Below are 110,429 nucleotides of genomic sequence, written 5' to 3'. Positions count from 1 at the left end.
CCCTTCTTACATAGTTGTGAGGATTAAATGAGAAGGGTCTATGTGTAGCGTGGAGTTCAGGGTCTGGCCCAGAATAAATATTCAAGGAATGGGAGCTATTATTATTCCTATTCAGGGGATGTTATTTTGAATCAAAGGAGATGATGTATATAAAATACTTTGTAAGCTTAAAAGTGCAACACAAATGCCATGGGTGATTATACTCTGGAATCTACTCAGGGCCTGGATTCTTTTACCCTCAGAGGAAGAGTCTGTTCTGTTTACCTTTTCACTTTTTTGGGCTTCAAGTTCCTTTTCAGTTTCTGCCTGGCTTTCTGAGAGCACTCTAAGCAGTTATAGGGAGAGTCCCACTTGGTGAGTGGTCCAGAATATGAGGGGAAGTTTTGGTGCTACCAATGTGGGTGGTACTTAATTTAGCTTTGGTCTTACCTAGTCCTTGCTTTCCTGTTGATAATAGTGACCACTGGAGATGTGAAAATGGTTCCAGGAGAGGTCTCGACCTGATTAACTTTCTTCTTGATCCCAGGACCAAGGGCTGACAGAGCTATATTTGGATAGCATTGGCATAGACAATGAAAATAATAGCTACTAACGGTTACTGGGTACTTATACAGGCCAGGCTCTTTCTAAGTGCTTTACACACTTTTACATTCAAACCTAACAACCCTGTAGGTAGGTACTATTATTGTTACCTTTTTACAGAGGAGAGAATTGAGGCTTGTAAAGTAACATGCCTAGGGTGGTCGTGTTTTTGGTAAGTATATTTGGACCCTGCTCTGTCTGATTGTAACTGTCTAGGCTCTTTTCGTTGTTCTAAGTGGTCTTTTCATCAAGCTATGTGTTAGAGTCACCTATGAAGTTCATTAAACTTAATGCTCCTTGGGCCCTGATTCTACAGGTGTGAGGTGGAGCCTGACCCTGCAATGTTTTTTCATTTTTCCAAATTTATTGAGGTGTAATTTACATAAAATAAAATTTACCCTTGTGTGTGTGTGTGTGTGTGTTCATTTTTTTAAAATTTCAAAATATTAAAGGGATAGAAATGTTCTTGATGACATAGATTGCTTTTGTAATGCTTCAGTCATGGCTGTAAGTGTGCCCATCACCAAAATAGTGTTCATTATACCTGTTAGGTAGGTTTTTGTCCCTTCCCTTCTCCCCCTCCCCCCTGCTTGATTTCCACTGAGTTTTACTTCCATCTGTGCACATGTGTGTTGATTGGTTAGTTCCAATTTAATAGTGAGTACATGTGGTGTTTGTTTTTCCATTCTTTAGATACCTCACTTAGGGTAATGATGTCTGGTTCCATCCAAATTGTTGCAAAAGACATTAATTAATCCTTTTTTATGGCTGAGTAGCATTCCATGGTATACTTATACCACATTTTGTTAATCCACTCATGGATGATGGGTGCTTGGGTTGACTCCACATCTTTGCAATTGTGAATTGTGCTGCAGTAAACATTGAAGTGCAGGTATCTTTTTCTTAGAGCAGACGAGGATGCAGGTGTCTTTTTGGTAAAATGACTTCTTTTCCTTTGGATAGATACTCAGTAGTGAGATTGCTGGATTGAATGGTAGGTCTACTTTTAGTTCTTTGAGGAATCTCCATACTGTTTTTCATAGAGGTTGTACTAATTTGCAGTCCCACAAATAGTGTATAAGCATTCCTTTCTCTCTGCATCCACATCAGCATCTATTATTTTTGGACTTTTTGATAAAAGCCATTCTAACAGGGATAAGGTGATATCTCATTGTGGTTTTAATTTGCATCTCAATGAACTAGAAAAAGAAGAACAAGCCAAAACCAAAGCCAGCAGAAGAAAAGAAATAACTAAGGTCAAAACAGAGCTAAATGAAATGGAAACAACAACGACAACAACAACAAACAATACAAAGGATCAATGAAACAAAAAGTTGGTTCTTTGAAAATGTAAACAAAATTGGTAGACTTCTTGCTAGATTAACCAGGAAAAGAAGAGAAAGGACCCAAATAAGCTCAATCAGAAATGAAAAAGGAGATATTAAAACTGATACCACAGAAATACAAATTATCATCTATAAATGCTATGCAAATCTCTATGCACATAAACTAGAAAACATAGAGGAAATGGACAAATTCCTGGAAGCATACAACCTCTCAAGACTCAATCAGGAAGAAATAAAAGTCCTGAACAGACCAATAACAAGCAGTGAGATCGAAGCAGTAATAAAAAATTTCCAAAAAAAAAAGAAAGAAAGCCCTGGACCAGAAGGCTTCACAGCTGAATTTTGCCAGACCTAGAAAGAAGAGCTGGTACCCATATTGCAGAAGTTATTCCATTACACTGAGAAGGAGGGAACCCTTCCCAGCTCATTCTACAAAGCCAGTATCACCTTGATACCAAAGCCAGGAAAGGACACAGCAAAAAAAAGGAAACTGTAGACCAATATCCCTTATGAATATACATGCATAAATCCTCAATAAAATATGAGCAAATCGAATTCAACAGCACATCAAAAACATAATCCACCATGACCAAGTGGGCTTCATCTCAGGGACGCAAGGATGGTTCAACATATGTAAATCAATAAATGTGATTCACCATGTAAACAGAAGGAAAAACAATAGATGCAGAAAAAGCATTCAGCAAAATTCAGCACCCTTTCATGATAAAAGCCCTCAACAAACTATGCATAGAAGGAACATGTCTCAAAATTATAAAAGCCATAGATGACAGACTCACAGCCAACATCATACTGAATGGGGTAAAGTTGAAAGCATTCCCCCTAAGAACTGGGACAGGACAAGGGTGCCCATTCTCACCACTTCTAATCAATGTAGTCCTGGAATTCCTAGCCAGAGCAATCAGGCAAGAGAACGAAATAAAGGTTATCTAAATTGGGAAAGAGGAGGTGAAACTATCGCTTTTTGCTGATGATATGATTTTATATCTAGAAAACCACAAAGACTCCACCAAGCGACTCCTGGAATTGATAAATAAATTCAGCAAAGTCTCAGGTTACAAAATAAATGTACACAAGTTAGTAGCATTTCTATATACCAATAACAGTCAAGCTGAGAGTCAAACACTCAATACCATTTACAATAGCTATAAAGAAAATACAATACCTAGGAATATACTTAACCAAGGAGGTGAAAGATCTCTACAAAGAGAACTATGAAACACTGAGGAAAGAAATTGCAGATGATGCAAATGGAAAAACATATGTGCACAGATTGGTAGAATCAACATTTGTTAAAATGTCCATACTACCCAAAGTGATTTATAGATTCAGTACAATCGCCATCAAAATGCCAATGTCATATTTCACAGATCTAGAAAAAATAATTCTATATTTTATTTGGAACCAGAAAAGAGCCTGAAATGCCAAAGCAATCATAACCAAAAGAACAAATCTGGATGCATTGCATTACCAGACTTCAAACTATACTACATGACTATATTAACCAAAACAGCATGGTATTGGCACGAAAAAAGAGACTTAGACTAATGAAACAACAGAGAACCCAGATATAAAACCATCCATGTACAGCCAACTGATCTTTGACAAAGCAGACAACAATATACACTGGAGAAAAGAAACGCTATTCAATAAATGGTGCTGGGGAAATTGGATAGCCATGTGCACAAGAATGAAACAGGATCCATATCTCTCACCAGTCACAAAAGTTAATTCAAGCTGTATAAAAGACTTAAATGTAAGGCATGAAACCATAAGAATTCTTGAAGAAAATGTAGGAAAAACTCTTCTAGATATTGGCCTAGGCAAAGAATTTATGAAGAAGACCCCCAATGGCAATCACAGCAACAAAAAACAATAAATGGGACTTGAGTAAATTAAAAAGCTTCTGCACAGCTAAGGAAATAATCAACAGAGCAAATAGACAACCTACAGAATGGCAGAAAATATTCACAAGCTATACATCTGATAAAGGGCTAATAACCAGAATCTACAAAGAACTCAAGCAAATCGACAAGGAAAAAACAAACAAACTCATTAAAAAGTGTGCAAAAGACATGAACAGAAGCTTTTCAAAAGAAGATAGACAAATGGCCAATTACTGGGCAATCTGAGGATGAGACTTTTTCCTCTAGGCAGACACTACTTTGGTTACTTTGACTGTCCTCTCCTGCAAGAATCCAGTAGCAGCTATCCTTTATTTGAAGTCCAGTCAGGAAAATTTGTCTACAGCAAACAGGTTCAGGCTGTGGTGAGCTTGGAGAACATTTGGATATGAAGGTAGAAAATGTGAAATGTAGCTCTGAAACTAGAGAAGATTAAGGTAGGAACTTTGTGCCAGGAGTCTGGAGACTTTGCTTCTTGGCTTAGCTCTGCCCCTGGTTTTGCTAGATGACCTTTCTTTTCTAAATGGCCTTCTCTGAGTGCTCTCTGTTGTGCTTGCCTCTCACGAATAGTGAGTGGTGAATAAAGTATGCAGGTGATAGTAGTATGGTTTTGACACATACATTGTAGTGACATTGGTTAGCATTGCAAAAGTAGGTTGCAAAGGAAATTCTGCAGGATTTTTATACGGGCTCTTAATAGTTGTATTTTGAAACTTGAATATGCTCAGACCTTATATATGTCCTTCTCTGACCTTTTTCTTTCTCTCTGGTTTGTTAGATATGGCATTTCCCCCCTTCCTGTATGGTGAAGACATGAATGTGGGTATGTACAAAGGAGAAGGTATGTCCTTTTATGTCCCTTTTATGAATCATCCATTTGTCTTCCTGGTGAATATCTGTACTCGTGTGGATTCTGAGATCCAGTTTCCTTATTTGTGATGTTCAGCTTCTTGTAGTCCCTGTGATTGACCTCAAGAGGAAATATCTGGAGCAGAGCCATAAGGCTGATTAGAGGAGGAAGGGACATAGAGGGAGAAAGACACGAGTATTGTCATGAAGGGAAGAAGTGAAGATTCAGAGCTGTATGATGTAAATAAAATTACCCAGCCCTCTTCTCAATTGGGAAAGAGTGAGTTTGGGTAGTGGCCTCATCTAAGAGGACACTGAGGTGTCGGAGGAGGTAATATTTGAGAATAACACCCCAGCCAATTTGAATTCAGGAGGCTATATAAAGTTCTAGTAACTTTTAGTTTCTATTACCTCAGTGTTCCTTCCTCCCCTCTATGGTTTCAGGGCTGTGTAGTAGTAAAGACATTTATCGAGTACCTCTGTACTTTCACATGTATCGCGTTATCCTCCCTGAAGCCCCCTACAAGACATTAGTAAATATTTCTTGTTAAACAATCGCACAGATTGAGAAGAAACATGGGCCATTTAAAACATTCTTAGGATCCTGTTGATTTTAGAGCTGAAAGGGAACTCTAGAGATTGTCTGGTCTGACACTACCTTGTGCCTGAGGGACTGAGCATGAGGTCCAGAGTGGGGAAAAGGCTAGTTAGGAAGGTCACTCAGCCAGTGGGTACTAGTGCAGATCCCGGAAAGCCCAGGTGTAACACTAAGAGGTCCCAGAAGAGAGATACTCACGTCTGGTTTTTCTGAAGCATTAGGGAAGCTTCGGAACCAGTCTTTGTGGCTAATTGCCCCAGTTACCTCTAAGCCTCTTGGCTGTGGCTGGGAGACACAGACTGGCCCCCGCCTTCCATGATATTTTGTTTTAGTTTGATAGAGGAAATATATAAATAATGAATTACCCAAGACAATATATTAGGTGTGAGATGAGCAGTAAGGACAATACATTTATTTTGTAGCTGACAATGTCTTCAACATTTCGGAGACGATGGACTTATTGGTGTCATTAGGGAAGGTTTTATGAAGACATGGGATTTCACTGCCTCCCAGAGAGATGAAAGGACTGCAATTGGAAAAGGGTCTCCAGGAGGGGAGAGTTAAATTAGTCTAAACTGACTCAGCAGCTGGAGATGACAGGGTGTGAGAGATCTTTGGCTGGAGATGGGGGTTCAGTGAAACTTACTAGCTGGAGACATAGCTTAAATCAAATTCCAATATGATAGACTTGAGGATTGTGCTATACAATTGGTGGTCTTTCAGTGTGGCATAGGGCAATAAATGTATGTAGTATTCATTGTGATGACTTTACTTGGGCCTCTGCGGTAAAATAGGGTTTGCTTTAGTTTCTCCTATTTTACCACCTCTCTTTTTCTAATTTCTAATTTTTCTAATTTCTCTCTGTGTTCTTCTCAGTTCTCTCAGGCTCTTTTCCCTTTAACTTCTCTGCGTCTATCAGACACTCAGAGTGTTAGAGCCGGTTTTCCTCGGCCCCGGGAACAGAATGACAGAGTCACCGAGGTTGTAAAAGCAAAGGAGTTTTATTGGCTAGTTCGAACTAGGGTCCAAGCCCCGAGCACCGACGCAGTGGTCTCTTTTCATGGGCAGGGACCCCGCTCAATGGGACATATGCCCTTTTATATTCTTTGCTACAGCTTGTTACAAAAGATTGTCTAATATTGATTGCCCAAACCCCCCCCCCCCACACACACACACACACACACACCCTGCACAAGCCGTTTACGTGCGATTAGGAATGTTGCCCTGGCTGTTAGGCTGTTTACATGCTGATCATGCCTCGGCCCCTTTGTCAGTATGTTACTTGCAGTCACCTCCCAGGGCCTGGGCCTTGTTTACCAAGCATTTGAGCAAGCAAGCACCGTTCACAGAAGCGGAATTTGGCCGTTAGCTAAAAGCAAATTATTTTACTTTTCAACACACTTAGTTCAATGAAATAGCACAACACACTTGAAATAGCACAACACACTTGTAGGGGCTGCAAATTATTTCTGCTCTTCAAGAGCTACTATAGATTTTAGGAGGAGAAATTGTAACACTAACTGTGACCCATAAGTGAATTTCCCCAGGTGGATAAACTCCACTGCAGGCCACAGAGGGGCCTCCTCATTCCAGCAATCTGGCCAGGCTGACAGACTCAGAGTCTATGGGAGCAGGGGAGGCTGTAGGGGCCAGTATTTCTCAGGCTAGTGAGGAACTGCCTGATTCTTTGCAGCCTAGACAGAGGAGGCAGGAACCCCTGGGATGGGCTAGTTGCCTGGGCTGGGGATGCCTGGGCAGATGCAGAGGCAGCTGGAAAGGTGGCACTGCACTTGGGTCGCTGGAGCTGCCACTGTTCCTAGGAGACCGAGGAGCGGCAAGCCTGCGGGGGAGGGGGAGCAAGTGGGTTGCTGCTTTTAGCAGCTGAAAGGCTGCAGGGAGCTCTGGGTAAGACATTTTCTGCTGCCGCTGCTTCTGCGGTAGAAGCTGCTGCTAGTAAGTCAGAGGAAGGAGGATCGAGAGGGAGGAGGCTTCAGCTGCAGCCATGCTGAATCACTGTTGCTGATCAGATCTCCCGCTAGTCTGCTGGGAAAACCGTGAGCAGAGCTAGGATCCCCGGGTGCATGCACAGTTCAGCGGCTACCACCCCTGCTGGGCCTCACACAATGGAGGGTGAAAGGTATGTATGTACAAGTGTGGGCTGTGTTGTGTGTGTGTATGTGTGTATAAGTAAATGTGTGCTTGTGGTGCAGCCACCAGCTTTTGTGTTTACATTGGCTGGGCAGGGCTGGGAGACCTGGCCGCTGATGGATCCCCAAAAACGGCAGAGCAAGAGCAGGGAAGCCCGTTTCCAAACCCTCTCCTTCCAGGACCTGAATCTCCAGGGATCTGGCTTCCGCAAAGGCAGATCTGGGTTTGCTGGGCAGTGGAGCACCCTGAAAGAAGGGACTTCCTGGCTGGTGTTCGGGAATAGTTTCAGCATAGGCTGAATCAGGATTGCCTTTCGCAGGCTGTTTCAGGGAGGCGTTTCCCTTTCCTGGCTACTTTTCCGGGGTGTTTTTTCTTTGGTGGGGGTTTTTGATGTCATAGCAGGGCTGGTATGGCACAGAGTGTTTGCCTTTTCTCACTGAAGTGCTCAAATCTTCAGCCAGCATGCCATGCTGATGGCTGTGTGTGTGTGTGTGTGTGTGTGTGTGTGTGTGTGTGTGCGCGCGCGCGTGCGTACACGCACTGGCAATGTATGCGCTTGTGTACATACACGTTCAGGGACGAAGGAGAGAAACCCAGTCAGATGACACTTGCTCTGAACCGAGTTTCATGTGTTTTGAAAAGTTTACGAGTGATACTGGAAGGTCTGTGCTTTAGAGGAACTCCTGTTTCTTCCATCAGGGATTTCTTATGAAATAGGAAGGAATCTGCAGAAGGGATTTTAAGTACTTCTGTTGAGCTGGATCTAACTAGCAAGGGTTTATTTTCTGGGAGGCACATACATATACATTTTAAAATTGTTATCTGAGCATTTGATTCTTTCATTGTGAAAGTGCTCAGTGCTGTGCAGGGACAGGTCATTCCTCTGTGAACTAAAACGTCACTTGAATGCCAGCCTCTTCATTCTGTGGGTCTGCGGCTGGTAGAGAACTAGACTTGCCATTTTCTTTGAGCAGAGAAGACTGCAGGACGGGGGTCGGGCCATGGCAGTGCCCCACTGAGGGGAAGGCTGCTGCTGTGGGTGGCCAGCTTGAGACAGACAGTAACTGGCTGGTTAAACGATAACGGGCTCAACTAGTTAAGTGAACACGTTTTGGAGAGTACCTCAGTAGATACTTTTCTTTGCATGGGTTGTCCTGTTTCCTATATCTCATGGGACAGAGGGTTGTCATTAAACATCTCCAGACCCTGTTAGAACTGGCATGATGGTTGGGTGTCATCTCATCTTCCTGTGTGAAGAGGCCCCAGGGACTGTGTTTCTTGATGTGACTCCCGCAGGAAGAGTCTGGGACTTTTCAGACTGAGTGTGCAGCCTCTTTCTGGGTGGTCTTTGCAACGGGGGCTTAGTGCTGAACTCCATCCATTCTGGGCAAGGGAGCGCCTGAAGCCTCCGGCAGAGGTGGGGAATAGCCTCACTTTCTCCCATTGGTCTGGTTGCTAGCAGAGCGCAGAGGTGATGTGATGTAGGTTTAGAGAATCTGGACCACACCTATGTGCTTGACCAGTGGCGTATTGGGGTTGAGAGGTCAATATGAGACTACCAGCAGCTGATCAAGCATTTCTGGGCACTATTTCCCAGTTCTGTGTCCAGAAATGTAGTGAGTCCCTGCTCCCAAGGAGCGCTGCTGCTCTCAAACACCCCAGTGCCTCTCAGCTGGGATTGCTGATGTCTACGGCTTTAGAACACCTGATTACTCATGTGCTTTTGCTTTTCCTCTACTGGAGGTAGAGAGTAGACAAGAAATCCAAACTGAGCAGCTTTCAGTATTCACCAGGTCACCCAGCTCACTACCTTTTGTAAATCCAACTTACCATGCCATGCATTAAAGTCTTCTGACCTCTGACTCCTGTCTCCATTTCTACTGCTCACTCATGCACCCACTAACAGTTCTTTTGGTCTCTTACATGATCACTCATCCCGTACATTACTTCATCCAGCCTTGTAGCATTAGCTCCCAGAGTTCTTTTTACTGGATGTCTTTCCTTTCCTCTTTTCCAGAAGTTATCTATCAAGGTTGTTTTAACACATTGGCTGCCACCCTAGAAAAAAAAATTTTTTTTTTCCTTGGGGCCTTGGTGTTTTATTATGAAAATATAATAAAAACTTTGAAAACAAAATGACCCTTTCTAATTTAATGAAAAATTTGTTATTTTTTATTGTTTCCTATGCATGGGTTATATGCAACTTGAAAAATAATTCTCGTGGCTGCCAAGGTGAAGAAACATGGGAGTTACCTATGCTTCATGAGGCCCTGGGCTCAAAACTAGAGTGAGTTAAATACAACTCACATGGCAGTTAATGTGTTAATATTCTACTTTGTCTTGGAAACCTCCATGTTTCTAGTCCTGGCGGATGTTCTTCTTAATTCTAATACCTCTAGTTTGTATCTCATAGTTGAGTACTGAATAATAGGCCCATCAGCTCTTTTTGTGCTTTTATTCTGTATGTCTTACAAGTCCCCGAAATTGGAGACAGGTCCTCAAGGGCAAGAACCGTGACTTGTATAATACTTTCGAACATTCCTGTATGGGTGCACAGTAGCAGGTGCTGGATAGTTACTTGCTGATTAATAACTTTTGCGAGCCATTCTGATAACTAAAAAGAAAGTTGGTGAGAGAGGAGATTGAAACCTTTAGTCAATAGCTTCATCCTCGGATATCAGCCTTATCATCTCAGCATGGGTAATTGACCCCATGGAATGCTTTGAGGTGGGTGGAGAACAGAGGAAAGTAGCCTTGTGTCACAAGTTCCTTGGGAAACCGAGGGCCAGAGAAGCCGAGTGACTGGCCTACGGTCACATGTCCAACCTCCAGAGACTGGAGAGATCCTGAATCTGTGCCTGTTCCACACTTAACCTGCTGAAGCTTAATTGGGGCTGTTTTTAAGCATTAAAAATTTTCAGCCAAGAGTTTTCTAATGAACAATTTTCTGTCTTTGCCATGAGGGTGTGAAAGTACCTTCTACCTTGAATGACTATTAATTAAAAGCATAGGCTTTGGAGTAACACAGACCCAGTAGTGAGTCTATTTTATAAACAGTATGACCTTGAGTATGTCACTTTTTTTTTACAGCTAAGTTTTCTCTTCTGTGTAAGGGGAGAAATACCAGCATCTATATTTCACAGAGTTGCAAAGATTAAATGAGACAACATGCATAAAGCACCTAGTAAACTTTTTCTGACACACAGTAAGTACTCAGTAGATGGTACTTGCTGTTATCACCAGTATCCATCCATTGCTGTGTTGTACCCTGTGCCTCATTGCTGGGATACTAACTGAGGCATATTTTAGGGCCTTTCTATATTTATCATCTGAAGCAGATTATAGGGGACCATTTCCATGAGAAAACTAGGGAGAGCTTGTCAGGCCATCATGTTGCTTCTTACTTGAACTATCTCCTTACAGTAAGATACCTCACAGGGCTTGGCATTTCCTCTTTTAGAGTTCACCAAGATCTACCTTAATCTTCCTGTTTATAGACACCCTGTGGCATCTAGTTGCCTTAGTGGTTTGGAACCAAGAGCTGGATACACCTTGGTTCAGCCCAAAATCTTAAGAAGAACCTGTGAATTTGCACTCAACCTTGCTGTATCCTCCAGATTTCCAGCTCACTGCTGGACCTTCTGATGCCAAGTCTTCCCCAGTTCCTGCCATGGGATAATCACTGTGGCATGCTCAGTCAGAAGAAGGTGACTTTGTCTTCTATTTTGCAAAGGAAAAGGGTCTCTGGCTCTTAGCTACTATAGTAATAAATTGTGTCTGTGTGAGCATGTGTGTAGAGGAGGTAGACACTGAAAATGGCAGTTGCCCTTGCTATTGGGATTTTATTTCAGTTCTAGAAAAAAGCCTTGTGGATGGATTAAAATAAAATTTCAACTTAAACATGATTAGTCAAATTCATAGAGACAGAAAGTAAAATGGTTGCCAGGGGCTGGAGGGAGGGAGGAATGGGGAGTTATTAAGTGGGTTTGGAGTCTCATTTTGGGAAGATGAAAGAATTATGGAGATGGATGGTTGTACAACAGTGTGAATGTGCTTAATGTCACTGAACTGTATATTTAAAAGTGGTTAAAATGGTAAATTTTATGTTACACATATTTTACCACAGTAGAAGAAAATTCAGGCCAGATCTGGAAGAGTTATAAAGCACCACAACTTTTAGAAGAAGCACCATAAAACAGGGAAGTTGATTGTCCGATTTTCTTAAAATTATGGTTATTTCCTTCATCAGAAGCATAGGGATGCCCTTCCTTGAGAGGGGCCCCATGTACCAGCACTGTGCTGTGCCATTGTGCGGGGTGTCCTCGGAGGACAGTTGCTGGCGGGCTCTTGCTCAGGAGAGTCTGCCTCTGCCCCTCAGGGAGCTTCTGAGCCAAAGGAGCTAATCAGTTTAGCTGTGATCCAGGAGCAACAGACAGGTATTTCTGAGGGTACATGACTTAGAACGTCACTACTGCCTGGCCTGAAACAGATGTGCACACACATTAACCGTGATCCTTGAAACCAAATTTTCCATTTTGGAAATACTTTTTGGTGAAGTAAGGTTTTCAACTGCAAAAACAAAGTCAGGGAAAGGTACCTACCTCTTGATTTCCCCACCCCCAGATTTGAGTTTTTAGGATTTTGTTTGCTGAGTTTTAGATTGTTAAGACAGATCCAGACAAGAAAATTTTTGTGTAAGATTTCTAAAGCAAGTACTTTATTGGATGAAATTTGCCATCGTAGAAGTGACCTAATTTTTAAAAAATTTCTGGATGAATCCTAAAAGTAGGTTAAAATGGAATAGAACATTCATAAACTATGCAAAAAATAGCTTGGACTTGCTTTGTTTTTAGACTTTTTTATGTTAAATAAGTTCAGTGGATTTCAGATTATATATTTTTAACTTTTTATAATTTATAAGGATTTTCAGACTGTCAGAAAAACTTCCCTGGACTTTTCTTTTTAACTTACAAAAGTATGTTGTGGCCTATCAAAACCACACATGCAAGAACTCAGCTTTGCTATTCAAACCACATATAAGTTCGGCTTCCAAAATGCCACATAACGAGAGGTGTGTTTTCTTTTCATCTTTTTCTCTTCTTGTCTGATTCTGTCTTCATTCAAGTCTATTATGTCTTACATTTTACATAGCCTTTTAACAGTTTTTCCGCCCCTGAGTTTTGAAGAAAGCAGTCTGTGAATTGGGCTTTTAGGAATGTGATTAGTAACATAACCTGTTATAGAGCTTGTTTATAAAGGAACACATTACAGGAATGGCAGCAGCTCCTGGTGAGCTTTGATGAATCAAGATTGGCTTATGTGAAGGTCTGAGTATGGAAACTCCAAGTTCAGTACAATTAATAATACTGATTCCAATACATGCTGCAACTTCCCAAAATCAGTGGAATGTAGTAGTGCTATGTCACAGGTCCTAGAATATTTAGTTTTTTTTTTTTTTCATTTGGCTTGGTTTGGCCATGCAGGGAAGAACCTCAGAGAGTGGGACTGTCTTTGGGGTTGGGCTGTCTTTGGCCTGATAGGCTGTGGATATTGTCCTAAGTCAGTGGACATCGTTATTGAGAGCACAGGCCTTGCAGTCAGGTAGACTTGGGTTTGAGTGCAATTTCTGCACTTAATACTTATGTGGGACTTTTGGACAAATTTTACCCCAGGGCCTCAGGAGATAATAGTACCTACCTGATAGGGTTGTTCTAAAGATAAAATGAGATAATAGAGGCAAGGTGCTTTAACATATTATCAAGTTTCAGTCAGTATTAACTGTTATTAACTGTTACCTGAGATCTGTAACTTACTGATGCGTACCTTCTGTGTGTCCATGTGGGCTGTTACAGGGAGTCAGCCTGGTGCTGTGAACCGAGGTGGCACTGCTGAAAGAGTGTGGAGAGCATGGGGCTGTGTGGTGGCCTGTGTGTAAATGGCCTTTCTTGACAGCAGGACTGGGCCATCAAGTCCTGAATCCTGCGGGCTGGGCATCTTCAAGTACCAGGTCTTTCTTTAATCCAGAAGTAGAAATCTTAAGTTTGGTCATTTTGGTCTTGAATTTTAGGATTGGGATACTTAGTAGATCTGCTATTTTCCCAGAGCTCCATAGGTTCAGAAATCCTATCTGATTAGTGTCCCATTGCTGCTCAGACTTAGAGAAGCAGAGTCATGCTGATGACGTCATGAGAACCTAAAGTACAGTAGTCAGCATATCATCAGTTTGTTAATTTGCAATGAAAACTATTACTGGCAAGATATTCCTGAGGTCCTACTACCACTTTCTTTCTTTCTGAAGGAGAACCATGGGGGAGGCCAAATTGGTCAAAAGGCTGCATAGGGAACTAGGGACTGGGTTATAGCACTGGAGTATTTACAAGTTTCAAGCTCCACAGCAGGGATGTGACCTGAGGCTGAAGCAAATGATGACATCTGATGATTAAATCACATTCTTTCCTAGATGGTGTGGGATGGGTTGGACCAAGGGCTTTCTCTGTGTGATTCTTAGTTTTTGGTTATTCTTTTCTAAATGATTCTTCCTTTGTTGAAGGATTTTAATGCATTCAACATAGTCTACTCTGACTCAGAGTTGTTTTGGCTTCTTTAGGTGACTGCCTCTTTGTCTCATCTCTGGCTTGAATATAATATGCTTGGGTTCCATGCATGTGACCAGTATTAGCCCATGACTTATTTGCATCTCTTGAAGACTTTTAAGGGAGAAACAGTTCATAACATTCAATAGCATTTCTCAGACCCCTCTTTCCTTCCCTACCCATTCTCTCACACCCGGATGCTCTGGAATTCCCTATTCCTTAGATCCCCCAAACACTTCTGCGCAAGCAACCTACTTGGAGACTTTTCTGCCTCCTGTATTTCTGGCATGATTTTTAGTGTCTTTTCCTTTCCATTTATTGCCTGGATTTTCTTCAGCAATGGACAGAGCCTAAGAACTGCCACAGCAAGCAGCCACCCTTCTCGCTTTCTTCTTTAGTTGATGCTGGCTTTCCTTCTACCCTCATCCTCCTGATTCTTATCACCAATGCAGGGGACTGGATTAGCTGAGAAAGTCTGCCCCCCATGGAGTGGGGGAAAGGAGGGGAAGTTGAGGGAGACAAAGCCATAATTATTTTAATGAGGGAAATGAGGAAAGCTACAGTAGTCAGTAGTTATACCTCATTTACTTATCTACCCATTAATTTACTCAATAATTATTTATTGAGCACCTATCATGTGCCAGAGGCTAAGACTACAGAGGGGTGTAAGGTGATGTAAGACACCGCCCTGGTTCTCGTGGAGCTCACAGTCTAGGGGGGAAGTGGTTGCTGGAGCCAGCACTCACCTACTTGGAAAAGCTGCTTGGTAAGTTTTCAGGAATTTTTTGAGTTGTTAAATAGAGCCAGTGTTAAAAATTAAATTATATAACTTATAAATAAGTTATATTAAAAACAAATGTAATAGGTATTCAAAATTCATCGCTTCCTAGTTATTTTACTATTGTCTAGGCCTTTGAAGTTATTTCTATTTCTAAGGTACCTTATTGTAGAAATGCTTATACAGTGACATAATGGTGTGCTGTTGCACTCTCTTCCCAAATCTCATGTTCAGGAATTCAGGTTGGTAGCTTGAAATCTGCCATGGTGGGAGTATTTACACCATGGAAATTGGCAAATGTTACAAATCAGGGTTCCCTCCCCCACCACCCAACTGTTAAACATTTACCAGCACACACTGTATGGGGGAGATAGACAAGTAAGAGATAAGTAGAACACAATACAGAGGGAAGCACAGAATACTGTGGGAACACAGACGAGGGGAAGCTAATCTAGTGAGTAGTGGAGAATGATAGGGAAGACTTCCAGGAAGAGGCTTGAGGGGCTGGTAGGAGCTAGCTAGACGTAGGAGAGAATGGGTGGGGAGAGAAAGTGTTTTCTAGGCAGACAGAACTTCACAAGGCAGAAGAGCCTGGTGTATTTTGGTTTTTGCAAGTATTTTAGTGCTACAGTCATGAGAAGTGTTCAGGGCAATGATGGGATTATGAAGGACCAGGCTAGGTCTCTGAGATTGATTCTGAATACAGTGAGGAATCGGTGAGAGGCTTCATGTAGGACATGCCTCAGTCACATTGATATTCTGGAAAGGCCACTCCGGAGTCTAGGAGGAGGTTATTATAATAATCCAGGCAAGAGAGTATCATGCCCTGGAATGAGGTTGTGGTCGTGTTGTAGTGACTGTGAAAAGGGAAAGAGGTGCAGAGATAGTAAAGGACTTAGGATTGATAGGACTTGTGGTTGTATGTGAGGGGTGTGAGAGCAAGAGGGGAGAAGATAGCAAGGATGACATCCGATTTAATAGTTTCTGGCTTGGATTGGTAAGTGGGTAGTGGGTTATGCCTCTGAGATAGAGAATACAGAAAGAAGACGAGGTGTGAGGAACATGTGGAAAATGGCTTAGGTGATCATTTCTGTATATTTCTATAGGAAGGAACAAGGATTCTGCCTGGCCTATACTTTCTCCCTACATCTGTGATTGTTGACCCCTTTGAATCTTCCATATGGCTCAACTTGAATACTGCTGGGACCCTGGACATTGGGATACAGATGAAAACTTCTTTGTTCAGCAGCTAGAGCTTCAGGTCTGGTGGGAGGGGTATATATAATTAACATCAGCTGTGGAGAGAATTTGGTAGGCTGCATACTTCTTGCCAGATCATGAAACCCTGAAGGCTAAGTCACTTCAATTGGACTAGATGGGGTTTTTGTGAAGCCTGGTGTGGTTTTAATAGGGGCTAGAATCAGTTTTTGCTCTTGGAGAAATCAACTACTTTATGCTTCGAGTAAGGGCATTTGCTGATAAACGCTTTCCAACAGAAAACATATTGTGACTAAGTCTGCCCAGAGAATGTGTGTGTGTGTGTGTGTGTGTGTGTGTGATTTTGGCTGGGTCTGAGTAGGGTGAAAAGTATGGTCTTAGTCCCTGGACAACAGAGTGAGACTATACCTCCACGTGGTCTGTGTTTCACAAGTGGGGAGAGAGGATTCCCAGCCTTATCTGGGACCAAGAACTGAGAATGCTGAGGATTGAGCCCTGATAGGGTGGAGATGGGGCAATCTGTTGGGGACTAAGTAGTTAAGATCTAGAATGAATGGAGGGAGAAAGGTTTAGGGGAGGAAATGGTAGGATCTAGCAGCTGTGTGCCTGGGCATGTGATCCTAGGCTGAGGCATATGAGTGTGTATGTGCATTTATGTACATGCATGCATCATGTTGATGGAGGGGGTAGGCTGTGCTAGAAATAGCTTGAGCTTCAAGTCAAGGACACCTGAGCTCAGATCCCATTTCTGTCCCTGATTGTTCGTGTGATCTTATTCAAGATTCTTAGCTTCTCCAAGCCCTTAGATGTTCTTTGCTTAATTTCTTGCTCTCTTGCCTTGGAGTAAGGAAAGACGCTAACTATAAAAGAAATTATGCTTGTGGGATTTCTTACATGAAGTTTTTCATCTTTTCTGGATGTTTCCTCTCTCTAATCACATTTTGTGGCTTGAGATTTTCTTTACCTGCTTAAACATACAATTCTAATATTTTTTCTTTGTGCTTCTCTTGATATTCATCTTCCTCTGCTCAGCTAATTTCCTTGTATCCAGAATCCAAATAGTCCCAAAGTTCAGAGGTCCATGGCTTGCATTTACATGCTGAACTGAAGGTGAGGAAGGAAGCCAAAGGGGGAGTCTGTTATGGTCTGACAAGCTGTGGGTTTGGCATGCTGGTTGTATTTGGATGTTTCTAAAGTTATGAATCCCAATGTGAGATCTATAGGGATTCTTGAGCCTCTGAAATATTCTCTTAACCGTAGCAGCCTTTTTCTCTGGCCAGTTTGCAAGGCTAGGTGGTAGCATGGACAGAGGCCCACTATGGAATGTCAAGGGAAGCCACCCTCAGTGCCCTGGAGTCGGAGTGAACTGTGAGTCCTCAAATCTACACAAGTGGGGAAGATCCTGTTTTCCTACTAGCAAAACAAAGCTTAGCTTTATCCAAACAGAGGTAACTCCAAGGTCCCAGCCTTGACCTTGGAGTTGAATAGTTTCACCAGTTTGGGGAGAAAGTCCTTTCCTTGCTCATTCTTTTGATTCCTCCTTTCCACCTCCCATAAAGTTGAAACATGTTGCTCAGGAGTGGTTGGGCAGCTAGCTGGTACCCTGTAGGGATCTGAGTGTTTTGTCTCTTGATTTCAGTACAGAGGGCATTGAGATTAAGAGTGACACTTGCTAGTCACTACCTGCTCATTTAGTCTCCATAGATATCCTTTCTTTCTATAATAATTACAATCCCTTGTCTTTCTATGGGACTGTGGTTTCCCAAAAGCTTTCCCTCTTGTGCCACTATTCTCTATACCATAGCGAAAGTGATCTTTCTAAAGCAAAATTTATTTACCTGCTTCCTGTCCACTTCTCTATTTAAAACCCTTTAATGGCTTCTCATTGTTTCACAAAGAAATCCAAACTCCTTAGCTTTGCTTATATGATACTTATAAGACTACTCAGCCTTCTAGCCTTTTCTCTTGATAGTTTCCTCTAGTGCTCTCTAGTTTTACTAAACTGCCAGCACTTTGAACACACTTTGCTCTTTTTCTCCTCCAGGTCTTTGTAAATACTATTTCCTCTACCTGGAATACTCTTTGTCTTCCTTTTTACCTGGCTAATTTCTGCTCTTTCTTAAGGTCTCAGCTTCTGTGGAGTTTTCCCTCAACCTGCCATCACTGAGATAGTTGCCTGTCTACTGTTCGGTAGCTCCTATTGAATCATAATGCTTAAAAGATACGATATTTAAATGTTTACTTGGCATTCTCTTCTACTGAACTCTAAGCTTCGTGAAGGCAGGGACTGTGCCTTGTTTATCATTGTGTTTCCTTTAAATCTAAATACAGTGCCTGGCATAGCCATACAATAGCCTCCATTAAATGTTTGTTGAGTGAACAAACATCTCTGTGAAGTCGGTGATGTAGTACTTAGTCCACTTCAATTTTGAGGATGGAGAGAGGGAGGATAAGGACCTCACACAAAGTCATAAAGTACTCGGTGGAAGAAACTGAGCCAGGACCTGCCTTCCTCCAGAGGAACGCACTTTTCACTGGAAGATCCTGCAGAAATGCCTGCCTGACCCAGTGCGTTTTCTTCCCTGCTGGGTCGGTGTGTGGAGAACAGGCTGACAGAGATGTCCTGGCGGGTGGGTAAGTGCGTGGACTTGTGGCACTTGGAGGCATGGAGTGGGTTTACCGATGTGTGATCGTCTCTTTCCCTCTCTCTTCCTTCCTGTTCACAGCATCAAGCTGAGCTCCCAGCCCTTGACACAGGCTGGGGATGATGAGAAGAACCAGAGGATGATCACCGTCAACCCTGCCCACATGGGGAAGGCGTTCAAGGTTATGAACGAACTGCGGAGGTACTTTTCCTATCTTACCTGTGCCCTTTCAGAAGGAACTTGCTGGGTGAGCTTCATCAGGGGCTGAGAACAGAAGTTAGAACACCACTACCTAGGAAATTCTGACTCCTCCCCACCTACTCTCAGTCACTTGGCTTCCCCTTTCAAACTCTGATTAAGACAGAATGGCTTTTTCTTGCCGATTTTCCCGAGGTCTATAAAGATTCTAGTTATCAAAGTAGATAACAATGTTGATTCTGCTGACTCATGAGCATGGTATAGTTTTCCACCTGTTTACGTCCTCTGCCATTTCCTTCCTCAGTGTTTTGTAGTTCTCCCTGTAGAGGTCTTTCACCTCCTTAGTTAAATATATTCCTGGGTATTTTCTTTTCTTTGTTGCTATTGTGAAGGGTATGGAGTCTTTGATTTGGTTTTCAGTTTGACTGTTGTTGGTGTATAGGAATGCTACTGATTTGTGTATATTGATTTTGTAACCTGAGACTTTGCTGAATTTGTTTATCAATTCCAGTAGTCTCATGGCAGAATCTTTCACTAAGTAGAATGGGTCCAGCTCTATCCAGGATAATACAAGAGGTTCTAGATCACCATTGTTTTTTGGGGTTGAGTAGAATTCCATGGTATAGATATACCACATTTTATTAATCTACTCATGTATTGATGGGCACTTGGGTTGTTTCCACATCTTTGCAATTGTGAATTGTGCTGCTATTAACATTCTAGCGCAGATGTCTTTTTTACAGAATGTCTTTTTTTCCTTTGGGTAGGTGCCCAGTAATGGTATTGCTGGATCAAGTGGTAGTTCTACTTTTAGCTCTTTGAGATATCTCCATATTGCTTTCCATAGAGGTTGCACTAATTTGCAGTCCTACCAGCAGTATATGAGTGTTCCTGTCTCTCCACATCCACACCAACATTTGTTTTGGGACTTTTTGATGAAAGCCATTCTCCCTGGAGTTAAGTAATATCTCATTGTGGTTTTCATTTGCACTTCCCTCATGATTAGAGATGTTGAGCGTTTTTTCATATGTTTGTTGGCCATTGGTTTGTCTTCTTTTGAAAAGTTTCTGTTCCTGTCCTTTGCCCACTTTTTAATGGGGTTGTTTGATTTTTTCTTAGTGAAGTATCACAAGAATGGAAAAACAAGCACCACATGTACCACCATTAAATTGGTATTAACTGATCAACACTATGTGCACACTTAGTAGTAACATTCATCGAGTGTTGGGCAGGCGGTAGGGGGAGGAGGGGACAGGTATATTCACACCTAATGGGTGGTATGGTGCACACTGTCTGGGAGATGAACATGCTTGAAGCTCTTGACTTGGATGGGGCAAAGGAAATATATGTAACCTAAAGATTTGTACTGCCATAATATGCTGAAATAAAACAAAATAAATTAAAAAAAAAAGACAGTGGCTTTGCCAGAATTCTCTCTTTCCTTTGTATTTATTTAATAACTATCATTTTAGTGATTAGTCACAGGGGGAAGATCCTTTATGATTACAGCAGGTCTGTTCATAAACTCGATTTCCAGTAGAACCAGTTGCTTGAAAATCAATAATAGAATAATTGCAACACCTACAGACAATTGCAGATTAAGACTGTGGATGTCATGTATTTTCTTTTGGTCTCCCTCTCTCATTCTGTGGTCTGAATTTAGCTTGGCAAGACAGCAACATAAATGGAAGAATATCTAGCTCCTTAAATGCAGTATAACTCTGTAAAGACACAAACGAAATGCAAATATACTCATTTTCTCTGAGCTAAATGGTGTGCAGGGTATTTGTAAGGTTCAATGTGCATGTTTGACAAGCTTGTTGTAAGACCGGTTCAGGGCACTGAACATGTTTTTCTGTACAAAGCCTGCATACACAATCTCTTCCTTACCAGAGAGCTCTGAAGCTTCCTTTGCCCGTGCCACTACATACTTCATCCTGTTGTGAGGTGTAATTGTTTATCTCATCTTTTCTCTGTAGCTCCTGAGCTTTCTGAGGGCAAGGCGACTTCTGTGTACTTTTTATCTCTAGCACCTGGCGCTTCATAGGAGCTTCTATTCATTCATCAAAGATGCCCAGAGGCACTGGCGAGGCCATGGAATGAGTGGGTGGGGTTACAAAGTAAAAATGTAAATAGGTTAATGAAAATAATCTTTCTACGTGCAAATAGGTATTACGAAGGAGGAATGCATTAGGGTGCCTGACAGATGGTAGGTATACAATGATTATTTTTATTTCTTAAAGGGTGCTACAGAAGCGAGTATGTTAGACTGGAACTATGGAGAACACTTTCTAAAGGGAGGTGATGCTTCAGCTGAATTTGGAAGGACAAGTAAGAGTTAAAGAAATGAAGGGTAGCGGGAGTAGGGAGAAGCCTTCTAGGCAGAGAAAATGGCATATAGCCAAGGAAGTGTTTGTTGAGTGGGGGATTGAACTACTTTTAATAAAGCAAAAGTTCTATCTGATTCTGTGTTTGTTTTCTCATTTCTCCTTTCTATAGGGCCCAGGCTTTGGCATTAAAAACCAAGTTAAATTAAATTTGTCTTGTGCTCTACTGCTCAATTTTTATTAGGCCTTCTGCCAGATTTCCTGGAAGCTCTGCCTGTAGCTCTCTTAGGCATTGGGCAGTGCTGGTGCTCATGCCTGTGGGCATGGTTCTCTTGTTACTAAAGAATTTGTGTCATATTCCCTAGACACTGTTGAAGTTCCTCATTTAGTTCCTTTGGATATGGCTTGTGTCCTTTTGTCTGATTTATGAGTCCGATTTAAGAGTCCCTTACCAGGCCTGATTTTGCCTGGGGTAGCCCACTCCAGTGACTGCTGAAAGGGAGTTAGCTCAGGGAATAGATATGCACACAAGATTCCCCCATCCCCACTTTCTATTGTTAGCATCTTTTCTTTTTCTTAAATAACTAAAAAAAAGTCATCCTAAGTTCTTGTTGCTTATATTACAAGTTACCATGTTTTTGTGTTTTTCCCTAAAACACTGAGTTGGATTTAACCTCCTCCAACAGTCCTGCTGCTACTTCTCTTTTGTATTTGTTCTGAGGAATGCTATTTCCCTCAAGATGCTCTGTGGGAAAAAAGGGCTCTGTACTCAAATGAGTTTGAGAGATGCTATATACTGTCCCCCCGCCCCGCCGACTCTGAGGTTGATAATGCGTATTGGCATATTAAATGCTCTGAGAAGTCCTGCAATAAACTTGTCTGACTGAGGGTTTCCAACATGTATTTGACTACAGAACCCCATTTGGTGATGGTTGGTATGTATAGACTGAATGTTTTGTTAAACTTGTTTTGGAAAACACTGGTCTAAATACCCGACATAGTCCTTGATGAAATTTAAGTGAATAATCTTCCTCTTTTTGTTTTCCTCAAATGCACTAAATCTATACATACTTGGCTGGCTGGGAAAGTTTTTCTTTTGTAAAAGGAATATGTTTGTTATAGAACATTTAGAAACCACAGATGAGCAACAAGTCATCTATAATTTTAATACATAGTGGTAACCATTGTTAACACTTGGGACAATATACCTCTTTAGATTTTTCAACCTGAATTTTTTTTCTTAACACTATATTGAACAAATTTTTCTTTGTTCTTAACTGTTCTACATCATTAAGTGGATGAATGATACCCTATTTTTGGTTTATTTATTTATTTTTTAAAACAGTTCCTTGTTGGATGTCTGGGGTTTTCCCAATTCCGCGTGTAAATAACACCTGCAATGGTTATCTTTAGCTGTATAACATAGTGGTCACAAACACAAACACTGGTTTCAAATCTTGGCTCTAGTACTTACTAACTGTGTGACCCTGGGCAGGTTAATTAATCTTCCTGACCTCACTTTTATCAACCATAAAATGAGGCTAATAATAGTACAGTCTTGCAGGGTTGTTAAGAGGATTAATGAATAAAGTGCTTAAAACAGTGACAGCACATATATTACTGTTGTTAAATACTTGTGCACATTCATGATTATTTCTATAGAATTAATTCCTAGAAGTAGAACTGCTGATTTCAATAGCCTGTAGAATAATAACTATTTCTTGGACATTGTCACAAGGCCCTGGCACATAGTCAATATTCTGTAAGTGTTAACTATGATGATGATGATGATGATTTGTTTAAGCACGGCACTAGGTTATAAGAATATGGCAGCAGATAAGAGAATCAAAGTCTTTTCCTCAGTGAAGCTTGTATTTTCATGGTATCCAAAGGCTATGTCAAGTTCCAAGGTATTTAAATGCTTAACTTCTAAAAACTAGAGTGGAATAGGTGAGGCAGGGAGAGAGGGGGCCTGAATTGTCACTTTATTGATCTGGATGAGTTTAATGGGAACTGGAGAGAGGCTGGGCATACTTTGTTTTGGTGAAAGCCTGGGCCAAAGCATCTTGCCTTCCAGGGATTAGGCTAATGAAATGTTACATGATATTCCAGGGACCTGGGGTTATTACTTGCATTGTTTTCACATTCCCCTCCCTCAGTTTTAAGCTATTTTAGTTCAAGCACACTTTGCAATTTATGAATCACACAATTCACGAGTTTCCTATTCTTTTTACTTCCATTGTAGAGAAAGGGCTGTTGGCATGGTAACCACCCAGCCTTCCTCCTCCTTTTGCACTTCATTGCTCTGCTCTGGTCAGACCACAGCTGTGTCTGGGCAGCAGAGCCCTAGTGATTCTTTGGCTCCTGACTCACGATCCAGCCAGCAAATGGGGATGTGGTCCTTCTTGGAGTAGCACACCCTGACCAGGCCTGAAAAGAAGGCGCAGGGAGAATGGAGCAACCAATGAGCATTAAGAATCCAGTCTTCTCTATCTCATTTTGACAGTTTTAACCTCCCATTTTACCCATTGCAAACTTCATCTTTTTGTTTGGTTGGTCTTTATTACTAGTAATGAACCATCTTAGCATGTTGCTTTCAGTTTTTCTTTTGTTAACAGCTTTATCAATATATAATTCATATGCCATACAATTTACCTACTTAAAGAGTACAGTTTAGGCCAGGCGCAGTGGCTCACGCCTGTAATCCTAGCACTCTGGGAGGCCGAGGCGGGTGGATCGCTCGAGGTCAGGAGTTCGAGACCAGCCTGAGCAAGAGTGAGACCTCGTCTCTACTAAAAATAGAAAGAAATTATCTGGCCAACTAAAAATATATATAGAAAAAATTAGCTGGGCATGGTGGCACATGCCTGTAGTCCCAGCTACTCGGGAGGCTGAGGCAGTAGGATCGCTTGAGCCCAGGAGTTTGAGGTTGCTATGAGCTAGGCTGATGCCACGGCACTCACTCTAGCCCGGGCAACAAAACGAGACTCTGTCTCAAAAAAAAAAAAAAAAAAAAAGAGTACAGTTTAATAGCTTTTACTGTATTCATAGTAGTGCACCTACAATCAATTTTAGAATATTTTCATCACCACAAATAGAAACCCTGTATTCTTTAGCAGTTACCCTCTTCCACCCCATCCGCCGCCTGTCCTTACCCACCTCCACCAACCCCACCAGCTGTAGGCAGCCACTATTCTACTTTCTGTCTCTATAGATTTGCCTATTTTAGAATCATATAATATGTAGTCTTTTGTGTCTAGCTTCTTTCACTTAGCATAATGTTTTCAAGGTTTATCCATGTTGTGGCATGTCTCACTGCTTCATTCCTTTTTATTGCTGAATGATAGTTCATTATATAGACATACCACATTTGGCTTTTCGCTATTATGACTATGCTGCTATCAACGTTCATGTACAAGTTTTTGTATGAGTGTATATCTTCATTTCTATTGAGTATATATCTAGGAATGGGATTTCTGGGACATATGGCAACTGTTTGTTTAACTTTTAGAGGAGCTGCCAAACTGTTGTCCAAAGCAGTTGCACCATTTTACATTTCCATCAGCAGTGGATGAAGATTCCAGTTTCTGCACATCCTCTCTAACACTTGTTATTATTTGCGTTTTTGATTATAGCCACCTTAGTGGGCATTAGGTGGTATCTCATTGTGGTTTTGAATTTCTCTGATGATTAATGATATCTAACATCTTTTCATGCACTCATTGTCCATTCCTGTATCTTATATTTGGAGAAATGTCTAGTCAGATCTCTTGTTCATTTTCACTTGGGTTATTTTACATTTATTATTGAGTTGTAAGAGTTCTTCATATATTCTAGATACAAGCCCGTTATCAGGTGATTTGCAAGATTTTTATCTCATTCTATGGATTATCTTTTCACTTTCCTAGTGGTGTCCTTTGAAGCACAAATGTTTGAAATTTTGATGTCTAATTTATTGTTTTTTTTCTTTTATCGTTTGTGCTTTTGGTGTCATATCTAAGAAACCATTGCCTTATTTGAAGTCATGAAGGTTTACCCCTATGTTTTCTTCTAAATATTTTATATTTAGCTCTTATGTTTAGATCTTTGATCTATTTCAAGTAAATTTTTGTATACCGTGTGAGCTAGGGGTCCAACCTCATTGTTTTACATTTGAATATCCAATTGTCCCAGCACCATTTGTTGAAAAGACTATTCTTTTTCAGTTGAATGGTCTTGGCACCCTTGTAAAAAAATCAATTGACCATAAATGTGAGGATTTAATTCTGGACTCTCAATTCTATTCTCTTGATCTATATCACTATCTTTATGCTAGTACCACACTATCTTTTTTGCTGGTTCTTATTCTTCCCCTCAACCTCTTAAGCATCTCCCGCCTCTGAACTCCAAACCCATGTATCCACTTACCTGATTGATAACCCCACTTAGATGTCCAATAGGTAGCTCAAACTTAACATGTTCAAACCTTAACCTCTAATCTTAAATATTTTGTGGAAAAAAAGAAGAAAAATAAGCTAACATTTGCTCAATATTTACTATTAGCACTCTGCATTATCTCATTTATAACATATGTCAATGTTATGACACTTTGGGGACATTGTATGCTTGTCCTCACTAGAGAGTTCTGAGGCAGAGGCTTGAACTCAGATCAGTTTGATTCCAGAGCGCGAGCTCCTTCTTAACAGCCACATTTTGCTTTTCCACAAATGATGAAGTTTGTAGTTCTACTTTTCTATCCTCAAGACTGTCCTTTGCAGTGGTATGATAGCTCAGGAGAAAGGATCCCATAGGATCCCTGGTGAATGGAATAGGAGTACTTGTAAGCCATGCAGTGCTTTAGAGCTGCCTCTTTCCTTTTCCATGTAGAGTGGATACATAAAGATATCTCCAGTGTGCAGACAGGCTTCCCCATCCCAAGGAAAAACCCACCTTGTGTTTTTGGGAAGTTTCTCTTGGCCAGTTTCCCAGAATAGAGTTTCTCTGGCCTTGAGACACACTTCTCACCCATCAAAACTCTTCTCACTCACTTGCTTAACTGTATTCTCCATCTTTATTTCCCATTCCTTCTTGTTTCTTTCCCATTTGTTCAAGAATTGTCAGCCTCCCTGGATTTGTGCAAGGTATCCCACTCTGACATTTGATTGTTCAGCTCCTAGCACTGAAAATTTGTTCAGCATTTCTGACCCTTTTGTGTCAACAGTTTCCTTATTAAAATATTGGTTACAAGGCCGGGCGCAGTGGCTCACGCATGTAATCCTAGCACTCTGGGAGGCCGAGGCGGGTGGATCACTCAAGGTCAGGAGTTCGAGACCAGCCTGAGCAAGAGTGAGACCTCGTCTCTACTAAAAATAGAAACGAATTAGCTGGCCAACTAAAATATATATAGAAAAAATTAGCTGGGCATGGTGGCGCATGCCTGTAGTCCCAGCTACTAGGGAGGCTGAGGCAGTAGGATCGCTTAAGCCCAGGAGTTTGAGGTTGCTGTGAGCTAGGCTGACGCCACGGCACTCACTCTAGCCTGGGCAACAGAGCGAGACTCTGTCTCAAAAAAAAAAAATATATATATATATATTGGTTACCAAAAAAATTACTGGTTACTCTTAAATAGCAGTGATAACTCCATTTTCCAAGATAAGTCTATTCATGTTAGGAATAACTTTTTGCAATACATTTTGACCAGACTAAAAATCCTGTTCTCAGGTGGCCTCTGCAATCCCATTTTGTCCTTATGATATATGTCCCCAAGGTAGCTAAAACAGGTGAGAAAACTGTGGTGAATTCATTTATCCATGTTCTCATAGCCAGTTAGGGGCAGAGCCAGTTCTGTTCCTGGTTGCACTGGTTTACTCTGATGAAGTTTGTGTGTGGGGTCTGCTGTCCACTGCAGGGTGAAGCCCCAACCCCTAGGTTTTGCCTGTTGGTGCCCAAAGGTGTTGCCCTTCCTAGAAGCCCCCGTCACTAGTACTTTATTCCATGTGTTGAACATTTCCTGAGCATCTTTCCCTGCTGGAGCTAACCAACCTTCTGTCTTTTCTCCTTCTGAGTGTCAGCTAATCATGAGGCATTGTGGTCCAGTGGAAAAATCACTGTATCTGGAGTAAGGGGATCTGGATTCTGTGGCTTTGGACTTCTCTTTACCTCTCTGAGTTTCATAGACCAGATGATCTCTAAGGCCATTTGCAACTCCGGCCTTTCCAGACCCTATGATTCTATTTCTCTGATAAACGAACCTAAACTACTGTCTTAGTAGCTGACAATGGCTTAATGTGCTGCACCACAGCTGGTAAGTATGTAGCTTCTCTTCCATCTGTCAGCCATGGCAGTCTCATTAATTGGTCTCAACGTTCTCACACAGAACCCTTTCATGACCTTAGACTTCTCAACCAGTATGGCTTGCTAGGTAACCGCTACCAGTGGATCACAGTTGAAATGTGTTTCCTCCTTGTCATCCCCCCTACCTCTAGTGCTTTAATCTAAAGGAGGGACCAGTGGTGGTCAGATACTACAAAGGTTAAGACTATGGGCTTTGCTGTCTTCATTCAAATCCTGTCTCTACTCCTCCCTTTCTGTGTGACATTGGGAAAGTTACTTAACTTCTCTGGACCTCAGTTTCTTCATTTGTAATATGGGGCATAACAATTAGCTCTATCTCATAGTGTTGTAGAGAGGATTAAATGAAATAATATGTGTAAAAAAGTGCTTAGAACAGTGCCCGGCACATAAAACTCAATAAACATTAATTATTATATTGATTTTAGGCATGTAAGAGCTTGGATGACTGATGAAGGAAAAATTCTTAGAGTGACAGGACCTTGTGGCACCCTATTGATCTCTAAAGTAGTCAAATGTCAATTCCCTTTATGAATGTGGATTGATCTTATTCAGTCAGTCACTAAAAATTTAGGATCTGCTGTGTGCTATGTATGCAGCCTAGTGTCTTGGATACAAGAGTAAATGACACATTCTTTTCTGAGTTCATGGTATATTGCAGTGACAAACAAGTAAAAAGGTAGTTACAATATTTTTAGTAATTGCAGTGATTGGAGTTTGCCCAGGGTCCCTAGGGAACACTGTGTGGCAGGTGGAGTGTTCCTGTTGATAGTGTTAAATCTGAGAGGGAGGAGAAGTAGCTGAGTCTGGCTTGCCTCTTACCACATGTAGCAGATCCCTCGGGGAATCGTTAGTACTTGGTCTTACTGGCGCACATCTCAGTGAGGTGCTCATGTTCCTCAGCGTTCATTCAGTCACTCGGTTGATAGCCCCAGGCTTTGCTGCTGCTCCCTGAACCGCTATCCCCCTAATTCTCAATCAGAGCTTATGGAATTGAGGAGCAGAAAGGTGAAGACAAATGAAGTAGCCCTGAATTTACAGATGGAGAGTAGTTAGATCTGTCTGTGTGCCTTAGGAAAGCATGCATGTCAGGCACATCAGGGTCTTGGAAACGTCGAGGAATCCATCCCTCTGCCTAACTCAAGATAGAGCAAGGCTCTGTGACAGCTTTGTATAGTGATAGTGTGACATCTGGGTGGGAGAAAAAAATACTTGTGTATCATGGGGATAGGTGTCCATGCTGTGACCCATCCTGTCCCCTCACTGGTGTCTTACAGTAAACAGCTGTTGTGTGACGTGATGATTGTGGCAGAAGATGTCGAGATAGAAGCCCACCGTGTGGTCCTGGCAGCCTGCAGCCCCTACTTCTGTGCGATGTTCACAGGTATGGTGAGGGGCAAACAATAACCCATGGTTACGGGGCTGCAGCCCCACTGGGAGAATATTGAGGGTGGTGGCGTGAGGGGAGGGAGGAAAGAGAAGACTATGAAACCTATCATGAGGAGCTTTCTGTGCCAGACACTGTGCTTTGCGCCGTGGAGGACTTGATGGAACCAAAGTCCCAGCCAAGCCAATTGGTCACGTAGCCCCTGTCCACCTTGAGAAGAGGTAGGATCATATAGGCCGTTAGTTCTCACACTTAGGCAAGTACCACGATCATGTGGGGAGGCTGTCAACCATGTAGACTCCTGGGCTCATCGCCAGGCCTGCTGGTCTCTCGTTTTGCAGATGGAGGACCCTGAGCTGAGAGAAGGGAAAGGATTTGCCCAAGGTCACATAGTGAATGAGTGGGACCTGGCTTCTTGACACCTGGCCCAGTACTCTACCAGGTGGCCTACATCTTGTCCTTCCCAGCCCTTCCTTCCAGGCCATGGGCCTTCTATAGCCATTATAGCAGTGTGGAAGAGATTTGGAGGAGCGATGGTGGGGATGAGACATAGGAATAATCAAAATACGGCATTCAGTTTCAGCACCTTTGCCTGCTTTCCAGAGGGTCCCTGTCTCCTGGGCATGCCCAATAGCCTTGTCCCGCTGTTTCACATGTGTTACTTCTGAGACCGAATTCCCTGAACCCCATGGGCTGAGCTTATCTGTAGTCTCACACAGCACCTCCCTGAATCAGGTGTATGCAGTGCTCTATAAATCTCTGCTGAGAGAGACAGGAAGAGGCCACTGGGCTTGGTGAGACCCCAAGACTGGGTTGGGTGTCCCTTCCACATGCTTTCCAAGTGCCCTGTGCCTACTCTGAGTATGGTGACTGTCACTCTGCATTCTTGTCTGTTTCCTGGTGTCTGCAGTACCCGTGCCCCAGCATCTCACCTAACTGGCTGCTTCTAATCCTGCAAATGTCTCCTCCTCAGAGAGGCCTTCTCTGATCACCCTAGCGCTATACCCTAGTCCATACCAAGACTCTTTCCATCCTATAACTTGACTTTATTTTTTCTTAACATTTATCACTATCTGAAAATCATCTTGGCTGGTTGTTTATGTGTTTTTTACCTATCTCTGCTCACTGGAATATAAGCCCTGTGAGGATAGGGACTTTGTTGGACTTGTTTGTTACTATATTATGAGCACCTGGTATGTGGTAGGACTCCAGTATTTTTTAAATGAGCAAATGAAATGTCTCCTGAGCTTCATTGTGAGCTTTGGGCATTTGGGGAACATGTCTTGTTATTATTGAATCCTCAGTGCCTGCCAGAGGAGATGGTGAATAAGCAAAGATCAAAAGAATGAACGTGAGCTGGCTAAGAATGGGTGAGTGCAGGCACATTTTTGCTGAATGGGTTTTAACCCTTATATCACATAGCTGGGGAAAGTGGTTTTTGGCACTTGTGCTTTGAGAGTTCCTCACATGTGTGTCCCCCTTGGCTCATCATGTGAAGGGGGCCTGGTCTCAGCTTGGAGTTGTGCCTCTGCAAAGTGGCCCAAGCCACTCTTACCTCACTTTGAGCCCTGGGCCAGGAATTTCATAATGTAGCCTGGAAAACCAGCTAAGTTCACTGTCTGGAAATTTTGAGTCACACTCCCTTTAGAATTATATCAAACCCTGGTTGTAAGGTTTTTACTTCTTTTTTTTTTTTCACTTTCCTTCTTGCATCTCTATTTCTTTTAAAAGAATTCATTTTGTCTGCCACTTCAACAAATAGCTCTGCCAGTCATTCTTTGTGTATGTGGTTTGGAAAGTCCAGTGTTGAGAGAGGAATCTATTTGGAATTGCAATGAATCATAGTATTGGATTTACTTTTTGCTAATGAATTTGCATCTGGGGCAGCGGAAGTGCCTTAGCAAAAACAAAGTGAACTTAGAAATTGGGAGAAAAGGTGGTTCTGGCGCAGGTGTTAGATTCTAGTAATTGAAGGGAGGGGAGAATCAAGAGAAGGAGGCAGTCTAATGTCATGCCCAGCCCAAGCCTTCCAGGGAATTTGGTTACCATCCTTCCTTCCATCCTTCCTTCCATCCTTTCCATCCATCCATTCACCCATCCATTCAAACTCGATTCTCCTACGTTCATTACAGGGGAAAAAAATCAGAAAATGTGAACAAGCAAAAACTAAAAAAAGCTACAGGTTATATAACATCTAGGTAAGAGTATGATCTATATATTTTCAGATTTTATACTTATATACATACATAAAATATATTTTTAACATAAATGAGTTTATTTTATATGTACAGTTGAATAGTCTTTTCTGATGTGTTTTTTAAAAAATTGCTATTCATCTTCCTGGAGCATTCTTTTTCCCTGTCTTTTTGCCTGCCTTGATTACTTCATTGTCCTTCATTACTCCTTAGGCATTACTTCCTCAGGAAGGCCTTCCATGACCCCTCTGGATTAGGTGACATTCCTTTGCTACTCACTCCCATGGTACCTATGCTTCTCTTTAGTATTACTACTCACTCATTACTTCCTCAATGTCTGATTTCTCTGGTCAGTTGTAACCTCTATGAGGGTAAGAACTATACCTTTTTAATTCACTGCTGTGTTCCCACTGCCAAGCATGATCTTCCACACAGTAGGTGCTCAATAAAAATCTGTTTTTGTTTACTGGAATTTAGCAACATATCATGAATATCTTTCCATGCCAATGAAATTGCATCTACATCCTAATTTTAGTGGCTTCGTAAGATTCCATCTTATGTATCCTAATTAGGAATCTATTTTCTTATTTATTGGAAATTATAGTTCTTTCTAAGATTTTGCTATTAAAAATCATGCTAAAATGGGCATCTTTGCATCTTAATCTTTGTTTACATTCCTGATTATTTCCTTAGAACAGATTCCTAGAATAAGAAATACTTGGTTAAAGGGTATGCACATTTTGAAGACCTGTGAGCCGTGCCGCAGTGCCCTAAAGAACAGTTGTGCTAGCTTGTGCTCCCGTCAGCAATATAGGAGATCCATGTATTTTTGAGGCCCATTGGCTTTGCTTAAACGTTGGTAAACAGGTATAAAAAACTCCAGTAACATTGCAAAACTTTGTTGTAAATATCAGATTTGGCTTCAAAATGCCTAAAATTCATCATGAAAAGGTCCCGCTAACTCTTGTTAAGTCCACTTTTATCAGCATGTTTATGGCCAAAAGGACAATAAAATACACATGACTTTCTTCTGATGTGAGTTGTGTGATTATGATCTTTTACACAGGCTTAACTGTTTTTATTTTTTAGTTCTCGGAGTTCAGAGGACTAAGTGTCCTGTTGCCCAAATGTCCTGTTGTGGTTCGAAATACCACCCCCACACTCCTGGACCATGTCCTGCCTATGATAACTTGGAATAAATGTGGAACCGAGGTCTGAGTACCCAGCAGAGAGTTCAATCCTGTAGGAAGATCTGGGGTGAGCAGTCAACCTAATTGCTCTCCCTTCCTTTGAGCGAAGCATGAGCCGAGAGGCCAGCAGTGCTGTGTTCTGTTCTTTTTCTTCTGAGTGTGGAAGGAATACTGAGACTTCCTCCCATCCTCTCCATCCCAGGGGAAGCCATTTCCCCAAAATAGCCTCATCAGTTTTTTCCTATTTATATCATGCCCTTTTCTTTGGGTTCTGTGCCCTATAGCGTTTGTGCTCTGTATGGGTCCCTGACCTACATATCATCCAGATACTTTAAAAAACAACCTCCATTTTATGGTGTTAAAGGAACTGAGGTCATGGTGGCTAAAAGACACTTGGGTTTCCACCCCAAATGAAGCTCTGGGAGTGATTTGTCCCACTCATCTGGTTCTACTGTACCCTGTGCAGTGATTGATTTAGATTGGTTTTTAGAGAAGAGCTACTGTCGTGTTTTTATTAGATTTAGGCTGATGTTCAGCTGGTATCTTTGAACACATGGTGAGTAGAAATAGGGAGAAAAGGCCAGGAATGTGCTGTGGGTGAGGGGCAAGAGGCTTAGAATTCAAGTAGACACCAATCACCCACGAAGCAGAACAACAGGGGCTTGGCTCTCTTACTCCCCTCCTAGGCATGAACTCATTCCATAGAACCGTTGTTTTGCCCTTTCTTCATGCCAGACCCTACCTGTCCTGGGTCCGTGGCCCATGTCTGTGTTCTGAGTGTTTGCATGGTGTGACACCTTTAAAGAACTTTGCATGATATGGAGCCCAGCAAAGCTGAATACAAGGCAATGGGGCAGTGAGTGAGGCAGAACCAGGGAACTGAATGACTTCTTTGGATGAAGGAGGTTGTGAGTAGTACTGGTAGTATATAGGGTCTGGTTTCTGAGAGTTTTGCCCCTGAGGAGTCAGGGGTTGGGTAGAATAGTTCAGAAACAAGCACTGGGGATATCAGAAGCCACCTGGATGAAAGAGTAATGGTTTCAGCTTCCGTGGAACTGTCTTCTAGAGTTAGTCACCTTTGGGCTGACATAGGGTTTCTTCTTCCTGTCCCTAACACACCACATCAAAGTCAGGCATTCTTTTCTGGCATAGGAGACCCAGATTTTGGGGTAAGGGCTGCCCTAGTGATGCATCTAGGAATAGAGACTGTTATTTATCCGTCTCTCGTCCCCAACCATCTCCCTATTTAAAGTGCAGCTGGTTTCACCGAGATGGTCTGGGGTAGACTTGTCTGGGCTTAGAGTAGCTCAGGCTTAAAATTCAGATCATCATTTGGAGATAACTATTAGTAAGGAATGTTTTATGAATGTTCATAAAGGAGGTTTGGAGTTGGTGATGTGGAGGCCTCTTTGCTAAGGATTAAACACAAGAGTAGTAATGCCACCTTGCGTTAGGAGATAGTGTGGTGTTTTTTAAAGGGCTTTGGAGTCACAACGACCTGGGTTCCAGTCCTGACCCTGGACTTAGTAGGTGTGTGGGGAATTCAGTTATCAAGTGCGATCCTCAGTTTTCTGATCTATGAGTCTGGAATAGTAACAATAAACAGGGAGCAAAGAGAGGAAATGGGTGTAAGGTACCTAGCACAGAATAGGTACTTAATAAAGTTTGCTTTTATTATCTGTAGAGCATTTCATAGTTTCCAGAGTTCTTTGGATATGCAGGGTGGTGGTGGCTAGGGCTGATCTGAAACATCTGTGTGGCTACACAGGCATTTCTGTCCTTACTTGGTGCTCCCTGTGCCTCCCCCAGGTGGAGGAGGGATGAAATTCCAGGGAGTGTAGGTGAGGGGGTGACAGCCATCACTGTAGCTCTGCGGGATCCCACTGTCCTAGCCCTCACACTCTCATCGTCTCCTTTGATGCTCACACAGCCCTAGGATGAAGGCAGGGCAGGGAACGTCCTTGTTTCACAGGCGATGGAGGTCAGCCTTTGGTAGTCTAATGGCCCAGGCCACTTAGCTGCAGCAGGGGTGGCCAGGATTCCAGGAGGTGGCAGAGTCTTTCTCTCATGTGAGGTTAATGGCTGATATAGGACGTAGTTTAGTGTTCAGCTGCAGCCAAATGAGATGGCAACCCAGTGTGCAGGACTTACCTGAGGGTTAGAGGGAAGAAGGTTCCATACCTATCTCAATGTCCATGAAGAATTACTGTATAAAGGATAAGGACTTTCCTGTTTTCTTTCTACCAAGAACATGAGACTAAATTACAGCAGTAATTCAAGTTAGGAGCAAGGAAGAATTCTATAACATAAGGACTCTTAAACACACTTTTTTCTTTGCTTTAAGGACTTATAACTTTGTCGGAGTGGTTGGTGGTTTAGCTATGGTGCTTTAGAGAGACCTGCCAGCCAGTTTCTTTCTCATTGTCAGGGCTTCATTTACTTAATAATAGGGTTGGGTATTTATACTAATGACCTGGAAAATGGGCCGGTGATTCTTCTAGACACCTTGAGTTTTCTGTGATAGTGAAAGACTTTCCCCTTTCACCCCTCCAGCCCAGCCTCTTCCTTCCTGCTCCCCTTTGGCAGCCTTTCACCTAAAAAGGTCTCAGTTGTGCCCATGGTGCTCTTGCTGGGATCTAGAACTAAGACTCAGATGCTCGTACCTTATAGACTTGTGGGATTACTTGGCTCTCCGGAGCTCTCTATGGCTCTCAGAGACTGCTAAGTGCAGGGCGCTAAGGTAGGGTCTGAAGATTTAAAGAGGTTCACCTTTCACCTGACATTCTGCCGCAGCCTTCTAATTGGTCAACCTGCCACCTGTTTTGTTCCCTCATCTCCAACTCATTCTCCATATTGTGGCTATAGTGATCATCCCCAAATAAAAATCTGATATATCCCGGTGTATTAATCTGATGCTTAAAATCCCTTGCCCTCAGGATGAAATCTAAACTCCTTAGTGCGGCCCAAAAGGCACTCAAGAGATCCAGCCCCTGCTCATATCCACAGCCTCGTCTCACCACTCTGCCCTTTGCATGCTGTGCCGCAGCCAGACTGGACTTCGTATGGTTTCCAGATAGGTCATGCTCTTTCTTACCTCCAGATCTTTATGTATACTATTCTCGCTGTCTGGAACATTCTTCCCTCATTCTAACTTCTCTTTTGAATAACTATGGCTCCTTCTACAGATGAATGGTTCTTAACCATTGTGATGAAGAACAAGTGGCTCTTATCCAGTCTGATGAAAACAATGGACTCCATCCCCAGAAATGCAAATATGTGCTATTGTGTACTCATCATTTTTTTATACAGGTTTAAGGTATGAGAATCCTTGGCTTAAGAACCTTTCAAGCTGAGTCCTCCTTTTTAGCATTTAACACCGTTTGCAATCGCTCATTTACTTGTCTCTCAGTCACCAGACTGAGCTCCATGAGGGCAGGGCCATACTTGTTCACCCTTGTGTCCTGTGGGCCTAGCTCAGTGCTTGGCATGTGGGGACACATATAATACATGTTTGCTGAGTGAGTGAATGAGCACATACCTGCCCTTGAGTGGGTCATGTTCGATTTGGAGAAACAGGACGTGCATGTTAACAGATGACAGGCAGAAGATGGAAAAGGCTAAAAATATGTGCAGCTGACAGGCATTTTCTGAAAGTTCAGAGCCTGAGGTGGCTGACTGGGCCTCTCGGGAAGAGCTAGCAGAGGAGGGTGCTTGGTTTGACCTTAAAGATGGGAGGACTTACAGGTTCATGTTCTGTTTCCTAGAAATATTTTGTCAAACTGTCAGAAGTGAGTGAAGTAGCAAGAATGACCAAACCCTTGATGGTTTCTGCCCCTCAGGAATTACTGAGGCCCATAGAATTATGAGATGTCAAGAGAACCTCTCTTCTTCCTCTTTTTCCCAATCCAGCAGATATTTTTTAAGTCCTTGTTACTTGATAAGTGCTGTGTTATGTGGTGAGGATATCTTGACAAATAAGCTTGACAAGATCCCAGCCTGCTTGGGTCTTTGGTAGGTATGAAGTCCTAACTTGCCCTCAGAATTTGGACCAATGGCTTGAGTTTGGGAATACTTTTATTAAGGTCATCAGTTAGGGTCAGATTTTATAGAGGGATTTATTAGAAATGACACAGGGTCTAGAGTTAGGCCAAGGTTCAAATCCTAGCCCTGCCTCTTAGTACGTATGTGTAAATACCTCCTGAAATGCCAACTTTATAATTTTTAGAATGGAAGTAATATCATCTTCCTCATGGGGCTGTTAAGGAGATTAAATGAAATCATATGTATAAAAAACCCTTCACAGAGGGCCTGGTACACAGTTGTGACTGTTAGTATGACTATTTTTCAGGCCTATTTAAGTGAAGTCTCACTTTGGTGTAGTCATTTTTGCTGGTTTTAAGAGATAGTAAGATTGGATTCTACAAGTCTATGTGACTTACACAGTTCTCTAATTTACTACAAGTGAGCTTTCTTAGAAAATAACTGTTGTCTTTGAGCCCCTAGTTTTTATTTCACATTTTTCTTGCTTATTAAAGTTTTAAATATTTAATATAGAAAATTAGAAATTTCAGAGTATATCTAAAAAAGCAAGAAAAAGTCTCCCAAAGTCCCATTGTCCAGAAAACTGTGTATTAACCTTTTCTGAGTCATAAGTCCATGTAAGAATCTGATAAAAATGATCTGTCATCCCTCCCAGAAAAACTGAACTTTTATGCTTATAGAAAAATATTTTCATATAATTTCAGGAGTTTCCATTTGTTTACTCCAAAGTTACCAAACCCAAACCTGACCCCGAAGCCCAAATTCCACAGACAGAAAACAATCATCCTGGGCTCTGATTTGCACTCCCCTGAGGGCTTCTGAACCTCTGGGTTCTTGCTGCTCTTTTTTTTTAGTTTTATTTTTTAAGGACCAAGTTCTTACACTAAGAATTGGCTATCTTTGATTACCTTTTGCAGTATAATTACCAACTGGACCCTCATTAATGAACTTCTTAATGGCTGTTTAGAGAGAGAAGCTTAACTTCTGATTTTCCTGTGTATGCATGTCTTTGTTTATGTATTTTGGAATAAACTCAAGAGAGAGATTGCGAGAGCCTGTCTTACAGTAAAGGAGGAATCTGCCATCTTTTCCTGTTTCTTTTTTGCCTCTTTGTTCTGCTCCAGGGCTCTCTGTGCTGAGGCGTTTTCACTAGTAGTCAGAGGAGAGAGAACAGAGTGGAGAATCTCGGGTCCACCTGACCTGGCAGTGCGGGGAGCGGGCAGGGTTTGGAATGTTTTCCTCTGCACTTTTCTCCCTGTTCCAGTCATTCAGATCTAGAAGTGTGTCAGGCTGGAACTGTGGATTGGTGGAGGGGTCATGTGCCATCCACGCAGCTTGGAGGTGGGTGTCTGCCGCCCACACGCTGTGCTGCACTTTATTTTCTTGGCTCCAACGCACAAATTCCGCAGAGAGGAAAACCACCCAGGCTCTGTTTTCATGCTCGCATTAGGGCTTCTGAATTCCTTGTTTCTTGCAGTCAGGTTGTCTTTTATTTCAGTCTGCAAAGACACATGTGTTGCCTGTCTTTCCTTCTGACATCAGCAGCCCTTGCTGAATGAGCCCGGCTCTGGATAAACCTGTGTGTTGTGTGTAGAGCACAGGCTGAAGTCAGGGCCTGGGGACCGTGGAAAGGTGCCGCTGCCACCCTCATTCCCAGCCCCACCTTTTCTCTTTCCTGGATTATTATCAGGGCCTCCCCCGCGCTGTTCTCCTTGCCTCCAATCTAGCTTCCACCCTGCATCCAAAGTTTCATTCAAAAATACCCATCTGTTGATGTCATTCCCCTGTTTAAAATCCCTCAGTGGTGCTACCCTTAGGATAAAGCCAAACTTGTTTACATGACTTACAAGGCCCTGCACGTCCTGGCCCCATCTGCCTCTCCGGCTTCCTTCTTCTCACCGTTACCCCTTGTACCAGCCGCACCAGCCTCTCACAAGAATAGGTAACACTTATTGAGTGCCATTCCCAAAATGTATCCTTTTGGCACTTTCCTCCCCTTGCACTTATGGATCCCTCATCCAGCCCGTCCTTCCTCACTTTTGCTGCCTGTGGAACTCTGCTTCGTCCTCTAATGTCCAGCTCAACTGTGACCTCGTACTAGGATGCCTGATTGGAGTTCTCAGACGGGGTTTCTTGCTCCCTCCCTTGCGTTCTTGGGATTTAGTATAGGGTCGTGGTTACATGTGTGGACTTCAGGGTCAGACTCCCTGGGTTTCTGCACAGTTTGGTCCCTGCCTAGGTATATGATTATGGGCAAAATGAATCACCTACCCTCTTGTGCCTCAGTTTCTTCATCTGTAAAATGAGGATAATGTTAGTAAATCTCACAGGTTGTGAGGATGAAAAGAGGCAAGACTTAAAGTGCTTAACACAGTGCTTGGCCATAGTCAGCACTCGGTAAGTGTTACTTGTTACCAGAGTTCCTTGTGTGTAGCGCACTAAGCTCTTGTCGACGATGTTTACGAGTATCTTTGTATACCTGCTCTGCTAGACCTGTGCCCCTTGAGGACAGGTGCATATCTCGCTCGCTTTTCCCGGCCTTGTGCGTAGTTTATGGTAAATGCTGGCTGAAAGAGTGAGTGCACACAGACTTGTCTTCAGAATGGAAACGGGCAGCAGACAGAGTGAGGAATGCTTCAGACTGGGTTTGTGGGTGACCACAGAACCAATGGTGATGTGACCTCGATGTCAGCTAGTGTATCCTCCTCCGTGCCTGAGTGCCCCCTACCCTCGCCCAGAGCACGGGCAGTGCTTCTGTTTCTCAGAGAGGATGGGAGGCGTGTGCAAGTGAAGCATACCCTAGGTGCCATGTTCATGTCCTTTCTGTTTTTGTTGTGCGCTGTAGGTGACATGTCTGAGAGTAAAGCCAAGAAGATCGAAATCAAGGATGTGGACGGGCAGACACTGAGCAAGCTGATCGACTATATCTACACGGCCGAGATTGAGGTGACTGAAGAGAACGTCCAGGTAAACTCAGCCCCAGCTGATAGCTCCGTGTGCCGCACACTCGGGAACCACCATCTTACAGCATTATTTTATGTAACCTTCACAACAACTGCGTCGGTCACTGAGGAGGAAACTAAAGCTCTGGAGAGATTAGGTGACTTGCCCGGAGTCACACAGCCAGTGGGTAGACCAGCTGATCCCCAAACTCATGCCCACCTGGCTGGGGCACCCACGGTTTAGCAAGCTCTTAACCACAAGGCCATGATACCGCTGAATGTGCCTGGGCCCCAGGAGCAGAAAGTCTTCAGCTCATGTTCAAAATCTTGTGAAGGAAGAACTAGAAGCTTGGGGGGCCCTTATTTTTCTCAGGTCAGCATCTCATCTCGGGGGTTTTGAGCATTATATAGTGAGGCTTTTAAAATTTTTCCTATTTGAGCATTAGTCATCTAAATGCGTCTGAGTGCACGGAGGTGCCCAGCGCCAGGACTGAGGCTCAGCAGGAGGGTGCGGCTGTGAAACGTGTCATCTGCCTTTCCCTCCGTGTGCTGCCCCACCTCGTCCTCAGCCATCTGGAGCCTGGAAAAGAGGAGCCAGTGAAGGCAGTGCTGCCCCCAGAGGAGGTGTCTTTGCGGACACCAGGCATCAGCATCGTGCCCCAGCAGGGGGGACGGTTGGGGGTGTGGCCCACTCTTAAACCCTGCAGATGACTGGCTTAAACACAGACACGGGTCATGCTATTTCTTTTCGCTAAGAATCTTGCTATTTAGAGTAATGGAAATTACATGTGCTATGAAAGTCTTTTTTTTCCCTTTTTCTCTTCTTTTTAAAGCATAATACCACCTTATTTGTTTATGTGTGACTGATACCTCTCGAGTGATCAAAATACCTATTTCCCTTATCTTATCCAGCACACCACCCCTTTTTCCAGGATCGAGGTCTTTGGGAGGCTGAGTTGATAAGTGTTATTCTTTCAATTCAGCCCAAATGATTGAGTTCCTGTTGTACGCCAGGCACTCTGTGGGGCTCTGTGGTTCTAATAGTGAGCAGTGGCAATTCTGCTGCCTGCCCTCATGGAGTTTGCAGTCTAGAGGTGAAGACAGACATTCACCAAATAAGCACATAGGTAATGTCCATGTGCAAATTGTGATACATCCTTTGAAGGAAAGGAACATGGATAGTATAAGGAGAGAGACTATTAAGGGAACTCAATTTGGGTGGAGGGAGGGGATCAGGGAAGGGCTCTTTTGGGAGAGAAGGCCTGTGAGATGAGTGGGAATTAGCTTGGTGTGAGTAGCTGGTGGTGCTCACATGGGATCAGGGTCGGCAAGCAGAGTCTGATGCACACGGCGTTTGGAAATGCGGAGTTTGCTCCTACAATAGAGCCTGCCTTTGTTTCTGGCCTCTGAGACTATCTCTTTGGTTATATGATTTCCACAGTGATTTGGTCTAATCTCACCCCCTCCCTTTTTTAAGTTCAGTTGTATTTTACACACAGTAAAACGGACAGCCATTCCCTTTTGTTGCTGGTTTCCCATCCGGAATGGAGTGGGCATTGCAGGGGTCACACAGTAGGTCTAGCAGCGGAACTCAAACAGCCGAGTGACTTATGGGCAGTAACAGTAAGCGCAAAGTAGCATGGTATGAAATGAGTACAGGGGAGATTGTAGAATTGTATGATTGGAACCAGCTTTCTTCTCTTTTCATCATGTATTTACTTTTTTTCTTGTAAAGTACAAAGTATTTACAGATTTGGATAAGTAGAAGAGTCTTTATTGCTTGGCTAGGTAATAAGTTAATAATAGGTCATAATACTAATAAGGTTATAAGTAATAATAAGTAATAAGTTAATAAGTAAATAATTAAAAAGTAATAAGGTAATAATAGGTAATAAGGTAATCTTTGTAAGTTTGGTCTAACCCAGTGGTGGTCGCTCTCTAGTTTATGAAGCCATTTATCTTAGAGCAGTTAGCAGCAGCTAGCACAGAGCACCCTAGAGAAAAATGGCTTCATTGTTGCTTTCTTAAACTACTTTGTAGGCGAGGGGAAGAGGGCCAGAGTGAAGATGTACAGCTCGGAGGACAAGTGGACACAGGGATGAGGCGGAAATTGAGTATGAAAGGAGACCTGGGCCCCCACCTCCGCTTGGCCACTGTTAATAATTCGCAGAGTGGTCTTATCCTAGCCCTTTCCCACTGTAGGGTGTCAGTTTTCCCATCTGTAACGGGAGGGCGTGGGACTCACCCTGCCTGCCTCCGATTTGCTTTCTGTCTGTCCTGCTAGAGCTTCTCTAACACCCCCACTGACACTGCCTCAAGGGTCAGTTTTCTCATCTGTAAAACAGGAATCATAATAGTATCCATTCTGTGGGGTAGTCGTGAGTTAGGCTGCTTGTGTTCAAATCCTGGTTCCACCATTTTCTGGCTGTGTGACCCTAAGTAAGTTACTTAAGCTCTCTGTGCCACAATGTTTTCATCTATAATATGGGCATAATTATGGTATTTAACCTCATAGGGTTGGTATGAGGATTAAGTGTATTAATATAGGTAAAGCACTTAGAACAGTGCCTGGCACATAGTAAACAATAAGTGTTGGCTATTATTGCCTAAAATACGCAGGTGATAGTGGAGTCATGTGTGCATGGAAGGCTTTGTCTGCCTTCTCCTCTGCCTGGGTGCTGTTGAGGACCGAGGGGGCAGAACCAGGTAGGGAGCAGGAGCCATGGTAAGGGGTGGGAGGAAGAGACTAACCCAGTCCGACTTGGAAGTGGGTGGGAATTCTCCCAAGTCGGGGCTAGTTTGGGATACCTCCTGCCCGGGAGGCTTGGCAAGGACAGAGGCCGGGGCCAGGTGCCAGCTGTTGTTCTGAGGAGAGGGTCCTTCAAGGGATCTCACTAGGCGGAGGGTAGAAGCATGATCTAGAAGGCACAGGGCTAAGGGAGCTGTCTTAATTTTTCCTCCTTCCTCCTGGTAGGCTGTGTGTGGGGTCTCATCATCTTACTCCTTTTTTTATTTGTTCATCTAATACATGTTTCCCTGAGCCCCTGCCCTGTGTGAGCAGACGCTGTGGGCACAGAGCGCTGTGACAGGCTGCTTCCCCAGGGAGCACATGGCCTGAAGGTGGAGACAGATGGCTACGTGAGTGGGTAACCTGTGCTGGGGTGAGGCCGAGAGAAGGTACCCAAGGAGCAGGAATAGTCATTCCTGCTGTGATGCGGATGGGTAAGGATGGCCAGGGCAGACCCCATGGAGGAAACGTCGTGCAGACCAGATCTTGAAAGAAGACCGGGAAGTCAGCCCTGCCTCCCTGCCTGCCTGTCTGTGTGTCCACTGGCCTGTGAGCGCCTCGAGGACCTGCTGTGTTCATCCGTGTGCGTGTGGAGTGGGGCTGGGGGCGGCAAGTGCAGAGGGTCCCCTGGAGATGCCATGCGGAACCTTCGGGGAACTGCCATGATTTGGAATGAATGCGATAGACTATTCTAACTATCCCTTTTCCTTTGTCCACCTCACTTTAAACTGTGGTTAGGTCAGGGGTGGCCTTGGGGGAAAACAAAATAAGAAAAATCGAGAAGAAGAGAGTTTGGATTAAAGTGGATTCTTCTTCATGCTGTTATGAATCTGCTGAGGCCATTACTCACAGGTTATCTATGAAAATGGGACCTTTTGGGCATTTTGGTGCGCTGGGAAGATGAGCGTGGAGGCAATGGGGCTCTCCCGAATGCCTCAGAAACAGCAGCTGCAGACTTGGGGCTTGGTTACACGGCCGTGAGAGCTACGCCCTTGGTCTCCTCCCAGCCACATGTAACTTGGAGAGACCCTGAGTTGTCTTTCCTGGTGGAGGTAACAACAGCCCTAACTGACACTTACTAATACTCATCATAAGCCAAATACGTGCCAGTCATTTCACACACATTACTTCACTCATAACCACCCAATGGAATATGCCAATGTGATCCCTCCCTCCCTTCAGCTGCAAAAGCCTGAGGAAACTGATGCTCAAAGGGTTAAATAACCTGCCATGGTCTCAAAGGGAGTTAAGTGGTAGAGTTGGGAGCTGAAGCCAGCTCTTGTCAACTTACGGTGCTCCGCGGCTGTGATGACTCTAGTTTCTCATTAAATGAATGATCAGAACCTTGGCTTCAGCTTGTAATGACTTGCAATGATAAAACTGATATTAGCTGAGCACTCCCTAGGTACCAAGCGCTGTGTTACCTGCTTTAAATGTATTATCTCATTTGATCCTCACAACAAGCCTTTAAGGCATTACTACTGTCATCCTCATGTTGCTATCAAGGAGACAGGCACAGAGAGGTTAAGTAGCTTGTTCCCAGTTACGTGGCTGGTCAGCGGAGGAGTCAAATCCAGAATGGCACAGTGCTGTTCTGCCAGCTCTCCTGTTCTTCTGTCTGTCTCTCTCTTTTCCTTTCTTTCTTCTTTCTCTAAACAGATTTTTATTATCACCACTTCTGTGCCAGATTCACTGCAGGGCTGGGGCAGAGGCCCTGGGTGGCCCCGGGACCTGGCCCCAGGCTGGTGCCTTTCGTCTGTGCATGGCTCTGCTCGCCGGAATTCCAGGAGTAGGTGCTTTCTGAGGCAGGGCATTTCCTTTTGTTTTTACTAAAGGAAGCAAACTCTGTGACAGGATATCCTCTGCTGTGTTTTCGTGTTATCCGAGGGAGAGAAAAAACACAACAGAGCCTGCGCATGAAAAATGGAGGGGAAGCCATTTGCAAGCTGAAGGGAAAGCTGTAGCTCTTTGCTTAGGGCCATAGTTTTCCAAGAACTATCATGCTGGGGTGGTGAAAGGCGAGCTAGACGCTTGCTGGCTTGGGGTAATCTTCCATCCTGATGAAGCCAACTACTTCTCTGGTCTCAGCCTCCTCCCTCCAGGGACCAAGCAATACTGCCCTAGTGATTCAGCAAGGACAGTCTCGCTTCAAAGCTGAGGACCCACACTTGGGCTCTTGTTCCTAATCTTGTCACCGCTGCTGCTTAGGGAGTAGAGTTTCAGGCAAGATAAGAGAAGAGGAAATCCCCTCAAAGCCCTGTTGATTTTGGAGAGAGGGAACCGAAGACAGTCACCTGAGGGATGTTTTGCTCTCTTTTCTTCCAGAGCCTCTGGGAATTTCTTTTGTAGTCGTGTCCAGACTCCAGAACTCCTTTGGATTGGGCCCTAGTTTATCCCTAAGACCCAGAGTTTGAGCAGTGATACATCTTCCAGCCTCCATATCATCCCCCTCAGCATTCTGACTTCCTTGACATTTTTTCACGCCTTCCTGTTTGAAGCAAGGGAAGGGAAGAAAAGGGCCTTTGACACATAGCTAATCGCAGTGTAAGATCAAAGAGAGGGAAAGAGCAATTAGAGAAACCACAAGCCCCATTCACTTTAGGAAGTCAGTTCGGAATGCTTTGGGCAGGAGTGGACCCAAACAGGATGGGGGGTGTGGAGAGGTGGAAAAGCCTTTTAATTTTTGTCTACTAGGTGGGCACTGAGAACAGTGGGAAAGTTAAAAGCTGTGTGGGTAGCTCCATCCAGGGAGGTTTTAAAAACTGAAAGTGTAACCTAATGAGTACGTTCAGGAAATATTATTTCACTTCCCTGGCTGGTTGTCATGAGCTTGAGAATTTAAGCACCAAACCGTGCTGCTGTCTTCTTGGAAGAGGGGAAGGGACTGTGTGTTGCTCACGTGGTCTTGTTGGGGGTTGCTGGGAAAGCAATCTGGGGGTGGACTGGACTCTCAGAAAGCCTCCTGGCTGGGGTAAGGGGCTACTGTGGCATTCCTGCCTCTCTCACCTGGCCCTGGTGGGCTTGCTGTACCCCCAGGCTGTGTGCTGGACAGTATTCGATGACTTCCTTTACCTCAGGGCTGCCTAAGGTTACTGGTTAGAGGTCAGGGTGAACACCTGCTCCAGTTTGCTTAGAACTGAGTGGTTTCCTGGGATGGGGGATTTGCAGTGCCCGAACGAGTAAAGTCCCAGGCAAATGGGGATGATTGGTGAACCTGTGGTCTTAATTCTAGGCTTTGTAGCTGGTGCTGGCCGGGGTGGGGGTAGGGGTGTCATGGAGGTCATTTGAAGGCTCGGCAAGAATGGTTAATGGATCTCTACCTAACCAGCAGGCAGAGACCAATCTGGTCCTGGAATCTGTTTGGCCAGGCTGAGCAAGCTCCCAGGTTAATTGAGTTTCCCAGTTTATGGGTACTTAGAGGAGACAGTGGCTGCCCAGTGGGGACGGAGCTCAGGTGGTTGGATTTGGATCCTGGCTGTGTTCACTTATGGTGTAAAACTCTCAGCAAAGGGGGGTTTTATTGTTTTCTTTCTCAGGAACGAATCAGTGGTTCAGAAAATACCAAGGATGTGGTGCTAATTTGTTGTTGTCTTGCTGGGGATATAGGAGAGTGGAAGAGAGGGCGGAGGAAGGGAAAAGGAGCATGTTCTCTAGAACTTAGCTTCCGTGAGGGAGAGGTTTAAGCTTGCAGGTGGGAGGAGCTTTCCTTGTTGAGAGCAGGCATGTAGCTCGGGAGGGTGACCACTGATAGTGGTGGTGACTGCATGTGGGCAGGGATAATGAAGGGTGACCAACCGTCCCAGTATTAGCACTGAAAGTCCCAGGAAACCCCTCAGTCCTGGGTATGCCAGGACAGTTGGTTGCCCTAGTGGAGGGACAATACCCAAGAATAGGCAGTGGGGCAGTTTTTGGCCTGAGCACATAGAAGTCATGAGAGTCAGAGCTGAGGACTCAAAGCTGTTTTAGAGGAAGGTCAGGGCCCATAATTTAAATCACTGAAAAGACCTGTGCTCTGAATCAAGAAAACAGATGCTTCTGCAGCTCGTGTCTTCCTGGCCAAGCCCTCGTGGATGGGAACACCTGGGGTCTGGCTGGTTCAGTCACTCTCTCTGAGAGCAAAGGCCTAGGACAGGGGGATTACTGTGCGGTAAAATGGATGCTGTGGTCCCCAAGTTAAGCAGCCTTAAATCAAATTGTTCTGTGATTTTTTTTCTAAATTTCTTTTTGGAAAATCATTCTCAGACCACCAGCCCCTTCCACAGGTGAAGGGCAGGGTAGCAGAGCTGGAGTGCAGTAGGACTTTGGCCTTCTGTCCTTGTGTTTTTGACCCAGAGGGCAGGCGTCAGTAACTGTGGGAAAGTCCCAGGGAAACTGGACGGGAGTTGGCGGTCTGAGTGCTCAGCTGGCCTGCTCCAGCCAGTCTTCCCTGGCTCTTAGGAAACACACACGTACGTATACCTGAGCAGGGACGATTTCTGTCTTCCAGGACACAGTATGCTCATGTGTCCTGTGACCTTTTAAAAGAAAACTCAGCTCTCCTTTCTCTGAGAATAGACCCACAGAGGTCCTTTATTTTTATGTGTTGGATGGGAGAATACAGTGTGATTGCTTAAGTCATGAGGGATTTTGGGGTGAGTCTCTTGTTCTGGTAGACTATAAATTCCATGACAGCCGGATCTGAATCCCAGAGCCTAGACAAGTACCTGGCACATAGATGCTCAGTAATTAAGTAGTGAGTGAACTAGTGGACAATTCAAAAGTAGCTAAGTGAGGACAGAGCAGTAAAGGCTGTCAGGCCGTAGTTCTCAAACTTGGCTGTACATTAGAAGCACCTGGGAGCTTTCAAAACATCTTGACGTTCAAGCCACATCTCATTTCTACTAAGTTAGCATCTTTGAGGGTGAGACCCGGGCATCGGTATTTTTAAAACTGTTCAGGTGATTGCATTGTGCAGCCAAGTATGAGAACCTCTGCTGTAGTGTGTGTGTGTGTGTGTGTGTGTGTGTGTGTTTATGTATAGGGTTTTGTTGCTCAAATTGTGGTTCGTGGACCCGCAGCTACAAGCATCACCTAGAGTCTTGTTAAAAACGCAGGCTGTCAGGCCCCACCCTAGACCTACTGAATCGTAATCTGCATTTTAATAAGGACCTCAGGGATTGAAGACCGGCAAGCACTGCTGTAGGGACACAGAGAATCTGCTGGTGCTTGGGGTCCATGAAGCGGAGAGTTGTGGGACGTAAGGCTGAAAAGCAAGCCGGGAAATTTGGACTTACTGAGCAGCAGTGGAGAGCCATGAGCAGATCTTGAGCATGGGAGCAATATAATTAGAACAGTGCCTATGGGGATGAGTCCCTGCCGGCGGAATTCAGTGTCTCAGAATGTCACCTTCTCTTGCAGGTGCTGCTCCCGGCAGCCAGCTTGCTGCAGCTCATGGATGTTCGGCAGAACTGCTGTGATTTCCTGCAGTCTCAGCTGCATCCCACCAACTGCCTGGGCATCCGCGCCTTTGCAGACGTGCACACCTGCACTGACCTTCTGCAGCAGGCCAATGCCTACGCAGGTAACGGGGAGCTGGGCCGCCGCACCTGTGGATTGAATCACTTGGTCAGCTATGGACTCCTCAAAGATGGTGCGAAGTGGTTTCTGCTGTTATGTAACTATGGTTTAGTTAGGAAGGTGAGATACAGGTGGAAGGGTAACTAACAATGGAAGAGTTCAGCTCATTGCCAAATGGAAATGATGAATTGCCACGTGGATGGGACAGACTAATTTTCAAGAGAGTAGAGGAAGGAGACCTGAGAAGACTTGGCGGGGTGGGGAGAGCAAATTGAGTTAGGTCTTGAAATGAGTCATTTTTGTTGTTTAAGAGAATCTTTATTTTGATCAAGGTGTTCTAGGAACACAATTTTAAGAGTCACATACGATCACCAGGCTTTAATGGTGAGCAGGAGCCCCTGCTTTACCTTCCCACGCCCGGTCTGGAGCCTCTCACTTTCAGTCCTAAAAGAATTAAAATACAGGTTCTGATTCAGCTAAAAGCTATGTCATCTGCTACTTACCTCCATTTATCTAAATAATATTTGTATGCCACTATTTTTTGACTTACTAGTTTTAGATATTACCTATTGACTTCTCCAGAAGAGTAAGACTGAGGTTTCACACATTCTCCTCGTACACATACAGTTGTCCCCTCTCTTTATTCTCCAAATGTCATTTTCACAACTAAGTTGTGCATGACAATTGCAATCTTAATAATCAGAAAGTGTTTCTACAATCAGAAATGCAGTTAATAATTATCTTTTAGTATATGCTACTACCACTAATTCTTGTTAGACAGGTACAACTGAACAGTCCTTCAAAATATAACAGATAATCTATTGATTCCATTTACTTTTCATGGAGACATTCTCCCTGATAGAGCTTGTCATCCTGTTATTTAATATTTTAATGGGGTTTTTGGCGGGAGTAGAGATGAATATGAATGTTCAGTCTACCATGTTTATTTAGCTGGACAGAAATCTTCATTGCTATTTATGTTTCAGTTTGAGGAGAGATCATGAGTGACCTAGGAAACGAGTCTGGTCACTGTAATTGATAGATTCCGCTACGGCCCCCTCCTTTCCTTGCAGTAAAGCACCTTGTTCTTCCCTCTGCCCACACGCTGCCGTGGCTGCTGTTCTGTTCTGCCCCATCCAGCTGGTGTCTGGAAATTAGCCGAGGACCTGCTGGCTGCCCACCTGCCAGCTCCCTGTGTTTGCTCTGTTTCTTTTCACCATTTTTTCTCTGACCAAGCCCCTGATCAGGAGCCTGATCAGACCCTCATGTCTCCCTGATGTTCATTTCTGAGGACACAATAGGACCCGTTGTTAAGGTGGTCTTGGTGATGATGTTTGTAAGGACATCCCCAGGAGCCCCAATTGTGAATCCTGGTGACTCTTTCTGGGTTGAACCTTGACTGTTCTGTTTTCTGTTGTCCCTTTTGTGCTCTCTTTCCCCTGTACATTCCCCGTCCCTTTTCTCCCTGGGGAGGGCTCCCCAGTCCAGCCTTTGGAGAGGTCACTTTCTTGAGGGATGTGCTCAGGCTTTGCTTAGTAGGAGCTGAGAGCTTGGCCAAGGCAAGCCTGTGCCGGTGCCGTGGCAAAGGGGGAGTGTTTAGATGCCAGGAATTCTCTGTCTCCTCTTCCTTGTCTCCCCCTACTGGCCCTGTCCTTCCACATAGTGTGTGTGTGCACGTGTGCACAAACCGCACACATCCCGTCCTTTTGTAGTCGGCTGAAACGATCGTCTGAGGTTTGGGGAATACACCGAATCCCCCGTCTTTAACAAAGGTGCCCAGGCTCTCTGGCCTGGCTTTGCCCCACTTTAAATACCCGTGTTTTCTCCCCTTGCCACTTTCACTATCTGATGATGAGACTCATCTGTGGGTGAGTGGAGACGATGCAGTTGGGAACATCCATCTTCTTGGTGCTCCCTGGTCCTGATGCTGTCATGGTGACTGGGTTCTGTCAACATTGCGAGTGTGTATATGCACGTGTGTGTGCAGATTTCCTGATGAACTGTCTTTAGCTAGTGTTTACTGAGCTTTCACTTTGGGTCATGCCCTACACTAAGCATTTTATGGGCATCATCCTATTTGATGCATATAATAGCTGAGGAAACCAGGGCACAGAGAGGTAAAGGAATTTGTTGAGGTCCCACAGCTAGTAGGGACAGAAGGCAAGATTCAAACCCAGACAGATGCTGACTCCAGAGCCAGAGTTTATAACTACTATATTCTGCAGCTTCCAGACCCAGTGTGGACATAGGAGGCCCTGTGAATCAGTAACCAAGGAGTGTGGTGACTGGAGTTGGCATTTTCCATTAGAATTGTGTGCCTGGAAGCCTGTGCCATGTAGTCACCAAATCCCAACAACCAGACAGTGTAAACAGACATCCAGCTGTCTGCTAGAGACAGGATGTGTAGTCATCTTGGGGCAGGGGAAGCACCATGTGGGTGTCTTTTTCTTCTCCCCGTTGGGTGGCTCCTCCCAGACACATGGCACCTATTCCCTCACTGCCTGAGGGAGCCATCCCACTTTCCCTGGCTGGGGCAGCATGGTCTTCAGGCTGGGAGTCCCCCTGTTGTGCAGGCCTTCTGTGGAGCCCATGACCGTCTCCTAGATGGCTGTCTTTGTAGCCCGCAGCTGTGCACAGCAGGGAGGTAGTTTTAAGGTGGCACAATGCAGAAGTTGATAGGACCATGATGAAAAGGCGTTAGAAGAAGTGAAGTGAAGGTACGATTGTGCAGTGTTTGGAGAAGGAAGTAGAAAATGATTCTTCGTGCTTTCTCCTTTGCACCCACCCACTGATGTGGGGCTGCTTTGTTTCCCTGGTTTTGTTCTCCCAACTTTGGATGGAGCCTGGTGCTCTCTGCTATCACTGCTTCTCGAGACAGATCTGCCACCTCATCCCAGTGTAAGTGCAGGGGTGTAGGTACCCACTACGGTCACATGCAGGGGACAATGTCAGCCCGTGTGGTCGCAGGCCTCCTGGGCCCATGAGTTAGGAGATGTTTTAAGCCAACAAACTACAAAGAGACCTTCCACGTCAGAACTAGGAATCAGACCAGCCAACACATTGGTGTTGAGTGACCCTGCGCCTGTTTTCTCCTTTCTGTTGTGGGGGTGGTACATCCTGCCTTGTTTCCAGGAGGATTTGGGGACCAAGGGAAACAGAGAGGAGAGCATCCTGCAGAGGTAGACATCACCCGGGGCTGTGCTCTGGTGCCTCCTGCCAACCTCATCACCTGCGGTGAGGAAGCCTCAGAGCTGGGTCCAGGCTGGACAGACAGCAGTCTCCGGGTTACTGCTGCTATGGATCACATGCACTTGGGGGAGGAGGACCGGTTCTAGGACTTCTAGTTTTGGTTTCTCTTATTCCAGATGGCATAGGCAGGTATGTCCTGTGCCGCCTCCTTCACCCTCCCCAGTCTCTGGCCAGCTGGGCTCTGCCTTCACTTGTCTGCCGCCCCCAGATTTGCCTCTGCATTCTGTTCTTCTTCCTTCTCCAAAGAAGAAAGCTTTCTTTTTCTTTTATTATTACTATTTTAATGCAAAATCCATCCCTGATCATTACAGAAAAAGCAGACAGGTAGAAAGACTACACCACAGTCCTACCCGCAGAGAACCACAGGTAGCACCTTGGTGTATGTCTTTCCAGATCATTTTCATTGTACATGCACGTTTCCCAGCTTAAAAAACATGCTTAGCAGTACATTGTGAACACCTTTCCATGTCACCAGATACATTTCTATACCATTGTTTTAAAACTTTAGAGAATGTATTCAATAAAAGCAACTTATACTCATGACAAAAAAAATAATGCAAATAGTACACAAAGGTATAAAATGCAAAATCAGTCTTCTTCCTGGCTCTCTCTGAAGGGAGTAGAGGGAGTATTTTGGTATCCCTACAGGATTTGTATATTATGCCTTTTAACTTACAAGAACAGAAGAGTTCTGTACTCACTGTACTTTTGTTTGACTTAAGACAAAATCTTGCCGTTCTTTCCAGACCCTCATGTACGTCTGTATCTTATTATCTGCTGCATCATATAGGTGAAGTATAACTTATTTAACTGGTTTTCTGTTGATGAACATTAATGTTTCCAGTTTTCTTTTTTATATAAAATGCTTCAGTGAGAATTCTTATACATAATATTTTGGAGTGCACTTGCTAGTATACCTATAGGGTATAATCTTAGTAGCATAATTATTGGATCAAAGAGAATGTGCATTTAAAATTTTTTGATAGATATTGCCAAATTGCTCTCTAGTAAAGGTAACTTTATTTTTAAGTCCAACGCTTGCCTTCTGATAGGTCTTCAGCCTTCCTGGGAAGAGCGTTACTTTGTGGGGGCTGGAGCATCACCTCTCTTTATCCAGCTGCCTGTTCGTTTTCCTGTGTGGAGTGGCCCTGTCTCTTCCTGCTGTGGAAGTCCCTCCTGCTTCCTCTGGATTCAGTTTTCCCTCAGGGCTATGCCCTCAGATTTTTTGTGTGATATATGTTATTCTGGGGTGGGGGAGCGTGAGTCCCACATTTAGCATATGACTGCTCAGACCCTTGCCTTCGCTGATGGTATCATAGTCTTCCTGGGTAGCTAGTAGCTGGGAAAGGGACCTAGTGTTTTGTACAACCTTTTTCTTTTACCTCATTATTGTTGTTTCCAGGGACTGCTTAATCTTTAACCTCAGAGGCTAGGGCCTGAGTTTATGGGGATTTTTTTGTTTGGTAATTGGACAGCCATGCACTGGGCCATCAGCAGGCCGGTTGGGAAGGTTGTTAATGGGACCCCATTAATGAAAAAGCAATTAAAATTCTTTTGACATGTTGTTTACATCAGTCTACCAAAGCTGAGCTGAAACCCTCCAGCCATGGGATGGAAAAGCCATCGGATTTCACGTGCTCGTGGTGGGAAATGGCCTTTTTTCGATTGATTGGGTCATCTGAGATTGTGGAATGAAGTAATTAAATTAAGGGCAGCAGAAAAATTTGGCAAAGCATTAAAAAAACATAAACCTCTGACTCAATGAGGGTCTTCTTATAAAATTGCTGCCCCCCACTTGTCATCATGAAATGATAATGATAATGGCGGGAGTCTGTATCACTTTTGAACACTCACTACCTGCCGGGAATGGTGCTACACACTTCACAGGCATTATCTCATTTTGGTCACCTAACTCAAAGAAGTAGTTATTTTTTTCTTAATGTATGGGTGAAGAAACTGAAACTCCAGAGAGGTTTAGTAACTTGCCCAAGATCACACAGCGTGTAAGTGGCAGCGCCAAGATGCACAATGAGGCCGTCTGACTCCAGGGGGCTGTGTCCCATCCCCATTTCTTACGTTACCGCCCACCCAGGCCAGCACAGCCTGTCTTCCCTTGGAGGGGACTCCTGCCTCCCCTTGATTTTCTGCTTCTAGCTTGAAGGTGGCAAATGAAGCAGGAGCGCACGCACAGTTTTTGTTGACAGCTGTTGTTTTTGTTGGGATTTTAGGAAACTTCCCTTGTTCAATTTTCTGGGTAACAGGGGACTTCAGTGTTGATAGCACTGTTAACTGGGCAGTTTTGATGTAGCTCTTGGCTGTGTGTGTGTGTGTGTGTGTGTGTGTGTGTGTGTGTGTGTAAGGGGGGGAAGGGAGAATGGAACGATACGTACATTTCTGGAGTTAAGTCAACATGGAAAGAGAGCTCATTGCTCACCATCCCCAGGGAGGGTGGAAGTAATAATATTTAGAGTTTGAGGGCTCGTGGTCATGACCCTTCTGGGAAGAGGTCAAGGTAGGTCTCTGTTACTTCCCTGTGGGAGACAAGCCTTTTCCCTGGAGCAGAGAGGGTGTGGGCCTGGAAAGCTAAATATTGATTCAAGAAAGCTTGCCTCTTGCCTCCAGAAATAGGGTAATGAGGGGCAGAAGAGAGAGATTCAAGGCGGTTCTGTTTTTTTTTTTAATCCTGCCAAAATGTTTTGATGCTGTTTGTATGTCCACCTGTGTCACCTAGTCTCTCCCGAGGGTGTGCCCAGTGGTTCTGTTCAGAGGCACCTACACCTGTTCCCTGGGGCTACTGGCCCTGGGGATTGTGAGGTTCATTTCATCTCTGCAGGTCACAGAAGTCACAGAAGGGTTATCATTCCATTTGTTCTGGGCTCGTAGTTTAGATGAACCAGACCAAAAGCTTAGGTTTATTTCGTCCCATAAAGAGGGGACAAATAGGCTTAGGGCTAGCTTGGGAGGTTGCTTGAGCCCTAGGCAGTCCTGGAGAATGGGCAGGGAAGTGCAATAATAATTTTAGATCTCAGTAAATATAGACATTTTTCTGGACACTGAGGACTCAGCTTCAAACAAGGCAGATTAGGCCCTGCCTTCGTGGGGCACCCAGTCCCAGTGTGACGGAAAGACCTCATGTGATGAAGCAGGGTGATTAGGGCTCTGATGATGATTTGCTGTTCGGGGGCTTTGGGAACACTGGAGAATATCATTCCAGGTAGCCTGGGGAGCGTGGGGATTAGGGAAAGACCTTAATTCAGGGATTAGGTCTGAGATTTGAACCCAAGACTGACTCCAAAATACTTAGAACACTGCTACTCTAAGGTTACTTTTTTCCCTAAAAGAATAATCTTTAGATTCATACCTTCTTTCTCTGTCTCTGTGTCTCTCCCTCCCTCCCTCCCTCTCTCTCTCCCTCTCTCTCCCTTTCTCTCTCTCTCTCTCTCTCTCTCTCGCTCTCTCTCTCGCTCTCTATTTCTCTCTCTGTCTCCAGCATCCCTGAGAGGGATGCTTAGGGTTTTCTGATGTCTGTATTGAATTTTACCCCCAGTGGCCTGCTCAGGACTGGTTTTTATTATCTTAGGGAATAAGGTACTCATCAGAATATTTGTTGTTATAATCAGACAGCTTTGGTTTAAAAACCTGGCTCTACTACTTATTGCTTTGTGAACCTAAACATAGACTTAGACTGTCTGAGCTTCTGTTTCAGTAGGGCTTTTAGGGGGATTAAGTGACATAATATATGTAAAATACCTAGCATGGTGTTAGCTGCTGTTAGGAGATGCCTCACCCTGTTCCATGCCTGTTTCCTGGAAAAGACCTCACTATGCCCCCAGAGAAAGCCCTTTTCTGGGGAATGTGCCACTCAAATCTTATCCTCCTTTCAACTTTGGGGAGACAGATGTGTATTCCTTGTACGGAAAAGACTGGAAGGTATGTGGTACCTCTCCCTCTTCTCCACAATTTCTCATCCACACGGATGGGGACACACCCACTGTGTTCAATTAATCAGGATTTGGAACTTAAACAGTGTTTGTTACTTATAGTAAAGCTGGTTAGTTAAAACTCTTAACCAGAACCCTTAATTAATTGACTTCTTTTTCTCTGTTTCCCATCCTCTTTAAGGAAAAGAGGCAAAAAGATAAGAACAGTTGGAGTTTATCATTGGGGAGTTGCCCTCCAAGGGACGAGCCCATGGTCAAAGGATCCTCTGCCCCCTGCACATGCACCCCTCCCCCAGACCCAGCATGCCTGTTTCTCCATGGCATGTCTGGAGCCTGGTGCAGTTCCCTGCTTAGTGGGGGCTCGCTAACCCTTTGTTAGACAGATGCAGACATAGCTTAGGCTCTGGCTAGACTTCACTATTGCTGTTCCCTACACGTGCTCTGAATTTTTCTGCTTCTCTGCTTTTGTTTATACTCAACGTACCTCTCCAAGTTGTGGCTCTGTGGACTTTGGGTTGGATTTACTGGTGCCTTGTCTGGTCTCTCCTATGAGCCAGTAGACTCCTTGTGGGTATCAGCTCGTCACGTTTTCTTCATTTGTGAAGAAACACTGCATTTGGTATATCACATGTTAACAGTTATCTAGCACGTGCAATGGCCTCAGCAAATGTGAGTAAATTCCTATGTATCCCCTCTTGCTGGACATTTTCCATTATTAGCTTCTTGCATTAGTGTGCTACGTTATCATGAACTGATGTCAATACATTGTTATTATTGCACAATGAGCCAATATTAGTACATTATTAACTCAAGTCCATAGTTAACATTAGGGTTCACTCTTTGTGTTGTACAGTTCTATGGGTTTTGACAAATGCATGATATGATGTTTGCACCATTACAGTGTCACACAGCACAGTTTCACCATGCTGCAAGTCCATTTGCTCTACGTGTTCAACCCTCATGCCCTCTCCCTGAACTCCTGGCAAGCGCTAATCTTTTTATTGTCTCCATAGTTCTGACTTTTCCAGAATGCCATATAGGTGGAATCATACAGTATATAGCCATTTCAGGCTGGTTTCCTTCACTTAGCAATATTCATTTAATGTTTCTTTGTGTCTTTTTGTGGATTGAAAGTTCATTTCTTTTTATTACTGAATAGTTTTCCATTGTATGGATATATCACAGCTTGTTTATCCATTAACCTCTTGACAGACATCTCGGTCAGTTCAAGTTTTTGGTAATTATGAATAAATTACTGCTGTAAACATTCATGTTCAGGGTTTTATGCCCTGGAACATATAGTAAAACTGTGTTTAACTTTGTAAAAAACTGTCAAACTGTCTTCCAAAGTGGCTGAACCATTTTGTACCCCACCACCAATGGATGCAAGTTCCTGTTGCTCCCCATTCTCTCCAGCATTTGGTGTTGTTGGTGCTTGGATTTGGGCATTCTGATGCCAGGTCAGGTGTTATGGTTCCATTGTATGGATGAGGAAGGCAAAGCCTGGAAAGAAGTGACTGTAAGATGTGAACTCAGCTCTTCTGGCTTTTAGCAAAGGCTCTTCACCACATTCTCCATTAATACAAAAAAAGCAAAGCAAAACAAACAAAAAGCCAAATAATTGTTAAAAGTAGAAGATTATTCTCAGTGAGATATCTTCTAGGAAGCAGCTGTGAAGAGGCTGAGTACAGTCTTCTGGGGAAATCCTATTTCCCAGGAAATCGAGTTAGCCAGAGCATCCTGTTCCTGTTTTTTCTATCCCGTTGTTTCTTGAGTGTTGCTGATAGAAAGGGGACTCTGGGGGCTTACCCCGTCTGCTCAGACCAAAGGGAGAAGGGAAAGCATTTTCCTCTCTGATCCCTTTCTTTGCCTCTTCCTGCTTGTGCCCTGCAAACCGCCAGGGTCCCTGGGTGCCAGCCCTGGATGAGAAGCTGCTGCTCATTCATCCTCTTGCTGCCCCTCTCCACCAGACCCTGCTCCCTGGGAGGATTTCTGAATGGGATTTCCGTGGAAGGTTCCAGGTGGGCAAAGAAACAGCCCACTTCAGAAAGAAGGGATCTAGATTATTATAAAATCCTGCAGTGCCCAGGAGGGCGAGAGATGGAGAGATGGGGGCTGACTACTGTATTTATCTCTGCCTTGATGCATCTCTGAGGATTTCGGATTTGCTCCTCAGGTCACCTAGGGTATGCATTACTGCACTTCTGTTGTCTTTCTTTTCAAAATCCAAGCCCACCTACTTTTGGCTGTATGAGCTGTAAGGAAGTTTTTATTTCACAGCACAGAATTTTGCTTTCTTACCTCCTCCTGTTCTCTTCCCTCTTTTCCCTCCTCCAAATGTCAGTTTTCTTGTCAACCAGAGATACACGTGGGAAGGCCACAAGTGGCTCTGGGCCACTGAGGTTTGGTGCTGGTGTGTCTGGCTCTCCTGAGGATGGAGTGGGCTTGCTGAGCTCAGCGTGGCGCGTCCACAGAGCCTGAGGTCCTGTGCTTTGTCATGGTGCGGTGGCTTGTGCAGTGACTGCTTTTACTATCTGCTGTTTCTTGGGTGTTACCAACTGACAGGGGGCTGTGGTCCAAAGACTTCTTGGATCAGAAAGGGCATGGAGGGAGAATCCAGTTACTTTCCCAGCCTCCAGGCCAAGAATAAATCCTCATCATCCAAAGGAGAGTACTCTTGCTTTTATTTTAAGATCTTTACGAATGAACACTTTAAAAGTAATACTATCTGGTCTTAAAGATTTCCATAGTTAAAAAGGTTTTTTTGGATGTTTAATGTGAAAACTAAGCTTTAACTAAAGAGTCTTTCCTTATAGAGAAGCAAAGACCAGCTTCTTACTCTGCTGACGTTTTAACAGTTGCTTCCCTTCAGGAAGAACCTGACTTTCAGATTTGCCTTGTTGTGTATAAACACTCCTGAGTTTCAAGGTGGACAAGCTTTAGTTGCAACCATAGTGAGATCAGTAAGCTGGTGTGGAGCAAGTGGAGAGCCCTTTTTGTTCCGGGAAAGATGGAAAAGATTGTTTGTAACTTGATCTTTGAGAATAAACTATTAACATTTAGAGAATCCAGATGAAGGTGGGAACTTACATGGGAATTCTTTGGGTCTAAAATTATTTCAGTATAAAAAGTTAAAATGATTTTTGCAATAAGTGATTTAAATCTTAAGTTCTTTGGTTTTTAGGAAATTGGTGAAGCTGGGCGTGGTGGCATGCACCTGTAGTCCCAGCTTACTTGGGAGGCTGAGGCAGGAGGGTCACTTGGCCAGCTTGGATAACATAGTGAGACCCTGTCTCTCTCAAAAAAAAAAAAAAAAAAAGGAAGTTGCTGAGTGTGGGAAAGGGGCTTAACGTGCTCTGGCTTTCCTTTTCATTATGCCCCTGCAGCAGACTTGATATTTTGCCAGCTCCCAAGGATGGAGGGACCCTGAATCTCATATAAGAGGCCAACCAGACCAAGTGGAGGCTGCTTGCAGTGGGCACTGAGAGGTGTAGCCCTTTAGAGTTATCCAAGAGGCTACCAGGCTAGAGGGGTCCACCAGAGAAGGAAAGGGAGACCTAGAAGGCAAGGAGCTTTTACAGAAGAGAATCAAGGAGATGATGCCATTGGCCCAAAGACACAGCTCGTAAATGGCAAAGTCTGGATTTGAACCTAGGTTCCTTCTTTCTGAAGTATATGACATTTCAGTGAAGATGATGGTCTGGGCAAATGTCAGGGTGGGTATTATCCTTGGCATTTCCCTTGTGTGGACCTTAGGCTTGTGGGTTTTGTCCTGTTCTAGTTGTCCCCAAATTCCCCTCTGTCTTACAGCTCCATGGGCCTGGCTGCTGTGGCCTGTTCCTAGTGGTGGTGGGGCCAACCTGCTGCCACCACAGCTGGATGGATGCTTAGTTGGGCCTCCTCGTGGGGCAGAGACTCACTCTAGTAGACTTAACTTTGGGCAAGAAAGGATGATCCCGTCTCCACACCTAATGTTGACTTCCTACAAGAACCCCCAGAGATTTCCAGCCACACAGCAGTCCTGACCCACTTTTGTTCCCTGGAGCTGCAGGGGGCACGGTCTGCAACCCTGTCAGCCTGCGCCCTGCGGGGAAACGGGCTCAGTTAAGTAGGCAGGTCCCAGTGAGGCTTTTCCGCAGTGCCATTATTAATCTCAAAAAAAAAATGTAAACTCAGATCTCTCTGCCCTATTTTCGTCTGTGTTGATGTTCAGGACAGAGGATCTCACGGGGTGATGCCTTTACTGCTGAATTGAAAGGCTGAGTTTCCCTTTAGTCCAGACGTCCCTGTCTTTCTCTCTGTCTGTCTCTCTTCCTCCCCCCGTGTCCCAAAGATTGCTGTGACATTGGCTCATAGAAGGGCAGGAGTGTGTTATAACTTTGTTTTCCTAACTTCTGCTTTTTTTGGAACAGAGCAGCACTTTCCAGAGGTGATGCTGGGGGAAGAATTTCTTAGCCTAAGTCTGGACCAGGTGTGCAGCTTGATATCCAGTGATAAGCTGACTGTTTCTTCGGAAGAGAAGGTACGGCACGACGACTCGGGGTGGGGTGGGGGACAGGGCCTCGCTTGTCAGGGGGTCATGGGTGGGACTTGTGGGTCCGTAAGATCTGTCCTTTTTTTTTCAGAGAGAAAAAAGCTTTTTTTTTTTTTTTTTAAATTCCTTTAAATAAAACAAAACAAACAAAAAAATCAAACAAACCTTCTGGCCTATGGCCACTACATTCTGGACTCTTTGAAGAAGAAATGACAGTGATGATGATGATGATGGTGACAATGACAGAGCTGCCCCCATTTGCGGAACACTTACAGTTTGCCCAACACTGTGCTAAGTGCTTTATGTCTTCAGTTCATCCAACCTTCACCGTAGCCTTGGGAAGCAGGCATTGCTGTTGTCCCTATGCTATAGAAGAGGAAACTAGTTCAGATTCCTCTTCTACCAGGAAGAATGTCCTTACCTCAGGAGATGCAGTCCACAGTGGTGAAAATAGCATAAGCTTTAGTGTTGGCCAGCAGGCTCCAAATCTCATCTCTAGAACTTACAAATTAGTTATGTGACCTTGGCAAGGTTCTAGGCCTCTCCTCTGTTTCTTCATTTGTAAAGTGCGGATAACAGTATTAGAACATACTCCACGGGCCAATTAAATGGGGTGTGTATGTAAAATGTCTGGGATAGTATCTGGTGCCTGGTGGGAATTCAGTGTTAGCTCAGTTATCGTTGACCCTGCACCTGGAATAAATTCCTTTCTCCTCCATGTTCCAGGATAACACTCTCCTTGCTCTCCTTTTTCTTGTATATAGTTAATTTCAAGCTAGTTTTCCTCCCACACTCAACAGTGAGTTCTCTGATGGTAGAGACTGTATCTTATTCATTTCTGTGTCCTCAGAGATGCCCAATAAATGTTACTTGAATCGTCCTAGTCAACTCTTAGCATCCAGGGTTGAGGTGCTTTCCTGAGGGAATATTCAACAAAAACCCTTGAAAAGGACTTTATATCAGAGAGAAAACTGCAGAGAATAGGGTAAAATTCACAAGCCCCTGCCTGCCATCCTAGAACAGTTTGATCAAGAAGAAAAGCAGTTGTGTGATAGAACCATGGGCTTCCCCGAGACTTCGGATGGGTCCCAGAAGGTGACTGGCACAAGCTGGATTTGCCCCTGATGGGCTCAGGGAGGCGTCTGCTTCCACTGGCTCCAATGTGAATGGCACCTCCAGAGAAGAGGCTGCCTTTGGCCAGGCCGTGGGCCCCTTCCCACCTTAAACTCAGAGACAGAGGATGCCCTTGTTTCTTGCCGAGCATGTTTACTGCCTTCTCCGGATTTTGCTGCCAAATTGACACAGTGAGGTGGGGAACCTGCAGCCTCGGGGCCAATGTGGCCTTCTGGATCCTTGAGTGCAGCCTTTTGACCGAATCCAAATTTCACAGAACAAATCCTTTTAATAAAGGATCCCTTTTAATAAAGGGATTTGTTCTGTGAAATTTGGATTTGGTCGAGGGGCCGCACTTGGGGATCTGCGGGGCCACACGTGGCCTTGAGGCTGCAGGTTTCCTCCCCCTTCCCAGTCAGTTGATTGGCTGTGCGAATGTCGAGACAGTTGGTCATTTGGGGCCTACTTAAGCATGTTCTCAAGTGTAGGCTGAGAAATATAAACAGCAGAATTTGGATCAATTTGGGGATATCTGGGTTGCGAGTAGGGGGACCCTGTCATCTTGAAGTCGTGCCGGCCCATCCTGCTCTGAGATGATAGAAAGTTTTCTTTAAGTGAGGGCTTATCTGTGCTGGCCGCGGCAAGTGGGGTTGAGGGTAGGGCGGACCATTCGTGGAGAGGCATTGTAGTACCCTGGAAACCACCTGAGCTTTGGACTAGGGCAGGCTTGGTTCTAGTCTCTTCTTACTGGCTGTCTGACTGTGAGAAGCCACTGGTCGCTTTGAACCTTAGTTTCATCAAATGTGAAATGGGAATTCTAAGAGTTCCTCCCTTATAGAGCTGTCAAAAGGCTTAGAGATAATGGATGTAAAATACCAATACAGTGTTTGGCAGGTGCTCAATAAATGGCAGTTATCATTGCAATTGCCATATCCTTTATTTTGAGGCACCATTAAAAATGATAGTGGTATCAATTTTGCCATTGATAATAGCAAAATATGTCCTTGAGTTAATTGTATCTTCGCAGAAACAAAGAAGCATGACTTTGTATACACTTAAAAAATTATCTGTAGTGGCTCTCATTAATTTACATGCTTACATAGGAGTTGCTCTTTTTGTATAACCAGTGTTTGGAATATAGGTATTTTTCACATCAATGAAGTTATGCGTCATACTTGCTTCTTAGAAATTATATGTTACTTAAGAATTACGTGCTGCTTTTCATAAAGTTGATTACTTGTGATCTTGATCCCTTTAGCACCTTTAAGGTTGACAGCGTGAATTTTGAGGCTTATCAAAGAACAGTGGGGTTTGTTCTGCATTTTCTCTGGCTAAACTCATAGTTTTATTTCCCCTTAATCAATCATATATTGCTGGAAGTTAAATAGCTGGAAGCTTCTTATAATTGGATGTCTTTCATTTGAATGCTAGTCCTTTAGGCTTTGAAAATTCTGTGTCAGTTCCAGGAGACTTGGTGATTTCTGCTCCCTTTAATTACATTTTGTGTGATAAGCAATCCCTTGCATGCATAATAGCCTTTCCTTTCAATACCATTTTATAGTGGAATGTTTTAATGTATTTGAATTAATATTAGGGATCTTAAGTTAACATTCAACTGCACATCATGTTACATTTGCGGAAAACTGAGTTGGCAATCAAATACTTGTGTTCAGATAAATCCACACTTTGAACAGTGATATCAGCTGTATTATGACTTACTCTCAGTCTGCAGCGCACAGGTTTCTTTCAACATATATTATAAAATGTAGCCAGGGCTGGGCATGGTGGCTTATGCTTGTAATCCCAGTACTTTGGGAAGCTGAGGCAGGAGGGTCACTTGAGCCCAGGAGTTCAAGACTAGCTTGGGCAACATAGTGAGACCTCGTCTCTACAAAAATAAAAACGTAGCCGGGCATGGTGGTGTGTACCTGTAGTCTTAGCTACTCAGGAGGCTGAGGTGGGAGGATCACTTGAGACCAGGAGTTCAAGGTTGTAGTGAGCTATGATAGGGCCGCTGTACTCCAGCCTGGGCAACAGAGCAAGATTCTGTCTGTAAAATAAAAAAAAAATGCAGCCAGATTTCAGACGTTGAAATTTGAAAAACGTGTGCATCTTAAAATAAAGGAAATGTGGTATTTTACATTAATGATGAGTATAAGTAGCAGTGGCCAGGCCTAGGCAGCTTGCTTCTTGGGAGTTTGAAAGTATAGGTTTTACAGAGTGGGTCTGAATCCTGATTCCACCACTTAAACAAGCTGAGAACCTTGGGCAAGTTATTTATCTCCCACCAGAATATATGTACCATATAGTCGGGAACTTTGTCTAATTGTTGCTGCTGAATGAGTGAATAAAAGAAACTCTCTAAGGCTCAATTTTCTCATCTTTAAAAGATGGGTAATGGTAATATAGTATCTACCTCAGAGAGTTGTTCTGAGGATGAAATGAGATGACGTTTCTAAAGTGGTTAGAATACAGGACATTTTCATTACTATAAGGTACTGTTGTTATTGCTGCCATTATTGTTACTACGGCTACTAGCAGTGGTGGTCATAATTGTTGCCTGGGGCCTTTCCCAAGGGGAAGCTCTTCCCAGTGCCCATTGGGTCTGGGCTGTTGGTGTGACCTGGGGCTCAGTGCCTAGCAGGGGCTAACGGCGGTAGTGACCTGACCCCCCAGCACCCCCAGCCCTGTCTAGGCCTCTGCAGGGCTCCAGCATCCCTGTCTTTTGCCCATTCCTCATCTCCTCCACTGTGCTCAAACTCACATCTGCACCCTGCACAGTGCCCTAGGAGATGCCATGGAGTGGCTCAGCAGCTGTTCCCTGAGGCTGGACACTGCCCAGAGCCAGCTGAGGTTGTGGGAATAATTTCAACATTTTTACAGAGAATAAAGACAGGGGTACTAGAGGGCAGGGAAGGGCATGGGTCTTTGCCATTTTCTCTCTTGTTTTTCCTTCATGTGGTTTTTATTTTAAAATTCCTGCTATTTGAGAGAGGACAAATGGATCTGGTAGGAGTCACACAAAATCACTCGTTCTTTGGGTAGGACCTTCCCCTTCCCTACCCACTGCCCCATCCCGAAGATAGAGCCAAGACAAAGAGGAGCAAGCCCCTCCCAGGGACCTGATTCCTCCGCTTCGGAGGTGTTGTAGGGTCTGAGCTAAGCCTGAGTTTGGCTCTGGCCATGAATACCCTCAGTGACCCAAGGGCAGGGTAAGCAATGTTCTGGGACCAACACTCTGGGAAGGAGATATGACTCCTGAGTTCTAGTGCAGTTTGCCACCGAATTGCTGTGGGACCTAGCAGGTTACTGGATTTCTGAATCTTTGCTTTCCTAGCTGGTAAGTGTATTTCTCCTTCTCGAGAATTCTATGCCTTATTTATTTATTTAATTTGAAAATATTAAGGGGGTACAAATGTTTTTGTTACACGGATAGCTTTTGTAGTGCTAGTCAGGGCTATAAGTGTGCCCATCACCCCAATAGTGTTCATTGTATCCATACAGTAGGTTTTTACCCCTCTCTTCTTCCCCTTCTTGATTTCCAACAATTTTGACTTCTTTCCAGGCTTATGTGTGCACATAAATTAGTTCCAAATTATTAGAGGTGTTTGTTTTTCCATTCTTGAGTTACTTCACTTAGGATAATTGTCTCCAGTTCCATCCAAATTGCTGCAAAAGACATTAATGCATTTCTTTTTATGGGTCAGTAATACTCCATGGTATACATGTACCACATTTTGTTAATCCACTCATGAATCCATGGGCACGTGGGTTAATTCCACATCTTTGTGATTGTGAATTGTGCTACAATAAACTTTTGAGTATAGGTGTCTTTTTGATAAAATGACTTCTTTTCCTTTGGGTAGATACCCAGTAGAGGGATTGCTGGATTGAATGGTAGGTCTACTTTTAGTTCTTTGAGGAATTTCCATACTCTTTTTCATAGAGGTTGTACTAATTTGCAGTTCCACCAGCAGTGTATAAATGTTCCTTTCTCTCTTCATCCACACCACCATCTTATTGTTTTAAATGGTTCTGGGAAAATTGGATAGCGACATGCAGAAGAATGAAACAGGACCCTTATCTCTCACAACTTAACAAAAATTAATTCAAGATGGATAAAAGTCTTAATGTAAGGCATGAAACCATAAAAATTCCAGAAGAAAATGTAGGAAAAACTCTTCTAGATACTGGCCTAGGCAAAGAGTTTATGACTAAGATCCCAAAGGCAATTACGGTACCAACCAAAATAAATAAATGGGATTTGATTGAATTAAAAAGATTCTGCACAGCAAAGGAAATAATCATCAGAGCAAATAGACAACCTACAGAATGGGAGAAAATATTTGCACACTATACATCCAATAAAGGGCTACTATCCAGAATCTGCAAAGAACTCAAATCAGCAAGAAAAAAAAAACTCCATTAAGAAGTGGGCAAAAGACATGAACAAAAGCTTTTCAAAAGAAGATAGACAAATGGCCAAGAAACATTTGAAAAAATGCTCATTGTCACTAATTATTAGAGGAATGCAAATTAAAACCACAATGACATATCACCTTACCCCTATTAGAGTGGCTTTTATTAAAAAGTCCATGCCTTCTTCTGAAATACTATTAAAGCTTTTCATAGACAGCTCTGGGTGAGTACTAGGGAAATGGCCTGCATTTTAGATATAGGTCAGGAATAAATTGGTTAAGTCTCCAAAAAAATTAATGTCAAGTATATGTTGTAATGAGAACTACAGGTTAGTTTCTCTCTGCATTGTGACATTTTTAAATGTGTTGTTGTCTCCTGAAACTCTATTTCAGGGGCCAGATTCTGATATCTTATCTCTTGGGAGGGACTACCCTCTTGACTTCTTAGACCTTAGATGAGTTTTACCAGTTTTGAAACGTTATATAAGTGGAATAATGGCATGTGTATGCTCTTGTTTCTGACTTTTGCCCAGCATACTATTCAGCACATCATTTCTATTCCTCACAACAACTTGCAAAATAGAGTTTATTGTCTCCATTTTGCAGAGGAAGAAACTGAGGCTCAGAGAGGCTTTGCAGCTCATTAACAATAGATAGCTCCATGATTTGAAGCTGAGTGTGTCTGGCTCCCACGCCCCTGTTCTCTATTAATATACCCCCACCCCAGCAGGAACATACGGAGATGAGTGACACCTAGTCATTACTGTTCAAGAGCCCATAGTCCAGTGGGCAGACAGACTCAAAACATGTCTCCATAGTGTGTGGCCAAGAGAAGTAATTGCTTATAATCAAAGTCCAAGTAAAGCACCCTGGAATATTTTATTTCAGGTTGTTAGAGGGAGAAGTCATCACAGAATAGGGAACATTTGAGCTGAACGTGGAGAATGAAAATAGGATTTTGGAAGGCCGTTCAGGTTGGAGGAATAGTAGGAATAAAGACATGGAAATTGGAAATAATGCTGTACTTGGGGGGAGAAGTAACCTTTGTGATGAGAATTACAGGTCTTTGATGGGGGATGCTGGGAGATGAGGCTGGGAATGGAGTAGGGATCAATAAGAGAGTTAAGGAGGACTTTCTTCTTTAGGTCAGTATTTGCCCAACTGTGTCCCATAAAACCACGATATTGGAAGATGTTTAGAAGTGTTTGGGTTAAAGCAAAAACTGTTCTCAGGTCAGACACATTTGAGAGACACTGGCTAAACAAAGTAACCTGGTTTCTTTACCGCAGGGTTTACCAGAGCTTTTATATGGTAATGAGCTTTGTGAATCTTTAAAGGGGTTTGGGAACACACTATGATGTGTTCTCAGGCTTATTTGGCCCTTGAACCCCGTTACTTTAGGATATCTTCTGCATTGAGTATCTTAGGAACATATGATGGAGAAGAGTCTTTAGCCCACCTTTCTTTGGTCACCCCAGATATTCTACCTGTTATTGCATCTGTTAATGTTTCTTTTGGCAATTAATTTCCTTAGGGATTTATAATTTTTGATTGTGACTTCATCTTCAGAGGGTGTTACTTCCATGGGAATCTAGGTTGCCCTGGGCTTTGGAAGCACCCCTAAAGATAGGCAGGTTTACTGGCTTGGAGATGGTTTTTGTATTTCTTTTTATCTTGGGCATCCCCTATACTCAAGGATAAAGTCAGTTCAAACCCCACATCTATATGTGGCATAAGCCTGGGGTTGAGATTTCCTGAGAGTGTAGTTTTTACTCCCCATCTTTCCCCACCCCGCAACACCCCTCAGCCCCCAAGAGATAGCAAGCTTGCTTTCCCTTTCTCATAGCAGATGGGTGGAGTTTGTCTAGTCATAGTTTTACAGCTAGCACAGAACTGTCCACAAAGAGCCTGTGGTCTAGACACTCTCCCCAACAGGACAGTAATCCCCAGCCATGGAAGCCTGTACCGGAATTATCCCTGTGAGCTATGTTGGCTTCAGCTTCCATTCAGCTCCCTGGCTTGAATTCCTTCTTATTTAAAGTACTCAGACATTTCTTTTTCCTTTTGAGTATAGCTCAAATGTTAATTTTTTGGTAATATGTAATTTTCACGTTTGGCGCTTATAGGAGAAGATTCCTTCCACGGTGGTGCAGTCCCCCATGTTGCCTGGTGGACGTCCTCATGCCTGTGTCGTCCATGTTGCCTGGCAGACGTCCTCAGCCTGTGTCGTCCTGCGCTCCTCCGCAGGATAGTGCCGCTGAAGTAGCCTCTCAGCGTGCAGACGTTTCTACTAAACCACTGTTCTTCATTTCTTTTCCTTACGCTTCACAGAGTCATAGTCAAAGTCTTTTTTACTGGTTATCGGCCGTAGCAGAAAGCTGAAGAATTTCCAGACTAGGGGATATCACTGTTTAGGTTTTTCATCGTTTTTGGTTATCTGAACTCAGATAGCTGGCAGTATGCTATTGCGGGAAGAGAACCATATGCACATTCATTCCTGCTTTTATTAATTTATTCATCCTCTCAAGAAATATATATTGAATGAATGCTTTCTATGTGGCAGATAGTGTATTAGTCACAGGAGAGACATGGGCAGATAAATGTGAGCTATCTGCCTTTGTGGAACTCGCAATCACATAGAGGAGACAGAATTCTATCAAATATGTGCACAAATAAAAATATAGCTACAAACTGTGAAGTGTGATATGAAGGAAGTGTACAGCGTGCTATGAAAGTGTAGGTTGAAAGATTGTTGCCCTCTCACCAATTAGCTGCGCAATGTTGGGCAAACTACTTTGTTACTCTCTGCCTCACTTTCTGTTTTTGTACGAGACTCTAGCTATTAATATTTCAATGAAGCAACTACAAGAAAGAGCTTTTGAGTGTTATGTAAAGCCTTAAGATGATGGTACTTTCAGAAAGATGAATGCAGCTGGGTAGGTTTCTGGAGTCTGGGAGCCTTTCGACCAGGACATCTCCCGGCCAGGGCTGTGCTGGTAAATGTTTAACAACTGTGTCTAGAAACACTCGAAAAGCCCTGATTCATTGGCTGATTCACTTGCTGATTTCCACAGTGTAAATATTTCCATCAAGGCTGATTTCAAACTACCGGTGTAATGTCACTGAATGTGGAGTTGGGAAGAGACAGGCACAAAGAGCTCCATCTCCAGCTCACCAGTGTTGTGTGTGACAGTGAGGTGGGAGTGTGGTGAACACAACTCTTGTTAAGCTTTCATTTATGAAACAAAAACAGGAATCTGACAGAATCATTCTTGCATCTGGAAGTGCTTTCTTCTTGACTTGGAAGCATGGCAATGGATTTGGCAATTGCCATTGCCTCAATCTCTGGGAAAGAAACAGGGTACCCAGGGGTGTTGTCCCAGGAGGGTGTAGAGGGTTGTAATTAGGATTATAGGTTTAGGAACTTAGTTTCCCAACTCAACGGTCTGCCCAGGCTTTTAAAACTAATTGTGCCTCCGAGATGCAAATTGTATAATGTTTGTACTTGGATTTTTGGACTTCAAGGTGAGTTTACATCTCAGATCTACTACTTCCTGGCATTGTGACCTTGGACAACTTGCTAACCTCTCTGAGGGTGTTTCCTCATCTGTAAAATGTCAACAGTGACATCTACTTCACAGAGTTCTTTGGTGGATTCAATGAGATCATCTGTGTAAAATGCCTGGCAATATGGTTGTTGTTATTGATAAAGTTAGTCCTTCTCAAATACTGAGTGGTCCATGTGCAGGAACCTAGTTATTTCCCTGATGTTGTCAAAATTAGCTGCTTTTCCCACTCCTATGTTTTGCTGATAATCACCTTTAATTGGACTTTTCCCCTTGCCTGGTCACTGCCCTGCCTTTTTTTTTTTTTTTTTTTGAGACAGAGTCTCGCTTTGTTGCCCAGGCTAGAATGAGTGCTGTGCCGTCAGCCTAGCTCACAGCAACCCCAGACTCCTCGGCTTAAGCGATCCTACTGCCTCAGCCTCCCGAGTTCCTGGGACTACAGGCATGTGCTACTAAGCCCAACTAATTTTTTCTATATAGATTTTTAGTTGGCCATATAATTTCTTTCTATTTTTAGTAGAGACAGGGTCTCGCTCTTGCTCAGGCTGGTCTTGAACTCCTGACCTTGAGCGATCCACCTGCGTCGGCCTCCCAGAGTGCTAGGATTACAGGTGTGAGCCACCGCCCCCGGCCTGCCCTGCCTTTTTGAACATGAATTCCCCTTCTTGTTTCTCATAACACATATCGAAAGCAGGAGTAAGTGCCTCAGGACTCAGAATGTCACCAGGGGCATGCAGGTCCAGCCTGCCTTGGCCGCGGGTCTAGCCAGAGGGGAGGAACGGAAGGATCAGGTTCACCTGGTGTTTTCTGGCCAAGGCTTGTGCTGACATCTGAAGTGTGGTGAGCTGGCAACTGTGAAATCTGATCTTCTGCAGCTCTTTTCCACATAGGAACCTTGTAGCACTTAAGAAATTGGTTCTAGAACATGAGTCAGTGAGGATATGATGCTATTTCTTTGTTTAAAAGTGAAACCCTATGTGTGCCTGTGGGCAGATTATTTCATCACAAAAAGCACTCTCTGAGTAGACACCACCCTGTCCCATGATTGAAGCCCAGGGTCTCTGCTTGGATTTTATAGACCAGCGGTTGACAAACTTTTCCTGTGAAGGTCCAGGTAGTAAATATTTTAGGCTTTGCGGGTTATGGCTTCTCAGCTCTGCCATTGCAATGTGACAACAGCCACAGACAATATGTAAATGAGCAAACATGGCTGTCTTCCAGCAAAATTTTATTTACAGAAACAGGTGGCAGGCTGGGTTTGGCCTGTGGGCTGTAGTCTGCAAACCACTGTTACCAGGCATTTGAGAGGCAGCTAAGAGTAATGGGCAAGGGCATGAGCACTGGGATTGGGTTTGTGGGGAACCCAGCTCTGCTTCATTTCAACTCTGGTGCTTGAGGAAGTCACTTAGTAAGAGATAAGAGAATCTCTTCTTTGAGTTATCTTGAGAATTCAGGGCGATGACGTCTATGAAGAGTCCCTTGATGGGAGGGGCTATTGGAAAGGGTTTTAGGTACATTGAAGGCTAAAGGCTAGTTAGAAGCTTATTTACTTATTTATTTTGCAAGCATGAAATCTAAATAAAAAAATATGTGGCCTTCTGTAGCTGCTGAGAAGGTCACCATGGTTGCCGAGTGCTGTGGCTTTCACAGCTGAGTAGGTAAACAGTGCAACTAAGCGGAACCAGTTAGACAAGTCAAGCCAAAAATAAAGATAAGGTTAAATATCGACTTTAGTAGACTCAGCTTGCTCTTTAGCTTTCATAACAAAAATCAAGCTGACTGATGGAGAAGAATGTGATCGATAAATCCCACGCACTGAAGGACTTGTAGTTCATTCTCCAGCAGAACTTTTTCAGTCAACCACCTGGTGCTGCATTAGGCAGCAGAGGAGAAGAAGGTGCCAAGACAGAGCAGGTGCACTTTTCACCTGGCAAGAGCTCAGTCTAGTGAAGGGCAGTAGGGAGAGGTTGGATAACCACATACAATGCAGTACGGACTGTGGCTGCCCACCAGCTAACCTGGCAAAGCCAGACTTCTTCACCAGCCTTTGACTCTGCCCTGCCCGCTGAGACTCCAACCCTCCCCTCCCTCCTGGCCCCACTCTCGGTTCCAGCCTAGGCAGGTTCCACCCACCTCCTTCCATGCTTATTCAGAACTAATTTTCCATTCACTCATTTAGTTTGAGTTTGTAGTATGTGCCATCAAATAAGAAAAGGTCCCTGTTCTCATGGATCTTAAGGGCTAGTAGAAGAAACACAATCATTTGTAAAACATGGGTGGTGAGGGACATAGCTCTATGAGAGTTTACAATAAAAAAATGACCCAGACAAGGAGAATTTCCGTGGTGTGTATTTGCTTATGTTTGTGTACATATAGGTTATTTTATACAGAAATGGGAGCAAACTCAACATACATACTGCTCCTTTCCTTTTGTTCTGCTCTATTCTGTTCCATTCCCTTCCTTTTCTAATTGATTTCCTTGCCAAATTCAAGTTATGCCCAACATGACTTAAGTATACATTTGGGAAATAGGACCTAGCATTTTAGGGGTAAAGCCTCATTAATGTATCAACACACAAAAAATATGGTTAGGTTAAGAAAAATTGGAGTGTTTTTTTCCCCCCTGGCAGATAAAGCTTTCATTTCAACTTTCTGCCATCTTGTAAATTTTGTTGTAGTTTTTTTCCTTTTCCCTTAGAATTTCTATTCTTTTACTCTCTACTTTTTATTTTGAAAGATTAAAAACCTATAGTAAAGTTTGAAAGAATGAGCATCCATATACTCTTTGCTTAGACTCAACAGTTAACATTTTGCTTCATTTGCTTTTTCTCTCTTTACAGATTTAATCTGTCATTTTGCCAAACCACTTGACAGTAAATTGCAAACATCATGACACTTCACCCCTAAATATTTTAGCATGCATCTCCTAAGAACAAGGAAATTCTCTTTTCTAGCCATAAAACCATCATCATACCAAAGAAATTTAACATTGATACAGCAATGTAATGTAACATATAGTGGGTATTCAAATTTTCTCAGTAGTCCCCAAAAAGTCCTCTGTAGCTCTTTCTTGTAGATCTGTAATCTTATCAAGGTTCATATTTTGCTTTGCATTGCATTGCATTTATTGTCATGTCTATAAATCCCCTTCATCTAGAACTGTCTATCTGCTTTTTTGGGGGTCTTTCATAACATTAACAGTTTGAAAAATCCAGGTAAGCCATCTTGTAGAATGTTCCAAACACAGAATTGTGTGAGTGTTTCCTCCCTGTAAGATTCAGGTTAAACCTTTTAGGAAGAATACTACATAGGGGATGCCGTGTCTTTCCCATTAAGTCACAATCAAGAATATAATATAAATTTATCTTGTTACTGGTGATATTACGTTTGATCCCTTGTTCAAGGTGGTATCTATCAGATCTCCCCATTTGAGGGTATCTTTCCCCCATGTAAGTAAGTAATATGTAATCTGTGGGGTGATACTTTGAGAACTGTGAGTATCTTGTTCCCTAACAACTTTTGATTTTAGCATCCATTGGTGATCTTTGTTGGATCAGTTATTACATTGTTGGTTGCAAAATGGTGTTTTTCTAATCCTATCATTCCTTCTACACTTATTAGCTGGCATTTTTTTGTAAAGAGGAGACCCTCTCATACTTTTTTTAGTATCCTTATGGACTCATGGATTTTTTGGTATTGTGTTATAATATATCACAATTTTTTAAAAAATAATATTTTGTATTGAGGTCTGATTTACATATAGTGAAATATACAAATATTAACTGTACAATTTGATTATTTTTGACAAATGTATATGCCCACGTCATGCCCACCCTAAACCACAAAAAGTTTGCACTGGTCCTTTCCGAGTCATTCCCTGACCTCCCTCCCCTGAGGCAGTGCTGATCTGCTTTCTTTCTTCATTATTCTCTTTAATGTTTAAATTGTCCCAAATATTGGCAATGAAAGCCCCATGGGGTTGGCTCTGTGTCCTTTTGACATGTCCTCAATTTGTGAGCACTTTCTTTCTTTTGGGCACAAAGAAGGTGTTTGTACCCAAGTTCTTTTTAACAGCTAAAAATAGGATTGTTGTCCCTCTGTATTTGTGGGTTCCACATCTGTGGATTCAACCAACCAGGGATCAAAAATATTTGGAAAAAACATTATGCAGAGTTCCAAAAAGCAAATTTTGAATTTTCCACATTCCAAATACTACATTGAACTCATGTGAATGAAGTGATGTGTAGGCATTGTATTAGGTATTATAAGTAATTGAGAGATGATTTAAAGTATATGCGAGGATGAGCGTAGGTTATATATGAGGGCTTTCTGCAAAGTATCCAGCCATGTAATATGAAAAATACATTAACAACAACTGGATACTTTCTGGGCAGCCCTTGTACAAATACTGTGCAATTTTATATAAGGGGCTTGAGCATCAGCAGATTTTGGTACTCGTGGATGGTTCTGGAACCAGTCCCCCACGGATACTGAGGGATGATGACTGTATCTAACGGTATGGATGCTATTTTAATAATTTCTCCATCATTGGGCTTTAGGTCATTTCCTTTTTTATCCTGTTACAACAATGCTGCAGCAAACATCTTGGAACATATATTCTTATACACATGCGTGTTTTTGTAAGCTAGAGCTCCAGACGTCGTATTTCTAGGTCAGAGAGGGTGCATGTTTAAATTTTTGATTGATCTTGCCAAAGCTTTCCCTCCCCTCCTAAAAAGCTATATTAATTAAGTTTTCACAATCATTTCAGGTTTTCCCAGGGCCTCACCAACATTGAGTTTTATCTGTCTGTGTGTATGTGGTGGCACAGAGTTTGAATTTGGACCTATCCTTGAGTGGAGTGGACATTCAAACCATAAGTCCTCTTTTTTTTTGGTTCCAAACCCTCCAGTTTTGATTTGCATAGAAATGAAATCTCTCCTCAAGGAGAGGTTAAACACAAGGAGAAGTTTTTGCCATTCTCTGTCATTCAGTGTCACATTCACCCTCATAGCCAGCTGAAAACTGAGGGCATTCTTCTTATTTTTATTCTGCATCAACTGTATAGAGAAGATAAATGAGGAAAGGGGGGCCTGGGAGGGATGGCAACACGGCCCCCTGGGTCTGATCCTTTTAAGCAGTCTTTATAAATTTGGATCAGTTACTGTTCTGTATTTCTAACCCTAAACAACTACTGGAACCACTTTTTTTTGGAATGAACCATGATGATTCTGCATTTGGGATAGCAGCTTTGTGTGTGTGCGTGTATGTGTGTGTGTGTGTGTGTGTATGTGTGTGCTATCACTCTCTGAAGCCAGCTAGTAAAACTAAGCCTTTTTGTTTTTGTTTTATTTTAAATATTGAATCGTAGGTTAATCAAATACCTTTGCACATGACTTGTAACTTTTTTCCCTTTTTTACAGATTGAGAGTTGTTTGAAAGCTTTTGTCTCTTTGCTGAAGTACCTGTGTTGCTTTTCTTTGCAGGTGTTTGAAGCTGTGATTTCATGGATCAATTACGAGAAAGAAACCCGTTTAGAGCACATGGCAAAGCTGATGGAACATGTACGACTCCCTCTCTTACCGAGGGATTACCTAGTTCAGGTGAGTGCTGTGTGAAGAACCAAGCACTTCCCTGTGCACCCCGGCCTCTGGGAATGGCAGGCCCACCCTGGTTGTGTGCAGTGGTTGAGGAGTTTGATGGGTCTCCTGTGTGGGTTGAGGGCACCAACCCACTGGGTTAAGTGTGAGGGGAGGTGACATAAAGTTCAAGAGCATAGGTATGAGAATACGACACGTAGGTTCAGTCCCTGCTCTACTGCTTATGAGCTTTGAGTTTTTATTTAACCTCTTCCAACCTCAGTTTTTTTTCCCATAGAACAGACATTATAATAGAGTCCGGCAAGGTTGCTGTGGAGAGTAAAGGGGTGTGATTAGGCAAGTTAGCTGTGTAGCATGGAGCCTGGCATAACCCGTGTTCGCGGAAAGTTAGCTTCTTTTACTTTGGAGGACCAAAGCAAGAAGAGTCATTTTCATGTTTCTGTGTTCTCTTTTGGTCTTAGTTTTAGGCAACTTGGAGCCCCATTCAGGACTGTAAAAGACAGTTCCTCATAGAATAGGTAGTGCTTCTCTTCCTCAGAGAAGGAAAGGAAGTTGAAGAATTACGGGGTGCCCTTGTGGTGCCACATGTTTTCTCATTTAGTTCTCATAACCACCCTGTGAGGCAACGGTTATAAAAACGTGGGCCTTGAGGCTTATGGAGGTTGGGATTTACCTGGGGTCACTGGCCAGGACGAAGGAGGGTCCGGATTCAAATGCAGGTGGGTCTGGCTCTGCAGTACGTACTTGTTCCACTAAGCTAGTGCCATCGGTGATGCTCTCTGTTCTGTCGACCCATGCCATGACTTATCTTATATAGGAAATGGCATTAGACACTCTCACACGCAGGCGAAAGATAAACTTTAAAATACATGAGCAAAACAAAACACTGAAACCGTAGGCCATCCCTCCTGTCCCCGAGGGGTCTCCGGAAGGAAGGGAGGGTGTGACGCGAGGGTAAGAGAGGAGGCCTCCGCCCAGCGGCCCAGCTCTCCTCACGCCCCAGCCAGACAGCACCGGGCACTTTCTTAACCCTTTTAACCCTTTTAAACCTCAGTTTTCTCATCTGGTAAAAACAGCACATGTCCTTACAGGATTGTTCGAGGATAAAATGAGATAATCCGTGCAAAGCCTGTTAACACCATGTTCAGTGAATGTCGCTGATGTTACCTCTGTCTTTGTGACTGCTGCTGTGACTGGCAGTAGCGGGTGACATAGTGTCCTCAGGAGCACTTGTAAACTCCTCTGCTCGTGACACTGTTGATTGATCACAGGCCTAAGGGGTCAGTGAAATGTCCTCCGAACCTCTGAACTTCAGCCTTCTGCTCAGGCGCTGAGGGGTGCACTCACAAGCCTCTCTCCAGGCCCGCGTGCTCCATGGGGTGGCACCACTGCCACCTGGTGGCAGCGTATCCTTCTTGTAGAAAAGGTCCCCTAAGCAGAGGGACCGACTCTGCCTGAGCTCCCAGTGTCAGAGTCAAGCCTCCCACTGTCCTGTGGGAAATGGCCTGAAGGTGGAGGTGGGTGACTGGCCCCCAGCACAGTCTCGCTCCCACAGGGAGGGTGGGGGACCTGGGGACCTGGGGACCTGGCCTCCAGGGCAAGCTAAAGGGGCTGTAACAGACCCTTGGTGACAAACTCCATCAGGCACGAACTTACCCATTAGGAAAGGGTTCCTGGGTTTATTATGGCAAAATAAAGTAGGATTCAGATCTAGAAAAGAAGGGGGACAGAGGCAGTGGACATGAGAACTATTATGTGGGTCCTCCCAACTTTTCTTTTTTTTTAAAAGGGCTTTTACCAAGCCTCCCAGAGTGATCACGTCTGGAAGAGGATGTTTCATTACCACACTGCCTAACTTTTGGGGGGAGGTTTTTTTTTCTTTTGCAATAGTTAACATTTATTAGGTTTTTATTAAGCATTTAAAAATATTGTACTAAACGTGTAACATGCTATATTATGATAAAATCATAAACTTTGTACGATTGAATTGTACAATTCGGTGGCATTAATTGCATTTATGATGCTGTACAAGCATTACCGTATCGCTTTCTAAGACGTTTTCATCACCCTAACTGGAAGCTCTGCACCCACGAAGCACTAACTGTCCAGGGCAGCTTTTCATTCAAGCTGAATAGGTTCTTTGGGAGAAGTGGCTGCCTGTGCATTTCTCCTTCTTCCCAAGATTTTCCAGATATCCTCTCCCACCCTTTTTATTTTTTAACTGACCCTAAAAGTTTATGATTTGTCTTAACCTGGCTCAGTCCCCTAGTGGGAGGATAAAAAAACCTTCCAAGGAATCGGAGTGTTCCTGGGGATTGTCTCTGGGGAGGGAGGTGTTCAGAGGCGGCAGAGGCCTTGTCTCACCAATCTGCCTTTTCCCGCCAGCTCCAGGGCTGCCCCGCAGGCCAGGGCCCTGGCCATATTTGTATTTCTAGTGACAGGTGGGGGGCCAGGAGAGGCTTAGCAAGGCTTTGTATGGGACTGGCTTGAGGGCTGAGATAATTGAGGTGGTTCTCTGACTGGGCTTGTGTTGTTCGGGGTCAGAAACCTTGTCCTGCTCGTCATTTTCGTCCTGGGGGCCAGCACAGGGCTGCCCAACCAGAACATATTCAGTCAGTCTCAGCTCTTGAATAGAACTGATGTTTCCCAACACAAAGTGGCCTCAGAAGACCACACTATTCATTCCAGACGTGCCACATAGTGATCCGACCTGGGCCAAAGGGTGGAGATTTGAGAGTCGGAGCATCAGAATGGCTTTACCCTTGGTCTTGCTCACGAAAACTTAGGCTTACATTTGCTGAGCACCCTTAGGTCCCGAGCTCTGGAATAAGAGGTGGAGGAGCTAGAGTCCCAGCTAAGATGGGGTACAAGGCGAGGTCAGTAGGTGAGACCTCGTGACGGACATTCCTGCTGCTCTGATGTTGCTTCTGTGTTAGAAAGAGCTTCACTGGCCAGTAAGAGGACGGATATGAATCCTTCTCCTTGACCACCTTATGTTACTCAGTGCCTCCAAAGGTTTGCTGAGGGATCCATGCCCGTTCCTCTTTCCCTCCCTCTCCTCCTCTCAGATGTCTAACCATTTGCCCTAAACATTATAATGCATTCAAAATCAGGAAGAATGTGGGAAGTGGCTTTCAGGACAATTACTTGTCTTTTGTTTTGTACAAACCCATTTAAGCTTCAAAAACAAACTACTGAGGTTGTAGATACCTTTAATATCCCCATTTTACAGATGAGGAAACTGAGGATCAGAGATGTTAAGTGGTGGATCTGGGATTTGAATCTCTGATGCAGAGCTTGATCACTTACCCCACTGTGCTCTTGAAGTGCAGGAGGTGTGCACTGAGTTGTAATTCTGTGGATCTTTCTCTTTGGGTCTGAGATGACGAGGTATGGACATGAATGAGTGTGGGAGTGCAGGAATGACTCAGCCCAGGGAGAGAGCTTGGGAAATGTGGCTGAGCTCTGCCCCGGGATCACCTGTGGGTCATTACCTCCAGACGGTTGAAGAAGAAGCTTTGATAAAGAATAACAACACCTGTAAGGACTTCCTCATCGAGGCCATGAAATACCATTTGCTCCCTCTGGATCAGAGGCTCTTGATTAAGAACCCAAGGACCAAGCCCAGGACTCCGGTCAGCCTTCCCAAGGTAAGTCCCAGTCCAGTCACTGCCGAGAGTAGGGCTGTGTCCTGGGCATGCGGCCTTCCATTCCTGCCTCCAAGTCCTTCCTCACCTGTGGCTGCCCTGCATCTTGGTTGCATTTACAACCTAAGAGCTGGAGTCTGCTGCTTCCTCTTGAATCTGCTGGTACCTCTCTCTTCTGGGCTCTTCCTTTCCTAAGAGTGTCAAGGTCACCTCCAATGTCATCAGGGAGGGTTGAGAATAACTCAGCGCTCCCCCCGCCCCCATCCCTGCCTTCTCACTCGACACCATGCTTTGTGCTTTCTTTCTGTTAGAAGCAGAGGAATGGCTATGCTGGTTTCACTTAGTGATGGCCGTAACAGTCCTCCTTCCAGGCCATTCTTTGAATCAGAACAATCCCAGTCTGGTTCCTTCCCTCACCACAGGGCAGGAGTAAAGGACAGTTAGGGCTGCCAGAGGAGAGAAGGGCCTTGAGGAGTCTGACAGGTAATGAAAGAATGAAACAGGGGAAAGAAATGAGGGAAGTGAGAACTTGTGAGGGAGCAGCCAGGGGAGGGGAAGGACGGACGTAGGAGGGGACCCCAGGACAGAGAGCCTATGCTGGGCACTGGCTGCTTTGATTCCCTGCAAGTCCCCTCCCCTCCCTAACCCTCAGGTCCCTTATCTGAAGACTGACGGCTGCTGTACTCATGATCCCTAAAGTCCTTTCTGGGCTGGCATCAAAGTCGTCTCTCGGATTCTAACACACCGACATCTGGGGAAGGTCCCCATCAGCGCAGGAGGAGAGGCGGGAGGAGAGGAGTGAGTAGTGTTGGCTCGTTGACGCCAAGCAGGCAGCACCAGGCAGTTACGTAGCCCTTGCTTTGCCCTCCTCCTCCTCTTTCCAGCTGGCTGCCGCCCTCCTTGCCTGCTGCTTCCGGGAAGGTTCCACCAGGGGTAGAGAAGCCTGATATTGTTCAGGAGCAGGTGCTGCGGTTCTCCAAGGTTTGCGGTTCCTTGTTTCCACTGTGTTCTGTGACCCTGGGTCACGGACAGGATAGTGCTTGCAATGTGAACAAATGTCTCAAGTGTCCCAGATAACGATGCAAGCAGCTGACCTTTACTGGGTGCTTATTAGGTGCCAGGCACTGAGCTGAGGGCATCACATGCATATCTTATTTAATCTTCTCAACAACACCATAGGTGGAGATAGTTATTATCCCAGTTCTGCAAAGGAGGAAACTGAGGTTCAGAAAAGTTAAGTGACTTGCCCAAGGTCAACACAGCTAATGTGGTAGAACTGGCATTTGAGTTGAGTCTTTCTCACCCCCCTAAACCTGTTCCCTGAATCCGTACCATCCTGCACCTGGCTTCACCCTTGTAAGCCTGAGGGCAGATCCTGGCCTGTCTGCCTCACGTTGCCCAGTGTTGTTCAGCAGCTGCAGCCGCAGGCAGGGCCTGGGTCCGGCTGGCCATGTGCCTCACCGCATGCTGACGCCTTTTGTTTTGCTGAAATATTACGTTGAAATGTCTTCATAGTTTTCAAAATGAAAATAACCTAGCTTTCTTTAATTATAGGAATATTTGCTTGTTGTACATCAGTAAAAGAATACTGCGATTTTGAAATAAAGTAAAAGTCACCTGAAATTTCTCCCAGGGTCAATCACTGCCACCATTTTGGTAAATTTTCTTGCAAACATATTTCTGTGCACTTATGCACAAATAGATAAAAAATGTATACGTTTACATAAATGGAATCTTGCCATACAAACTGAAATATTTTCCCCTCACTCAGCCATCTGCTGCAGAGTGATTTTTAGTGTTATCAGTATGGGTGACATAATCATTTAAATTGTAATGGGTACATAGTATTTAATTGTATTTATATAGCACTGTGTATTTAATAGTCCCCTACTGATGGGATTTGAAGTAATTTTCATTCTTTTGTATTATAAACATTTCTGTGTCAAATATTCTTTAAAACATAGCATCCTTTTTTAGTTTGCATTTCTTTAATCATGAGTGAGATTAATCTTGGTTTCATATGATTATTGGCATTTGTATTTACTTTTTGGGGAATTCCCTGTTCTTGTCCTTTGCCCATTTTTCTTTTGAATTGTACGTTTTTTATTAACAGTTTTTAAGGGCTCTTTATACATGAAAGAGGTTAGGGCTTTGTATGTATGTACTGCAAAAAATTTTTTTCTTAGTTTGTAGTTTGGATCTTAACTTGTTTATGATAATTTTTTAATCCCCCAAAACAATTTTCAAGTAGTCAAATTGGTCTACCTTTTGCTTTATAGCTTGGGTTTTGTGTCATGTTTAGAACTGTTTTCTTTACTCTTGAGATTAGTTTTAAAAATGCCCATATGTTTTCCTCAAGTACTTTTTAAATTTCTGTTTTACATTTGAGTCTTTGATGCATTAGAATTTGTTTTGCTGTAAGTAGTGAGGGTAGGGATTTGGCTTTGTTTGTATTGCCAGGGATGAGCCAGTTGTCCCAAAGTCATTTTACTGATTAATTTCCCTGTCTCCCTACTGATGTGAGCAACGCCCTTATTATGCTCCGACAAGCTTTGTGTCTTGAGAATGTTGATTCTGAGGTGCACTGCTTTTTTATGTGGAGGATCCTTTTCATTTTCCTTTATTTTAGCTGGTCTTGCGTCTTGGTGACTTTTCTCTTTGGAAACCATAGTTTTCATCCTAAATGGTATCAGGTTAGTGATATCTTTGCCCGAGGAGTATATTCTGGAGCTAAGGACATGTTCAGAGCTAGCCCAGATTCTTCGTGTGGAGACCATGTCCAGGGATCTCTCCTCTGGACTCCGCATCCAGCTCGTACCACACGCACCAACAAAAAGTTTTAGAAATCAAAGCCCACTTTGAACCTGGACTAAGCATGTGGGGAGCCACTCCCCTGTCCCCCCATCCCAAACTATCACTTTGAGGATTGTTAGATTGTATATAATCTCATTAAGTCATCACATTAATAGGTTAGTTTGGTATAAAAGAAAAAGCACAGACTTGGAAGTGGGATACGCCAAACTCCAGCTCTGTACTCATCAGCTGGTGCTTAACCGGGCAAGTTATTTAACCTCTCAGAGTAATCTTAGCAAAGTAGGGACCCAATACCCTATCCCAGGTACTGACTCTGTAGTTGAGAAAGAATTCATTCCCTGTTTCAGGAGGCCAAAATCAGCCTGTCCCCTGTATTTCTTAGAAACCATTTATTTTCCGAATGAAAATGTTTAGATTCCTGGGCACCTGGCCTTATGTGGGCAACGGGAACCGTGACTTTCTTGGAATCTGTTGAAGGAAGAAAAAAAGGCTTTGCTGGTCTTTGCCTCACTGGGATTATATTGTCCAACCTTCTTAAACTATACTTTTGTCACCATTGTTTGAGCACTAAATTAAAGAGGAGACCCCCACTGTGGGCTTGAGATTAAGGGGTGTGCTGAGGGAACTATCACTTTGAGGATTATCAGATTGTGTGTAATCTCACTAAGTCATCATGTTCATAGGTCAGGACTACTCACTCATACCCTGCTTTGCTACGATCACTCTGGGAGGTTAAGTGACTTGCCCAGTTAGATGCCGGCTGATGAGTACAGAGCTGGAGTTCGGTCCATCTCACTCCCAAGTCGGTACTTTTCCTTTCATACCAAACTGCCTCCCAGGAAACAGCTTTCAGGTTTTGGTAGCAGATTTAAAGGATTATTTTCTTTTAAATTTAGATTGATTAAGGTATAATAATTTATACACTATAAGATTCACACTTTTTAGGGATACAGTTTGATGAGAGTTTATAAATGCATGCAGTCATGTAACCACTATCTCAATCAAAATATGGAATATTTTAATCACTACAAAAAGTTTCCATGTGCTGCTTTGTAGTCAGTCCCGCTCTTCTACCCCCAGCCCCTGACAGCTGCTGATCTGATTTCTGTCCCTGTATTTTTTCTCTTTCTAGAATGTCATATGAATGGACTCATGCTGTGTGCAGCCTTTTGAGCTTGGCTTCTTTTTCTTACCATAATGCATTTGAGATTCATCCATGTTGTTGCAGTTCTTTCCTTTTTAATGCTGAGTAATACACCGTTGTGTGGATGCCCCATACTTTGTTTATCCATTCACCAGTGGTGGGTGTTTGGGTGTCCAGCTTTTGGCTATTACAAATACAGCTGCTACGATTTCACTTACAGATCTTTATGTGGACATATGTTTTAATTTCTCTTGGGTAAATACCTAGGAGTAGGATTGCTGGGTAGTATGGTAAGTATGCAATTTAACTGGGTAAGACACTGCTAACTGTTTTTCAACATGGCTGTATTATTATGCATCCCTCCCAGCAATGTATGGGAGTTCCAGTTACTCCGCAGTCTTGCCACTCCTTGGTATTATCTATTTAACCACGTTTTAGCCGTTCTATTAGGTGTGTGGTAGTATCTCACTGTGGTTTTAATATGCATTTCTCTAACGACTGATGTCATTATTGAGCATTTTTTCATGCGCTTATTTGCTACCCGTATTTCTTCTTTGGTGAAGTGTCTATTCAAATGGGTCTGTTTAACCCATTTGAAAAATTGGGTTGTTTTCTTATTGAGTTGTAAGAGTTCTTTATATATTCTGGATACAAGTCTTTAATTATATACATATATATATATGTATATATATATATATGATATTTTCTCCCAACTTGTGCCTTGTCTTTTCATTTTCTTAGGACTATCTTCGGAAGAGTGGAGGGATTTTTTTTAGTTTTTCAATTGACAAGTAAGAATTGTATATTTTTATCATGTACAACGTGATGTTTGAAATATGTAGACATTGTAGAATGGCTAAATTGAGCTCATTAACATATGTATTACTGCACATACTTATTTTTTTTGTGATGAGAACACAAAATCTACTCTCTTAGCAATTTTGAAGAATATGAAACGTTGTTATTAACTGTATCACCATTTTGTACAATAGATCTCTTCAACTTATTCCTCCCATTTAACTAAAATTTTGTATCCTTTGATCAACATTTCCCCTTTCCCCTGTCTCCTTATAACCACCATTCTACTCTCTGCTTCTATGTGAATCTTTTTTAGATTCCACATATAGGTGAGATCATGTGGTATTTATCCTTCTGTGCCTGGCTTAGTTCACTTAGCATAATGTCCTCCAGGTTCATCTGTGTTGTCACAGATGACAGGGTTTCCTTCTTTTTTTAGGGCTGAATAGCATTCCCTTATGCATGTATACCACACTTTCTTTAAGCATTCATCTGTCAGTGAACACTCTTAGGTTAATTCAGTATCTGAGCTATGATGAACAGTGCTGCAGTGAACATGGGAGTGCAGATATCTCTTCAACGTACGGATTTCCTTTCCTTTAGATACATACCCAACAGTGGGATTGCTGGATCATAGGTAATTCTGTTTTTAATTTTTCAAGGAAGTTCCATACTGTTTCCCATAATGGCTGTACTTGGAAGAGCAGTTTTTAATTTTTCACTTTTTTTTCTATTGTGGTTTACTTTTTGTGTTCTATCTAAAAAGTCTTTGCTTAATCTAAGGTCTCAAAGATTTTCTCCTATACTCTCTTCCAGAAGTTTTAAAGTTTTAGGTTTTATATTTAGGTCTGTGATCTATTTTGAGATTTTTTTACATATGGTATGTGAGGTAAGGGTGTAAGTTTCATTTATTTTGCAGATGAATGTCCAGTTGTTCCACACCATTTATTGAAGAGATTCTCTTTTCGTCATTGAGTTGCCTTGTTACTTTTGTTGTAAATAATTGACTTTATATGTGTTGATCTATTTCTGGACTCTATTCTGTTCTATTTGTATACCTTTTTTTGTTTGTTTAATTTTGAAACAGGGTCTTGCTTTGTCACCCAGGCTAGAGTATAGTGGTGTGATCATAGTTCACTGCAGCCTCAAACTCCTGGGCTTGAGTGATCCTACTGTCTCAGCCACTCAAATAGCTGGGACTACAGGCATGCGCCATCATGCCTGGCTAATGTTTCTATTTTTTGTAGAGATGGGGTCTCATTCTTGTTCAGGCTGGTCTCCAACTACTGGTCTCAAGCAATCTTCCTGCCTTGGCCTCCCAAAGTGCTAGGATTACAGGTGTTGAGCCACTGCACCCAGCCCTGTTTGTCTTTCTTTACACCAATACCATGTTGCCTTGATTGCTGGGTATTTCATAGTTTTTGATGTTAGTGTAAGTATTTTCTTTTTAAATTAGTTTATTGCTAATATATAGAAATATGATTGATGGGAAATGTTATTTAAAGGAGGAGAGGTCAGGTTGGTGATGGCTTCATTGCTCTCTCAAATCAGGAACAATAGTTTCAGGAGATGGCTAAGTACTCCAGGTTGACACTTCAGACAGGTACTTAGAGTTCTCTTCTAGAGTGTTAGCTCCTCCACTAAACTGTAGTTTCCATGACAGCAGGCATTACTCATCTGTGTCCTTGGCATATAGCCTATATGAAAGAAATATATATTTAAAGAAGAAGCCTCAGGGAGATTTAGTACTGACCATTTATATTACACCTCTTTTTTCCCCAGTGCTTGTCAGCATTCATGCATGTGTTTTTGCATGTATGTGATGAGAATTTATATCCTACTTTGATTACTAATGTAGGTTGACCCTAGAACGTTTGATTCAGCTCACAAGTCCAATATTGAATGAATCCAATTGTCATCTCTGGGGTGTTAAAAGTGTTGTGAGGCGCTTAGATTAAAAAAAAAACCAGCAACAAAACAAAAACCCAGTAACAAACTACAAACTATCATGTATGCATTAATTCATTAATTTGTTAATTCACTCATCCGACATACTGCCATAGAGAAGTCACTAATTGCCAGCCATGGAGTAGATCCTGGAGTCACAGAGGCTCACATGAGCCAGTTCCTTCCCCGAGGGACTCCCAGACCAGGGAAAGAGGAGATAGACATAAAAGGACAATGACAATGGAGCACCACGATTGGTGTATGGGCAAGACACTCTAGGTGCACAGAGGATGGTGAGCGTTCAGGGAAAGCTTTCTGTAGGAGCCAAGACCAAGACCAAGGTCAAATGCAAATTGTGAGAGTGAACATCCAGAAACTGGTTCAGAGGACTGCAGGAGAGAACTGGCTCACACCCTCTGGTGACCACTTAGAGTAATTTGTATTTTGCATCTTCTAGGTCATTGTCATTCTTACCACCAAAGGCATTGATGATGATACAAGAAATACCAATTACTGGGCAGCTTCTTTATGTTTTAGGCTAAGTACTTAATGTACATTGTCTTATTTCATCTTCATAATGACTCTGGAAGCTGTAATGTTGGAGAAAACTGAGATTCAGTGAGACTGAATGACTTAATCAGAGTTTTAAGCTCTTAAGTGGTATAGCATGAGGACTTGAGTCCAGGTCTGGCAGACTCAGAGCTCAGGCTTTCGATCACTCCGCAGTGCCAATCCCCACAGTGACGGTAACGCAGATCCCGGTTACTGAGCACTCGTCCTGTGCCGAGCACTGGGCTAGCAATTCACATTCTCCCAGAGGATTTTCACAACTGTAATTATGCCCATTTTGCAGATGAAGAAATTGGATCTTGGGTTATGTCACCTACTCATTATGTATTAGTTATCTATTTCTGCATTACAGATTACCCTAACTTTGGTGGCTTAACACAACAAACATTTATTATCTCGGTTTCTGAGAGCAGGAATCCTGGAATGGCTTAGCTTGGTCCTTCTGGCTCAGGGTCTCTCATAAAGTCAGGCTGTTAGTGGAGGCTGCAGTCACTTCAAGGCTTGTTGGGGAGATTTGATTCTAAGCTCGCTTCCATGGTTGATGGCAGACCTGTTTCTTGCCTTGTGGGCCTCTCCATAAGCTGCTTGAGTGTCCTCATGACTTGATAGCTGGCTTTCCTCCAGAGTGAGTGATTCTAGAGCAAGAAAATGAGAGCACATTTTCTAAGACAGAAGCTGTAGTCTTTTTATAACCTAATGTCAAAAGCCATGTCCCATCACTTCTGCTGTATTTTCTTTGCTAGAGACAAGTCACTAAAGTGTAGGGGAATTAAGTTCCATGTCAGAGAATAGGAGTATCAAAGAATGTGTGACCTATCTTTAAAGCACAGCTAGTAAGTGGCTGAGATTTAAGCCCAGGAAGTCTGGTCCCAGGCCCTGTGCTCTGAACTATTTTATGAAGTTGCCTCCAAACACCACAAAAAGCATAGTAGCTGGGTACTGTATGGAAAGAAACCTGATTCCTACCCTTTGAAGACTTTTAATTTTAAGATGTCTCTCTGAGAAAATAAGATAGAAACATATCAATAACCAAATAAGTTGAGCAAGAGAAGAAATTAGGAGAGAATTGGACTAGTTGGAAGACCAGCCACAGGCATTCCAAGGGCAGGCTGTTTGGGCTTTCATGAATTCAGTCCAGAGAGGCTTTCTGACAGAGCAAACTTTTGAGAAATAATGTGGTGGAGAGAGATTTGCATGATTCTCAGCAATTATCAGTAGTAAATCTGTTTGCCAGCCAAGTCCCTTCCCTGAAAGGAATATAACTCTGCCTTGAGATAGTTGCAGAGGCTAATAGGGTGTTTTTTCCTGAGCTGTGTATGCACAGATCTTGCTGACACATTCAAGCCGGAACAGCTAATAGCATCATCTTGGCTCCCACACATTCACCGCCCAGCACTTTCCCTGAGGCTGGGTTGCCATGGACAACCCGAGGCTGTCTCCGAGCCACTCAGAGCCCTCCTACGTTACCCTGTTCCACAGATGGCAGCAGAGGAATGAGGTTCCAGGAAGATGCAAATGAACCCTTTGGAAATGTACTGAACCTGGCACTTTTCACTACCATTCTAATTCAGTTGGCATCTCTATTCAGCTCTTTAAAAATGACACTGAAAAGCCATTTGGGCTGGAAGTGGGTGGCTTGCTCCTGAATCGGGCTGTCCTGCTTTCAGTAGATGGTGGAGGAAGTAGAACCTATTGGCTGAGTGGGCACTACCCTTCTTCCGTCTTGGTCCCCATCCTGGCAAACACCCTGGGGTCCTGAAAAAAACCCATTATCACCCCTGGGATTAGTGGTACTCACCCTGCCATTCACAGGTTTGTAAGTGTCCTTTTCTACCTTTTTTTCAGGAGTCAGGTTATTAGCAATTGCTTTAAACAATAATAATGACACTGATGTTAATCTAACATTTAGTGTTTGCTATTTATCAAGCACTGTGCTAAGTGCTTTATATCATTTAAGTCTCCTGACACCCATACGAGAAACATCCTATTATCCTGATATTACAAGTGATGAAAATGAGGCTTAGCAGGGTCAAGGCTCAGGGTCATACAGCTATTTACTAACTGCTGATATTTGGGCCAAGATGTGTTTGATTCCAAAGCCCCTTTTCCCCCACTCCTCCTCTCTCCCTCTGGGCCTTGCCCTCACGTCACCTGGTTCCCAGACCCCCATTGTCTCTGCACCTTGGCTGTTAACACTTGCCTAGAGCACCTATTGCTCAGGAACCTGCTTGGACACGTCTTCTGGCTCGACCTCGACATGCTCCTACGGATGAATTTTTGGTGTTAGCCCTGCGGCCCCACGCACCAGGGTAAGAGAGACTCTCGCTTCCTGCCCTGGCCCGAGGGACCGACTGGCTGGGCCTGCCTTCTGCCCAGCTCACCGGTCATGGAAGAGAGTTTGGACACATACTCTACTCCTGCCCCATGAAAAAAGTGTGCAGAGCCCAGGTTGTTCCTCTCACCTGAGTAGAAGTTAAAATGACCTGTGTGGTCCTGAGGCCAGGGTCAGGGTCTCAGTCTACATGTGGGCCGGAAATCTCTGCACTGTTCACCAACCATCTCTTTCCCTGGCTATTCTCCGGCACCTGGTTCTCAGACACAGGGTGGTTGTCATTTCATTGAGGAGGGACCAGCATGCCTTCAATTCCATAATCACACTGGTGGAATTAGAATAATGTACGTCAGAGGGAGAGCATTATATATTTATTTAAAAATTTGTTATGGTAAGGATGATATTTCCTTCCTAAGGAATCAGGTAGTCTTTCCATGGTCTCACTAATCTCCCTAAAGTAAATGGCCATTTGACTTTCCGAAATGACAGTATTTTCCTTGGAAGGTATCCAATAACCGTCCCTGCCACAGTGGAGTTCTGCTCACCCGTGTTCTGTCAGTGAGAACTGTCCATCACCAGAACTTCTGCAACCTTCAACACCACTGTGACAGTTGAGACTTGGGATCTGAACCCTGAGGTACCCTACAAAACTCCTAAGCACATCGCATGTCATGAGAGTGATTAAATTATGTTCAGTCTAGCATGATTGTTAGCCTAGAACCAGTTCTTTAGTTTATTGTGATTCCTACATGACTGATAGTTTTTACCAGGGTTACCTCGAAGGATGAATGTTAAAAATAGTGATCATTAAATAAGCTGATTTGATTCAGTAATTTCTTTTAAAGGCATCATAAACCATTATTAAATTAGGGTTTAGGAGTGTTGGAAAGAAAGAAATATGCCTGTTGAACTCACTGGGCCTGAGTGTTTCTGGAGTATAAAATGAGGACCTGCAGGAGAGAATGGTTCAAGTCTCTTCCTGCTCCAACGTCCTGTGGTCTTCTTAAGTAGCTAGAAGGTTGTGATTTCAGAGATGTAATACATGTAGACCTTGGGAAATACTCATATTTGCCTAATTAGTTGCTAAGATCAGATATCTATGGGAACAACCATTCATTAGTATTCAAGATAGGAAATTTATTCTCTTTATTCTGCATGAGCACAACACAATGGTGGGTATAATGCTCCTTGTATTGGCTTCTTGCAAGACTTGCCATAAAAATTGGATTTCTTTTGACCTCGCTGGCTGTACTAATTTACATTCCCACCAGCAGTATATAAGAGTTCTTCTTTCTCCATATCCTTGCAAGCATTTGTTATTTTTTGGTCTTTTTAATAATAGCCATTCTAGCTGGGGTGAGGTGATAGTTCATTGTGGTTTTGTTTTGATCTGCATTTCCCTGACGATTAGTGATGTTGAGCATTTGTTCATATACTTATTGGTCATTTGCATGTCTTTTTTTTTTTTTTTTTTGAGAAATATCTATTCAGGTCTTTTGACCCTTTTAAAATCAAATTATTTGTTTTCCTGTTATTGAGTTGAGTTCCTTATGTGTTCTGGATATTAACCCCTTGTCAGATGGATAGTTTGCATATATTTTTCTCCCATTATGTAGGTTGTCTCTTCACTCTGTTGATTGTTTCCTTTGCTGTGCAGAAGCTTTTTAATTTGATGTAATCTGCTTTGTCTATTTTTGCTTTTGTTGCCTATGATTTTGAGATTTTATCCAAAAAATCCTTGCCTAGACAGTGTCATGAAGCATTTCCCCTGTGTTTTCTTTTAGTAGTTTCATCGTCTCAAGTCCTCCATTTAAGTCTTTAACACATTTTGAGTTGATTTTTATATATGGTAAGAGATGGGATCCAGCTTTATTCTTCTGTGTATGGATATCCAGTTTTTTCAGCACCATCTATTGAAGAAACTGCCCTTTCCCCAACATGTTTTTGGTGCCTTTGTCAAAAATCAGTTGGCTGTAAATGCGTGGATTTATTTCTGGGTTCATTATGATATATTTAGAAATTTGGTAGTATGATGCCTCCAGCTTTGTTCTTTTTGCTTAAGATTGCCTTGGCTATTTGGGGTCCTTTGTGGTTCCATATGAATTTTAGGATTGTTTTTTCTATAGTTTTCCAGAATATTATGGTTTTAATAAGTTTTGTGGTAACTACCACAAAACAGTGTTTCACAATTTTTTTTCTATACTGCAGCGAATAAGTGCCCCCTGCAGTCTAGGCATTTAGAAATATTTTTGAATAACTTTATCTTAAAAATGTATCCAAATTCTGTGCTCTTTCCCAAAATATATTCAAGTTTGTTTTTTTTCAAATATATACAATTTTTATTTGTCAATTATACCTTAATAAATCTGGAAAAAATAACATTTCAGTGTGACATTGAATGGTTAGCCAGTCATACTTTTTTTTTTTTATTTCGGCTTATTATGGGGGTACAAAAGTCCAGGTTATGTATATTGCCCATGCTCCCCCATGCCCCCGAGTCTGAGCTTCAAGCGTGTCCATTCCCCAGACAGTGCGCATCGCACTCATCATGTAGGTATACACCCGTCCCCTCCCCCCACCCCGCACCTCTGTCCGATACCGAATTGGTGTTATTCCCAAACGTGCACTTAGGTGATGATCAGGGAAACCAGTTTGCTGGTGAGTACACGTGGTGCTTATTTTTCCATTCTTGGGATACTTCACTTAATAGAATGGGTTCCAACTCTTTTTGATATAACATTTAGCCCCCACCACCCACCACCACTCCCAATCCCAAGGGCGCTGAGCTTGCAGAAGATGCCCCGAGCAGCTTCACCTGCCGCCAGCATAGCCCCGAGTGGGCCTTTGGGAACAGACCTTGTGCTGGTGTTCCTGCGGGAAGGTGCTTGTTAGGCTTCTCTTGACTGCCCAGCCCCGCTGGGATCAGGAGCAGCATCTCCGTGTGTGGAGCTCTGTCGCCGGCGTCTCACATCACGCGCCGACCCTGGGCGATGGGGATCGGTCGGTCGCGCGTTCGTCCCGACGTCGGGGAGACCCGGCTGATGTCCGCTTGTCTTTCTGGAGGTCATGATTGTGGTTGGCGGCCAGGCGCCCAAGGCCATCCGCAGCGTGGAGTGCTACGACTTCGAGGAGGACCGGTGGGACCAGATCGCCGAGCTTCCGTCCAGGAGGTGCCGAGCAGGTGCGTGGCGCCGGCTCCCTCCGCAGGCCCTTTGCCCCTGGTCTCCGCGTGGTGCCAGCAGGCACGACCTGCTCCCTGGGCTCCCGGACCCCTGCGTAGGAGGCCCCGTTCCTTCCCCCCCGGCACGGTTCCGGCCACCCCTCTCCTGGGATTAGTTCCCATGCGCTCGGGGAGTGGAGCTAATTCAAGTATTTGCTTGAGTCAAACGAAATTAGAAAAACAGAGGAAAGAAATCCAGTGTGCGCCACAGTGACTTCCAGATACCTAAAGTTGGAGATCGTCCTCTGCGACGAGTTTTCCTGTGCCTGCCCTGCGCTCCCTTGTCACCCGTCACCACGAGTAGCCAGCCACGCGACCCGACCTTGACGCCCTGGTTTCCCGTGCCTCAGGTGTGGTGTTCATGGCTGGCCACGTGTACGCCGTGGGCGGGTTCAACGGCTCGCTGCGCGTGCGCACGGTGGACGTGTACGACGGCGGGAAGGACCAGTGGACGTCCATCGCCAGCATGCAGGAGCGCCGCAGCACGCTCGGCGCCGCCGTGCTCAACGACTTGCTCTACGCCGTGGGAGGATTCGACGGCAGTACTGGTAGGGCCAGCGCGTGCTTCCCACCCCTCCCAGCCTGGGGCGCGCCCTCACGCGGCACAGATTTGTTCAGCCAGTTCTTGGGCCAACCTCTGTCCACCTGTAGCTGCTGCCCCAGGAACGTGCCCGTCCCTCGTCCTCATCCAGCCCCGGAGGCTGGAGCCAGACCTTCTTACACACAGAACGTGTCACTGCCCACATGCTGTGATTTCTAGGGCTCTAGGAAGGACCCCACATTCAGAGGAATCCCTTTCCTACTTTCTAGAGTCTAGGAAGCCATTTACTCAGACGGTGAAACCTAGAAACAGAGCAGGCTTAGCTGGGGGACCTCAGGACTCTGGTCTGAGCCCTCTACCGAACAGACGCGGGAAGTGGTTCAGCTGGTGGAGGAGACCTGGCTCGGGCCATGCAGGGGGCCTGGCTGTGCATTTTTCCCATGGCTGTTTCTACCACCTCACTGAGGCTTTGCACGTCCCTGTCACCACAGGTGAGCCCCTTGCTCCAGAATTTTATCTGGCTTCAACACTACAATCTGAAACCATTAGTGGACATGAACTTGGAGAGATGATCTCATCACTGCTCATCATGCCGGGGAGATGTCTCTGTAGATAGTAGCTCTGTTAAACTAAAATGATACCCTTTGGGCCCCAGGGAGGTGATAAACAATACTTTTTACTTCTCTGAATTTTCATTTGTGTCTTCACAATTTGGTGACCTTTCTCAGCCCTCTCTTTGCCTCACTCGTATAATTCCAGGGGCTTTTCCCCCCGGGAGGCTGCCTTTAGTGGGTGGGACCCGGGCATACAGAGAACAGCAGGGTAGTGGTGCATGGTGTCTTCTAGGAATTGCTTTAGGCTGTAAGTGTTAATAGAAAACCTGACTAAACTGTGGCTTTTAAAAAGAAGGATTTTGTTTTATTCATTAAACAAAAAGTCCAGAGGTCATTAGTTCCTGACTTGGTCCAGTTGCTCAAGGATACTGGGGCCAAGTTCTTTAAGATTCTCTTGGCCTTTTCCTCGTGATCACAAGATGGCTATCATGGCTCCAGCCAACACATCTGTGTTCCGGGTTGCCAGAAACAGAAAGGGATGGCACCTGTATCAGAAAAGCAAAGGCTCCTTCAGAAATCCCCACCAGACTTCTGCTTAGGTCTCATTGACTCGGTCACCCCTAGCTGTCAAGTGTTTAGCTCTCCAGCTACTAAGGTAGAGAAAGACAAGGGAAAAGGGAGTTGGAATAGGTGTTCAGCGAGGCAACCTCAGGTGTCTACTTGGAATCAAAGAATTCCATTCTGTGTGTTTAATAATTTACATTTGCCATGCAGTTAAGGTACAGCCCTTGTCCTGTCACAGTCCGCCCTCTGAGTCTTAGTGGCACCCTCAGGGGGACACTGCAGGTGTGTTTCAGGGTGTTGCCACATGCCACACAGCGAGACAGGGGTGGGGCCGAGCCACACATCCGGGTTTCCAGACCCCAGGTTTGGACTCTTCACCCGTCCTCACCGTTTCTCCCACGGCAGGGTGAGGCCTGGTGCCATGAAGTCTCATGAGTCGCTTGTCTTCCAGGCCTAGCGTCGGTGGAAGCCTACAGCTACAAGACCAACGAGTGGTTCTTTGTGGCCCCCATGAACACGCGGCGGAGCAGTGTGGGTGTGGGCGTTGTGGAGGGTAAGAGGCAGCAGTGGGGGGTGGCCAGTCATTCCCTGCCCCGGGGCCTTGTCCTGGGCCCAGCATCGTGCCTGATGCTTCCCCTGCCTTGTTCCATTCTTCAGATCACTGCTCTGAGCCAGGTACTATTATCCCGATTTAACAGATGAGGAAAATTGAGACTCAGAGTTGAAGCTCCGGGCCCAAGGCTAATGAGCGCTCGAGCTGGGACAGGGGAGTAGAAGGACCCTGGTGGGGAGACGCTGGCCTGTCACTTTGGCCACCTGTCCGTAGCTCTGCTAACGGGTGGGGAGGGGAAGAGAGTGGAGAACCCAGAGTCAACATTTATGTGGGTTATGCCAGGAGTATAATGTTGGGTGAGAGATGATGGTGTTTAACTTTATCCTCACGTTCACGTGTTGAACATTAACAGAACTGTGAGTGGGGTGAGCACCTCTTCACAGGTCTGAGGACTGTCTCTGCGGGGCGGGGTGGTGGGCGAGTCCTGCTCTGGTCAGGAAAGGTGTGTGGGGACGGCAGGAGGGAGTGGCGATGTCTGGGGCCTGGTCAGACGGGGCACAGTTGTTGGTGAAGAACTTTCCCATCCAGGCTCTCATTTTGTTTGCGAAATCCTTCTGAAGGAGGGAGGCGGGGCGCAGATTTTCTCCATTCTCCCAGAGGGAGGCCGAGTGGTGGGCTGCGTGTTAAAATGGTGGTAAATAGCACAGCCGGGCCTTGAACCCAGGTCTTCGGGCTGCTCTCCCAGTGCTCTGGCCACTGTGGTATATGCTCCTTCAGACTGTTGGCAAATGCCAACGGGTAGGAGTTTTATAAATACGTGTGAATTCAGTGCACCAAAGAATAGACTATCATTAGAACTACGTCATTGTTTGCAGGAAAACACTGATTCGTTAACCTGTCTTGATGTGGGACTCGAGCTGGGGTATCTGTGGGTCAGACGTGTGCAGACGGACGAACACGCACACGCATAAACATGCTTTGCAGAGGGTGTAACGTCCAGTGGGCTAGACATTAATAGAAAGATTCCTCTCTCTCACTGTGTTTCTCAGCCCACACTGGTATTGTGTAATTTCAGTTCTCACTTAAAGGTATGCTATTCTCACATGCTGACCAAGTCACTGTAGCGAGTACAGAGATTTTGTCCTCCTACCCAAGATAAATTGTTTCTTGCAATCATCCTCTTGGTGGAGCAGAAATTGATTTGTCTGCCAAATATAAATGCTTTGTCTAGTCACCTTCTCATTTCCCTCCTTGTCCCTTATCCAGGAATATCCAACAATAGAGTAGTGGTTAAAAATAGCCAATCTCTGTTAATATACACAAGGGGAAACCTTGAGTGGCTATTTTTTTCAGCTGACGCAGGGTCAGAATGGTTGATGAGGGTTAGAGGAGGTGCCTTAATGGCTATAATTTAAAATACTCCACTTGACAAAGGCTCTTGCGAGCACGTTCTGTTTGTGGAAGAAGTGGGGTCTTGTACCATGCCCTGTTGACAGGGAGGACAGACTGGGAATTTGTTTCTCTTTCCCCTCCCAAAGCTGAAGCTCCCTGGGTTGTGGGTCACCCCGGGGCAGCAGAGTCCAGTTTACAGCTTTGGTGACAGTGTTGAGAGGGGAGCTTGAGTGGACTTGGCCTTGAAGAGAATGTTCCGCACCGTCTGGCTCACTCCTCCCTCTCATCGTCTCACCACCACGGCTGTGTAGTCTGAGGGACTCTGGGAAAAATGGAGGAAGTCGGGATAATTTGCTACTGGCTGTCTTGAAGGATCCCTATGTAGGAAAAGGGATGGTGAGATCCAGAGTGTAGCAAAGTTCCCCGACGGGGTGGAGAGTAGTTTTGCGGAGGTTGCTACATCCAAACCAGCACACACCGTGCAAGCAGCGTGGACCCTCAAGAGCTCCGAGCCAGGCTGTTTTATTTTGACCTGGCTGAGGGCAGCACTGAGGGGAAGATGTTTCTTTCTTTTAGATGGGACAGTTCAAAGCTCTCTGGGGCAGAAAGTAAAACCAGGCTTGATGGGAAGAAGAGATAATTTTACATTCGATACAGCAGTAGTCCTGTTGGTAGAGCACAGTTTTGAGCCTGAGAATCTTTCTAACTTAAAATAATTACAGATTTTCACATGCTAGTCGTGCTCTTGGTATCCCTCCATTAAGATGCACAGAATGACCAAAAAAGTCTGTTGATTACGTAATCCTGTTAAGTGGATTTGCATTTGGTGGTGTTTTTTAGTGCGCAGCTAGCATTCAGGATCCGTGTTGTAGTTCCACGGTTCCCCATACGTTTGAGGCCTGTAGGTGAGGCAGGACCCCTCCCCTGCCCCCCACAGAAGAGACCACCCCATTGCATTCTAAGACTAAATGTTAAACCCATGTTTGAATCTCTGCTCTGGGACAACTCGGATGCTGATTTTCTGCCTCTTGGCCCAACCTCCTCAGCCCTCAGCCCCAGGCAGAAATGATGCTCTTGTGTAGCAGTTTAATAGTGTTTTTACTTTCAAACATAGGTGATGACGCTTCAGGGCTCTATGTATGGCTTAGAGACCACTGGGTAGCCTGCAGAAGGATTGCAGCCCAGAGTGCACAGAGAATGCTCTATTCACATACTCTACCCAGCAGAGCTGTGCAAGGAGTGGAAACAACGGCTAAGATAGGGTTTGGGTTATTATCGAAGAATATCTTTCCATATTTATTTCATCTGCTATCATGAGCCTTTAGCCAGAAAGCTGGCCTGCCTTCCTGCAGCTGGGAGCCCTCCAGCCTTCCGTCTCTGTGGCGCGAGTGCCTTATTCTAAAGATGTAACGTGGTTCACTAGCAGGAATATGGTGAGCCGCAGTGGTGCAAGGCTGCAGTTTTGTGCTGGGTGTGTGGAGTCCTTGTTTAGAATGAGGTTCAGTATGTGCTTCTAAGGAGCTCACGGCTTAAGGCAAGCAGAAGGCAGAAAGGTGAAGGATGCTTTGCCTGGTCGGGGAATAAGCCGGTGGTCCCCGGAGGAAGGGGGCCCAGAACTCTGGTTGAAGTAAGGGTGCTCCGGTGGGTTACAGACGCAGCTGCAGCCGAACTCCAGTTCCACCAGTGTCCCTGGCACTGCCCTCAGCCACTCTGTCTGTTCCAGGGAAGCTGTACGCCGTTGGGGGTTACGATGGGGCTTCCCGCCAGTGCCTGAGCACCGTGGAGCAGTACAACCCGGCGACCAACGAGTGGACGTACGTGGCAGACATGAGCACTCGCCGCAGCGGCGCAGGTACGGGGAGGGCACGGGCCGTGTCTGTTGTGCTCACAGGTGGCTCTCGGGTTCCACACCTTAACATGACACTTTGTCTCCCTCTTCCTTCCTTTTACTGTGTATGATGCCACTAACCCCTTTGCAGCAAGACACGGCGCTTACACCTTCACCTTTCCTGGGGGATCACGGTGCCACGATACCCTTCATCGTCATCCCTTCTGCTTCTGTGGCGTTGTCTACAGCTCTGGAAAGTGAGGGTTTACTACGTGCCAGGCGCTGTCCTGACAAGCACTTTCTGTGTGTCAGTCTCTCTAATCCTCACCACAGCCCTGCAAGGTTATACAGTATTAATTCCACTTTCCAGATTCAGAAATTAAGTCTATGAGGGCTGAGTAATTTGCCCTAGGTCATGTAATTGGTAACTCACAGAGTCAGGATTCTCACTCCAGAGTTAGCTCCTTTAACCCCAAACTGTGAGTCTCCTTCCTGCGAAGTAGTGGGACAAGCACTGCTGTCCCCAGTCTCCAGTGGACAAAGCTGAGCTTGCCCATCTGGAGCCTCTGTCTTGGGGGTTGGAAGCCAAGCTGTTGGTGTTCATGTCTAGAGATGAGCTTATGTCCCCCTCCCCACTTTTCCTCACCTGAACCCCCTCCCCAACATGGGGAAAGAAGGACTTCCGGAATGGTTTTCCACGTCAGCTTTTGTGGGAAGACCAGGAGCTCTGTGGTCCTTAGGGATTTTTCAGGAGGTGGAGCAACCGCCCCTTCTTCCCTGCTTTGTGCCCCCTGTCGTCTCGGGGGCCCAGGGGGAAGGGTCTGGGAGGGCAGACGGAGGTACTGGCTTCTGGCTCTTCATTGCCAGTTCCTGTGGCGAGTGGTGACTGGTTACCAGTCTGGTCCTTGCGGGAAGACTGTGACTTCTGGGAGGGCTGACCACGCTGGGAGTTTTTTCCCATAATGTTATTCCTCTCTCTCTCTCTCTCTTTTTTTTGTATTTTTAGAAATTGAATTGTGATCTCATTTTATAATACCAAATGCATGACTACTTCCTCACCATTCCTTAAAAATTATGCTATTTTAATATTTTTCAAGAACCTTTGTGCGCTCACTGGTTACAAAAACAAAATCTGCTTGATTCCATGGAAGAAGCATTTGTGTGTGGAATGCTATTTTTAGGGAGCTTGTCTCTGCTGACGCTGACAGATTGGCTCTTCCTGAATGTGGCCCAAACGCCTGGAAGTCAGGAGGTCTGGGCTGTCCTGCCGGGTCCTCCGACTTGCCACGTGACTCTGGGCATGCCTTCCCTCCGTTCTGTTCTCTGATTCCGCGGATGCGAACTGACTGGGTTGCCGCAGATCTTCCCTAAGAACCAATGCAATTTGCAGATCCCGTGATTCTTTTCCCTTCATAAAACTCTTTCAGTGACTGTGGTTTCTGAAGTCTTGGTAGTGTTCTTGGTGTTTCCAAGAAATCCTCTCCTGTAGCTCGCGGCGCGCTGAGCTGTGTTCCCCCAGGAGCCTCTCGGGTCTGCGGTGAAGCCGCGAGGACAGACCTGCCTTGGGGGGCTCAGGCTCGTCCTTGTCGCTGGAGCTGCCTTTGGAAGCCACACTGCTTTGTCCCTGCCAAGCTTCTTGGACAGTTACTGACGGGTGACCATCACCCGGCCCCGGTCCTGCCTCTTACCCAGGCTGGAGGTCCCCGAGGGTGGTCCCTCTGCTGCCCGTGTCCCCGGGGAGGCTCCGTGACCTTGCTTTAGGGAATGGCCTCTCCCCGCAGGCTGCTGCCAGAACCTGGCCTCAGGCTCTCGGGCAGCCTTTCTTCGCTGCCCTAAGGTTTGGGCAAGTCTCGCCTCTGGATTTGGGATCCCACATACCTGTCGTGCTGGGTAGTTTCGTGGCCGAAGGCTCAGAGATCAAAGGCCCCGGCCTGGCTGCCCGAGGTCCTCGGAGCGCCCGGAGCCCCCGCGGCTGCAGGTCTAGGACCCGCGAGTGCCCGGGGCGGGGACGCCGCTTCCTCGGCAGGGCGGGGGCGACACGCGCAGGCGGCCCGGGGGAGAGGCCATCTCGGAGCCGGGAGGTGGCTGTTCCCGCTGCGCGTGAGGAAGGAGGGCGAGGCCGCTTCGGAGCCGCCGCATCTTGCCGAGCCCGAGGCCGAGCGGCAGCCATTGTTGGCGCGGCGGCGCCACCTGCTGCCGGGTCGGGGCAACTGCTGGGAACCGCCCGCCCCGCGGCCGGGAGGGACTCGACACATTTGTCATTCAAACGGCGTCTGCCCAGAACTAACCGCCGCAGCGCAAAGGGAGGCCGAGAAGACAGGACAGACACGGTCCTCGTCTGTGTGAAGTTTACATTTCTGCAAATCTAGTTCGTGGCTCTGAAGCCTGGCTGCACGTCCCGGTCCCCCGAGGAAGTTTCTCCTACTCCCGGCCCGCGTCTCCGGGGGGCCCCGACTCCGTCTTTGCAGAAAGCTGCTCAGCTGACCCGGACGCAGCCTGGCCACGCAGAGGAATAGTCCGTGGTCTGTGGGAACAAACTGCCAAGCTAGTCCCACTTCCTCCCTTTGCAAACGGGGAAACTGAGGCCCAGAAAAGGGGAAGGGCCACCCAGTGGGCGAATTAGAGACGGGTCCAAGACCCGGGTGTCCCAGCTGCCGGGCACCTGCTCTTTCCAGGCGCTGTGTCACCTGCCTTCTTGATGGCTTTTAGCTCCTTGACTTGTATGAAAAGATTCTAAACGATTACACTAAAATCCGTAAATAATGCAATTCTAGCGCTCAGCTCAGGCTGGTCAACACAGTGAGCGAGCGAGTGCCCTGTACGAGCCCCATGGCCGGGAGGACAGAGGTGGGCAGGACAGTTCCCGCTCATGGGCAGCGGGAGTCTCCCCGACAGCGACCCCCGCACCCCGCTGTGTGGCTAGTTTCAGTTTTTAACTCTTTCTACTGAACTAACAGAAGGCTGAGTAATACAAGTAGGAAACATTGGAGGACAACTAGGCAATATGGGTAGGCAAAAAGGAAAACCAATGCAGTTTTCCACCAGAAATAACTACTTTCAATGTTTTGATGGATTTGTCTCTTTTTCTGTTTGCCTATGAACCCCCTCCACCATATACATGTATGTATATGTGTGTGTGTATGTGTGCGTGTGTGTGTGTGTGTGTGTATAGTTTTGTTTCTTGAAATAGAAATGGGGTCATATTTACTTTATATTTCAAAGTTTTCCAGTTGCCAGTCTTCTGAGGAGGCAGGCAGGGTGTCCTTATGCGTGTTTCACAGGTGAGGACACAGGTTCAGGGAGACAAGGTGGCCCTCCCCGAGTCACCCTGCTGCTGATGGCTGTCCAGGATTGGGCGCTAGGCCTCCTGGTCTCTGGTGCCGTAGCCAGCCTGAGGCCGGGACACTGTGCTCTGCCTTTCAGGGGTCGGAGTGCTCAGCGGACAGCTGTACGCCACAGGGGGGCACGATGGGCCCTTGGTGAGGAAGAGTGTGGAGGTTTACGATCCTGGAACAAACACCTGGAAGCAGGTGGCGGACATGAACATGTGCCGGCGCAATGCAGGTAACACGACTGCCCTCTCCTCCCCTGTGGGGTTTGCGGGTCTTTTCTCTCTGAAGACTCTAGTTCTAAACTAGAGGAAGAGGGGAGAGACTCCCAGGATCTGGAGCTGAGCTTGTATCCTGAGCAGGGAGTGTCTGTTTGCTGAGCAGGCTCTGGTTTAAGGGAGGGAGGAATTGGGATCCACAAAGCCAGCCACGCTTCCCCCACCTAGATGCAGAGAGATCCTTCTTCCCCAGTGAAGGGTGATGACTTTTACTGCACACAGATGGGCACAGACCCAGAAAAGCCCTCTGGCTGCCATCGGTGACCCCTGCCCGATGATGGCTTTGTTAAGTGGCTAAGCACAGGGCTGTGTGGACATGGCCAGTTAATGACACTCCGTTCTGTCTTTTCTCTGCCGGTGCCTGGCTGGGAGAACCAGTCACTTCCTGCCTGAAACCAGTCTTCTTCCTGGCAGGGAGAGCCAGACCCTGGATTGCTTCTCTGGTAGAAATACCTCCCTTATTGCCTTCTCTATACTCGTCTCTCCTTTGCTTCCCTTCCCCTATTCCTTCCATAGGAATGATTTTTACCATAGAGTATTTAGGCTTATATTTCCTGGAGTGTGACATTCCTGTTAAGCTGTTTCCTTTTAGCACCTTGCCCTGTGGGGTGTGTCCTTGCTTTGTGCTTCTCTAGGACAGTGTTGGCCTAGCCCACCCTCCAAGGCTGCAAAGACAGACAGGTGACTTTCAGGCAGATCTATTTCCTTTATTCTCATATTACCTGTTTGCTAAACTCATTTGTGGCTGCCTTTTTGGCAGTATAAATGGGAGAGTTTATTAATTTACTCGTTGTCTGAGCTGTGGCAGAGCTTGGCATTTGGTCTTGAGCCACGTAAGCGAGGCATTCCAGGACCCTTAAGGTAGCTAGTCTGTCTAGAGCCTGAACATTAAGTTTGTATGTAAATGTGTGTACATATCATCATTCATGGATATTTCTATTTTTAATAACAAAAATGGAATCGTACTATAACACTGTTTTATAACTTGCTTTTTAAAACTCATTTTACAATTTTTCATGAATATCCTATTACAACACCAAATTTATTTACATATTATTTTAAATGGCTGTATCATAATTTAAATAGCCAATCTACTGTTGCACACAGGTTATTTCCAACTTTTCTGTAAACAGTGCCTTGGTTACTATAAATGATCCGTATAGCTAAATCAGTGTACACACTTAAAATTTTTTCTTTAGAATAAAAGGCCAGCAGTGAAATTCTCGAGTCATAGGAAGCACATGTGTTTTAGACACTGTCTGGGAGGGTGGTGAGCTTTATGCTCTCACCAGTATTTGAGAATCTCCTCACCAAAGCTGATCATTACTACTTTTTTGAATGTCACCAATCCCTTACTCTAATTCTGAAAAAATACACTGTGTGTTGGACAACGGCCTTTTAAAGTCTTGATGAGCAATAATTACAGTTTCCTACTCTTTAGTCCCTGTCACATGAGACCTTGCCCAAAATCCAGCTCGCTCTGAGATCAGGACGGGAGATGTGCCTTGTCCCTGGGGACTAGGTATGAATTTAGACCCCAGTCCTATAAAGGGGTTATAGACATAATCATTAGTGCCACACGGTATAGCTATAACAGGACTTGCCAGGGAAAACCTTACCAGCAGAGAAGCAGTGTTTGTGAAAATCCCATGAACTGTCTCATTCTCTACCTCAGGCTGGGCACAGGAGGTCTGCATGCACCCCTCCAGTAAGAGGGGCCCGAATGCACCCTGCTCTGCATACAATAGAGTGTGTGCACACGTGTGTGTGTGTGTGTGTGTGTGTGTGTGTGTGTGACTGTGTAGTATCCAAAACTCCCTGATCAGAGAAACCACCCCATGAGAAAGGGGGATCCCCAGAGCCCAGTGGCTGTTGTCGGTATGCTCTTCCATTGTGCAAACGCAGACTTGTGGAGCTAAATCTCTGCTGTGTTCCCGTCACGGGAAGAGAGGAGGCTCCAGGGCTCTGCAGGTTGGTGTCTCGTCCACTCTGATCTCGTGGAGCTCCTGCTGTAGCATCTAAGGCTCCTGCTTGGTTTCTAGGGGTGTGTGCGGTGAATGGGCTGCTGTATGTGGTTGGTGGGGACGACGGATCCTGCAACTTGGCCTCCGTGGAGTACTACAACCCCGTCACCGACAAGTGGACGCTGCTGCCCACCAACATGAGCACAGGGCGGAGCTATGCAGGTCGGTGGGTTCCGTCCCCTCCCCACAACCCAGAGGCCTCCAGCACCCTGGGGGTGTGGGGGTGGGCTGGGGTGGTGGGATGAGGGGACATGGGCTTGCGTGACTTAGGACTGAGTGCCTCCTCCAGGGGTGGCAGGTAATTGTCACATGCCCGCCATTCCCTCACTGATCATTAGCGCTTGTTTCCCCCGTGAACCTGAACGTGGAGCCTCAGAATTCCGAATGCAGTGCTCCAGGGAGCCACTTCCAGCTGATCTAGTTGTCACAAGAGATGTTAGAATTTCATTGCCATTCCTGGTTTATTTTGTGCCAGGACAGTTCTCGCTGTCCAGAATTTGGAGAGATTAGACCTGTTTACACAAAACTTTTTCCCTTCTTTAGGGTTTCTTTTCTCACCTGTCACATTTTTCTTGGTTAGATATAAAAGATTTTAGAAGCATTTTGGTTACAGGGTGATTCTGTTCTCGTGGTTTATTGTGGAGACTGGCACCGTCATTTCGTTTCGGAAGCTGCAGTGGGAGGGGCGGGGCGTTTTCTGGGACCAGGCAGTGAGGCCCGTGCGGGACCCGCCCTCGGTTCTGCCTGTGCCTTGAGGGGAGGGGAGAGGTTGAGTGTGAGAGGTTAGAATTTTGTGTGTGTGCCGAGTATTTCGTGTCCCTTTCTTCATTGTCTGCCTCCTCCTGCAGCAGGTGGGAAGCAGACAGCAAATGTGTGATTTTGTGTTCAAACCCATTGACTGAGAGAGCCTGTTATCTTAAAATGTAAGGAAATGCTCCAAAATGCAAAGATTTATGGACAAAGGTATTATTGGAGCGTGGCTTATAAAGCAACAAACTAAGAATTACTTAATACCTGACACGAGGGAGATAATCTACAGCATATTTATATGGTAGATGTAGTTTTAATGTCATGAGAAAATCTTTATAAGACACTGTTAGGTGAAGAAGGAGGGTGTGCAGTTGTGTGCACCGTGTGAGCTCCGTCATGCAGTCCTTGTGGGGCGGGGTGTCGGACAGCTACTGCTGCTTCTAGAGATGGGTACTGGAGGCAGATCTGAACTTGAATCCCAGTCCTGCCACTAGCCCTGGGTCTCTGGGCCAGGTATTCTATCTGGCTGAACCTCTGCTGCCTCATTTGTAAAATGGGAATAAAACTGGAGCCTCTTACCGTGTTGTGAGGATGAAATTCAGTAATACAAAGAGCTTAGCACAATGCCTGCCTGGCACTGCACTCCGTGCAGGAAATGGTGGAGATTATTATTAGAGGCCAGGAAGTATTCCAGAGGATAATGGTGGTTCTCTTTGTATAAAGGGATTAGAGGATTTTTTCCTTGTGTTCTTCTGCATTTTCTAAATTTTCCATAATGAGAATATATTACTTTTATAATCCAAAGGGAAAGTTTCTATTAAAAAGCAACACACAGGAGCCTGTTTTTTTTTTTTTTTTAAAGTATCTTGTAAAAGAGATGCTTGAGGCATAGGTGAGATATTGCCAAGCTCAGGCAGCACACCTGGTCTGGACTCAGGTTCTGCCTGCCTCCAGCCTTCTGTCCGCACCTTCATCCGGGAATTAACAGGAAATAGATGTCTTAGCAGAATCTCTCCATTCTGGGCTTCCTTTTAGCAGTGTTCTCACAATCTCATCTTCAAAGAGAATATTTTATAGTTGTGAGAATGTGTTAAAATAAAACTCCATCTTACCTGTAGACACCCTATAAGTTAGGATTTTGTTCAGCAGCAGATACCAGAAAAGCTGACAGATACTTGCTTAAATAAGGAAGAGGATGTATTTGTCTCATGTATAAAGAAGTCCAAGGTTGACCTGGTGGTCCAGACTGTCATTGAAGAACCAGACTTCTGCTTTGTTTTCTGTTCTGCCAGCTTGATCAATAGCTGCTGCTGCCCCTCTGGGCCTTGCGTGAGTGTTGTAGGCAGGACAAGGACAAAGCCGTCATTGCAGCGCTGGCAGACCTGCATTTACGGTCTCATGGCCAGGGTCACATGGCGCTTCTAGCTGCAAGGTAGTCTGGGAAGCTGTGCTTGTGACTTGGTGTCTATAGTAGAGAACAGCAAATGGAAGGGATGTTGACTGAATCAACCTGTAGTGTCTGCACATGGCCTCAGTCCCTTACAGTGAGATTTTGGGTCATACATGGATTTGTAAAAATTAGGTGCTGACCCAGTTCAGCTTGATTAAAACAGTAACACATGCATACGTGTCTGAAGTGTTTATCTAAGCAGAGAATTTAGCACTGGAAAGGTCCCTCAGTCAGGTGACATTACACAGTATAAGAGCTGAGCCAAAGAGGTGACTGGATTCGCATAAGGCCACAATGCAGGGTGACTGGTGGCAGAACTAGGATTGGAATTCAGTTTTTTTTTTTTTGCTTCCATGAAGTCAGAATACTGTTCTTTCCAGTTCATTCTGGTATCTTCTAAAAGTAGCTATAAATCATTTAGCACTTCTCTTAAGTGTTACCAGATTAGAGCCGTATAGCTGCCTCTGGGCTTCCAGGGAGGGTGCTGAGCGCTGTTGAGCTGGACGCTGCGGTTGGCAATGGGAGTCATGACAGTGAGTCCGTGGTGACATGGGATGATGCCACTGACCTGTGGGGGTTGAGGGACTGTACTTGTGGGTTCCAATATCTTGCCAGGACTTGGCTGTGAGAAGGGGAAACAACCAGCTTCTAGCAGCCTGAGTCCACAGACTCTACAATATTTGGATAAAAAATTGTACCCAATTCCCTTGGCTGTGACTCAAGATGTCTTGGATTTATGAACCCACTGGGTGGCACTCTGAGTAACTTTGCAGAGGCGAGGATGGTCACTTTCTCCCCCTTGTATTTTAGGTGTTGCTGTGATTCACAAGTCCTTATGACCCGAACTGCCACTGCCAGGAGGTGGAGGAAGGAGCAGGTACTGCCTGCGACTCAGACAGCAGGAGCTCGGCAGCTGGGTCCACTTGCCGGCGAGGTCTGTGGTGGTGTAAGAGCCACTCTCCTCCAGCTTGGCTGGCTGGTGTCGTCTGTCACAGCATGGACATTGGCCATCACCGGTGACCCTCCTGCTTCCCTGAGGTGCTTTGGCCTCTGCCCTGAGCAGTGGAGTCCTGACAGCCCCATGGAGCACCTTTGGGCTGTGTTTGGTGTTTCTACAGGGACAACAGAGAACCTGGAATGTCTGTGTGTGTGTGCGTGGGCGTGTGTGTGTGTGTGTGTGTGTGTGTGTGTGCGCGTGTGCGCGCATGTGCGCAGAACATGGTGTTTCACTACCTTCAGGGGTGAAGTGTGTGACAGGCTACTGGATTTCTTTACTACTGATCCTTCTGCTATGCTAAAAATCACATCACAAAATGTCTCTTCTGGATTTGTCCCATGGGGACCTGAGACTACTAAAGCTGCTGTCTTCTGAAGGTGCAGTTGGACAGGCCGGAGTGTCCGGAAATAACTGGTGAGAAGAGCAGTTCGTTCGACCATGCCTGCTTGTGTGACTCGAGTGCTGTAACTTTGCGGAAGAGCTGGGCCTTCTCGAAGCCACACTGTGTCACCTGTGTGCTAGACTAGGGGGAGGACGGGTCCCCTGTGCTCCTCAGCTGGCTGCTCCCGCCTGGGCTGTCCTCTGGGAAGCAGACGAGACCTGCCCAGTCTTCAGGTCTGGGCCACTGCTTTTTGACGTCATGGATTCCAGGTTCGGGAGATTTTGTGTGTCTTTAGCGGGGAAAACTAGCTCTTCAGAAAAGCCCCAGGTAACACACTGGAGAAAAAAATACACAAGAAGGAAACAAAACCAAAGTGGCAAGGATTAAGTCCCTGCCCATAATGGTCTCAGAGAGGGATCCTACTTCTGGGTTTTCCCAAGTCAGGACAGTCCCTGTTTGTACTTATTATCCAGGCTTAATTATTCATAGTGTCCCATCTTATTCTCAAAATGGTTCTGGGTTGGAGGATAAGTAAAAGGTCACCCTCCCCCCAGACCTAAAGATAGGTCTGTCCCTGTGTTGGATGGGCTGTGTGTGATTCAGACGCTTGTGGATGGCCTCGAAGGCATACACCAGCTGGAACTGGCCCTCGGCACTTTGTGACGTTGGTCAAGTCTGTCTGATGTCCTCGTCTTCCTTGTGCTTTCCCCCAGGATCCTCCACCCCCACTTGCCCCTCCTTGCTGGGGTAGGAGATGGCAGGGGGCCCAGATTTGAGATCTCTCCCAAGGGGTACTTGTATTTTAAAAGAGGAGCTTAATGAGAACTTTCCTAATTCACAGGTAAAAATTATTAATGCTAGAACTGCAAACATCTAGAGGGGTGGGTATTTGAGGGTGCATGGAGTCATTTGCATTAAAAAGAAATCTTAAAGCTGTATTGTTCCTAAACTAGCAAATTGCTTTTGCTGGAATTTCCAGCATAGGAGAGGAAGTCTCGTGTCTAGAGAAGAGTCTCATAACTGGGGGGCTGGGGTTTAACCCTCCCTGGTGTCACGGCCTACCCACAGGAAGCCAAAGGGCTTCATAAACCCCGATGTTGGACTCTGACACATCGGGGCTACTTCCAAGCAGATACTGCGGGAGGTCAGCACCCCCAACCCTGCAGTTAGACGCCCAGGAGTCTCCCCAGCTCGTTGGCCACTTTGTGTATTTACTGTGTATTTATTGTGTTCTAAATGTGCAACTTCCCTGAAGACAAAACTTCTCTTTCCAATGCTAAGCAGATGTTACTTTAACAAGACATTTGGAGAGCAAGAAGACACCTAAGATTTTTGGAAGCCTTGGGAAAGGGTGAAATGTCCAGCTTGGTGGGCGTGGCAGAACTGTCTCCGGAGGACTGCAGGCGTGCTTTAGTCGGATGCTCTACGCTCACCTGGCAGTGGGGATGACTGTGGTTTCAGAGCCGTGCCTTGCTCTGGGCTGGAAGTTGATGGAACCAGCTTTTTGTTCCAAATGTCGTTTCTTCCTCTCTGATGGAGTTTTGAGGCTCGTTTGGGTGCGCCTGTGGTCAGGATGAGAGTGGGCTTGGGACCTGCCATACGCTGCTCACAGAGCTGTCAGTGTCAGATAAGGTGGAGTCCCCATGCCCTGCCCACCGCCGAGAAGCCGGACTTCCATGCTGGTGTAGGGGAGACTATTTTTTGTGTGTCACCATCCCAGAAAGGGTCCCTCTCCTGAAAGCTAGCCATCCGTGCTTCCTGCTTTTGGGTTTTTGCTGTTGGTTCCACTTGGCGTCTCCCTTCCCAGGAAGCGCTGCCTCTGCCGGTCGTGCTGCCGGGGCCACGCTCATCTCATCCTCACGCGTCCTTCCTCACGGGCACTGGGACACGGGCGCGTCGTCACCAAAGCCAATCCGCTCTAGCTGCCCACAGATGCCATCCCAAACCCGTCTCTTCACCAGGTACGGTTCTTTCTCCTCGTTGACACAACAGACTTATTTTCAAGTTTGTGCTGGTCACACGGGAGGTGACACCCCCTCCCGCCCCACAGGGCGGCCACTGCTGCTTGCAATGCATCTGTGCCCGCGATTGCGGTGGTGACACGGAATTGAGCCCCAAGGTTAGAAGCAGCTTAAATGCCACTTGGATACTGATTTGTGCAACACAGAAGTCAGATTCTGAATTCCAAAGTTAATTCTCAGAAGTACCCAATGGCATCTCTCAATCTGAAAAGTTGCAGTATTATGCAAATGAAAGTGACCTCATTTTCTGCTATGCAATAAGAATACTTAATTCTATTTCATGACAAGCCAGTTGCAATGTCCCCGAAGATGCTTTTTGAGCTGTCTTACTTTGATATCTGTTGTGTAATGTTTGTATATTTCTGAGCCAGATCCTTTCAAAGATTGCCTTTTTATAAAATTGAAGCTATAGCTTTTAGGCTAAAATTTTAATGTAGATATTTTTATAAGATAATTTTTCAAGATATTTGAATTGCTTTTTATTGTCCACAATGATGAAATGTTATGTTCTATATGTCATTCACTCTCAAACATAGTTCATGCCTGTAGCTATCTTCCCTTTGTTTCTCACCCTCCAAAAGTGGATTTTTCAGTAGCTCCAGGTAGATGAGTTGTCTTTTTTATACCCTATTCAAGGAAGACTGCTGAATTTCAAAACTCAGTCACTGGTGTTTCTTGAATTGCTAGGGACTAATGTTAAGCTTGACTCAGCGCTTACCCATCTATACTGCTTGTCTATTTTTTTTTTTTTTTTTGAGTCTGCTTTCTGCAGGGGAGAGGCTGGGTTGGCCTGTCTCCTCCTGGTGGCTGTCACTGGCTGGTGCTAAGCCTGGCACACGGTGGCACGGAGAAACCCCAGACAAAGGCCGGCCCGCGAGCACATACTCCTGGAGTTTCCTGGGTCCAGCAGACTGCTCTTCAGTCTCTTTCCCCCTGTTCTTCTGAAGCTTCCAATAGCTTGAGGTGTTTGCTGCCGGCTCCTGTCGCTTTTGGAAGCATCTTGTCTCTGAACTTTGGAAGAGGGATCAATCCTCACGATCCCCATTAAGAATGTGTTATGTATGCGCTTTGCAGATGCTACGCTTACAACTTACAGCTTGTTTCTTGAGCTGTGTCTACACTCAGCTCTTTTTGTGTACTTATCTGCCATTAGCCTCGTGGTGGTTTTTTTTTTTTTTTTTGAATCTTTATTTTTATTATTGTTGGGACAGGTGCCATTTAAATTGCCTCCTTGCTTCCCGTTTGCACCTAGCTGGGTCAAGTTGGGGATTAAGCAAATTCATATTCCAGTTAGCTGGAGTTTTTAAGGCTCCAGCCTTTGCCCAGAGAAGCAAGGAGGTCGGAATGTATTTTTTTAAGTGTTTGCACTATTTAGAGTCAGTCCTAAGCCCCTCATGTTCAGCTGTGCTGTGTATCTACTGACCAAGCAGGAGAGCTGGCAGCACGTCCAACATTTGAGAATGGAAGAGACTTCTTCCCCAGCGGATAATCGCAACCTCATAGCCCCTGTGCACCCTCTGTCACGGGACTCAGTGACTCACGGATACAGCGTCAGCCGTGGCAGGAATGCATGGGACTGTGGCATCTGCAGAAATGAATGTCCCTAGTGCTATGTTCTTGCCTTTGGCTATGAGATTGTACGTTATCTTTCCCCCTTTTCAGTGGCAATAAAGGACCCTTGTTGGACTTCTTGTTTAATTTGTATATTTAGTGTAAATTACTTTATTTGAAAGAAAACTCAAGACGCTGAATGTGTATGTCCGTGTGAGTGCTCTGTCCCTGTGGTTGTCAGAGGCAGTCGGACTTGACTGCCGACACCCGCACAACATGCCGCATACGAGAGGTCTTTGCCCTGGTGTTTTGCGCGTGGATGTTGGGAACCGTACATCTTGCAAAAGAACACTTGTCACATGCTCGATCAGCTACAGTGATAGCTGAAGAAACATTTCCTCAAATGTATCATTATAACAGGAATCGTGTTCTAGTTTCCCATCCTTTAATTTTAATAAAAGCCGAACTGTGCAAACCTTTCTCAGTATTTCATTTCTGTAGTCCAGCCTTTCCACTGTATCTCAGACGTGAAAAGGACAGACTTACTGCTCTGCGTATCTTCAGATTTAAAAGTTTTTCTCTTTGAGATCTGCTGGACAGGGTCTGGGTTCGTTTGGTCTCTGTCACCTGGCCCCAGCACAGTGCCAGACCCACAAAGACCTTCAATGAGGCCCATATAGGACAGTCCCTTCAGTAGGTGTTGCGTGGTGTGGGTGACTGCCAGGTAATCCCCAGGACCCGCTGGGCATCATATTTGGAGGGTGGGGTGGCTGGCTACGCTGGCGTCACCATTTAGGAGGGAACTTCTCATGAAGTGGACCATACTTGGCTCAGCTGTGACTTCTCAAAGCCTCCTGCACAGGGGCCTCAGCTCCCCCTCTGTTTAATAAACTGGGCAGTCCTAGGCCCCTTCACGATGTCAGTGGCTTTATCCTGTACCAGGTGACAGATGGACAACATGGAGGGGTCAGGCTCATCCTTAAGCTGGAGGGACCCAAGGGACAAGTGGGGCCTCTTGGCTAGATTCCTCCCCATATGTGGGAAAGTACATTCTGAGCTCCAGGAGGGCACAGCCTGCTTGGCTTACTCTACGTCCCTGGTGCCTGGCACTCGGTTGGCACTCGGGAAATTTACAGAAGAAGGAAGAAAGGCACATGAGTTGGGCTCGGGTGGTAGCACCTTCCCTCCATCACCTGCTGTCCCCGGGCTGGTCTGCGCTGTAGCTCTGTTCTCCCATCCCCCGGTGCCTGGAGAGTGGGAGGCGGGAGCTGCTTGCCCTTCATCTCCATAGAGCAGTGAAAGCCTGCTGGGAAGGATGAGGTCGGGCCTCCTGGAGCTCCGCTACAGCCCTCGGGCAGGCAGGTGGGAACCTGTGCCCCTGGGGTGGACGAGGCCCAGAGAGGGGACACTGGGGGTGTACCTGAGGCTGTGCTGTGAGTGAGCAGGGAGGCACATCTAGCTAGAACCCGCCAGCCCTGGGCCCCACAATTCAGTGTGAGCATCGGTCTGAGAAGAGGGCTCAGGCCGCAGTCATTTCAGTAATCACTGCAGCTGGCATTGATTGTGCGTTTACTGCGTGCCAGGCCTGGGCTGAGCACTTTAATTCCTGTTAATCCGCAGCACCTCGTAGAGGTGGATGAGGATGTGAAGTTCTGTCTGTCATGCGACTCGGGGGGTGAGTTAACAGAC

At 44.8% G+C, this 110,429-nt stretch overlaps 1 protein-coding gene across 3 annotated transcripts; it reads left to right on the top strand.

The window, feature by feature from the left end:
- The first annotated feature begins 7,051 nt into the window (after positions 1 to 7,051).
- KLHL3 (kelch like family member 3) lies at positions 7,052 to 109,219 on the top strand. 3 transcript variants are annotated; one of them, XM_045550852.1, is made up of 15 exons: positions 7,052 to 7,434; positions 18,761 to 18,880; positions 28,812 to 28,918; positions 39,193 to 39,314; positions 47,475 to 47,637; positions 59,236 to 59,345; positions 73,941 to 74,057; positions 77,555 to 77,704; positions 90,370 to 90,487; positions 90,877 to 91,074; positions 92,637 to 92,738; positions 95,854 to 95,982; positions 99,382 to 99,522; positions 101,608 to 101,751; positions 104,600 to 109,219. In XM_045550852.1, the coding sequence occupies exons 1-15, from the start codon at positions 7,379 to 7,381 to the stop codon at positions 104,626 to 104,628; spliced, it is 1,806 nt and encodes a 601-aa protein (XP_045406808.1). In that variant the 5' UTR covers positions 7,052 to 7,378; the 3' UTR covers positions 104,629 to 109,219. The 3 variants fall into 3 exon arrangements, 1 of the variants encoding a protein (XP_045406808.1); XR_006735073.1 differs by lacking the exons at positions 7,052 to 7,434; positions 18,761 to 18,880; positions 28,812 to 28,918; positions 39,193 to 39,314 and having other exon boundaries at positions 47,478 to 47,637; positions 104,600 to 105,200; positions 106,453 to 109,219; XR_006735072.1 differs by lacking the exons at positions 7,052 to 7,434; positions 18,761 to 18,880; positions 28,812 to 28,918; positions 39,193 to 39,314 and having other exon boundaries at positions 47,478 to 47,637; positions 104,600 to 105,200; positions 105,882 to 109,219.
- The last annotated feature ends 1,210 nt before the right edge of the window (positions 109,220 to 110,429 follow it).

This window comes from Lemur catta, chromosome 5 (assembly GCF_020740605.2).
Source record: "Lemur catta isolate mLemCat1 chromosome 5, mLemCat1.pri, whole genome shotgun sequence".
NCBI classification, from domain to species: Eukaryota; Metazoa; Chordata; class Mammalia; order Primates; family Lemuridae; genus Lemur; species Lemur catta.
The sequence above is the reverse complement of the archived record's forward strand: the minus strand, read 5'-3'. Positions and strand labels throughout refer to the sequence as shown.

Coding starts and splice junctions, on each gene's coding strand:
- KLHL3 (XM_045550852.1), top strand. CDS start 7,379: ATGCACAGTTCAGCGGCTACCACCCCTGCTGGGCCTCACACAATGGAG. Junction 92,739..95,853: donor GGGTGTGGGCGTTGTGGAGG/GTAAGAGGCAGC, acceptor TGTCTGTTCCAG/GGAAGCTGTACGCCGTTGGG. Junction 101,752..104,599: donor CACAGGGCGGAGCTATGCAG/GTCGGTGGGTTC, acceptor CTTGTATTTTAG/GTGTTGCTGTGATTCACAAG.